General features: G+C 41.5%; 4 protein-coding genes across 6 annotated transcripts in view; all 4 read left to right on the top strand.

The window, feature by feature from the left end:
* Positions 1–4,286, top strand: part of CDHR5 (cadherin related family member 5) — a 44,607-nt gene extending 40,321 nt beyond the window's left edge. The window contains 4 exon segments of the mRNA XM_032212699.1: positions 3,309–3,356; positions 3,359–3,448; positions 3,749–4,012; positions 4,015–4,286. Coding sequence (XP_032068590.1) covers positions 3,309–3,356; positions 3,359–3,448; positions 3,749–4,012; positions 4,015–4,286 — 674 coding nt within the window.
* A 30,013-nt stretch (positions 4,287–34,299) lies between these two features.
* Positions 34,300–62,016, top strand: LOC116511365 (interferon regulatory factor 3-like). 3 transcript variants are annotated; one of them, XM_032221332.1, is made up of 12 exons: positions 34,300–34,405; positions 38,217–38,328; positions 40,657–40,822; positions 43,247–43,442; positions 45,411–45,502; positions 47,895–47,979; positions 54,333–54,488; positions 55,164–55,397; positions 56,555–56,764; positions 57,190–57,567; positions 59,302–59,420; positions 61,345–62,016. In XM_032221332.1, the coding sequence occupies exons 2-12, from the start codon at positions 38,306–38,308 to the stop codon at positions 61,501–61,503; spliced, it is 1,818 nt and encodes a 605-aa protein (XP_032077223.1). In that variant the 5' UTR covers positions 34,300–34,405; positions 38,217–38,305; the 3' UTR covers positions 61,504–62,016. The 3 variants fall into 3 exon arrangements, with proteins under 3 accessions (XP_032077223.1, XP_032077215.1, XP_032077232.1); XM_032221324.1 differs by having other exon boundaries at positions 56,552–56,764; XM_032221341.1 differs by lacking the exons at positions 45,411–45,502; positions 47,895–47,979 and having other exon boundaries at positions 56,552–56,764.
* A 15,609-nt stretch (positions 62,017–77,625) lies between these two features.
* Positions 77,626–102,678, top strand: LOC116511379 (interferon regulatory factor 3-like). The gene is given in 9 exon segments (XM_032221355.1): positions 77,626–77,752; positions 83,034–83,199; positions 86,313–86,404; positions 95,340–95,573; positions 96,728–96,940; positions 97,366–97,593; positions 97,596–97,742; positions 99,683–99,801; positions 101,729–102,678. Coding segments are annotated over 7 exon segments (1,137 nt in total). The 5' UTR covers positions 77,626–77,752; positions 83,034–83,199; positions 86,313–86,367; the 3' UTR covers positions 101,888–102,678.
* A 4,890-nt stretch (positions 102,679–107,568) lies between these two features.
* On the top strand, positions 107,569–143,616 carry LOC116505453. Its single transcript, XM_032212687.1, has 15 exons — positions 107,569–107,674; positions 113,398–113,509; positions 115,719–115,884; positions 118,309–118,504; positions 120,444–120,711; positions 121,386–122,112; positions 126,229–126,368; positions 128,218–129,004; positions 129,596–129,947; positions 130,212–130,460; positions 130,630–130,714; positions 133,176–133,320; positions 133,521–133,758; positions 135,486–135,604; positions 141,886–143,616. The coding sequence occupies exons 2-15, from the start codon at positions 113,487–113,489 to the stop codon at positions 142,042–142,044; spliced, it is 3,654 nt and encodes a 1,217-aa protein (XP_032068578.1). The 5' UTR covers positions 107,569–107,674; positions 113,398–113,486; the 3' UTR covers positions 142,045–143,616.
* The last annotated feature ends 563 nt before the right edge of the window (positions 143,617–144,179 follow it).

Here is a 144,179-nt window from a genome sequence, read left to right as displayed (position 1 = left end):
ATCTTTTGAGATGTTGTAATTATACACAGATAGGTACTTTTCTATTATACAGTATGGCATAAAAATATAAGAAAACTAGGATATTGTCTTAGTAATGCAAGTAGTACAGTGGACAGAATTTTTAATGATTGGCACACTAGAGAACCAGAGTCATGGTGATTATATATAATCTTCAGCTATATCATTAGCATAACAAGGATTGCAAAGTGAAAAGGAGGTGAGGGGCCTGTCACCTAACCAGTGGCATGGTGGGGCTAAAAAATGGCACATGATGTATCACCAAGGGGAGAGAGGCAGATGGCAAGAGAAGAGATCAGTGACAGCAAAAACAGGCCACAAAGCATATTAGCCTGCTGAAAAAAGACAATCCATCCAGCTCTTCCTTAGCTGATTACTAAGAGATTTCAGCTACTGTACAATACAGATAGTCCTTGACTTAAAACAGTTCATTTAGTGATTGTCGAAGTCACAATGACACTAAAAGAAATGACTTATGACTGTTTTTCAAAACTTATTACCATTGCAACATGTCCACAGTCACATGATCAATTCACTTTCAATTCAATTTATTAAATTTGCATGCCGCCCTATTCCAGAGAGACTCAGGGCGGCTAACAATAAAAAGGGAGGGGATACAAAAAAATAAAAATAAAAAAATAAAAATAAAAATTTAAAATTCTACAAACAGCCGTAATCTCAAATGGGACTGGATAGTTCAGCAGCCCCAGGCCTGCTGGAACAGCCAGGTCTTAACTGCTTTGCGGAAGGCTGGAATGGTAGTGAGGGTCCGGATCTCCCACGGGAGATCGTTCCAGAGGGCTGGAGCAGCCACAGAGAAGGCCCTCCCTGAGGAGTTGCCAGCTGACATTGGCCAGCAGATGGAATTCGGAGGAGGCCTAATCTGTGGGATCTGATAGGTCTTTGGGAGGTGACTGGCAGGAGGGCGGTCTCTCAAGTACCCAGGTCCAATACATGTAGGGCTTTAAAGTAACGACTAGCACCTTGAAGCATGTCCGGAGACCAATGGGCAGCCAGTGCAGCTCGCGGAGGATAGGTGTAATATGGGTGTACCGAGGTGCACCCACAATCGCTCACGCGGCTGCGTTCTGGACAAGCTGAAGTCTTGGAACACTCTTCAAGGGCAGCCCCATGTAGAGCGATTCAAAATTCAGACACATTGCAATGGACTCATATTTATGAGTGTTGCTGGATCCCAAGGTCATGTGATCACCTTTTGCAACCTTCTGACAAACAAAGTTCATGGAGAAGCCAGAGTCACTTAACAACCATACTATTAACTTAACTGCAATGATTCACTTAACAACTATGGCAAGAAAGGTCGTCAAATGGGGTAAAATTCATTTAACAACTGTCTCACTTAGCAACAGAAACTTTGGGCTCAATTGTAGTTGTAAGTCAAGGACTTGGAAAGTAAGTTAATGTAATTATTAATACAATATATCACATTTTTAATCCAATTGAGCTGTTATTTGTTGCTAATACTTCTTCAGCAGAGAATCCTTTTATGATATGATGGTACTGATGTTATTTCTGGAATGAATATGACTCTACGAACTAATTATTTCAGCTCATGTTAATGATAAACTCTTAGAGTAATTGAAACTTGCACTTATTTCAGAGTTCACTTTGCAAGGTATTATAGTCATATTGTTATTAATACCATAAAACATTCAGGAAAATTGCCTTGTAATTATAGTGTAGAGATGTGAACTGTGATATGAGAAAGTACAAATCTCTGTAGAAAAACAGCACTGACCTTTGCTTCCAGCAAGATGAAACTTGTGGCACGGCCATTTGGTGACCGGTTTAGCATTCAGGGTCTTAATTCAGTCTCCCAAAACAGAGGTCTTAAGATGTGTTAATATTTTAGCTTCCAAAATTGCTTGACAGTATAACTATTGGCTGTGCTAATGGGGAATTATAACGGTTGTGGAAAGGTATCTTAATGCAAAGGCTTTTAGTTTATTATACTGACAAAATGACCACAGAAGCCAAAATAAATCTTCATTCGTTCATTGTCTATAACGTCTTTAACAGTAACCTGATGGAGAAATTAAGTATACATATTTTTTCCATATAGTTTTATCTCCCTGCCAGGAAAATGTTACTCAGTTATTCTCTTAATTTGTCATGCTGGAATTTAAGGGGCACAGGAAATTCTATCAAACCAAATCATGGCTCCCTCGAGATTCACCTTGACGGATTACAGGTAGTCCTCGAATTATAACCACAATTGAGCCCAAAATGTTTGTTACTAGATGAAACATTTGTTCAGTGAATTTTGTCTCATTGTACGACCTTTTGTGCCACAGTTGTTAAGTTAATCACTGGAGTTGTTAAGTTAGTAACATGGCTATTAAGTGAATCTGGTTTCTCCATTGACTTTGCCCGTAAGAAGGTTACAAAAGGTGAGCACATGACCCCAGGACATTGCAACCATCATAAATATGAGTCAGTTGCCAAGCATCTGAATTTTGATCACTTGACTATGGGGTTACTGCTGTGAAAAATAGTCGTTAAGTCACTTTTTTCAGTGCTGTTGAAACTTTGAATGGTGATTAAATGAACTGTTGTAAGGTTGTGGATGACCTGTATGTGCCATCAATTTAGTGTCAACCACACATATTTTCTCCATCATGCTCTGTCCCTAATCTAGTCCTTTGGATCTTCCAATGGTGAACCACCACTGAGTCCATTTACCTTATTGTTGATCATCCTCTTCTCTTCCTTCACTTCTCCTCCTGGCATTAGAACTTTCCCCAGAGGACTCAGCATTCACATAATGTGTCTGAAGTAGGTTAATTTGGTTCACTGACAAATGCGCGCCCCACAAATGCGCACCAACAAAACCGTGCCGACAAAACCACCACCCACAAAAAGCACACCATCCACAAACAACATAGTGGGACACAAAAACAATGTTTATAACCCTAACCCTAAAACGTTGTTTTCGCGTCCCAGTATGTTGTTTGTGGATGGCATGCTTTTTGTGGGCGCGGTTTTGTCGGCGCGCATTTGTCAGGCGCGCATTTGTCGGGTCACGGGTTAATTTGAGTTGGTGACTTCTGTCTTGAGTGAGAACTCTGGGTTGCTTTGTTTGATGATCCATTAGTTTGTTTTCTTGGTTCTCCATGGCATTCTCAGCAGGCTTCTGCCACATCAACACTTAAAAGTGTCAATACTTTCCATTCTGCTTCTTCAAAGTCAAAGGATTCCTTTTTAGCTGCTGTGAAATAGCCATCTGAAGTGCTTGGGGATATCAGGAGGTCTGTTTGTTTTCTTGACAGAAGGACTCTACAGCGTAGAAGACATGGCTGCTCTGGGAGCCACCCTGGGGACCTATTGGCGATTGCACTAGCCTTGCTTGCCCTGATCTCCTACAAGTATTACAAATTAAAAAAAGAACTTCGAAAAAGAGAATTCACAAGTAAGTTGGGCTTCTTTCTCTATTTCAGGAAGTGGAGTTTTTAAATTAAAAAAACCCATGCTGTGGACTTTATAAGAACATTTAGGTTGTTTCCAACTTGCAAAGTTGTAATTATGGCAAAACAGCATTGCCAGTGAAGAAATTAGCTGGGAATTGCAGATAGTATGTTTCCAATGTATCTTGAAAGGGAAAGGACACTGGCAATTCCCTTACCTCAGAATAACCCAGCTATATAACTACGAAAGGAACAGATCTAATATGTAATTTCTAAGCTGATTAGTTGTCTTATCTGATCATCAGCTTCCCTTTATCTTTGCAGTATTGCACAAACATTTGTCTCTCTTTTGCAGCTGATGAAAAGCGTTTCTAATATCAACTTCCAGGATGACGAGAACCCTAACTCAGATGGAAACAATGAGGAATCATCCGGAAGCCTTATCTCCAAGAGTTATGCAGAGAAGGAATCAGGAAACAAGAAAACAAAGCCAGCTCTTAAAACAATCCAGGAAGAAATTGATATAAACAGTGAAAAGGAAGTGAGATCCATCCTGACAAAAGACAGGAAATGGAAGACGATGGCTACAAGGCAGTGTGGTTTAAAGAAGATGTGACAGAAGTTGATGATGTAATTATTGACGAGGACAGTGACCTAGAACAGAACAGGCTTGGGAGTGACAGTGACAGTGCTGCTGAGGAAGAGGACGACTATGATGATACCGATAGTGGCAGAGGGGACAGCGATGTAAACATAACAGCGAGAAGAGGGCAGGTCTTTGATGCTAATCCTTCTGCCAGCCAATCTCTTGAAGAAGCAGAAGAACAGAACGATGCTTTGTAAAAGAAAGTGGCTTTTCAAAGGTATTGTAAGGAGATCGGATTTGGAGAAGGACTTGCCAGGGAAGTAGGGTTCTATGCCCATATGCTTAACTGAAGGATTATTGCAGGATCCAATCTGGAACAGTCACTGGGATCAGAGGTTTGGTCTGGTCTGAAGATGGGCTTCAGCATGAGTCCAGAAGCTCATAAGACTGAAGCTCTGGTCCCAGTGACTGACCCAGTTTGGATCCTGAAACATTATCCTGGAACACGTACATACGTGTAGTATTGTAGTAGAAATGTAGTATTAGTATGAGTTGGTACCCATTTTTTTGCAGATGTTTATCTGGTTAATATCATTGCCCAGAGGATCATTGGTTGCCCTCTCCCCTCTTTGGAAGAGCTCCCACTGCCTTAAGAACGTTTAAAACATTCTTAAAGATCCATCTCATCCTGGGCACCCTTTTTTTGAACTATTACCATCTGGCAGACAGTACAGGTCAATAAAAAGGATAAATAGGCTGAAATACTGCTTCTACTCCAAAGCAGTAACTATATACTGTATAGTGCAATATTAATGTAATATCAGGGGTTTTCAATACAGTTGTATAGAATATGAAGGATGTGGTTTTTGTTTTATTTTTTTACTAGCTGTACCGGCCACGCGTTGCTGTGGCCCAGTCTGGTTAATGGAAAAGAAAGAAAAGAGAAAGCTCAAGTTTCTAATATGTTTAATTTCACAATGCTTGTGGGTATACAATAATTTTTTGTTGTTCCATTGTCTGTGCAGATATAGAGATTGTCTGGTTTGCTGACTCTAGAACACGCAACATATAATTGTCCATGTGAGAAACAATTTTCAATTGCTGGAAAGGCATTGGACCGGGTACATTTACCAACAGCATGCAAAGAAAGAAACATTCCCAGGGTGGTTCCCTCCGGGCAGCAGTGGCAAGGTTTCATGAGGGTCTTGCCCACCTGGCGGGCCCTGCCACTCGCTGCACCGGCCACGGCTCTCTCAGCAGAGCGGCCCCCACATGGAAGAGATTCTCAGTGGCCCCTGCAAGAGCTGCCATGGAGGATGCTTCCACAGGCCCCGGTCTGGCGCCCTCCATGCTCCCCACAATGGGCACCCTCCAGAATGACGGGCTGGATGGGCCCCCTCCAGACAATGTTCCCTCTAAGCTGCGCAGCTGCGCGGCTGCACACGTGGCAACAAACATCAGCGCAGCCGTTTCCAACTGCCGCGCAGTGGTTTTTGTGAGATGCCTTCCACGATAATAGGAGAGGAGAGCCAGCCTGGAGACAGCAATCAGTTCTAGGTCCACAAGCAGAAAGAAGCTGAGAGAGGGGTATGGGGGTTGGGAGAAGGCATGGGACAGGCTCCGAGCAGCGGCTGCTCAGATTTGCCATTTGCCAAAGAGAGAGAGAGAAAGAGAGAGCGAGAGAGAGCGCAAGTGTGTGTATCCCTCCTTCCTTCAACCCAACACTCTCGCTGGTATCCTGGTCAGACGAGAGAGTCTGCAGAGAGTCTCCTCGAGTCTAGGACAGTGAGTCATTCGATGGGAAAGTTGCCTCTTGGAAGGAATGACCAGCTTGGCTCCACTTCGTCTCTCCTGCCTCATCTCTCCTGCCTCTTCGCTTCTCCGTTTGGTCGTTGGGTGGCAGATCGAAAGTGAGAGCCAAGCCAGGTCATTCCTTCCAAAAGGCAACTTTCCCATCGAATGACTCGCTGCCCTAGAATCTAGGAAACCCTCTGCAGTCCCTCTCGTCTGGCCGGGATGCCAGTGAGAGTGTTGGGCTGAAGGAAGGAGGGATACACACGCTCTCTCTCTCTCTCTCTCTCTCTCTCTCTCTCTCTCTCAAAAGAGAGAGAGAGAGAGTTAGTTAGTTAGTTGGTGGGCAGACTTAGCACTTTGTTAAGTTTGTTTCTCTGTGTGTTGTGTATATACATGTCTCCATGGGTGCAATTGTACAAGCATTTTTTTTCCTCTTTAAAAGAATTTTGGATTCTCCTCATCAAACCTTTAAGACTGAAAGAGTTAGAGTTGAAATATGAAGAGATGTCAATTGCCATACTGTTAGATTGATAGGCAATTATGGACTATCTTGATTATATCCTCCTTAGAAAGAATATGCTACTGTATGGTTGAGAAAAAGATCAAACTTCATTCCATGGAAACCCATCAAAGTTCATAGGGAGGGTTTCTTTCTATGATGGGCTTCTTGGGTCAACAGTGAATATCAATTATCAAAAATGCAGATAGAAAATTAAGCAGGCAATAGGCAATTATAAAAAGGGAAGCCAACTTTCTGAATTCTGTTTCTTTGCACTTAGTGACTTATAAATAGACTAATGTTCTGAAAACCTGACCTAAATTACTATATATTTTAAATAGCTGTAAAGCTATGCTGAAAAAGTTGTTCTTAAGGTATTGTGATAAATTCAATAAAAAGAAGAGAATTCTTGATGAATTTAAAGAGAAATGAGAGTATTGGATAGTAAATGGACAAATAAAATTACCAATCAAAGAGAATATTTGCACCTCAGGATTGAAATGAGATGTTCTCTCTTACTCTTTCCTCTTCCTCTCTTCTCTCTCTGTCTCTCTCATCCTCTTTCTCTTTGTCTCTCTTCTCTTTCTCTCTCCTTTTCTATTCTTCCATCACTTTCTCTCTCCTCCCTTCTCTCTCCTCTTTGTTTCTTTCTGTCTCTCTTCTCTTTCTCTCTCCTTTCCCACTCTTCTGTCACTTTCTCTCTCCTTCTCTGTCTCTTCTGTCTCTCTTCCCTCTTTTTTCTTCCTCTCTCCCTCTCTCCCACTCTTCTATCACTTTCTCTCTACTGCACTACCTGTCCCATACTTATCTTCGACTGATCATGTTGCAATAATTTACCTTCTTTTCTATATAGGTGCAGTTCCCTTACCGGATCCCTCGCTCACTCAAACACACACACTCACACTCACACACGCACAAAACCATTTTTCTCCATTCCAATTCGGATCCTATAAATCAATTGCTCTGTGAAACATCTGTGAAAAAAAATTAGGTGCTCAGGCATGAAAATATGCCACTCAAACACTATACTTTTCCATACACACTGAAAAAAAATTAGAGGGAATATTGCCTCCAGACATGGGCGGGGGGCAGTGTGTGAGGGAGGCTGGGGGTGTCCCCCATGGGCGTAGTGGGGCGGCGGGTGGGTGCTGCCGTTGGTCAGGCCTCGGGGCTGCTGGGCCGGTTGAGGCTGGTTGGGGAAGATGGCGCCGGGGCTGTTCTCCTCGTAGGAGCTGCACTTGGGCTTCCCCAAGTCGGTGGCCCAGGAGAGCGAGACATCCAGGATCTCAGAGGAGGAGAAGTTGGAGGCTCCCTGGGAGGGCAGGAGGAGACAGAGATGGAGGCGTCGGCAGAGGCTGGCGGAGGCCGGGGGAGGCGGCATCGGCTGGGCCAGCAGGCCGGGTGGGAAGTCCTCCAAGCTGGCGCCACTGCTGCAGCTGCTGCCGGCCCACCCAGGCAGCATTGCGGTCTACGCTATCCTCTTCCTCTCCCGCGCCTCTGCCGCTGAGTCAGGCTGCTGCTGCTGCTGCTGCTGCATTGGGGCCAGCGGGAGGAAGGCCTGCCGCCACCACCGACGATGACAACGCCTCTCTTAGGCGCTGGCCCGGCCGGGCTGAGGAGGAGAGGAGGAGGCTGCTGCCCCCGACCCAGCTTCCCTCAGTGGCAGCAGTGAGAAGAGGCAGCCGACATCCCCTGAGGAGCAGGAGGAGGAGAAAGGAGCTGCCCCGGGCAATGCGGAGGCGAAGTAGCCTCAGCCGGCCATGGCCCCATCCAGAGATGCTGCTGCCGCTGCCAGCACTGCCACACCTCATGGGGGACCCAGCGGCCGCCCTAGCCCTGCTGCACCTCAGGCTGACACCGCCGCTGCGGCAATCAGAAACATTGAAATGGAATCGTGAAATATTTAGTATAGAGTGTGTTGCTTTTATGTCCAACAGATGGCGCTGGTTTTCAACAAATCATGTTTTTACCTGTCACAGCTATGACATCTACATAATACAGGTATATAAAAACACGTGTGTATTCGAATGCAACGTTGTGTCAAAAATTTCAAAGCAATCGGTGAAGAACTTTCGGAGATTTAAGATTTTGAACAAACGAACATTTACATTTTTATTTATATAGATGTCTAATATACACTGAAGATGGCATTTAATTTTGTTTGTATGAGGTGCAATGACACTAAACTAAACTAAAAACTAAAGTGAACTGAACTAAAACTAAACTAACTAAACTAAATTTGCATTGGAACAACCACTGGGACATACAGAATCTTCCAGACTGTGCTGGATTCCATCTTCAGTCAGCACAGGAAGCATGGCCAATGGGATCCAGTCTGAGAAAAATAAGGATTTTAAGATTATGATTCTAAGTGTATTCATCTGGGGGGCAAAGACTGTCTAGGATTGAGATTTATTTTGAACAGACAGAATTGCTGTAGAGTTGCTTTTTAAATAAACGCTATTCTTTTTTTCTTCTGAATTCATGCATAATTTGTGGTGCTATTGAACAATTGCCTATCAGAAAGTTATACAAAACCTTCCCAACTTTACAAAAAAGCCAAAGCCAGATCCTATTAACATCAACAGTTACACTAAGTTGTTCTCAATTCCAGCATTAAAAAAGCATGGGTGAGAAAAATAGCATGTTACCACTTCACTAGGCACATTTTTGGATAATTTCAAGGGTGATATGTTAATATCAGTGATATGCCTATAAGTATTAAATCAACAATGTTATTTATTTATTCAGTGCATGGCAACCAACAATAGTTAAATAATGTAAGAAATATAACAAAATTTATGGAAATGTCAAAAAGAAAAATATTTCATTAAAGTAACTCTTCAAGTAAGAGTTATTAATAAAAGGAAATGATTTTTAAAGTGGGTGAATAATCAGTTTCCCATTTTTCTTCCCGGCTTATTTAAGAGACATTTGAAAAAGAAAGAAAAATTGGAAATCTGTCCTTAGTATGATGCAGCAGCAAGAAAAATATGAGAATACAGTATACAAAGAAAAATTCTGGCCCTAAAAAAAATGAATAACGATATGTTTCAACAAAAAATTCAAGATGACAACAAATGTGTTTCAATAAAGAAGCTTGAGAAAGAACTAATATATTTTCTGTAGGATGGATCACAGATGTTAGATACAGTGAGATAAATATATTAACATTAAGAATGTCAATGAAAGAATGTCAGTGAAATGACATTTTACCAAAATTTTTATTTCTCTTCCAAATGTTTACCTATACTTTAAAAAGATGTGAATCTTTTAGAATGGCAGAAGGGTATCAACAAATTTGTATGGGCAGGAAAGAAGCCGAGGGTAAAGATGAAAATAATGCAAGATGTACGCGAGAGAGGAGGATTGAAATTACCTAACCTAAAACTATATTACGATGCAGTGGCGCTATCTGTAATTAGTGATTGGACTCATTTAACTAATGATAGAATACTGAATATCAAGGGACACAATCTGGTATATGGTTGGCATGCTTACCTATTATTCAACAAAAAATTGGATAAGAAGTTTAAAAGTCATATTTTAAGAAATGCTTTACTGCGGGTCTGGAAAAATACCAATATAAATTAAATGACAAGATACCCCTGTGGGCAATTCCTAGACATGCAATTGAAAATATGAACATAGCACAAAAACAGGATAGAACTACTATAGACAGCTTCTCATTTTGGAAAGGGGGGTACTACAACTAAAATCTTTAGAGGTATTAAAAGAGGAGAAGGTAGTTCAAACATGGTTCCAGTATGGGCAATTACAGGCCAGGTGGAAATAGATCAAAAAATTGGTTTATCCAAGCTGAAGATAATTTGTTTAAACAAATAAGAGATCAAGGCTTAATGCATATAAAGAGGATATATAATGTATTAATACAGATGATTCGGAAACAGAATTAGTTAAAGAGTGTATGATAAAGTGGGCTCAAAATATTGAAGAACCAATAATGTTGGATACATGGGAAAGAATATGGGTAACAAATGTGAAATTTACACAAGCTCAAAACCTGAGAGAAAATTTTTATAAGATGTTCTATAGATGGCATTTAGATCCTAAAAAGCTCTTCTATGTATCCGAATGTACAGCCTAAATGTTGGAGGTGTGGTTCTCTCGATGCTACATATTTTCATATATGGTGGACCTGCCAAAAGGTTAAGGCATTTTGGATAAAATATGGTGGATTATGCAAAATATCTTTAAAAGAAGGATAAAGTTTACTCCTCAGTTATTCTTACTAGGTATATGTACTGACTTTACAGTGGTAGAGACTAACTTGATTCTGCACCTAATAACGTCAGCAAGACTGTTGGTGGCGCAATACTGGAAGAAGAAGACTTGCCTACAATTCAAGAATGGACATTGAAGTTACAAACTTAGCCGAGATGGCTAAAATATCAGCATATCTTAAAGATCACTCAAATGAGAGATATAAACGAGACTGGAAAAAATGGATTGACTATATACAAAATAATACGGGACCAAGAAATTCCAGTTAGCCTATGCTTAAGATCAGAAATGATTTAAATTGTTTAAAGTTAGCTCAGCAAGAAGAAGCTAAGATCAATGTAGAGATGTCATTAATTTCTTTATTTCTTTTTCTCAATAGATTTTAGACTGTGTTTGTTAAAAATCCATACCGTGTACGGGTTCTGGGAATTCGGGGGGGGGGGGAGGGAGGGGGGTTTGGGGGGAGGGGGAGGGAGGGGTATACGTTAGGCTAGACAAGAATTTGGTGGTAAACTAGAACTATTTTGACACACAAAAAAATTGTACTCCGATGTCTTACTGATTGAGGAATGATGAAATGTTTGTTTTAAAAGAAAATAAAACTTTTGAAACCCCTCCCCAAAAAGAATGTCAATTATTTAGACTTTTTGTGCTAATTGCATAGTGAAAATAGTAACTAATAGCACAGAGTATGAGGAATAAACAGGGTGAATTAGAAATTCAAGTAAATGAGGGCAGATATGATATTGTTGCCATTACAGAGACTTGGTGGGATAAAATCCACAAATGGAAGCTAGAAGGATTTAAATTATTTAAAGAATAGACCAAATAAAAGAGGAGATGGAGTTAGGCAAATGGAACAGCTTGCCTCCAGAAGTTGTGAATGCCCCAACATTGGAAGTCTTTCAGAAGATGTTGGATAGCCATTTGTCTGAAATGGTACAAGGTTTCCTGCCTAGGCAGGGGGTTGGACTAGAAGACCTCCAAGGTTCCTTCAACTCTGCTATTGCATATTCTATAACCTGAAAGCATTTTTAAAGAAACAATGTCTATTTCAGACCTACAGCAATACATTAAAATGCTTTATAAGATGTTAAATATGTACAAAAGATTTTAGATGCTGGTTATGGCATATAGTTTCTCTACTTGATGATGTCTTCTAATGCAGCATGCATACATACATACATACATACATACATACATACATACATACATACACACACACACACACACACACATACAATTACACAATTTAATCATTTAACCTAACTTGCTAACTACCCTTGCTTTTAATTATGATTTTAATTATGAAAATATAACTGCATCCTGGATATTTCTCAGTGATTAGCTGGTGAAACAGCTGATTTTCATCATGGCAGCATCAAGGTAGTCTAGAGGAGATGATGACGATAATAACAACTTTTCTTTGACTTTTATGAATTTCTGCCAGTTGGCAAATGTTTTGATCACTTACACAGCCCAAGTGTAGTGGCTTCAGGACATTCCAGATTCCCGGAGGCCTTCTTGATAATTGGGCAATAGTTATTTTGTCCCTCAGACAAATAAATGTTGAAAAAGGCAAAATAAGCCTCCCTCCTTTTCTGTGTGGCTCTGCACCTGGAGTGTCCAGCTAATTTATTTATTATTTGCAGCTAGTGGAATAGCAAAAAGTCTGGTATGGTGGTGAGGATGGCATTTCATATATTTCTTTCAGTAACCTAAATATATTTCTATGATAATACTTGTCATCATTTTATTTCAACCAATGTTTAAGGCAAGAAGGCAAGAATAGATTGATCCTCTCCCTCTTTCCTCTCTCTCTCTCTCCCTCTCCCTCCTATCTTCCACTCTCTCTTTGTCCTCCCCCCCCCCCCAGTCTCTGATTTGGTTACATGGCAACAGAGATAGAAATTGACTCTGTTGTCAAACTCAGCAGATGGAGAAGCACAGAAGTTTAAAGCAGTTTGAACTGGTAGTTGTGCCCCTTATTATAACCATCTTGACATCTTCAGCCCAACCCTGTTTTGGCAAACATGGGTGAGATAAATGGGAATATCAGATATTCCATTTGTGACTGATGCTATACAGGTAGTCCTTGAATTACAACCACAATTGAGCCCCAAATTTCTGTTGTTAAATGAGATATTTGTTAAGTGAGTTTTGCCTCATTTATGGCCTTTCTCGCCACAGTTGTTAAACGAATCACCACAGTTCATTACTTAATAATATGGTTGTTAAGTGAATCTGGCTTCCCCATTGATTTTGCTCGTCAAAAAGTTGCAAAAGGTGATCACATGACCTTGGGACACAGCAACAGTCTTAAGTATGAGTCAGTTGCCAAGCAGTGAATGTTGATCATATGATCATGGGAATGCTAAAAAAGTCGTAAGTGTGAAAAAATGGTCTTAAGTCCCTTTTTCAGTGCCATTGTAACTTTCAACAGTCACTAAATGAACTGTTGTAAGTCGAGGGCTACCTGTGCAATTTCTTCATGGGTCAGCAGGATAGGAATCCTGCAAATGAAAGGAATATTTTAGGGCCACAGGGCTCCCTATAAGCATGCCTTTCTTCAGATGAAAGTTATTATCACATTCATTGAAGTCCCACAGAATGGTGAGAAAAGTTAAATTAATAGGTGAGACCTGCCGAAACAACGTCATAATTTTTAGCTTTTATCTGCCTGAAGGATATTTCTGGATAGTACTGTTTTTTTTGGAATCTGCGTATGTTCGTTTCCATGGTACAACTAAGCTATAGGTAGGAAACAAACAAATAGATGCACAGGCAGTGAGGAGAGAATTGCTGTCATTATTTGAAGAGATGAAATTTTGGTTTGCGTATTATAGAAGTTGCTGCTTGTCCAATTTTACATTTAGGTGGTGAACATGCTGGTAATTTCCATTTTCTGGCGGTACTACTAATCATGATTTTCTGGAGTTGCTATTAACTGTGACATTGTTACAAAATATTTCAACGCACTATATAAGTCTCAAGCTGTGTAATTCATTGGGATCGCCCCCCCCCCACAAACGTAAGTGTTGGGTTCCTTGTGGAGCATTTAGTGATTGCAAAAGAGTTCAGTATTGAAACTTTGAATGCTTTACTTGCTCTCTTGTTAGTAACCTTCTATTATTCATTCCAAAGTGCGCTGGACTGTCAGCTAAATGTCATGTAAGAGAAGGCAATTCCTTGAAGATATTCTTTTCTTAGGAACAGGCTGTTGCTCTCATTTACCTTAACCAGTGTCAATCAATACCCCAGTTCTTAAGCCAAGGCAGAAAGAAAACTAATTGGAAATTGATGAAGCTTGAAATACTACAGTGCAACAGAGAATCTATGTTTCTAGTGGGGTCATAAACACAATGGAACAGGTAGTTATGACAATAGTTCCAGTGTTATTGCCTCTGTGAAAACATCAAGAGGTGCACATATTGGATCAAGAATAGTCATTTTAGCACTGCACCCTGCCAACTGATCTTAGATGTCAGCAATGTAAGTGTAATAAATACATAATAATACTAAATTATTCTTAGTGAGTTTACTTGATAGTTGACAATTTGACAATCATTTGGAATCTCTTGCTAAGGCAATGCTGGTAGTTAATTAATGTGCTGTTGCTCCCATCCTGGGGAACTTATATTACTGTTTTGAATGCTGTCGTAGTCTATAAAAGTGATGACTAATCTCTTTGTTGTTGCGTGCCGACCGCATGCATGCGCACCCATAATGCAATGCACATGTGCCCCACCCCATTAATGCGTGCGAGACCCTACACATGTGCCCCAACCCCTGCATATGCATGTGAAACCCCTGCACTCCCCCTATGCATGCACATGCACACGTGACCCACACATGTACTCTGTGCATGCGCACGTGAGCCACATGTATGCCCCACCCCTGCACATGTGACCCCTGTATGACCCCACCATTCATGCATTCGTGGCAGAGAGCCGAAAACCAGCCAGCCGGCAGGAGTGTGCGCATGCATGGTGAAGCTGAACTGGGGTGAGAGCTCACGTGTCCTCAGAGAGGGCTCTGCATGCCACTTGTGACACATTGCCATAGGTTCCCCATCATGGGTCTATAACTTGCAGTGAAAAAAATTGAATCCTTGATTTGAGCTGGGAGTGGCCTAGCTGTGGAGCTGACCCCTCACAATCAGGAGGCTGTGAGTTCGATCCTAGGCAGATATTTCTCTCTCTGGGCATATTGAGCATACATCTGATGAACAAACATCCACATTGGTGACAGGAAGGGTGTTAGGAAGAATATAATCTAATGGTTGGGTTGGCAATATATAAATCATGTAACAATGTTGCACCTGTTTCTTTAAATCATGCTGTAAAATGTGATTGGTTGCTGTTTTCCTCAATCGGCCATAAGAGGGAGCCAGAATGACTGTTAGCTCTCTGTTTGTTAGATGCTGGGCTGATCTGATCTGAGTGTTTTGGAAGCTGGCTGTTATAAAGTGCCATGAGCTATTGTAAGTTTTGCAACTGCTAGCAAACTTTGAGTACCAGACTGATTATATGATACTGGACTATGTTATTTGGATTATCCCTTAACTGAAAGACATTGATGACTGACTGTCTTATCCGTGTATGACTTGGACTGTTTGATGGACTCTGATACCTCTATTTCCATGAAAGTAAACGCCTATTTAAACTGCAGTGTCTCTGTATGCTGGTTTGTGTGTTCTCCAACACAACTCTCACAACGCTTCTCTGAACGCACTCGCTCTCCCAACGGGGAGCTTACCTAACAAAGGGCATTCCGCCATTAAAACAGTCTACTAGCTCCATTCAGTTGCCCAGATTCTACCCTGCAAGGGATTATGGGGTGGTTAAAAGAAGATGATGATAGATTGATTTGAGCTGATAATAACTCTCACTCACACACAGAGAGAGGCAAGGGGGATAATTTGCTTCTAACTTTAAAGTTTGCAAGATACCCATCTTCTTTCTAAAAGGAAATGAGTTCTGAATATACTAGAAAATGTGGATTTGGTTCTGTAAGAGAAACAGAACTCAAAACAGTGAGAAGATCCATTTGAGGAAAATTGATCTCCTCTTATTTCATTTCATTTCAAATAGTAAATTATTCTTCTTCATTTTAGATCTTAGGTCCATTAAGATGACTTTTTAACAAGAAGACCGTCTACTGCCACACACCTCCCAACGGCCGATAAGATCCCACAGGGTGGGCCTCCTTCGGATGCCATCAGCCGGACAATGTCGGCTGGCGGCCCCCCGGAGGAGAACCTTCTCTGTGGCTGCTCTGGCCCTGTGGAACCAGCTACCCCCAGAGGTCCGGACCTTACCCACTCTCATGGCCCTCAGAAAAGCTGTTAAAACCTGGCTGTTCCAGCAGGCCTGGGGCTGTTGACCTTATTGTTAAGGTCCAGCCCCGATTAGAATGTATGCATGTTGGGAATTTTTAAATTTTTCTTTTATTTTGCTTTTTTTTTTTTTTCCCCTTTCTTTGTAAGCCGCCCGGAGTCCTCCGGGATTGGGCAACCTAGAAATATAACAAACAAACAAACAAACAAACAAACAAATAAATAAATAAACCCAGCCAACATTTTGGAGGTGTTTTTTTAAAATTTTGGATGAAAAACTTTCAGAAATATTATATTTGCTTTGTGTGTTTGAATGTTTCTTTTTTCTGACAATAAATAATTTTATATCTTGTTTTGTTAAAATAATGAATTAATGGTTCACAAATGAGTATTGACGTTTTATTTTTTTAATGAAACACGCATCAAACATTATGCTCTCAATTTATATACAATAAACTACAGAGTATTTTCTATCTACCATAATTTACAATTGAAAGTTCATCCAAGGAATCTTTCAACCTTATTCTGTGTAATTTTGATACTTCAGGAGAGGAGAGGCACCTGCTGGTTGAAAGAGGGATTTCCTTTTGCTCTAATATTACTAGTATTAAAGAGGCGGTATAGGACATATTTAAACCAGGTTTATCTAACCCTCCAATACAGTTGAAAGACACCATGGTGCAATTAAACCCAGCCGCCTTGAAACTACAGGTCCCAGAATTGCAAGCAATCAATGCCAATAGTCATATTCCCACAACTCAAAAGAGTAACATGGGTGCTAAGGCTGCTTATGCTGCTTTCAGAATTATATTTCTGAAGTACAGTTGAATTCTTAATTTTCTACTCAGAACCACTAAAAACACTGCATCTTTTACTGTGTTACAGACTGAGCTAAAGGTTTCTCTGTCTCAACTTTCTGATTGAAAATAACAGGATAATTATCTGAGCTCACAAGTTAGACATGGGCAGATAAAAACGTTGGTTTGTAGCAGTGATGGCTCATTTTTTCATCGCTGCAGGCTGAAAGCGCATATATATGCGCGTACCCATAATGCAATGCATACCACACCCCTGTGCATGAACACCGTGTTCTCCCTACTCCCTGCTCCCTGCGTGGAAAATCACCCTGCCTCCTGTGCATGCATGCATGACCCCTCTCGCATGTGCCCCACCCCATGAATGCACAACCCCTTGCGTGCATGTGTGACCCCTGAGCATGCCCTGTCCCCATGCACATGTGACCCCCAGGCTCCCCCACCCACACATGCGCTCACATCTACCACATGCTCACCACCCCCTGCGCATGCACGGCAGAGACCCAAAAATTAACTGGCCGCGGCCGGCAGGAGACGCATGTAGATGTACAGTGGAACTGAACTGGGCTGGCAGATGTGCCATAGGTTCACCATCACAAGTTTATAGGGTATTTATTGATCACATAAGGATCAAAAACAGATGACAAACCAACACCAAGAATAGATACACCCCAGTATGTTATGAAATACTTTATATGACTGCATCAGGAAACTAGGATAGATAATCGGGCTCTATATAGAATTACAGCAGCAATTTTTGTCTAATGTTAAAATGGCTAAGTTACACAAAATAACATCCATTATCAGATGAAGATTTTTATTTGTATCAAGCTATATCTCTGTGAGTTGCAGTCAGACAGAAGTGAAAACAGGAAACAGCCATTGTCAAAGAACAATTTCAATATTCAGAATATTTCTTTTTCCATTTTGTAGGAAATAAATACTGCTTTTCAAGGAAAATAGTTCAACGGGATTTTTTAAATAATGCCACAAGTCATGCACAGACAGACATTAATGTTACTGCTTTTCATTGATAGTTTAACTACACCGACTCCACTCCTTACTGCTTGAATATTGTGGACGTTACTTTTTGAGGACATTGCTAGATGGTGCTCTTCAGTTGTCTAACTCTTACAAAGATTTAAATTCTAACTTCCCGGTTTGTAAACTTTAGAGTTGCAAAGAGATTGCTCACAAAGGAGCGGAAGGTAAAAGGCAAAGAGGTCATTTTTCCATTCCTCCCACAGAATCATTGTTCCAAAGCTCAAAACTCTGTTCTGAAGGACTGTGGACCAGTGGTGAAATTCAATTTTTTTTTTACCACCAGTTCTGAGGGTTTGGTTTGGTGGGCTTGGCTTGGTGGGCGTGGCAGGGAAAGGATACTGCAAAATCTGCATTCCCACCCCACTAGGTCCAGCCAGAGATGATGTTTGCAAGTTCTCCGAACTACTCAAAATTTCCACTACCGGTTCTCCAGAACCTGTCAGAACCTGCTGGATTTCATCCCTGTGTGGACCATCCAGAAACATATGTGAGGCATCATGGGCCTGAGAAAGAGCAACTGATCCATTAAAAGTTGATCTGTTCTCCCCTCCCCCTCCTCTCACCATGGTGAGACTTGATTCATTCTGGGTTCTTTCACTAATGGAAAAAACTCTTGCACTGGCAGAAATTCTCAGTTGGTGCCAACCCAATGTTTACAACACATTCCTCAAAGCCGTAAGTATACACATAATGATTGCAGATAATCGCTTGTGCCGCTGTTTCATCACAAAGTAGCTCTAGAGAAGAATCTAGGAACAAGGGCCAATGTTCGGCTACAGTCCCGCAGATACTGGACTTCCTCCAGGAAGGACTGGAGAAAGGCCTGGCCCCTAGCACCCTCAGAAGGCAGGTTTCAGCCCTTGCCACTGTCCTGGGGGGAGTGGGTACCCAATCTTTGTCCCAACTGCCCACCATTAAGTGGTTCCTCAAAGGAGCAACCAACCTCCGGCCCCCGGTGATCCACCGTTTTCCCTCTTAGGACCTATCCACAGTGCTCCAGACACTCCTGGAAGCACCATTCGAGCCCCTGAGGGAGGTGAATCTTCAGCTTCTTACCCTGAAGGTGGTGTTCCTCGTAGCCATTATCTCCGCCAGGAGGGTGTCAGAGATCAACGCACTGTCAGCTAGCAACAGGGTTGTTCTCAGCTCGACCCAGCCTTCATGCCCAAGATTAATTTCCCCTTTCATAGGGCTCAGGAGATTGTTCTCCCGGACTTTTGTCCATCTCCCACTAGAGGAAGGGAGAGATCCTGGCATCGCCTTGACGTCAGAAGGGCACTGCGCATCTATCTGAAGCGCACATTGGGCATTAGGCAGTTGGAGGCCCTCTTCATTTCCTTCCACCCTGCAATCAGGGGAGTGAAGGTGTCCCCAGCCACCATCAGTAGATGGATCAGACTGGCCATCTCCAAGGCCTATAAGGCGCGAGGCCTCCCGGTGCTCGAAGGCATCACCGCATACTCCACCAGTAGTGCAGCTACCTTGGCGTCCTGGGCCACCCAGGCCCCCATCGAGGACATATGTAGGGCGGCAGCATGGGCTTCATCCTCTCCATTCATCAGACACTATCGGTTGGACGCTTTTGCCTCCGCGGAAGCATCCTTTGGGAGGAGAGTTCTCCAGAGTGCTAGACACTCGGGGGGACTTAGGTCCCATAGCCCCTCCCAGGGACACCTCGCTTTGGTATGTTCCAGCTGTGACTCCTCCCACGCCCCACTTCAGAGACTGTCAGTTGGTCTTACCTGAACTGCATGTCTCGAAGGAAGGTGTGGGAGCAGTCACTTCCTGCCCGTAGTGCACCCCGCGCAGGGTGGGCCTAAGTTCAGATAGTTACCAGTCAGTCAGGGACCAGCGGGGAGGGGGGATTGCCCTGTTCCCTTCCTTCTAGATTCGCCTTGACTGGACCTTGACTGGAGAGTCAGAGGAGTAGTAGAGGGAGTGGCCTCAAGATTTACCTCAGTCTCCGGACAGATGGGCCATGACAATACCCAGGTGTGACTGTTCCCACGCCTTCCTTCGAGACATGCAGTTCAGGTAAGACCAACTGACAATTTCTATGTTAGTTTCTGGACTTATTTTTTATCCTGATGAAAGTCTATTTGTCAGACAGGAGGAGCATGTTGTCCTCCTGCTCATGTTTCCCAGAGAAGAGTATTCACATGCCTTCAATGTTAGGGGTAAAATATAGCATTATAACTTGTAGTCATTGGTATTTTGAGCTTTACACACAAAGCATTAGCCTCTTATGGTAGATGGTGGTTTTAATTATGCTCTGAATGAAGAAGTGCTTCCTCTTATGTGTCCTGAAAGTCCTTGTTTCACTTCCTTGTTATTTTTCACAGCAAAATAGAATTGAAGAAAATAATTGAAACTGGCATGGTGAAGTTGCTTGCTTCTGTATTTTATTACAGAACGAAGAGAAGCTTTACATCAAACTATCATTTTAGAGCAATTTTATGCTTAGATCAACAGGAAGCTCAGTTTGAAAAAAAATTAATCTATCGTAAGAAAGAAGCAAAGCAGGGCCTTTCCATCAAGAGTCCCACTTGGGCTAATCCTCAACGTGATGTTCTGATGCCTGGAGGCTGTATGGATCTGGATGGGGACGAAAAGGCTCAAGTTCAATCCCTCCAAGACTGAGTGGCTGTGGTTCCTGTCATCCTGATTTGTGCATCTTGTTCCATCTTTGATGATAGGGGGAGAAATTTTAGCCCCCTCAGAGAGGGCCCGCAATCTGGGAGTCCTCCTAGATACGCGGCTTAGTTTAGAAGAATGCCTGATGGCCGTGACCAAGGGGGCCTTTTACGAGGTTTGCCTGGTACGCCAGTTGGGCCCCTTCCTGGATTGGGATGCCCTGTGCACAGTCATGCACGCCCTCATCCTTTCTAGCCTGGACTACTGTAACACTCTCTACATGGGGCTGCCGTTGAAGAACACCCAGAGGCTTCAGCTGGTCTAAATGCGGCTGCACGGGTTCTCATGGGGGTACCTAGGTGCTCCCGTGTTACACCCCTTTTAGGCAGCCTGCACTGGTTGCCGGTTGTTTTCTGGGTGCGATTCAAGGTGTTAATTATGATCTTTAAAGCGCTCCATGGCTTAGGCCCAGGGTACTTGCGAGACGTCTACTGCCACCGGTAGCCTCCCACCATCCAGTACAATCCCACAGAGTTGGCCACCTCAGGGTGCCGTCAGCCAGGCAGTGTTGGTTGGTGACTCCCAGGGGGAGAGCCTTCTCTGTGGGAGCGCCTTCCCTTTGGAATGAGCTGCCCCCGGAGCTTCGCATAATTCCCGACCTCCGGTCCTTCCAGCACACCCTAAAAAGTTGACTTTTCCAGCAAGCTGGCCTGGCTGAATAAAATAAATTATTAATTTTAATTGTTAATTTTAATTTAATTTCTAAGTCTCATTGTAAATGTCTATTGGGTTGTTGTTTTTTTTGGATATTCTATTAAATCTTTCTTTTAACTTTTGTAATATGTGTTTTTATGTTGTACACCGCCCTGAGTCCTTTGGGAGAAGGGCAGTATATAAATCCAATAAACCTAAACCTAAACCTTAAGATTAGCAGCGGGACATACTGAACTGTGAAGGTCACTTCTGTTAATTTCCTTTTGTTGCCAGGTTGCTCTATTCAAGATACGTTGAGTGTGCCATTTACAGGTAGTTCTCGACTTACAACAGTTCATTTAATGAGCATTTAAAAGACTGAGCTTTAAAAATCCAAAATTCTACTGGGTGGCAGTAAAGAAATACAGAAAGCTCTAACTCTGCTGCCAGCTAGTCGTCCTCTGGATTTTTGCAACCTTGCGATAGCATACCTAGTTAAAAAGTAATAACTTGAGCCTTTTAGGGTGTGTGTATTTAATACCAAGTCTGTTCATAGGACTTTGAGCCAACAATATATTGCTGGGTGTAGTGCAGATAATTTTGCCACATCACTACCCGCTTCTGAAAAAAATGTTATCACAAAAACTTCACGGACTGTTTTGAACTCATAAAATAAAACTGATCAAAAACTTCACCAGAAAACTAACTCTTTCCATAATGTATGAAGTAAAATTAATTTTTTTGAAATGCAACACAAACTATACATTCTGAAACAAAAGTTTGCAATTCACTACTCGGTTCACCGCTATAAACATCAAGCATGTACAAGCAATGCACTTTCAACTTGTTTAATTTAAACTGTTGTTAAAAGCACAGTGACAAAAGCTGAGAAGCTTAATGCCTGTGCCTCTGTTCAAAAGCAGCAAAATATCTGAATGTTGTATACACCTACTATGGAATAAGGGAAAATTAAAGCTACTTTGCATGTATATTAATATATTTATACTTTCAGTTTCTTTTTTTTACGTAACTAATGGGATCTCAACAGACTAGAAATCTTCCCCTGGAGTTTCCTCCAAGGGCAAAAGGAGTGGAGTTTCATTAGGAAAACAGGTGGGAGGAAGAGTCAAACTCATATTGCTTTTTCTGTCTAGGTTAAGGCCACCGAAACTGCTTTAAAAAGATACATAAGTATGATTCTGTCTTTAACATACCATCTACTTTTACCCCAAATCCATAGAATATAGGAGGCCAAAATTCTGAGCAAACATATTGTAAGGTTCCAGCAGTTTTCCCGATGCCAAAGAGAGTGAGACTCGAGACGAGGCTTGCAAAAAGTATCAGCTTTTATTTATGGCCATCGTAAAAGCTGGGTGACAAAAGTATATCCAAAACATACAAACAAATGCATGTAAGGAATAGCCACATCCTGGAAGAGTGGCTCAGAGTATTATATACATTTTAGGCAGATAGAAGCAAAGTTTATTCAATCAAAGACAAAGATTTGTTATCAACGTGATTTTAAAGCATTCTTTTGTTCAAACTCCTGTCTCTGTCTACCTTATCTGTGGAGTATTCCTATAGCCTTGTGTAGGGGGTGGCAGTCCCCCCTTCGCCAAGTTGTTTTTCCGGCAGAATGCTTTAAGGATTTATGAGCCAGGAAAACTTCCTAGTTTGGTTCCTTTATCTATGCCGCCTGCTATTGCCATGTAACAATTTCTTCTTCTAGCTTTCAAAAATATGCCAAGCTTTGAAGTCAAGAATAGAAACGAGATGCAACAGTGAAATAACATTTGCAGTCCAGTATTAAGGTTACAATTTGCTATGCTAGAAAACAACTAATTTCAGACATTTGTATAATTTCAGTATACAATAATATAAGCAGAGCTAAAAACAAAGCTTAATTCTTAATAAATGATTTCTAGTAGTATATCATATCAAAAGCAAACAGCAAATATTGGTTTAATTAGTGACAATTATATAAGAATATAAGCAATTCATAATAAAAGCAAATAGCCAATATTAAATTCATACTGATTCATATATTCCTTCAATATAAAGGATTGTGTTTCTATTATCATTCCCCATATAGGGCTAATAAGTATCATGAGGCCATCTTTCAGGGCTGAAGCTAGCAAGGCTGGAAAGAAGGAATCGGAAACCCAGACTGGACATTATCAATGTCCTGTGATGGTGCCTTCAACAACCAAGATCAAGAAATATGTTGCCATATAAAAGCAGAGAAATAAATAGACAATATGAATTCTAGATCTCCTGTAACTATGATTTTGAAGATCCTATAATAATTATTTCCTCAATTATTAGAGTTTCTAAGCTAATAACATATCTGTCCAGGCTCTGTCTGTGAGTCTTCAATTGCAAGATCCTGCATCCTGTTTAAGCTTCTAATCTACAGGTGGATTCTGGTCCATGCCCTGGGTGAAACTCTGATTAATCTCTTTTTAAAGAGTTTGATATCTTAGGAATGCCTCATACTTTTTAAATAAAAAAACAAACATGTTTTGATTGAGCTGAGAGGAAGTAACCACCCTACATGTTTTTTTATTAGAAGATATTTGGCAAAAGTTCAAATTTCAGGTAAGTTTCACTTCCTGACCAGGGAAGTTTAATTCTACTAGTAGAACAGTACTCTTCAACATCTTCATCAATGATTTGGATGAGGGAATAAATGGGAAACTCATCAAATTTGCAGATGACACCAAGTTGGCAGGAATAGCCAACACTCCAGAAGACAGGCTTAAGATACAGAAGGATCTTGACAAACTTGAACATTGGGCACTATCTAATAAAATGAAATTCAATAGTGAAAAGAGTAAGGTTCTACATTTAGGCAAGAAAAACAAAATGCACAGGTACAGTATATAGGTGGTACCTTGCTCAATAGTAGTAACTATGAGAGGGATCTTGGATCCTAGTGGACAACCATTTAAATATGAGCCAGCAGAGTGTAGCAGCTGCCAAAAAAGCCAATACAGTTTCAGGCTACATAAACAGAGGGATAGAATCAAGATTACGTGAAGTGTTAATACCACTTTATAATGCCTTGGTAAGGCCACACTTGGAATACTGCATTCAGTTTTGGTCACCACGAGGTGGAAAAGATGTGGAGACTCTAGAAAGAGTGCAGAGAAGATCAACAAAGATGATTAGGGGACTGAAGACTAAAACATATGAAGAATGGTTGCAGGAACTGGGTATGTCTAGTTTAATGAAAAGAAGGACGAGGGGAGACATGATACCAGTGTTCCAATATCTCAGGGGTTGCCACAAAAAAGAGGGAGTCAAACTATTCCCCAAGGCACCTGAGGGTAGAACAAGAAGCAATGGGTGGAAATTAATCAAGGAGAGAAGCAACTTAGAACTGAGGAGGAATTTCCTGACAGTTAAAACAATTAATCAGTGAAACAGCTTGCCTCCACAAGTTGTGAATGTCCCAACACTGGAAGTCTTTAAGAAGATGTTGGATAGCCATCTGTCTGAAATGGTATAGGGTTTCCTGCCTAAGCAGGTGGTTGAACTAGAAGACCTCCAAGGTCCCTTCCAACTCTGCTATTGTATTATAACATATTTCATTTTCCAGTTCCACATCCAAGCTTAAAGTATCTTCAGTGTGTTCCTGAATAGCTGGTGAAAATTAATACTTCCATGGATTGTTGTAATCCTGTGTCTTTTGATAATAAAACTCAAAAAAAAAAACCAAATTATTAATTTATCAAGGGAGTGGACGCAAAATTTGCATGTATCCATGTCAAAATGATTTACACCAAGAGCAGGATCTCCAATAAAACAAACATGCCTTAGGCACAGTTACATTTTAGATCTTTCCCAGGTGGTTCACCTGATTTGGGGCTATAAAATCTATTTATATGTGATTACTAAAAATTGACACTGACTTAATGGTATATAATCAATTAAAGCAGCTAATTTCAAAAATATTCTCTTCATCCACATACACTGGCTAGATTTACACATTTGCTAAACCCTACAATGGTGGGACTAGGTTGGGTTTGGTATATTACATAAATCCGGCTTTGATGATTTAGGAATCCCAGTTTAGGAGTAATACAATCTCAGTCACATCATTTAAAGTAGCATCTGTGCAACATCAGCAAATGTTGAGCAACACAGAATTATGTAGATATCATTACTGCTTTTTAAGAAAGGAGAATTTTGCAAGCTGTGGTTTCTTTTCTTCAGAGAGCAAGCTGGGCCTGCCACATCTACTCCTTTTCTAGGTCACTATTTAACTTTAAAAGCCTGGGATTTCTTTGAGTTCAATCACAAAACTAATTATAGAGGGTTTTTTTTTTTTGTGGTCATGGGGTGAACCAGCCCTGATGCATTCTGGGAGTCCTCTACTCATTTTGCTGAATGACATCCTAGATTTCAGCCCCAAATCACTTCCCAAAAGTTGTAAACAACCTCAATTTTTTATTATACAGTATCTGAATGACATGTAGATTTGCTCCGAGATGTCTGTGACACTTTGTTTTCCAGTTTTACGGCCAAGGTTAACTTTTTTTTCAATGTGTTCCTCAATAGGCAAGATTCCTAGATATTAGACGTGAGAGGCAGAATTGGCTATTGGCTAGTTGGGAATTGGCTAATATGGGTTTTAATCAGCCTTCTCCACCCTGGTGCTATCTAGATGTGTTACACTCTATATCCTGCCATCCTCAACCCATTGGGAATATAACCCAATGCATCAAGAGCACAGAATGGGCAAGACTAATTATAACTAAGCTGCAGTTGGAAACAGTGGGTAGATATACATTTCTGCTTGGCCTATCATTACTATGGGCCACTCACTATGTTCTGAGTATAGGAACAGATTATATCACCCTCACCTTCTCCTTTGCAAACATAGCCTCTAACCATGATTTCAATTAAAAACTGTGGTTTTCTGACCAAAGCTGTTTTAAGTCCTTCAGAGCAGATGGTCTCCAAAGCTTTGTCCTGCTCTAGTAGGACCTGCCACATTGACTGGCTGCAGAGTAAAAGCAGGGGAATCAGATCCTGGCTTTTCATCCATGCATTCATCCATGCATTGTCAGACCATGGGCACCACCATTGATAAAGGAGCTTTTCGGACCATTTTCAGGATGTCTGCATTGTATGTTGCAAATTTGAGAAATCATGCAAGATTTTCTTTTTTTAGATTGGAGGTGTGGGACAGCTTTTCAGAAATTACCTTCCTATATCTTAGAAGGGTTTCCTCTATCTAATGTTCTCACATGTTCTGTCAAAAAAAGGTTACAATAGTCATAAGTTTCCCTACTTTGTATAACTTTTCCCCCCGCTTTTAGGCTGAATATAAAAAGAGGAAATTGGATTTGCTTCTTGTTTCTTTCTGCAACATCTGTGATACCATGATTATCTTGCATCTGTGGCCAAGTCATATGCCACTTATTCATTTTAATTTTTTTTTGCCATAAAAGTCGGCTTGCACAACCTAATATAGACTCTTGGGCAAGATATCTAGAGTCCTTGTCTTACATTTAGTAACCATTCAAAGTTACAAAGGAATTGAAAAAGGGACTTATGACCATTTTTCACACTTGTGACTTTTTTAGCATTCCGAACATGTGGTCAACATATAGACGGACGCTTGGCAACTGATTCATATTTGTGATGTTTGCAGTGCCCCGAGCTGACATGATCACCTTTTGTGATCTTCTGACAAGCAAAGTCAATAGGGAAGCCGGATTTATACAACAATACAATACAATACAATACAATACAATACAATACAATACAATAATACAATAATACAATACAACACAACACAACACAATACAATAGCAGAGTTGGAAGGGACCTTGGAGGTCTTCTAGTCCAACCCCATGCCTAGGCAGGAAATCTTATACCGTTTCAGACAAATGGTTATCTACATCTTCTTAAGGACTTCCAGTGTTGGGGCATTCACAACTTCTGGAGGCAAGCTGTTCCACTGATTAATTGTTCTGTCAGGAAATTTCTCCTCAGTTCTAAGTTGCTTCTCTCCTTAATTAGTTTCCATCCAATGTTTCTTGTTCTACACTCAGGTCCCTTGGAGAATAGTTTGACTCCCTCTTCTTTGTGGCAACCCCTGAGATATTGGAACACTGCTATCATGTCTCCCCTAGTCCTTCTTTTCATTAAACTAGACATACCCAGCTCCTGCAACCATTTTTCATATGTTTTAGCCTCCAGTCCCCTAATCATCTTTGTTGCTTTTCTCTGCACTCATTTTTAGAGTCTCCACATCTTTTCTACTTTACTCTAATTTTTTACTTTACTCTAATTTATTCAGTTACTCATTTGTTAAGTTGCTAACTTAACAAATGCAATGATTCACTTAACAACTGTGGCAAGAAAAGTTGTAAAATGGGAAAAAATCACTTAACAGATGTTTCACTTAGGAAAATAATTTTGGGGCTCAATTGTGGTCAAAACACAAGAACTACCTGTAGTCCTCAACTTACAATGAATAATTTAGCAACCATTTGAAGTTACAAAGGCACTGAAAAAGTAACTTATGACTGGTTCCTGCACTTACAACCATCACATCCTTATCATCACGTGATCAAAATTCAGGTGTTTGAGAACAGGCATGTATTTTACTGTGTACGTGAACCATAATGATTTTTTCTTAATTTGACCAGTGAATGCAAATAGAAGCATTTTGAGAGCTCGAAATATCATCTGTTATTAAAGTGTAATGAGCACCATCATTATACAACATAATTCCATTTTCCTATTTTGAAAGTAACCCCATTTGTAAAAGTCCTGTCCACTCTTTTGAAAAAGAAGCAAATTTAAGAAAGACATATTTATCTGCTAAACAGTAAGAAGGAATTGAATACTTCTCAAAATAAACTCTGAAGTTTTTCACACATAAAAATGATCTGCAAGCTCATTCATCAAGTTATTTGGGGTCATCCAGATAGCTGATTGCATCTCATTTCTGCATCTTCAGTGGCACTGCTTAATTTCTTCAAACAAGGCAGAGAAGGAACAACTTCTATGAACAAGAAACTTAGTGTGGGTGGTTATTTCTGAACTTTTCAAACTATCAGACTATCATCTGATCTGACCACTAACCACAGAAAGGAAAGAGTGAAGCCAATACAGCAGAAGGATGGATAGTCCCATTCATGTAAAAACAGAAGTCATGCAAATCACAGAATAAATTGTTGCTTTGAACCCGAGAATGATCAAATGCCTTTTAAAAATGATCTTGCTGCAGTGACTTAACAGTTAATTATGCAGACATAAAATAGGTGATTTTCCTGGCCTGTAATAAATGGAAGCTTTAAGTCATAATTTGGTCTGCTGAGGAAAACCCATTGTTGCTTTTTTGTTATCTTAAATAGGATGTGTGAACCTAGCCACTGTTGTTGGTAACCCATGATGAATGTTTTAGTGCTGGGTTTCAACACACCTGCTACCTAACAATACTAAGTGAACCAAATTGCAGAAACAGAATGAACAAAAAAATAGAAAAGCAAAATTTTACATTTAGGCAGGAAAAATCAAAGGTATAAGTGACAGGTTAGGCAACACCTGGCTCAAAAACAGTAACTGTGAGAGGGATCTTGGCGTCTTAGTTGATGATCACTTGAATATGAACCAGCTGTGTGCAGCAGCAGCCAAAAAAGCTAATACAATCCCGTGTTGTATAAACAGAAGCATAGAATCAAGATCACCTGAAGTATTATTACTGCTCTATAAAACCCCAGTAAGACCATACCTGAATATTGCAACTGATTTTGGTCACCATATTACAAAAAAGATGCTGAGATTTTGGAAAAAGTTCAGAGAAGATGATCAAAGCAGGGATGGATTTCAATTTTTTTTTACTACCGATTCTGTGGCGTGGCTAGATGGGGGCATGTGACAGAGTGGGTGTGGCCAACTTGACATCACACACACACACACACACACACACACACACACACACACACATTCACCTGCACCCCCACCTAGCCACACTCACAGAACTGTGAAAATTTCTGTTTTGCCAGTTAGGAGGCTGGCAAAGAAGCCTCGTCTTCCCCGCTGCTGCAGCTCTTGGAAGAAGGTAGGAATGCTGGCCCGGCACTCACTTCCCTTACCGGTCACCACTATTCACTCCCTCGCTTTCTCGGACAGCCCCCCCTATGGTCTATTCTATTCTATTCTACTCCAGGATTTTGCAACAGCAGCCACTAGTTTTAACAGCTGGATGCCTTCTGAAAAGGCACCAGTTGCAACTGATGTTCTCAAATGCAGCTGGTCAGCCATTATGGGCTCTTCCACACTTGCCTCTAACTACAGCACAGAGAAATCCACCAGAGTTGTGTATCAAAATCAGCAAGATGATGGATCTTTGTCACACTGCAAGCCCAGCCCCTTTTATACAAGTGCATAAACATACAAAGACACTGTAAGCGTTCCAGAAAACCCTATCTCAAACTCCAAACTAATGAAAAACTCCAAGACATTTTCTCAAAGCTCCCATTTATTAGAGTAGGTATACAGGCACATCTGGAAAAACCCAAATCTGAGATTTCTGGGCTTTCCCTCAGTAAGTCAAAAGTCCAAACCCAACCCCTGCACCCATCAGTCCATCAAATGGTCCAATCCCAATCCGTCCCAACTCGAGACATCAGTTGAACCACTCCTCCTCCAGATGCAGGAATGCCATGACCTTGACCGAAAAGAAGAATGCTATCATGTCTAACTACATTCCCTCTACTAAATCTCCCCTCCTAATTTCCCAAGCACAAGAATCTGGCAGCGTGGGAGTTTCCGGTGTTAATATGGCTTGCAATGCTGACAGACACATTGTTTGCACTATGATGCTGTTCTGCTACTTTGCTAGTTTTGATCCTTCCGTAGGTGCCTTTGCTTTGGCATGAAGATTCTCTGGGAACCATGTCTTGCTTTATCCTCATGGTACTATCTTCATTTCAATCCCAGTCCCCAACTGGAGTGACCTAAAATCATCCTTAGTTCTGAAGGTGCTTTTTCAAAAGGCAACTGGACTTTCTGGTTTTTCTTTGAAGACGTTTTGCTTCTCTTCCAAGAAGCTTCTTCAGCTTCGTCTTCAAAAAACCAGGAAGTCCAGGTGCCTCTTGAAAAAAGCACCTTTGGGACAACCATGACCTCGATGACTGAGAATCTCCATAGACATCCTTAGTTCTAGTTTTAAAGTAATCTGTTTTCTCTTCTCCTGACACAATTTTGCTGTGGACATTATTGGGCAATAAATCATGGTACAGTCAACTATAGGTGTATTGTACGAACATAGCAAACTGAAATTTAAATGATAGTATAAGCATAGATATGACCAGCAAATGTACCATAATTGACCTCTAAAGTGAAGAATAAACTGCCAGGTTTATGTATATAAAGAAGTGGTCCTTAGCTGGCACAATTTCAGAAAGGTTTTGTTTTATGTATGACCTCTGTTTCTAACACATTTAAACAGTTCTTTTCCCCATCCAAAGGCCTGCTGCCTATTCTCTCAATGCATGACGTGTGCTGGCTGGGCTTCTCCCAGTAAGGTTTTTACAGTCTCATTTGCTCAGTCTCCCCTGAAGTTGCATAAACACTCTCCACAAAGAGAACTCTGGTCCAGATGTTACTGTGTGTCTCTAACCTGACTCACTTCACTTCCTCCTTACTCTGAAAGGAAAGGTTGGGGGTGATGGGGGAAAATAATGTTGGGGCTATGTGTGGTTTGGAATCGAGATCAAATCCTGTGGTTCGGGTGACTCTCATCTGATTCTTTAGGGTGATTTTGTTTCCTTCCTTCTGACATTCCAGAAAGATCTTAGTGTGCCAGTGTCAACAAGATGGGAGTTCTAAAAATTACCAGTGGTGTCCTTTTATTGTATTTAGACCCATCCCAGTTGAGGGGGCGGGGAGGGGAAAAAAGAGGTAATAGAACTGAAGCATTCTGTTTTGCAGCTGTTCTTTTGTGGAAGAGAGTCCATTCTATCAGGTAAACAGTAGTTCGTGAAAGTTTATGGACTAACTTTATCACAGTAGATTTTAAGATGCCATGAGACTGTTTATAATTTTTACACATAGTCCTTGACTTATGACCACAATTAAGCCCGAAGAGTCTGTTGCTAAATGAGACATTTGTTGAATTTTACCCCATTTTAAAACTTTTTTTTTGCCATGGTTGTTAAGTCAATCACTGCAGTTGTTAAGTTAGCAACATAGCTGTTAAGTGAATCTGGCTTTCCCAGCGACTTTGCTTGTCAGGAGATGGTAAAGGATGACATGACTCCCAGGACTCTGCAACCGTCATAAATAGCAATAGCAATAGCAATAGCACTTAGACTTATATACCGCTTCATAGGGCTTTCAGCCTTCTCTAAGCGGTTTAGAGTCAGCATATTGCCCCCACACAATGGGTCCTCAGGAGTCAGTTACCAATTCTCTGATTTTTGATCACATGACCATGGGGATACTGCAACGATTGTGGGGAAAATGATCATAAATAATTTTTTTCCAGTGCTGTTGTAACTTCGAACGGTCACTAAATGAACTGTTGTAAATCAAGGACCACACCTTTATTGAAGAAAACTAACTTGCATGAATAACTTCCTAAATCTTTAAACATGCTGATTTTGCCTAACACAAAAACGCCACTTTATTTTCAAAAATGATCGGGTATTTATTGCCTTCATTCTTATCAAAGTACAATTCTATTTTTAAAAATAAACTTCAGAAAAGTCCTTCACTATCAGAAGGAAGTACTGCTACCACATTGAAATTCATTTTGTTGGATAGGGCCCGTTGTTCAAGTTTGTCAAGATCTTGTTTGATCCTGAGCTTATCTTCTGGGGTGTTGGCTATTCCGGCCACTTTAGTATCAACTGCAAAAATTCTTTCTCTCTCTTTCTGTCTCTCCCTCCCTCTCCAGTTTTCCCAGTCACCTGATTTTTACAGTAAAATGGTGCACCACACAATCACTGCTCCTTTTTTTAAGCACAAGGAAAATAGAGACCTAAGAAAAGAAAAGAAAAACAATTAAAAAGTTCTTCTGCTGGCTTTCAAAGCAGCAAGCTTTTATTTACTTGGCAAGAGTTGCAGCAATTGTGTTGTTAAGAGACCTATAATAAAACATAGGCCTAAAAGATGTTGGAAAGAAACACAATGATCATTAAGAAATAATTTTAAGCTGGTTATTTTGCCACAATTTATATCCATTTTGATATTAATTCCACATAACTTTATATGTGTGTTTTGTAAGTATATATGCAATACACACTTGAACATGCACACATCTACACATACAAAGCTACATATTTAAATATATGCTGAATCCCTTGTAAGTTGTTGCTGAACTGTCTGTCTTGACAGAATTTTCTTAACCCAGTTTAGAATTACATCAGCATGAGCACAGAACAGGAGCACTTAAAATAGGAAGTGGTGAAAAAGTAGCATCTATGGGTTGGAGTACTTTAAAACATCAAGATGGGGGTTGCACCCATGCAATCCAAGCTTCACATCTTTGTATAAGCATATGATACCAACACGACTGGGATGGGAATTTGATTGCATGGTCTCAATTGCCATCTTAGGCTTTTTTTATGCCCCTTCCCCTCTAGGACATTGTTCTGCAGAAAAGCCTTCATCCGATTATAGAAAGCTAGCATTATGGAGTAAATGATCCTAAAGAAGAAATGCATGCTGAAATGGATTTGATTCATTTGTATTTATTTTTATTTACAGTCTGTACATTTTTCAAATGAACAAATTTCTCTCAGACACGTTAGAACTTGGCCTATTCAATAATGAACTCGACTAAATTTGAAATCCTTTCTGCCTTAAATCCACAAGCATTCCAGTTTTCTACAGATCTTGATTGTTTCAACATGGTTCCTATTACTCCCTGGACACCTTGGCTCAATACGATAGAAGTTGTACAGGTATCCCTCGACTTAACGACCACAACTGAGCCCCAAATTTCTATTGTTAAGCAAGGTATTTGTTAAGTGAGTTTTGTCCCATTTTACAATCTTTCTTAGGATGGTTGTTAAGTGAATCACCACAGTTGTTAGGAACAAGTTGTTAAGTGAATCTAGCTTCCCCACTGAGTTTGCTGGTCAGTCTCAAAAAGGTAATCATGTGACCCCAGGACACTGCAACCATCATAAAGATGAACCAGTTATCAAACATCTGAATGTTGATCATGTGACCATGGGGATGCTGTAAGGCTGTGATGGTGAATCTATGGCACGCGTACCACAGGTGGCATGCAGAGCCCTCTGTGGGCACTCCAGCCATCAACCCGCCCAGTTCCACCGTGCATGCGTGCATGCTTCCCACCAGGCAGCTGGTCTTGGTCTCTGCCGTACATGCACGGGGCAGGTGAGGGTGGGAGGCATGCAGGAGACACACACAATGTGGGGTGGTGGTGCATGTGCAGGGGACACTCACATTGCATTTTGGGGTTTGTGCAGATGCATGCACGCCCCTTCAACCCCTGGGCCTGGAAAGCCGCCTGCACCAACCTGGAAGCCAAAAATGGGTGTGGGGGGAGGCGGGGTGCATATACAGTGTGTGTGTGCATGGATGGGGAGGGGCGCTCACATTGCAATTTGGGGTTGGGTACTCAGCACCAAAAAGGTTAGCCATCACTGCTGTAAAGGATACTTGTGTGAAAAACGATCACGTCACTTTTTTTTAGTGCCGTCACTTCGAACGGTCACTAAACGAAATGTTGTAAGTGGAAAGACCAAGTTTAATCTAACACAGTTGCAGGGCACTCGTTTGGGGAAGGTCAGACAGCTGGAAAGCCTCGAACTTTCTCTTCTCACGCAAATTGCTTTAAACAAAGCAATTCTAACTGCAGTTTCGCTTCCCGGAAAAAAAAAATTGTAGCTACTTCTTCTCCAGAGGAAACCCAGCTGGCGAATGAAAGTTTAGCTTCTTGGAAAGCCAGGCCGTGTAACGGGATCGCTCTCGACTGCGCAGGACGCTCAGACGGGAAAAGAAACTTAAACTTTCACGAGGGTCACGTGGTTTACAGGAAGAGCGCAGACCAGAGCCAAAGGCAGCCCGAGGTCCTGCTCGCGACTGTGCAGTGCCTCTTGGAACCGATGGAGGCGAGCGAGAGCCCCGACCATGCTTCCCCCCCCCCCCCCCGGAAAGTGCCAATGCGAAAGGTGGTTCTCGCTGATTGGCTGTCATTGGCCAATCAACTTGCCCTCCGATTCGTAATATAAACATCATGCAGAGGACCGAAGTTCGTTGTTGTTTCTGCGTTCTCCTCTTCTGTCCTAGGAGATCTCTGCTAGTGAAAAAAAGGTAAGGATTTGTCATGTTCATGCAGTGGCTTTACGTGGTAGCTGAGCCGTAGTTGAAGAAGAAGAAGAAAAACACCACTTCTTCTAGGCGGGTATTTTCCCTTTTTCTGTGTCTTGCTGGAACAAGAGGTTTTTGCAGATGCTTTTCTGATACAGCGTCCAATTGTGACAATTTGTTCATTCAACTAAATTCAAACTACCAAATTAAATTATTTTTTAAAAGTTTCTTGAAAATGCATTTGCAAATATGAGCCGAAAAGAGTGCAACACCGAGGCGACATCTTAATTCACCTGACCCACCACGCCCCCTCCCCCCATCCCAGATCGCAGGTGTAGAGATTTGACCTGTCTGCGATCAGGAAATACTGGGTGCGATTTGCTCGTCGGTGGCTCCCGGCAATAGTTACTCAATAGATTTATGCAGGATTTCCCCCTGTTGCAGTTCCCTCAGTCCAGGAGAAGAATTTAAGATGCAAGTGGTGATAGCAAACGACTATATGGTGCAGAGAGAATCCTGCAGTATATCGCTTTATATAGTTCTGCAGATTGCATGCAACAAAAATTCTTGCATGCTGGTAGGAGACCTACTTAATGTTATCTCTTAATGTGTTCTCTGGTAATGTGCATATGGATGGGGTATTAAGCAAGTTGGCAACCAATATAGGAGGGGACACAGAATTCTGGCGCCTTTGCTTGCTAAGTTTATTTTCACCAGCATTTGAGCTGATGGAAAGCTATCTCTGTGCTACTAAAACACTTGAGTCTGTTTTGTAGCCTTCAATTGGTTGTTTCAATTGTTGCCATATGATGCACTGAAATGATGCAACAGTTTTTGAATTGACATACTTCATATGGGCTAACTGCAGAGGGACTAACTTACAGAATGCATCCAAAATCCAGAACCTATGACTATTGTGGGGTTAAAATTTGGCAGTTGTGGCCACTTCATTGCTGCTGCAGCAGCCAGCTGTCATCATATAATCATTATTTCCAATACTCTGTCAGCTTCTTACAAGGAAAATCAGTGAGTAAGTTACTCCTGCTGACATTACTCTTTTGCCTGCCAGTAATCCAGGGAACTGCCTCAGGTCCTGCCCCCGCCCGGTTTAGTGGAGAGGGAAAATGTCCCCATACGTCACATGATGACATAAGTTTGACATCCCATTCTGTTTCTCTAAGTATGGAAATACCTTTAAAACACAAGGTGAAATTTCCTGCTTTCATTGTCAACCTTTGTTTTCTTTCTGTAATTTCTGATGTTGAGTGAGGGAGATGATGAAATATGATGACAACATGCAAATGAAGTTATGTATGATAGTTATTTTTCCTGAACCAATGACTCTGTATGGTGGGTTGGGCTGAGGGAGAATGTGACTGGCCCAAAGTCACCCAACCAGTTTGTATATCCAGGGCTGGACTAGGACTCTCAGTTTCCTGGTTTCAAGCACTGTGTGTGTTTTGGCACTATTATAATATGCTGGAGATGATGTCTGCGTTCACAGTTTGAATAAGTGTAGCAAGGTGTTTTTTTTTTCTGGATTCCTAATTTTATTTTTTTTCCCTTTCCCCTAAACATCAGCAGTTGGAGGTGATTAATCTCCTTAGCAGATAATAGCATAGAAAGGGAGAGAAGAATAAGCAGATTGTGACAAATGGGTAGACCTTTAGCTGCAAAACCTGTTCCCAACTTTATGAAATATTTTGTATGGCTAAGTTCAAAGGAGCTCAACTAGCTGCTGACCTCTTCTTTGGGGTACACAGTGCAAACCTTTGCCTACCTCCTGGTCAGCTTAGCTTTTTGATCCCAACCAAGTCACAGGTGATTGATACTAACAACAACTCTGATCTGGACCAGAAGGGGTGGCAGGTGAAGTAGAACTGTTTGTTCTTCAAAAGACTTTTGGGATTTTTGTAACATAGTTTTTTTCAAAAAGTACCCCTTGCATATCACACCTTGTGATGGTGAAGTTTCCTTAACTGACTGTGACCACTCTTAAGTGCCACACAGTTGTTTTAGGGCAAAAGACCTGTTGTCATTTTCAAGTGCACAATATAATCAGCTGAACATTGGTGCACAAATTTGTTGTGGAATACAGTAAAATGATACAGTACGTGTGGGTAATGATTTAGAAATGTTGTAAGGAGTTGCAAAATCTTTTAAAAACTCTTGTGGGTCTGTTACATAGAGACTACAAATATCTTTTCACTATGGGTTTCTATCATATCAAATAGGAATTTTCATCTATTTGAGGCAAGTTTTGTACATTTATTGCTTTAAATATTTATATTCTTCCCTCCTGCAGTTCCTTCGAGATTTGAGAAAATCAAACTTGCAATATAGTCAGAACAGTCAAAATCTAAAAATAGTGTGAAATTGTCCTAATTAACATTTCACCATTTAAAAAGCAGGGATTTTTTTAAACAAAAATCTTTACAACATGTTCCTATGTCATCAAAGTAAGTTTCAAGCAAGTCTACCCCACAAAATGAGTTGTTTGAATCCTTATCACCGGCTATCCCCACCCCTGAAAATCTGAAAGAGAACACACAGGAGTGGTTATTTTGGTGGTCAGGCAGATCTATTTAGCTAAAGGGACACATGTTTTGACTGATGCGCCCTTAAGTACATCTCAGTTTTTGCAAAGCACTTGAAGCATGTATTCATGTACGTTGTGTGAGGTGGGAATATTTGGGCTCAGGGCTAATCACATGTTAGATGAAGACTGCATAGATCTGATCAATAGTGTTGGACCCTTATCTGATGCCAAGCCAATTACCTCAATGTAATTTGGAGACTCCCTAATTTGACTTTTGGTCCCTCTTTGAAACACCCCAATTTAGTACCTATCATTTGAAAACTCTGTTTCATGATATAGGCTGGCTTAGAAATCTGGGAATTGGGGGCTCAATGGGTGAATGGTTGAAGAAGGTAGGAATTGTCACCACTACTGGCAAGGACAGCAAGTTTAATTTCCCTACTCCATCTGGAGGCGGTGCATAATTGCTTTTCTTCAGGGAGTGTGGCCAAGCTATGGTGTGCTTCTTGAAATTGTGATAGAGCACTTTCTGGGAGGAATGTGATAACTGAATGAGTTCAATCTGCCATATTGATTAGTTCACTGAGCTAACTATTACAGTATGATGTATGCCAGGTTTTATTTATCTGTCTAATGAATATGGCTGCCATATCTCCATTCTCGGCACTGTGGACAGTAAACAAAATGAAAACAAAAATTCATTAAAAACCAAAACCCAATTAAAGGCCTGCATCAAGGCTCAATAAACACACAAAACCACCATAGGAAGATTATTATACAGTAGTATCAGGAGCTATTTCATGACAATTCATTTCACATAGGTAAAGGTAAAGGTTCCCCTCTCACATATGTGCTAGTCGTTCCTGACTCTAGGGGGTGGTGCTCATCTACGTTTCAAAGCCAAAGAGCCAGCGCTGTCCAAAGACGTCTCTGTGGTCATGTGGCTGGTATGACTAAATGCTAAAGGTGGTGCACGGAACGTTGTTACCTTCCCACCAAAGATGGTTCCTATTTTTTCTACTTGCATTTTTACATGCTTTCGAACTGTTAGGTGGACTACCATGATAGTGTGACAAACATTTATTGCTGAATTCTGGTCTGAAATGATTGACTTCTCTATTTCTAAAACTGCCCAGGGTATTATAAAAGTTGAGAACATGATATGGGAGCTGAATTTGAAGCCTACTTGGCTATGAAGTAATACTATGATGCAATAAAAGTTCATAAACCTGAAATTAACATGGGTTACATCATCTGGTTGTTGTTTTGGAACAGGTTCTCCTCGGAGGGTTCTTCCATTAATCCATAAGTTACTCAGTGTAAGAAATAGAAAATTCTTTCATATTTCACCTGACAACGACACAATGGCAACATCAGCAAATAAGGGGTGAGTGCTCCTGAGGTAGAATTGTAAAACAAACAATAATAAAAATGTATGTTTGTGCAGAGGAAAAGTAGGTTTGGGTATCCTTACTTTTATTCATACACTCTGCTTTTCAGCTAGTGAATAGTATGATAAATCTGTCAGTGAAGCCAAGCACTTTTCTTTTCTGCAAATAAGAGCTTTTGACCTAAATTACATTGAGAGGGATGGAAAAAAGCACCAAAGCAAGAAGAAATTGGGACTTCTTTATTCAAGCATTTGGAAGTAAATTCAATAGCATTTTCTTCCCTGTACATCTGCTTAGAATTTCAACTTTACACATCAAACCCTATAAATAAAATAACAAAAACCAAAATAATAGTTTTTACAATTCCATGCTGACCTTAAGATGCTGGCAGAAAGTGAACACAATATATTATAAACTTGTGAGCCAGCTTAATATTTCAGCATAGCATCTAACACATTCTGACATTTTGCATTTATACTCCTGGGTTGGTGGCAAGTCACATCACTTGTACTGGGATGTATTTTTAATATTTTGCCCTCCCTCTACAGATACAGTTGATTGTGTCTGTTCTATTTTAGATGAATCAGAGAGTCATACACATTATTACAACCTTGGTTAACCCAGTACTTTCCATGTATCTTGGACTAGAGCTCCCACAATGGTATTACTTTCCTGTCAGGTAGTTAGTGGGTGTTGTAATCTAGTAATATCACTAGATAAACTTACACCTTGTGCTTCTATGTAGCAGCTGGAAATGTTGGGTTTCAGAACAAAAAGAAGAGTAAACAATGAGCATTACACTGTAAAGGGTGGGGGATTTACAACAGCCATAATTCTGCACTGATGTAATAGTGTAGTATAGGTTACTTATTAGCCATTAAGAAAACTCTTGAGTTACTACCTCATCATACTCTTTCAAATTCTTTAAACTTAGAGAGAAAACTCTTATATTTATTTTAAAACTAAATGTTTTTTAAGAAAGTTTATCTGTATAACTAAAACAATTTTAATGGATCTTTTTAAACTTTTTTTTTAAGATACATATGTTCAATAATATTTTGTAAACTTGGGAATTATTCAAGCATTATGTAGAAGAAAAATGACAGATTAAAAACTTCCTTTTCTGTCCCTCTTCCTCTTAAACATAAAAGGTTTCCAAGTTTAATTTCAATAAGATTGTACAAATTTAAGAGTAACCCATTCATCCCAGTTTCAAATCCACTTTATAAGCACAAAGCGGTGCATTGGAATTTTCTTTTAATTATATATATCAAATCAATAGAAAATCCATCTTGACTAATAAGCTTAACTAAATAGTGTAGTATAGGTTACTTATTAGTCATTAAGAAAACTCTTGAGTTACTACCTGTGTTATTTCTGGAGGAGTTACTCATATAAAAAACATTTTCCATCTATCTAAATATGATAACATTGCTGGGTATGTACTATAGCTCTATAGCTATTTGGCTTTGAATGGGAGAAAGGATTGTACACAACAGGTACAATACTGTCAACACTCCCTCAAATCAAATCTCTCTCTCCTTAGGATAGTAGAGTATCAGCCAGATTAGGTTAGGAAAAAACACAGTTCCTTCCGAATTGTTGGCAGTTGCTCAGGGAACATCCCTCTCACAATTGCACAACTCTAATGTGTCAAATTAATGATTTGTTCTTCTTTTGTCTGCAAATTCACTCTCTCACTGCCGTCAAGCAATAGATAAATGTTGCAGAACAGGCAAATTAACATCCACAAGGTAAACAAGTTCAAGTACAAGTTCAAAATAAGCACATCTAACAGCTATTGTCTGCCATGTTTGCCTGTTGACATTTTTCAACTTTGGAATAAGGATCAAGTGAGAAAACCAGGAAAGTCCAGACTAGATAAGAAAGTTGAAAAACATTCCAGAGTGGTGACAAACTATATTTGTATTGTTACCAAGAGAAGAATGGATGTTGTCTGTTGCATCATCACGTATTAAGCTTGGTTTGAGGGAGAAAAAGTACTAAGTTACACAAGGTTGCTATACTGTATATTGTGATGCTCAGATTCACCTGAAATGGAAAGGAATGATCCAATCAAGCTATACCATGAAAAAAATGCATTTTTGTGAAGTTCAGGGGGAAAGGATTTGATTCTGGCTTCTTTATTTGAAAACTATTATGAAAACTGCACTTCTTTTTCTTAATTAGAGGTTTTATTGTTTTGTATAAGGTCTGTAATGAGATTTTGGAGATCATCCTGCATGTGGACTTAAGTCATTTTACTTGTGGGGAATCTGGGCTATAATTTTCAAGAAGTAACGTTCTTCTCTTTGTTCACTCAGGGATCCTAAAAAAGTTGGGTTTTTTGACTGGTTGATTGAACAGATCGACAGTGGAAGATACAAGGGTTTTTTGGACTGGACAGACGAGAACCACACAACCTTTCGTATCCGATGGAAGCATATTTCAAAGAAGTCTCTTGTGGCAGATGATTATGAGATTTTCAGGGTATGAACATCATCTGCTCAAAATGATTATATGTATGTGTTTGTCCTGCCAAACAGAGTACTATCTTCTGTAACCGTTGCAAGCTTCTAACATTTTGAATAGATCATGATGTAAGCTTTCACAGGCCTACTCATTGATGCTGAAAGAAACTAACATAGCATTTTTTCTGAAAGCTTGAAGAATTCATAAGGGATCCTAAAGTGACACTTCCATTGTAGGTTGGTCTTCCAGACTTTCGATTGTGGCTGCATATTTCTTCCTTTTTATTTTTGATAAAGGAGAAAGGGTGGCAGTAATAATATCTGATAGTTTAATGAAAACCATCTCTGAATTAAAAAGTATTTTAATCTTTGTTCTCATTGTAGTTGCATTCAGAAACTGCCCGTAAGCAAACACCTGTTATTTATAATGGGTGGAGATTGACATCAGTTCTCCCATTCTGAGTAGCAGATGCCTCTCTCAGTATATGTGATTACTTTTATATAAATAAAGTTTTATTAAGGTTTATTAGAAGATAAAATACAATGCAAATCAAGATTAAAAACTAGGGAGTGCGGGATAAAAAAGGAGAAAAAAAAAGATTCTGATTTCCATTTCTTTTCAACACAGTAAAATATTAATACATTTATGACCTCAACTTTTTACATTACCTATAATTATTACAAGCCAATTCCATAACTATAATTATTAAATGTTCAAACCAAATCCTAGATTTCAGGCTTTTCTGTTTCAACCCCACCCCCCGAAGTAATAGTCCAATACAAACAAACCAAATCTCCTTGTTTAAAACAGTTTACATCACCATCTAACCAAATCCATTTTCCCCCTGTTGTAAGAAATGATATATATCTGTTTACATTTACTAATCTTTCTAAACTATGATCATCTGTATTAACAAAAATCATCATACTCTTTCAAATTCTTTAAATTTAGAGAGAAAACTCTTATATTTATTTTAAAACTAAATGTTTCTTAAGAAAGTTCATCTGTATAACTAAAACAATTCTAATGCATCTTTTTAAACTTTCTTTTAAGATACATATGTTCAATAATATTTTGTAAACTTAGGAATTATTCAAGCATTATGTAGAAGAAAAATGACAGATTAAAAACTTCCTTTTCTGTCCCTCTTCCTCTTAAACATAAAAGGTTTCCAAGTTTAATTTCAATAAGATTGTACAAACTTAACAGTAACCTATTCATCCCATTTTCAAATCTACTTTATAAGCACAAAGCAGTGCTTTGGAATTTTCTTTTAATTATATATATCAAACCAATAGAAAATCCATCTTGACTAATAAGCTTAGCTAAATTTAAGTCATTCCCTCCAACTTGTCAACATAAAATAAAATATTTTGCTTCTTTGGAATATATATCAAATAAATAGAAACTTCCCTTTTTCTCAAGAGAGTCTCAAATATGATTTTTAAAAAAAATCCGTTAACGTTTTCAATTTCCAATTCAATTTTGAAGTGGAGATCCCAAACTTGTACCTTTGTGGATTGTAGATTTACTTGCAGTTCTTTCAACTGCACTGGGAGGCTTGTAGTTTAACCCATCATTTTGTGGGAACTGTTAATGTCAGATTTACGTTACAAAACTATTGTTGTCGTTTGTATTGGCAAACACTTGTGCTGTAGCCTCAATAGTTTGATAACTTTCTGCTTTTGGTTGCATCTCTGGATTACCTTTCTTCTGTGAGTAATTTGTGTATCTTGCTTCTCATTTGTGACATCTTTTGAATATGGTTCTATAAAGTGAATTATTTTGTTTAAATAATCCTCCAAAATAATTTTTGCAACCTCTTAAGTGGCTTCGATGTTGCATCATCTTCTGTTTTTTAACTGCCTCTTGTTGTAAAGAATAACTTTTTTTAAACAAAAAACTTTTTGTAATCAGTATCTCCTGACCAATCAGAATCCATTAAGTTGGAAGATTTCAGCCTCCCACAACAAGCTATCCAAAATTGCAAATTATAACTACCAATGTTAAATAAAGGTCACAAATTCATGTAAATGACAAAATAAAAACCTTTTATTAAGAGTAATAGGTTGTGACTAAAAAGAACCTCTTTTAGCTTAGCAAAGGTAATAAGAGTAGACTTCCCCAATGTGGCATTCTCCAGATGCTGGATACTTGCATTTTTGAAAACTTGCATCTCTAACACACATTAGAAAGGGCACAAAATTTGAAGAAGCTCTACATGAAAAACTACATAATGAAATAACATCTCTAGTTACCTGTTCAGTACATCTTTACCTTTCATAAAGTTTTGGACTATTTGCTTTTTTATTAGATTCTGATTACCCTATTCCTGATTAGTTGAATCAGGAATTAGACAAGGTGGGACCTGACTTTTTATTGAATGGAGAGCTATCTTTTGTGTTTACATTTTAATCTCTTTTTTGTGTTTTCATATAAAAGGCATGGGCTATGTATAGCAACAAATATATTGAAGGTATATCAACTCCCAGTAGATGGAAAATCAACTTCCGCTGTGCCCTGAACAGTACAAAGAGATTTGAAGTACTGGTGTCAAATGAACCTGACTTTCACGAATACAGAATCATCCCCCTGAAACCAAAAACTGATTCAACAGCTAATACCTCTTCTGGTACAAGTAAGAGTTCTTGTGTTATATTTTTAGCGTAGAGATAGAGAGGGATGCATTTCCTATGTATAGGAAATGATGAGAAAAGTTAAAAGTCTGAGGTTTTGAAAGGATATCATTTAAAAATAAATGGTGGATAGCCTTACAGGTAATCTTTAAACTTATGACAGTTATTGAGCCTATCCATTTTAATTGTAAAGCAAGAGGAAGTTAATTGAAACTCTTAAATGAATGAGTCCCCATCCTGGATCAGCCCAATGTATACATTAAACAACGTAGGGGTGAATGCAGGGGTGGTTAAATGTGTATGGGGTGCCTCAGGGATGCTTGCCTTGGGTCTTCCAGAGCCTCCATTACCCCCTGAGATACCCCCATGCTCTGCTTCATTTCCTTGGGGTTCCCACAGCCATCTCCATCCCTCACAATCCCTTGCTTACACTTTCAGAGATCTGGAGAACTTACTGGCCCCATGGAGCAGACATTTGCAAAGTGACCTCAGCAAAGCAGCATTTTTTCTGCCTTTCTGCATGGCCTCTTTAACTCAAAACAGGATAATGAGCCAGAGTTTTTGCTTCACAGTTTCTGTATTTCCTGGTGAAAAAGTTTTAAAAGGAAGGGGGCAATGAAGGGTTAAGTGTTAAAAGGGCAATGCAAAGGGAGGGGGAAGAGCAGCTTTGCCTTCAAGGTCAGGTTGCAAAGAAGGCAAAGCAGCTCCCTCTGTATTGGCTTTAACAATTAACTCTTCACTGTCTGCCTCTGTCTCACTGCACCATGCTCCTGTTCCCCCCCCCTTTCCTTTTAAAACTTTTTTCACCAGGAAATATACAAACTGCAAAACACAAACTGTAGCTCATAATTCTGTTTTGAATTAAAGAGGCCATGCAGAAAGGCAAAAGGCAGGGGAAATGCTGCTTTGCTTAGGTTAGTTTGCCATAACACTGAATTCTGCAGATCTCCAGAAGGTGAGGCATTGTTAGGGGTTTAATGGGGAGAAAGCAGTCCAAGTGCCTTTGAGGACCTGGCAGGGCAAGGATGGGTGGAGAAGATAGGTGTGCATGCTGCCGCATCTCTACAAAATTAGAAGCCACCCAGTCATTCATAAGTGCTAAAGATGAGATAACTTTTGTAAAATTCTTATCTTCAAATCATGGTCGTAGGTGGCTTTTGGGAAGTCTGTTTTAACTTTGAACAGGCACTAAATGATCTGTCATATCTTGAGGATTACCTGTATTATTCCAAGCTAACTTTGCCAAGCCTTATCTTAGGGAATTTAATTGCAATAGCAACATCTGCATACATCATAGACCAGCAACTGCATCTTAAAGTACTTCAAGTTTCTAGAATCATTTCATATATGAAAAAATTGCAGTGGTACAGCATTGGATTTTTGAACAAGGATTACCAATTATTAGGCAATGTGCAATAAGTACATTTCAGTTTAGTAAGTGTTAATTAAGATAGTATGTTTGGGACTGGAATGAACTAAGAGAGTGAACCAACTCCATAGCTTGCTTGTCTTTGTCACACAAAGATTCTTCTTGATGGGATAGGGACTGTGATGTGTCAAGATTGTGGAACCCAAATAAATGAGCTTGGAGGTGATCCTCCTGAGGGGGAGTATGGTATTTTCAAATACACATAGTAATGTGCAATTTGGATATCAGCTTTTAAAAACAGCTTAAACACTACAGAGTGAGGCTAACAATCAACATATTGGGAAAATAGTTCTGCTGATGTGAATCCAACTGCAAGAGAGAAATTAGAATTGTACAACGTGCTTTCTTGACTCAAAAAACAGTAACAAATTACCCAAACTGAATAAAAGTTGTACATAGACTACAAAGTAGTATTATTTGTGACTCAGTATATGTAGCTTATGCTGGACAAGCAAGTATTTGAATTTAATTCTTAACAAGTAAAACATAACATTCTAAATATCTCAATAACAGTATTTTTGCTGTTAATCCCCTTTTTAAGGTAATGGGAGTGACAATGAAGCTGAAGTATTGCATTTCAATCCATACAGTGAAGAATGCCCGGCTCTGCACCAATCTACTCCGCTATACCAGGTACAGATCTGTAGCACTTGCTGCAATAACTAGATTTGAAAAGGCAGAGGAGTCACATGAAGTTTTGGAATTAGTCAACACTGATAGGAAATTGTATGGAAAAATCACTGGAGCAATTCATAACAAATAATCTCAGCTGACAAAATTGAAAGGCATATGGCTACAGAGGTTATGGAGATCTTTACAGGACTGCAAAAACCCCTATCTCTAAAGAAAAAGCATGTAGACCAGGGGTTCCCAACACATACACACTCACCAGACCATAGATCTGCATTGGACCGCGGCATGCCAGAGACCGGGCCATGCAAACAAACAAAGCCCGATCCAAGGGATGCATGGGAAACCACACCAATGCCTATTCGCTGAAAAGCCTCTGTCCATGGAACTGGTCCCTAGTGCCCAAAAGGTTGGAGGGCCCTGATCTAGACAATCAGCATTTTTATAAATAAAGTATTTTGCATTAGCTGCAAATCTACTTCTGATTCAGAGGTTATTTTGTAAATTGTATTTAAAATGGAATGCAACAAAAGAGTACAGGAAACAGGTGAAATCATGAAGTCATACCAGTTCCTGATTTATCTTTCTGTTTAACCTATGGATCTAGTATTTTTCAGCACTCCACCATGTAAAGTTTTAGCAGGGCCAATCATGCATAGCTTTTTAAGATCATTCAAATTTAGAGAGATGCTTCTGTCTGTTTTATCATATACGTGAGGCCTATTTCAAGGGAAATAAAGCAGGTGCAACTTCTCCCAGAACCATTCAAGACCTTGTGAAGTGCTCTTCCTTTGCCTTCTCTTGCTGCCATTGTTTGATAGGTTAAAATGTGAATGTCTGAAGAATTTTTTCTTCATTGTAAAACACTAGCAAAGTATATTAGTATTTTGTTATTGGAAGGCTTTACGTAACTCGCTAAATATGAACATCTAAGTACCTTTTTAGGCATATCGTTTGGAAGCATCCTTCATTCTATGGTGTTTAGGAAACTTTTATCCAAGAATTTTCCAGTTGACTCCCATCTACTGGTGCTTAGACTATGATAATTTTCAGATATGAGACCAAAAGTTCTTGTTTTGATCAAGTTTGTACTAAGAATGTAGGTCCTAAGTTGCCCAGAAGCATTCTTTTCTATGGAAGATATACTATATTTTGGTACTAGAATATGCTACTGAAGACACATAATACAACCATTTTGTTGATTTGGATTATCTGTTTTAATGTGCTGAAGGTTTGCTAGAATAGCTGCCAATCCATTTTAGTTAACTAATTAATCTCGAGATGTTCAATGCCTAGGTAGAAAGAATTTCTAGAAACCCCTGGTAATCTAGAAGTTGCCTTATGCTAAACCAATAATCCTTTGGATCAAGTATTGACATGGCTTGTCACCATCTATGTAGTAATTTAGACTGGAATCTTTGCTCACTCTTCCTGGACATTGTAAGGGTAAAATTTGAGACTCTCTACTTGCCAAGTGTACGTTTACTATTGAGTTGTCATATCAGGATCTGTCGTCTTAAAATCATAACTGACTAAACATTTTAAAGGAGGGCCTATATTGCTTTTGCTGTCCCTTTTACTTGTTCGTGGGGGGAAAAATACATACTGTATTTTTCGGAGTATAAGATGCACCTTTTTCCCTCTAAAAAGAGGGTGAAAATCTGGGTTCATCTTATACACTGAATACAGCATTTTTGGCCTACCGAAACCCCACCCCCTTTGCAAAAATAGACATGCAGAGGGTTTGGGAGGCTTGCAAAGTGCTCCTGGGGGCTGGGTAAAAATGAGCAAAAAATGGGCCGTTTTTGCTCGTTTCTGCCCGTCTTAGTCCCTAGGAGTACTCTACAAGCCTCCCAAAGCCTCTGCATGCCCCCCCTTTTTTTTTGCAAAGAAAGGGCTGTTTTTGAAAAAAACGGACAACTTTTTGCCTGCTTTTGCCCCCCAGTCCCAGGAACACACTACAAGCCTCCCAAAGCTCTGAATGCTCTTTTCTTTTTGCAAAAAACAAGGCGTGCAGAGGGTTTGGGAGGCCTGCAGAGTGGAAACACTTTTTTTTTTAATTTACCTCTTCAATGGTACGTCTTATACTCCAGTGCATCTTATAGTCTGAAAAATACGGTAGCTGTTTGTGAACAATCTGATTCATATAGATTTAAATGGGAGACATGAACTACAAACCTTTAAGTCTGTGGCTTTGACAGCAATGACTCTTGCATAATATGCATGTAACTTAATTTGGAAGGCCTGAGGTAGCTTTTGTGCTACTTTAAGTTGTGTGTGAATGGATTACTGAACAATGTGGCAGTGTCTTGAGGTAAGCTTTAAATGTACTATCAAGAAAGGTTGGTCATGTTGTAACATGGTATAAGGAACATTTTCACATTGTATTTCTCAGTATTTGCAACAAAGCGCTTCGTCTGGTTCACAGCTGGAAATTGATGCTGCTTTTCAAACTTTGACACTGGAAAATGGAATGGCAGGTAAGGTTGTGGGTGCGCATTTATTTCTCTAAGAGTTGGCTGGGATTGAGGCTTCAGTTGTCTTACTAGGCCGGGATGAAACATGCTTCATAATGACAAGTATAAATGTGTCCATTTTCACTACCATGCTTCAACTGGAACCACAGCTGCAGGCAACTTTATGCCTATGAAATAGTAAAACCATATTCCATTTTTTTAATTATTAAAACTTACACTGTTTTTTTTAATTAGGATTTTGGGCTGCCACTTATGTCTCATAATGCCTATTGCTGCATGACAGAATTACTGCTGTGTAAATGAAAGGGAGTGGGGACTTTATAATTTGTAGTATACTTCTTAGGTTTAATCCACTGTCCTACTGATAAGCACTGTTTGGCCAAGATGAGAACCTGATCAATGTACTTTATTGATAACTCCTGAAGCGGCTATATTGGTCCGGCTCCATTGGATCACTTGTTAGCAAATGTTTTTGAGAAAGGGTTTAGATGCAGCTGCAAAGTAATCTTGGACGAGCAAATTTAGATAAAATCCCCTTTTTGGTCAGAGTTCAGATTTGGGGTTGTTGGACTGAAACTGTCCTGATCACTCTGGTGGCTGATTTTCATTTGGACCTGGATGGCCTGAGTGAATCCCTCCTAGTCCTATTTATTTTCTTAGAAGCCCTCATTACCATGAATTATGGTGTTTGTTCTTTTGCAACCCTTGCAATGTGTGGGAATTGAAGGCATTATTCTGCACCATTGTTACTTTTCCTGTGCACTGCTTGGAGAGTCCAAGCGATGGGTTAAATCAGTCTGGTTGCCCTGGGACTGAGGAATCTTTTTCCTTGGCCATACCTCCTGGTGATACTTGGTGCCAGAATTTTTCCTCAGTCTCCGCATTTAGAACTTTTATTTGTGAGCTAAGCGTAATTTATCTAGGCTTGGACTCTCCTTCTAGTTTTTTTCCCTTTCTTTTCCCTTAATTTGTTCTTTCCCATAACTAACAGTTTAATTGTCTCCCCTTTTTGCTTCACGTTGTTTGAATTCTCCTAGAGACTCGGAGGTAGGCGTGGTGGGTGGGGTATTCCGCTTACTGCGCCGCCTTTGGATGGCAGCGAAGAGCTGCCGCATTTGCTTTAAAGCACGGCAGGAGCAGCTGACAGCATTCCCCTTTTAGCTTGAATTTGTTATTTTTGCAATTTTCTCGCTCTTCGGAGGGCGCAGCCTGCCGCGGAGGGGTGTGCGACCGTTTTAAATCGTGCGGCCACCATCTTTACCTCCTCCTCCTCTCTCGCACTAGAGCGGCGGCCTATTGGGAGGGCCTAAATTCGCGCCTTTTTCTCCCATTGGTGTTCCCGCTCAGCCACGCTTCTGCAGATAGCCGCAGGGTGGTTAGCTGGCCTTGGTCGGGTCTCTGGCTGGGTCACTTCCACTCACAGCGTTTCCCCAAGCGGTGCTGGCGTTTTGGCCACCTGGTGGTCATACACCAGCACAGGGAGGATTTTTACGGTGGGTTTTTTTTTTTTTTTTTTTTTTGCCTTTCATCCACTGATTCTCCCTGATCTATCTGCCTGATGTTGCAGCCTCGGCTGCTTTTCCACCTTCTCACCTCCTGTCGAGTGGCTGGATTCATTGGACTCATTGCAGAGCCCCAGTTTTACTCCTCTGGATTTTTTTCCCCACAACTGTTCCTGCTTCCACAATACCTGCGTGTCATCTGATCAAGCACCAGCCACCAGAGTCTCCTTCATCTCCTGACCTCCACCTGTATTGGCCTCTTGTCTAAAGTCTGTGCCATCAGGCCATGGAGCATCCTGGCCCATCTGACTCCCCTGACTGTAGACCAGGCCCCTCTCAAGCCCTAACAAGGGAACCTCTGCAGGCAGGGGCAAGGGGATAAGGAAGGGCAGGGTGGCCAGTCAGGATAGCCACCCCTATAAGGTGCCTTCCTTGGCGGCAAATAGAGATGCAGAGAGGCGGCAGCGAGCTCTCGACAAACAATTAGAGAAGGCCCAATGCCAGGCTGTGAAGGAGTGCCCTCAGCCTACTCCTCCTGTTGGGACAGTCATTCCACCGCTCCCAAGGGGTGATCACCTGTCTGTAATTGATGAGGAAGTGGACTCCCAGGACCTCTCCCCGGATAGGTCTCTGGGTGAACCGGGTTCTCCTGCCTTTTTGTGTGTTTCTGAGTCAGGGCCCGCCCCCGAAGGCCCTAAACCCGGGAGGCTCGCTGATCCCATCCTTGCCCGGCATGTTCGTCCTCCTTCCAGGGACCTCGTTGGTTCGGACTCTGCCATAGCTCAGGAACCTGAGTTATCTGCCCACAGGCAGGTGGTGGTCGCCCATGCCATCTCTCAGGGCATTGCCCAGGGGATGCAGAGACGTGACCAAACACCCGTCACTACCAGCTCCTCTCAGCCCAGGCAGGAGGCTCTCTCCACCACCAGGCGGATCCGTCACCCGTCTCTGGAATCCTCGGCGCTAAGCGAGTCTTCCATTTTGGAGGACCCAGATCAGGAGGAGGAGGAGCTCTCAAGGACGAGGACCTTCCTCCGGATGCTCCTGCCTTCTCGGGGCTTTTTATGCCTAGCCTATTTAAGTCTGTCTTGCACAAGGCTAAGAACACCACCCAAGTGGGTACTAAACCTAAGACCATACAGGGAACCTCGGATTCCGCTCCGGTTAACCCCAATGCTAGCATGTTTAATGTTCAGGCACCTCAGCAAGAGCTGGTGCCGGTCCCCGGTCTCTTTATGGATGTCATTCAAAGTCAATGGGCCCAGCCTGGCTCCTGGGCTGCACCCAGTGGCAGGACAAGAAACTGTACTCAGTTGACCCCACGCTGGAAAACATCCTGGTCCTGCCATCTGTAGACCCTCCTATAGCGGTTCTCACTTCTAATTTGGTCCTTCCGGCTCACTTCTTGGAGGGCGTCAAGGAAGAGGACAAAAAAGCGGAGAAGGCCTACCACAAGACTCATCAAGCGGCGGCCTGGGCCATTAAAGCGTCTTCATCTGGGTCATTCTTTAACAGAGCCTCTGTCATTTGGCTGCATGAGCTTCAAGCTAAACTGCCGGCAGGAAACACTCGTCTTCGCCAGGACATAACAAAGATTATTGGAGCATCCCAGTATTCAGCTGATGCCTCCCTTAATGCGGCAAAATTCGCCTCTAGGGCATTAGCGTCCAACGTGACTGCCCATTGTCTCGTCTGGCTCTGTCACTGGCAGGCAGACCCAGAAGAACAAGTGAAAATTGGTGTCCGCCCCGTTTAAGGGGTCCAAATTATTTGGGGAAGTCTTAGACCCCTTCGATTGAATCCAAAGATAAACGAAAAATCCTGCCCACCCTGAACAAGAAACAGGATCGTAAATCCTCGCCCTATTTCAAGAGGCAGTCCTTTCATTCCAGTGAGTCCGCAGGATCCTCTTCCGCTCCCTCGAACAGACCAACTGGTCAGTCGGGAGATAGGTTCCAGGACAGGCAGTCCTTTTGGGACACGGGTAGGCAGCAGTTCAACTACCGCAGGTACAACTGCGGCAGGGCCTCCAACAGGCCCTTCCGCAAGTCCAAATGACCATCAACGCTCCCCTTCCATTGGGAGGTGGCTCCAGCTGTTCGCTCCCCAATGGGCACTGACCATGGAGGACGCCTGGGTCCTCCAGACGGTCAGGGAGGGACTTTCCTTGGAGTTTCTCTCCCAACCCCCTCGGAACTTCATCCGCTGTCCAACCCCCTCTTGCCCTCTCAAGAGGGAACTCATGACCCAGGAAATTCACCGTCTCCTGGAGATCAATGCTGTGGAACAAGTTCCACCCAACCAGGAAGGGAGGGAATTTTATTCCATTCTCTTCTTGGTGCCCAAGAACTCAGGGAGGTGGAAAGCCATCTTGGATCTCAAGAACCTCAACCGTCATATCGCATACAGAAGGTTCAAGATGCAATCCCTGCAGACTATCCTAGTGGGGATTCGCCAGGGGGACCTCCTCACATCCATCGACTTGAAGGAGGCTTATCTACACATTCCCTTCCATTCGGCCTGTCATCAGCACCCAGAACCTTCACAAAAGTTCTGTCTGTGGTTGCAGCGCAAGTCAGATGCAGGCCCGTAAGGCTTCATTGTTACCTGGACAACATTCTCATCCAATCGTCGTCCAGGAAACGGGCCTTGCGGGACCTCCACATTACAATGAGTTCCCTCGGGAGTCACGGGTTCTCCCTGAACCTGGAAAAGAGTCATCTCATCCCAACCACCCCCAATCTGGGGGTGGTGATAGATACCTCAGCTTGCAGGGTTCCTTTCCCAGGACAGAATAGACAATTTAGTATCCCTGACCCGCAAAGTTCTGGGGTTGAGGCAGGTCTCCGTGCTACTCCTATCACAACTGTTGGGGAAGATGATCTCCTGCATCTCGGTCGTTCCCTGGGCATGACTTCACTCCAGAGAGTTGCAGTGGCTTCTCCTGCCCCATCAAAGAGCCAACAGGAGCAACTCATCCATGAGGATGTGGATTCCCCCGAACGTGAAGCGGTCTCTCAAATGGTGGCAATCGGCAGCTCTACTGAAGGGACACCTGTACAAGGAGCCACGAGAGTAGTCATCACAACAGACGTCAGCCTTGCCAGTTGGGGGGGCGCACATGGGACATCGCATAACTCAAGGCAAGTGGTCTCCAGCCGAGGCAGCCTGCAACATCAACTTCTTAGAGCTGTGAGTGGCCAGACTCGCCCTGCAACATTTTCATCGGAACATTCTTCATCATTACGTCCTTCTGATGACGGACAATGTGACCACCAAGGCCCATATAAATCGCCAGGGCGGCACCAGGTCCAGGAAGCTCATGGCGGAGGCGGAGGCCCTGGGAAGGTGGGTGGAGCATCACGTAACATCCATTCGCTCCAACCACATCTCGGGAGTGGACAATACGCAAGCGGACTAGTTGAGCAGGACCACCATAGACAGTGCAGAGTGGCGTCTGGATCCGACCCTGTTCAACCAGTTGTCTCACAGATTCGGCACCCCAGTGATCGACCTGTTCACCACCCGAGAGAACACGCAGCTCCAGTGCTTCTTCTCCCGCTTCCACTTGCCAGGGGCGGAGGGGACAGACGCCCTTCGATGCAGATGGCCTCAGGGTCTTCTGTACGCTTTCCCACTGCTTCCGCTTCTACCACAGGTAATCTGCAAGATCATCGTGGAAAGGGCGGAGGTCCTTCTCGTAGCCCCCCACTGGCCTCGCAGGTCATGGTATGCTGACCTCGTCAGCCTGTCAATGTCATCCCCATGGCGGATTCCTCGGGACCAGGTCTCCCTCAGCCAGGGGGCCATAGTACACCCAGACCCCCAGTGGCTCCAGCTGGCCGTCTGGTACTTGAGGGGGATCTCCTGAGGAGCGAAGACCTGTCAGAGGAGGTTGTGCGTACCATCCAGGCGTCAAGACGACCATCAACGACCAGGATATATGATTCCACCTGGTCCACTTTCGCCAAGTGGTGTGACAACTACCGTCTCGATCCAGTCACTGCACCTGTTTCCTGCGTACTGGACTTTCTACAATCTACATGAAACACCTGGCTGTGGTCCTTCTATTTGGAGTAAGCAAATATTATGCTGATGATATCCAGTAATGTATCTCTACCAGTGACATGCGGTGAGGTTTATGGCTGGTGAGGCAGTCTTCTCCCCCGACATCCCACTGTCTAAAGTGCTTTCTTTCTTTCGCCCGCCTGAATTCTGACAGGCGGGCGAAAGAAAGCACCAGCCCGCCAGCTCGCTTTCTTTTGCCCGCCTCTATGTCCGCCGCAAATGATTATGATTGATACTAAAACTGTATAAGGAGATATTGAAAAATGGAAGAATGAAGGATGGAACTTTAACTTAACTATGGAAATATGAACAACAAAATAGATGGAAAATACGTCTTTGAATATTATAGCAATATGAAAGGGGGGGAGTTAAAATAGTGATAGAAAATAGTGGGGGGGAATAATAATTATATATTAATATGTTAAGAGATACAAAAGGACAGAAAGATGGTTCAGAAAGGAAAGGTGTTAATAAAAGAGATGTATAAATAATATGAAACAATGGAAATGAAATGTAATATTTAGGAATAATAAGTCTATGTATGTCTAATGAAATGTATGTTACCCTACCACACCATTCACGCATTGATATGTATAAAGAATATAAAAAATAAAAAAATGATTGGAAAAAACAACAACCATTGCAATCCAATGGTGTAGATTGCAGAGATTCCCCAAGTATTTGTGCATAATTGATGCTGAGTTTTACATTTAATGTTGATAAAGTGAGTTTATCCCATACATGCCATTGCAAAAATCTTAATGATGGATATTAATGTGTGTGTAGGTTCTGCAGTGCCAAATGAGAATGCAGCAGACAATTTTTACCAAACCAATGATGACACACTCCATTGGATTATTCAGCAGTCCCAACTAAATCTGACTGAAATGCAACATGTCTCATGGGCCCCAACAGTAATTACAGATTCCAATAATCTTATAGGTAAGTCTAAACATGGGCTTTAAACAATGAATCACAAAATTATGGAAGTGGATGGGATCTCCCTTCTTAGTACCGGATGCAGTAAAGTATCTCTGACAGGTGTCTCTCCAGCCTCTGGATGAAGACCTATCATGAAGGGGAACTCATCCAGTCATGTACCAACCTATTCTAGTGGCTGATAGTTCAATTAGGAAATTCCTCCTAATAGTCTAACTTTAACCATGTTTCTTCTAATTTTACTTGTTAGTTCTAGTCAAAACTTCTAGTCAGTCTAGTACTCTGGAATAACAGAAAATAAATCCTGCCTCTTCCAGATGTTAATCTTCAGATGTCGAAGACTTGTATCATATTAAGTATTTTTTCTTGAGTTGTAAACTCTCCCATGTTCTTTAATAATTTCTGTTTGCTCACTCACTGAAATGTTTCTCGGGCCTATCTTTTAAACTCTTGATTTCTGGGCTGTCTTTTTGACTCCATTAAATTAGGCATGTAATGCCTTTATGCCAGGTTTGTATCCAAAAGAAACAAAGGGAGTCCTATGGAGAAGACCAATGGCTGGAGAATATATATTAAGAGGGGCTACCTACAAAGCTTTTTTTAATCATCTTTTTTCCTATCTTATAATGGCTGTAGGTTCTTTCTGCTAATTACCTTGTTTTATTTTTCTAAATACAGCAGGAAATGCTATTACGTATGAGCAAAGAAGTTCCTGTGAAGCCCCTCAGGTCACCCAAAATGGCTGCTCACCCATAGGGAATGGAGTAGCAGTTGAACATGTGGCAAGTGACTGTTACCAAGAAGGACCCCACTGGCCACCTGCAAATCCAACAAAAGAGATTTCCCAGTCAACCATTGCTTTTTCACACGTGCAACAAAATTTTCCTGGTGCAAATGAATTCAATCAGTTAGGTGAGTAAAGTATTCTGCAGCATACTTGGGTGAATTCGGCCCAAATGGAGGCCAAAACGTTCCTTAAATTGCATCACTGCAGTGGCTTAAATTCCTATTGACACTATCAAAAGATAGCCCCTCTCTTCCTAGTTCCATTTGCCCAGACTTTGCAAACTTATTAAATGTGTGAGAGGACTGAAAAAATCCAGGCTAATTGCTTGTTGAACAGAAAGTGAGAGCTTAATTGGCTGTCTCCTGACTCCCAATTAAACATTTCATACTTGGAGAGGAAACCTATCCTTCTTAGGAAACTAGTTAGAGAAAATACAAACAAAGGGCAGAGGAACATTGTTAGTGAGTTGTTCAATAAGGCAGTGCAGAGAATTGCTGTTGTCACTGGAGACACAGAGAAATGTGTTCAAAATGTGATAGGGATAAGGCAATATTACACAATTTTCCTCACTTTCCTCTTATTTTATTCATTAAGACTGAAATAAGTGGTTTGGCTAAACCAAGCCTTATAAGGATTTTCACCAGTTTATTTCACTTTTCACCAGCTTCATAACCTCTTTGAATTCTTAGCAGGCATTTCCCCACCTTGATAGCTTGATATATGGTCAAAGATAAAACTACCAAACATTTGCATTTATTTCCAAAATCATTGTAAGTAAGCAAATCTGTGTACAATATCATATATTCCTAACATATGTGTTCATAACGTGTGTATTTGCCCAACCCCTCCTCTTCTTACTTATTGACCACTATGGATCTGTTTACATTATACCGGTTGTACTTCAAATATTTCTCCCAGTCTTGCCCAATGGTTCATAAATTCTAAATGGATTCACTTGCATAATCCATCTTAGGTTTATCAGCCAGCATTGTACTGGATAAAAATGAACAGTACACAGTCCATATGCATCAGCTGCTAAAACTATCTAACCCATGTTGCCATTGTAGGGCTTTTAATTTCTAGCCAATGCCTCCATTGTTTAGCTTCCTTTCCCCCAAACTCTCTCTGATCATGACATGCCTCCCTCGTATTCCCCCAATAAAATAAAGGTTTTTGTGTTCATTGAGCAAGAAGTAGACACACGTAAAAGTGACTCAATGGCCAAAATATAATGCTTGTGACTTTTGATTTGAGAATTGTTCTTTCTCCTCCGTCTTAGAAGAAGCTATCTGCAATACTAGCTGTTTCGTTGATAACATTTATCTGAGTGAAGAGCCTCGGGATAATGGAATGAGAAATAATGAAATGAGGAATGACTATCCGCTTACAGCAAACCCGGAAGTTATGATGGAACAGAGTACATTTGTACCTTCAGCTACTCTCCCAACAGATGAACCAACTATCAATAATGTTCCTTCTCAGGACCCTCTAGGTCAGTGGCACCCAACCTTTTGGGCACCAGGGACCAGTTCCATGGAGAGAGGTTTTTACATAGACTGGAGGGGGCGTGGTTTTGTGTGCTGCCTACATCCGTGGATGGGGCTTTGCTTGTTTGCAAGGCCAGGTTTTTGGCGTGCCACGGACTGGTACAGATCCAGGGACTGGGGGTTGGGGATTCCTTTCTAGGCCAGTAAAAGAATTTTCTGTGGGCTCACGAAGGCAACGAATAAAAATATCTGAGCAGCAATAGCTAACAAAAAATATACCTTTTATTTGGAAAGTAGGGAGTAGTTCCTTCTCAGACTCCTTTTTCTGTCTTCTTTGTTTTCTGCTAATACTTAGTCATTATGCAAGACTTTGCAGACAAAAGGATACTGAGTCTGCTTTCACTACACTGTGTACTCTTGTGTTTTGCAGAAACTGCTGCATTTAACATAAAAGTGTCTATCTACTATCACAACAAGATAGTGCGTGACGAAGCAGAAGTAAATAGCTGCCTGCTCACCTACAACCAGGAGAACTGCCACCAATCACACAGTGCACAGGTCATACAGTTTCCAAATCCAGACATGCTGACGGATCAGAAGCGAGTTGAAAAGACCTTGTTTGTCCTAGAGACTGCACGTTTATTATTATATCAGAAAAACGGGAGGATCTGGGCCAAGCGACTTGGAATGTGTCAGGTCTTCCATGCATTCTCCAAGGAGCTGGACAATCGTTCTCAGGACCCTCCATGTAAATTACTGCCAAGGAATGTTGAAACTGAAATCTTCAACTATGAACAGTTCTATCAAGGTGAGGATCTAGAAATGAGGCAAAGAGTTTTATTCATTGATTCTGTGCAGTCTTGAGTGTTCAGATCAGGTGCTGTGACATCCGGGTTGAAATAATTAAAAGGAAGCTAATTGCAGGCAGTCCCCTCTTACAGCCATTTGTTTAATGACTGTTGGAAGTTACAGTGGCACTGAAAAAATTACCTTACAGCTGGTCCTTGAATTTATGACTGCAGCATCCCCATGTCCCATGATCAAAATTTGGGCGCTTGGCAACTGACAGTTGCAGCATCCTGGGGTCAGGCGATTGCTATTGGTGACTTTCCCTGGGGGGTTCCAAATTAAAGGGGGATGTTACATTTGCCTAGTGATTGCAGCAAAAAAGATAGCAAAATCACTCGGTTAACAATCGCGTTGCTTAGTGACAGAAATTCCAGCCCCGTTTGTGCTTCTAAATTGAGGACTAATTGTAAAATCTTTCCCTGCCATCTTTTGTTTAATACTGTTACAGCTACGCTATCACTGTTTTATCTCTTTAAAAACTGTTATCTTGGAAGACTCAGTGAAGACCTCTAAGGATAGAAGCCAAGGTGCCAAACAGCTTCTTCTCAAAGACTGCACTGGCTGGCATTTTCATGGGGTTCCACCACAAAACCGCACTCAACTAAACCGCGTCTGACTAAACCGTGTAGCTGACGTCATCAACAGGGTGACAACAGCGTGCAGACAGAATCCTAAACCTAAAATTAACCCCTAAACCTAACCCCCCTAAACCTAATCCTAAACCTAACCCTAAACCTAACCCTAAACCTAATCCTAACCCTTAACCTAACCCTAACCCTAACCCTTAACCTAACCCTAAACCTAACCCTTACCTTAAGTTGAATCGGCTTGCTTTCAAAGCGCTATTTAAAGCGCTCTTCTTTCTCCGCGCTGGCTGTTGTCGCCCGGTTGATGACGTCAGCGATGCGGTTTAATCGGGCACGGCTTAGTCGAGCGTGGTTTTGACGGGTCACGTTTTCAGGGAAGGTCTGTAGCAGTTATCATAGCAGCAGGACAGATGATTGGAAGAAGCTTTACTCCAGTGATCATGATGCAGCTGAACTCAGGCAGGGGCAGCAAATGTGCAGCTATGCAAGTCTACTCAACGTAGTTTGGCAAAAGCTCTCCAGGATTTCGTTCAGGCATTTTTTTCACGCCTAATTTGTAGATGACAGCAATTGAATGCAACATTTTATATGAAATGTACTTGATCTGGCCCTAGTTACCATCTTATAGTTCAAGAAAAATGGAACGTCTTTTAGGCTTTGTAAATAAATAGAATCTGGCATCGTACAACATGCTAAACTATAATGAATTGGCTGGTTTTGGCTTAAATGATGCCAGACTGAAATATTAAATTGATATTTGCATAGCTATTATCCTTTGGTATAGAGGTGTTATATGGGGAAATTGTTTCCTTGCATTCTTTCCTGCTCTGCTAAAATATGTTTGTATCTGGGAGAAATGCTTGAAATATGGATTGGGCCAGAAGATTTTATAGTGGCATCTTGAGAGGTCAGAAGGTCCCAATAACCTGTTATCACATTCTGGAAGTCTTGGTTAATGGGTTATTGATGATCAATCGATTCTAGGTTTCTTCTTACTGACGCAAAATAACCTTAGATTTTATTGTATTTATTTGCCCTGTTTTTCTGTTTATCAATCCATATATTGGTTTAAATAGCTATGAATCCTGGATTTTTCTCTTTAATAGAACTGGTTGAGTTCCGTGATGGTCAAAGACGCTCGTCTCCTGACTATACCATTTATCTGTGCTTTGGACAGCGGTTTACTGCTTCCAAACCCAAGGAGTCCAAGCTGATCTTGGTGAAGGTAAGGATATCGGTGTCAGGAAACTTACTGAAGATTGTTCAAGGTGATTTCAAAGGGATCACAGTAGTGGACCTCAGTCTGTTGCCACCCCAGCATGATTTCCTCTTGATGCCTGGATGGAAGGAAAGCTTAGCCAAGTGGTTGTGTGGATGAGCCCTAAGAACTAAAACTTTGCAGTGTTTGAGACTCTGTCTCCAAAAGCTGCTTTGGAGGGTGCAAGATCACAAATACAGTCCCCTCCAGACCAGATTTCTTCAGCCAGAAAGTCCAGCTTCATTCAGATCTGAGCTTGCTACAGCTGCATGTCTGGATTTTGAACATCAAGCATTACAGACTATAGAGTATGGCACAGTCACCTTCCAGTTGGATTTGCAAGATTGCTCCGGGGGCAGAAGGTATACCAGGTAAAGAAGGGAAATCTTGCCATGAGGGATTCAGTTCAGAAACCCAACATATTAAAATGTGAGGTTGTCTATATTTTCAGGTTTCAGGAGACACTCAATTTACCTACATCAAACCTCACTCTTTCTTCTTTCCTGTTCCTGTTTTTTTCCCTAAAAATCTTGGGGTGCCACCCTTTTGACCCTTCCATTCAATGCATACCAGATTGTTCTCTGGGGGGAAGAGGGAGCTTTCTATAATATTGATCACGGGCAGGTTTATTTAATAGGGAAATATTCATTAAGCGCCCTGTAAATATTTCATATCTCTGTCAATATTTTGTACAGGTTGTTTATCTTTATTACAATCTTTGACCAGCCTTTACCATAAAAGAGTGCCATCCAAAGAGAAATTGCTTAATACAGCAATGAGTTATTGGGGAAGAGAAAAATATTAATAGGGCAATAAACAGCATATCTACTTAAAATTTTTGCACAGGTGTATAACATGGTGAAAATATTTTGCCGCCCAATCAGTGAGTGTAGGGTTAGCATCCTTTAAACGATAATAAATATAAAATGTATTTGTGTAGCCCTAGTATTTGGAAATGATTAGAGCAATTAAAGAGTGTCTTGGGGCATCATAGGGCACCTTATGAGATGGGTGCGAGTTTTCTTCCTCCCTGGATCCACAGGAGCAAAGTCTCTCTGAATAGGAAGCCCTTTGAAATCTTCCCTTTAGTAGTATATGTTTCGTTGTTACAGCAATACCAGTTACATATAACCTGGCTTTCCCTAAAGCCACCGGATTCTGCTTAGGAAAATAAGGCTAGTCTCTTTTAATCCCTTTATTCCCTTTCCACAAAGTTCTGCCCTCTGCAAGGTCTCAATCACTAGGTGGATGCCTGCTTGTTTAGCCCATGCTGGAAGGTCGCAGCTGCTGCTACCCTGTGGATATTTCTGCCCCTTCACAGCAATAAGCCACCGTGAGCATCTTCATCAATATTGTGGCATTTGCAGAGCAGGAATATGGTCCTTGGTCTCTTTCTTAATTCCCACCACCTTACAGGACTAGCTAAGAACATTTAGGTCTGGCTGCCGGAGTGAGTGGGAGAGACAACCCAAGTAAGGCTACCTTCCCTGTTCTTCCAATCACACTTGCTGATGAGCATTTTTTTGTTTAGTTGTGCATCACTCATTTCTGTATTTGTCCTTTGTGGAAGTAGAGATTATTCAACTGTATTTATGTAGTCATTCATTCTGGAGCATGTAAGCTGTTGTCTTGCATTCTTGGACTCTCCACTCTTTCGCCTTAATCCCAGAATATCTAACGTTAATCTGTTGCTAATTGGGAAAACTGATCTTTTTTTTCCTGAGCTCTCCCATTTCTAAGCAAGAAAGCCACAGTCAATGTGAAACCATTTGTTTGCTTTTTGCAATTCTCCTAAATTAGAGAGTCAGTCTCATCCCTAATCGCCTTTTTTTTAGTGAAATGTATCTTTGCACAAGCTAATAATGTTTATTGTCTTCTGTGTATCTTACAGCTGGTTCCAAATTTTTGTAAAAATTCGCATGAATTCGTGCAGAGGGAAGGCTGCTCATCCCTGAACAGCGAAAGTCTGAGCCTCCAAATCTCCAACAGCCTTTTTGATATGATAGAACAGCTTTCTACTATATTCATGCAGACTGAGACAGCGTATTGAGTGTTTTGTTTTGTGTGCCAATTAATAGGTTTTGCAGAGGGTGAGGCTGGTTCTCTCCATTTGTTTCACAGGCCGAAGTACTACAATCTCTACATTGCATCTCAGCCTTGTTATTAGGGCAGATGATCTTCTAATTGGACTATTATTTATTGAGATAATCACACCCCGGAGATACAGATACTCTGCCCTGTGAAATTCTTTCCAAGAACCTATTGGAATATATATCTTGCTATGGGGCATTATGACAAGGATTCTTCTTTGCAGTAATAATCGTGGTACAAAGTTGAGGAAATTCTTTTCAAGAACATATTTTTATGTGATAATAATTTCCAGATGCTACGGGAATGAATTTAGTTTCTGGAATGCACTTTTTACCTCCTATGTTTTGTAAGTGAAAAGACATTAAATATACATTCTAACCTGAAACTCAGCAGAAACTTCCATGTTTCTCCAAACAAGACTATTCTCAAATGCTATGGGACAGTGTTAGAAGCAAGGTTTTGTATTTTCGGTCCTAAAAAGAAAGGGACAAACTTACAAAGGACTTCTGTTCCTCTGTAAGAATTGAGTTTATTGTCCACACAGATGTTGAAGTTTGTAAATATTTGAAAAGAAAAAAGAAAACGTCCCTAGTCGGCTGGAAAGGAGATGGGAGAGAGATTTAATTTCAGACTTGCAAGATTGAAGTCAGCCTTTCAAGATAGATCAGATAGGAAAGATGAGCTGTATGTCTATGGAAATTCTCAGTCATCCAGGTCATGGTTGCCCAAGAGGTGCTTTTTCAAGAGGCAACTGGACTTTCTGTTTTTTCTTTGAAGACGTTTTGCTTCTCAAAGTTGGATGAGAATTGAAACATCTTCAAAGAAAAACCAGAAAATCCAGTTGCCTCTTAAAAAAAAGCACCTCTAGGGTGACCCAGTGAACTTATTTACTTCATTGCAAAGCTACATTAATAGAATTTCGCAACTCTGAAATTACATTTCTTTACTATCTTTTTTAGAGCCCAAGAAACGGGCTCTCTTCTGAGGCTGCCCTGCGACATTCCTAGGTGGATTCTGATCGTTCCCTTGGGATGTGTCTCTGTGCCTTATCTCCCAAGATAATTCCCAAAATCACTCCCAAGATCATTCCCATCCGTACAGGACCCTGTTCTCTAGCCTAATTCATGTTCAACACCCCCACAAAAAAGGTAGAGGAGAAAAATTGCATTTTGATTGCAGAGTTTTGGAGGAGACAGGGGACAATCAGACTAGTGGATATATCTAGCTAGTAGGCTGCCTATCCCCAGTTCAGAGGTGGTATTCAGCCGGTTCGGACTGGTTCTGGCGAAACGGTGGTGGAGTGATTCACCGAGGGATACTTGCCCCCTGGTGCTTCACTGCATGGGACAATTAAATGTGCCTTGAATAATTTCAAAGCAACTTCTCTGTGTGAAATCAAGTACCATATATGCACCCCATTAATAGAAATGAACTTGGTGGGTAAGGGTGACCACGTTTGCCTTCACCTGCAGCTGGAGTAGAACAAGATAAACAATTATTATCGTAACAAGTAGTTACAGGCATACTATCCACAAAATTCCAAGAAACATTTAGCAAAAACCTATGAAGATAATAAGAGTATGAAATATTAAGATTTCTTATTTTGTACCACTGCTGAATTACTTTATACGTATTAGAATTTGTTAATGCTATTTAGTATTTACTATGTGTAGAATTGAAACCATGGTGCATTTTTATAATATATATATATAAGATGCGGTTCTGGAAGAATTCCCAGTGCATAAGAAATTGGAGTTTTTGTTTGTTTTATAGTGATGCAATGGTGAATGAATACCAAAATACATCCTCTGTTGCACACTGCACCCATCTCTTTTCTCTTTCAACAGCTCCATGCATGTCACCCAAATCTGTTCAGGCAGGTAGGCAGGCAGGCATGGAGGAAGGCTGCAGAGGAGAATTGAAATCCATTTGCCAACAGTCTCTGTTCCTCAGGCAGATGGATGGTTGGACATCCCAGGACCAAATCCCACCTGGTTTCATTGCTCAGATGATAACCCAATGCCTTTCTTTCTCTGCTTAGCATGATTGGCTACAAATTGGGTAATTTAAGAGGAGGGGATCTAATACAGGTAGTCCTCGACTTACAACCATTTGTTTAGTGACCGTTTTAAGTTACAATGGCACTGAAAAAAGTGACCTTATGACCGTTTTTCACACTTGCAACTATTGCAGCATCCCCATGACCATGCAATCAAAATTCAGGCGCTTGGCAACTGGTATGTATTTATGACAGTCTCACTGTCCCAGAGTAACATGATCCCCATTTGTAACCTTCCTAGATGGCTTCCGACAAGCAAAGTCAATGGGGGAAGCCAGATTCTCATAAGGACCACACAATTCGCTTAATAACTGGCAAAAAAAGATCGTAAAATGGGGCGCACTTAACTCCCTTGCTTAGCAGTAGAAATGTTGGGTTTGATTGTCATAAGTCAAGGACTACCTGTATTTAAACCATCAGAAGCAGCATCATGTCCATATGCAAGCAGGTCAGAGGAAATGGAGAAACTTGTAAATATCTCTTATCCTTCCAAGATCCAAGGCTGGAAAGAGCCAGGATGGGGTTGATGGTAGTGGATGGTCAGTTAAGTAAGGGTAGTCTGTCTCAAAAGCAAAACCTGCCCTTTTTAGTAAGAGACCTACAAGTCAGATTGCATTCAGCTTTGGTACAGTTTTCCTTGTTTAAGAAAACAGAAGCTTAAATGTTCGTTTTTTTTTTTAAATCAGTGCTTTCAGGCCACGAAGAGCTATAAGCATAGAGTATATTTTCCAGTTGCTGAATGATTGGGAGGGGGGCGAGGGGCAGCAGCAGCAGCAGGGGACACAGGACAGGGGGTCGCAGTGGTGGAAGCAGCCCTCCACCACAGTCCCAGGTTCTTATGTGGCCCCTTGGGAAAATTAATTGCCCAGCCCTGCATTGCAGGAAGATGAACTCTAGTCCCCAGTATTGTCTGTTGCATCTAAAGTCCATTTTAAGTGGAGGCTTGTTAAACTGATATTGTAAAACCCATGGGCCACACGGCCCACTATTGTGCCATGTGCCAATTGGAACCAGGCCACGGAAGCAGCACGAGCAATGAGCGAGGGTGTGCACACGCGCTCCATTTGCATAAATGGCATGCAAGCACTTGCACAAATGAAGCTGCAAATGCACACTTGCCAGCCTCTCCGGTGCCTCCCACCCAAAGGCCCACAGAGCCAGAAAATTTGGGGAACTCTGGTGTACGAGTATTGGAAGTTTATTTTCTACTGTTTGCTAGATAATAATACTTTAAAGCAGGGTAGTGGGGACCTGGGTCTGGTTATAGCTGAAGTTTAGCTCCCGTTATCCCTCATTCCGCCAAGGTGTCTAGGGCTGTGTTTATAACACCTCTTGTAATAAAATATCCAGGAACTACTCATATCTTCTATGTACAACTACTATTATCAAAGCCTTATGAAGTAGCTTCTCTGTGGCCAAATTGTGTTACGCTGTATGCAAAATTAGGCAGACTTTAACTTGCCCACTCATAATCCACCTCCAATCGTAATATATTATTTTGTCTGCCATTTATATTTATTTATTATTGTTGTTTTTAATGCCAGTCTGTGACCATAATCAAAATTGATTGTCTTAAGACTCCTGGGAACGCTTGCAATAGTTGCAGGGCTCCCAAAGGCTAATCTTCAGCAAACCTGACCTAGCCTTGCTCCATTAACTCCAACTGATTATCTATAAAAGAAGATTGGCTCACTCAGACAAAATACCTACATTGTGATACACTGATCGGACTTCTAGGGAAGCTGCTTTGAATCCTTTATTGGTTTCACAGTTTGACTTTTGTAATGGCTGTGAGTTTTATTGTACATTTCCCCCCCAATTTTTTTTTTCTTCTGTTAGTCACTATTTCTAGACATGAAGCCACTTACTGTGCTTTTGGATCTCAAGAATATGTTTGGACTATGAATGCCTGAAAATCTTACTTGTACTGAACTGAATTAAAGGTAGTTCTCGACTTACTGCATTTCGTTTAATGCCCATTCAAAGTTACAACGGCACTGAAAAAAGTAACGTGACCATCTTTCACACTTACAACTGTTGAAGCATCCCTGTGGTCATGTGATCAAAATTCAGATGCTTGGCAACCGGTTCAGATTTATGACGGTTGCAGTGTCCTGGGGTCATGTGATCCCCGTTTGCAACTTTCTGACGAGCAAAGTCAACAGGGATGTCAGATTCGCTGAACAACCATGTTACAAATTTAACAACTGCAATGATTCGCTTAAGGACTGTAGCTAGAAAGATCGTAAATTGGAGCAAAATTCACTTAACGAACGAACGACAAAAATTTTGGGTTCAATTGTGGTCGTAAGTAGAGGACTACCTGCATGTTGTAACGTTGAAATTTAATATTAAGTCTTAATATTTTTTGTTTGTGTTTCCCACAGAAATATTTATTTCATAAAATGTGAAAAGTAATGAGAACTTGTAATGAGAAATCAAGTCTTTCTGTAACTTGTGTAAGCTCGTTAAAGTACAACTTCTGTCGATAATACCGTACGGAAATAAATTGACATTGCATTAAATCTAAGAAGTATGTCTTTTTTTTATTTGAAATGATCCTTGAAATAACATTGACAGAAATGATGTTGCCTAGTGATTTATCCTTTGTGGTTGTTGTCATTTATCCAAGATGTTCTACAACAAAAAATACCAGGAAATGAATTATAGATTTTGTTTAACAGATTAAACAGATTTAAAGCCAAGTATTACAATAGCAATAGCAGTTAGACTTATATACCGCTTCATAGGGCTTTCAGCCCTCTCTAAGCGGTTTACAGAGTCAGCATATCGCCCCCACAGTCTGGGTCCTCATTTCACTCACCTCGGAAGGATGGAAGGCTGAGTCAACCTTGAGCCGGTGAGATTTGAACCGCTGAACTGCAGATAACAGTCAGCTGAAGTGGCCTGCAGTACTGCACTCTAACCACTGCGCCACCTCGGCTCTTCTAGAATGATAGAATAAAGTTCTCTATTGCTTTTGAGGAAATAAGAAGCCCCAATGTGGAACCTCTTAACAAGAACGGTTTACAAATCTTTTGCAACTTTTTAAAGTAGCGCAAAGAGTTATTTGCGCTCATGCATCGTCCAAAGCAGCTTTTGGAGATCCAGTCTCAAATCCTGCAGAATTTTAGTTTTTACAGCGCATCCACACATCCATTTTACCATACATTGTTTCTACCCTGGGTGGTAGGAGAAAATCATGTTGGCAAAAATCATAATTTGTCCACATCTTGGTATTAATGTATCACTGGAATAGGGCCATGCCCGGCTGCTACGTATACAACTTCACATGTCCCTGTAAGAACAATAATTGGCAATTTTCCCTGGTTCAACATCATCAGCCAGGGTGAAGCCATCACCAATTGCCATGTGGAATGTGTGCCAGGATGATGGTTTAAGATCTCAGCACATTGCATATATGATCTTGGAGCAAGAGTTCAAGGAACAGGATTCACTAATGTTCAGCTATGGGGGTGTACATAATAGATACACATAATTTCTCCCAAAACCTTACGGACTGGTCAATTAACCACTGTCATCTCTCTATCAGATGAGAGGTTCTCTTCTGTTTTCCCAGAGAAATCTTTATGTATCTTATTTTTCAGAGTAGAAGACACACCGGAGTAGAAGATGCACAAAGGTTTTGAAGAGGAAAATTTTTTTAAAAAGTTTTTGCACTCTGCAAACTTCCCAAAAATGGCCCGTTTTTCACGAAAATGGGCCTGTTTTTTTTCTCAAAAAAGGGGCATGAATAGCCCTTAGGAGGCTTGTAGAGTGCTCCTGTGGGGTGGGGGGTAAAAACGAGCAAAAAACGGCCCGTTTTACATCAAAAAAGGCATGGATAGCCTTTATTTAGGAAGCTTATAGAGTGCTGCTGGGGGCTGGGGGGGCAAAAAACGGGCTGTTTTTCGCTCATTTCTGCCCTTCCCAGCCCACAGGTGCTCTTTGAAAGCCTTCTAAAAGCTATGCATGGCCATTTTGTTGAAGGAGCGGAGTTTTAGGAGGCAAAAAAATGCTGTGTTCAGTGTATAAGACGCACCCAGATTTTCTTTTCTTTTTTTTAGGTAAAAAAGTGTGTCTTATAGTCTAAAAAATACGGTAGTTCCAGGCTGTTACTCCTTGAACCTTCCCCTTACTTGATGTCCCTCCAGGTATGTTGGGCTAGAATTCATAATTCCAAACTAGTTTAAGGAAGGCTGCTTTAGACTGCCACTTTAACAAACCTGTCTTTCCACATGGACAGTGCTGGTTCCAAAGGTAGCATTCCCATAGCTGGTGATATAATATTGGCTTGGAACCTCGGTTCTGCTTGGTTTGTTTGGAACTGTGAAAAAAATGAAATGCTTAGTAATATTAGGCCTTTGCAATAATGTTGTGGCATCCTAGGGCAGTCACATGTGGCAGGCTGCCCCCCTATCATCCAAGTTTATGGTGAACTCAAGAGAAGTATCAAGTCACTAGGCTATGCATAGAAAATAAAAGGCAGCGACTCTCTTTCCCATTATCCAGTTCAGATAACCTTACCTTGGCAAGATCATTAGCTCGGTCTCCTAAGAGTTTTTAGTGTGAAGTGCAATCTCCAACATTGGAATAATGCAAGATTATTCTGTTTTAACCCCCCAAATCCAATGGGCTATAGCCCAGTGGTGGGCTGCTGCAAGTTCGGATCAGTTGGAGCGAACCAGTAGTTCTGGTGAGTAGTTGGCCCCGCCCACTTGCCCCTGCCCTATCCTGTCCTATATTTCTGTGTTTTTCAGCTCAGCTGATTCGCGAGGCACAGCGGATCGCTGCACCACAGCTGTTTTACTCACCAGCACTGCAGCCAAAGGTGCGTTTTAGGGCTTAAAATGGGCAGTTTTTGAATGCTAAGCGTGCATTAGGCAAGCAAGTGCCTGAAGTGTGAGTGCGCATAGCCCATGCCTTTTATATGAAAACACAAAAAAGAGATTAAAATGTAAATACAAAAGATAGCTCTCCATTCAATAAAAAGTCAGGTCCCACAATGTGTGTGGGGGGTGCATGTGCAGGGGACACTCACATTGCATTTTGGGGGTTTGTGCAGATGCATGCACGCCCCTTCAACCCCTGGGCCTGGAAAGCCGCCTGCACCAACCTGGAAGCCAAAAATGGGGGGGGGAGGCGGGGTGTATATGCAGTGTGTGTGTGCATGGATGGGGAGGGGCGCTCACATTGCAATTTGGGGTTGGGTACTCCGCACCAAAAAGGTTAGCCATCACTGCTGTAAAGGATACTTGTGTGAAAAACGATCACGTCACTTTTTTTTAGTGCTGTCACTTCGAACGGTCACTAAACGAACTGTTGTAAGTGGAAAGATCAAGTTTAATCTAAGACAGTTGCAGGGCACTCGTTTGGGGAAGGTCAGACAGCTGGAAAGCCTCGAACTTTCTCTTCTTACGCAAACTGCTTTAAACAAAGCAATTCTAACTGCAGTTTCGCTTCCCGGAAAAAAAAATTGTAGTTGTACAATTGTACAGTTGTACAATTGTAATTGTAGAAGCCAAAAATGGGTGTGGGGGGAGGCGGGGTGCATATGTTGCAGAAAATGAGACAAGACCAGCTCTTTGTCAAAGGGAAAGGTTTATTTGCGCAAAGGTTCAGGACCAAAACCTGAACCCCGAATGGCAGTTTTGTACAGTCTTTTATACTCTTTGACAACTTATCGATCATCCCCAAATACCTGGCCTTCCTGTGTCACGTAGACCCCTTTCCTGTGTCATGTAGGCCTCTACACAATCTCCCAAAACAGAGACATGACATTCATTACTCATTTACCTCCCCACAGGGGGTATTGGTACAAATATCCTGTTTCATTTGTTTTAGTTAGGGGAAGCAAACAGAACAACTAATCTTAAGGGTAATCATTCCTTTATCCCATTCCACATGGTAAAGAAACTTTTAATACCCAAAGAACCTGTCTAGTTGTCAAATTCTCTTTTATTCCCCCCATTGAAACTCTTCCGCCTTTTAGGAGGAGTTTCACAATGTTATGTACCCGTTATTCTCTCATATTCCCACATTGCCATCACCTGTGTCACTGCCTCGCTTTTTGCTAATAATGATAGGCTGTTAGTTATCGTTTTTATGAAGATGGGGAGAATGCATAGGATGATGATACCACCTGTGGCGATTAAACCTATTAGAGCCACTATAGCTTGCAGACCAGGCAGTTTAGGGAACCATCCACTAAAAGATCTCTTTAAAGTTATATCCACTCCATTTCTGGTCAGCATTATGAGTGAGTTGTCTCATTTCAGTGGTCAATTGTTTAATGACTTTTCCTGTTTCATCCATTTGTAAACAACAATTAGAAAGGTTAAATTTTCCACACACACCTCCCTCCTTAGCCAGGATATAATCCAGGGCCAATCTATTTGGTATACAGCTATCCTGAGTTTGTCCGTGGCTCCAGATAATATGTTTAGGGCCTTATCTAACCTTTTACCAGCCAGATCCAACACCGTTTGTAATCGGATAATTCAGTTTAACATATAGATAGGTGTCCGGTATCCATATGACCCATCCTCTGCCCAAGTAACTCACCCATAGGTACAGACTATTCTTTCCGAGTCCAAACATCAGTCTTTTCATACGCGTTCAACACTTTACAGGGGAAATTGGAAAATGCTGCTTCCATGTCCCTTCTATGCCTTTGCAGGCCTACCGGGTCATAAACAGGGACTCCCAGTACCTGCCTGGACTGGATGGGTAATAGGAAGAAGGAGGGCTTGATCCATCCAAGAACACAGGATCCTGACCAATTCCTTGATAATCTCTCATATGCAAGGTTGCCACCTATCCAATACATATTATCTGGGGCAATCCACACTTCTGATTTACTACCCAGATAATGAAGTATGGTGGTATCAAAGTTTTCAGGCTCTGTTCCATTATTGGATGACGTCTAGAATTTATATTCCTAGTCCCAGAGCCCTAAACATATGAGGTCTCCCACCCTTACATTCTTGTTTCTTGTAAAACAGTTCCTTCCCACTAAGTTGGTTGACAGAGTCCAGATAATCTAAACATATTATTGAATATCTGTGGGATAGCTTCCAAGACTTCCCATGGCCACTGTTCTCCCATTTTCGTACCACCGCACATAAAACAGGTTTTTTTTCTTTCGTAAGAGTTTTCTCTTTTTCAGCCAATTGTACAAACAGATTTTCAACTCTCATGGGGAATTCAGGCAATTCTAATGTTTCAAATTCCCGATATTATAACTAAATATACTTCTATGTATTTGTTTTAGTTTTTTTTTTTTCAATTCTAGCCAACCCTATGGATCTTTTCCTTTTCTATCTATTCCAATTCCAAATTCTTTATATTGTGGTTCATTTTCCAGTGATGAATTGGTGTATAAACACCTTATACCCAACACACAAAACACAATCAATACAATGAGAAGAACAACAACAATATCCACAAGTACAATTACAAAACCAAGACATCCGGGAGGGCACGCAATGGAATTTGTTCAATCATAGTTTTCTGCAATTGAGGGAAGAGCATAGGCAACCACTCTGCTCTTCATAACACAAAAATTAGTCCGAGTGCAAATATTTCCCTTCCTATCGGTAGCATGATTGTCCACCAGTCCATTAAGTCCATTGAAACTTCAGCTTCAGTGGGTCTCCTTGGTGAGACTCCACCTTCCATTCCTTTAGGGCTGGCACAGGCTCTCTCATTCAGAGGTAATGAGTTCCTTTGTCAGTAGTTTGAAATGCAGTCTCAGTAGTTTGCAGGACAATTAAAGGTCCTTCCCAACTTGGAGTTTGTTTTCCATCTCTCCAGGTCTTCATCAGCACCCACTGTCCTGCTTTTAACTGGTGCACTGCAAAGTTCAAGGGTGGCATTTTGCACATGAATGCCTTTCTGTCTTAAGAGAGAAAAACATCTGGACAGTTCCTGTACATATTTTCTAAACATTTTGTCTTTTACTTCAATGTTTGGTAGACCTTCCCTCCCCATATTTGGTATTCCAAATAACATCTTAAATGGTGATATTCCCACTTCTTTTCTCTGGGTACAATATGTTCCAACAAAATTCTAACAATAGTATTTGCATTTGCATTTCCCCCAATTGAGTCAAATGATCCACAATAACCAACAAACATTTCATCCTTCCCATCCTATTCTTCATCCTCATCCATCAGTCAATATACTTGCTGTTCCCTCTCTCTTTCTATTTTCTTTTGTGGACAGTTTCTAGAAAAATGTCCGTCCTTTTCACATCTAAAACACCGAGTCCTTCCACTTTGTCCTGCCCACATTCCTCTTCCCCTGCCTTGCCACCTTCCTTTCCATTATCCTCAATTTCCAAATCCCTTCTCTTTCTTTTCTGGTCTCCTAACCTCTTATCCATCATTACTCCTACAACTGACAACATCATTTTCTTATCCTCTCTTCTATCTTGCCATCTCTATTCACATCTACTTTCTGAGCTTCTGTCACAATTTCCATTCCACATTTCCCATCTTTTAGATTTGTTTTTTTCTAAAAGGGGCAACAACTTGTGTCTTGAATAAATATCTTAAATAAGATCATTTGTTTTAGGTGAGTTTTGCTGGTTGGATTAGACAAATTAACTCTCCCACCGCAATTCCAGTGTTAATTATTAACTAATATTTTGAGTGTAAAGGGCCTGAAATATAATTTTCAGATGTCTGCTCTGCTGTCTCATTTATGGAGGACTGACACTGAAGGACGCATAAGAATTTTAGGAACAATGTGCTTGTTATTTCAAGTCATGGATCTCCACAAAATTGTACATTCAACATAGTATTGAGGTAGTTAAAAGTATGGAGAATTGTATGAGCAGTATTGCAATTTGAAATCAGTATCATTCCTCTTCTGATGTATTTTGCAGTCCTTCATCCCCACATAAAGTGAAATTGTGAGAAATGACATCATGTAAAAAGATACCTCAGACCCTCAATTCTGTTACCCAATCCATTTCCCCCCTCAGACATGCAAATACAGTAATAATAAAATATGCTTAGGAAGGAAGTAGCATTTCCCCCGTGTATAAAATGTTTTCAGAAAGCTTTACTTCCTTCCCTCAAAATTCCTCATTTTTATCAGGAGACACACAAAACACATTATGGCATAAAATAATTACTACGGAGGATAGCTTCTCCTCCAAATTAAAGAATATTTTCTCATAGCATGATCAGCTCAAAGAGAGCCATTTTAAGGCCATTTTTCTTTAAATGAAAACTATTTAGGATGATCTCTTTTTCATTAGGGAAGGTCTGTCTATCTTCAGGTTCTCCATCCATTTATCACCTCCATTCTCAGTCATCTCTAAATACTTGGATCGCACACCACTGGAGAAAAGTATATCAAATTAGTCACTCCTCAATCTTAAATGCTGGCAAGGAGAGACTCAAAATTCTTTACTACCTATTAATTCAAATAATTCTAGTTTGGGTAAGGATAGAATCTAAGGACTTAAAGACACTTCTGATGATCATATGTAGCACCCTTATTACAACTGCTTAGCTCACATTATAAAAATACCTGAATTGCAGCTGATGTGGCCAAAGAAATAGAAATATGGAAATACAGTTGTGCTGTAAGAGTCTGAGAACTTCCATTTCTCATTCTGCTCTCTGGCCAACATAAATAAGGCTTTATTTCTTGTAAGTTTTTCACTTGGAAGCCAGAAATCAATACAACGAAGAAGAAGAAAAAAAACCCAAAACTTTTTGGACACAAATAGTTGGTTGCATAATAAACTGCAAACAAAACTCCATTTTCTTTATGGTATAGTACTGGCTTCATTTAAATACAACCTGCCTATTTTTCCCTGTCTCATTGGAAAGCACATTTAGGTGAAGGGAGTACTTGGATCAACATCTCGACTTCCTTTGGTATTTGCTAATACAATTACCCTGAGAACAGAACCCGAGGCAATCTAAATAGAGTACTTTGGGTCCATGCTCTGAAATATATTTGGATCAAACTTTTGTGTCAGTTCTCTGCTTTTAGTAAAATGTGAGTTAGTTCAGATTCCATTCAGATGGAAGCATATTCTCATTAAGTAGGTTAAAACACGTACAAATGCAAACAAAATCTTTCAAAATCATTTCTTTTTATATAGGTTTAGTTTTACATCTTAAACCTCAAAACTTTCCCAGAATTAATTAAAATTATATTCAGAGCAGAAAAGAAAATATAAGAAAACCAAAACAATGAAAAGCAAAGCTACATGAGCAGTCCACCCAGTAGCCCCTCCTTTCTCAGACAGAAGGGTAAAGAGAAAAAAAAATTGTTAAAGAGAGCAGAAAAGCCAAGCCGCACTTCCCCCCTTCCCTGATACTTGCTCTTTAAAGGAAAAAAAATCCTTAAGTTAACAACCAACTTAAAATGGATTAGCTCAGGGTTTAATGATTCATTGACAAAGAGGGGGAATGGACAGGAAGCTGCAGACAGCTATTCTGCCTTTTAAAACATGTTTCTTTCTTGTCACATCCAGATAAATATTCTGCCTTTTCAACATTTCCTAGGATATTACATTTTCTGGGAGAGGGCTGGGTGATAACTTCCTACAATCCCTCCTTTTTTTTTTCAAAACATGTGAGTGGAACGCACATGTTCTTGACAAAAGAGTAAAATTGGTCAGATGAGGGAGACCTAATTCTCCTAATGGAAAGGCATTGAGACAGCAGGATCCCTTCAGTGGCTCCCAGAGAGCTTTCAACCATGAAGGTCTAGCAACCAGGGCACAATTTCTGGAAAGAAATTTACAGTATCCAATTTTCCATGCCAATTAATATCAAATATCTCTTCTGTAAGCTTCCAAACAAGTTTCAAGGAATCAGAAATTCCAAAAATTTTCACAGCCTTGCTTTCCCTTTAAGTTACAGGCTGCCCATTTCGAAGGGATGGTTCTTGAATCTGCCCTAGCTCTTATTTTTGTGAGGCCAAATTGAGTTTAGCTAATGTGCAATCCAGGCTTTTCAGTATTTTTTTATTTTAAATTATACACAGTGAGCCCAGGGACTCCTACTCATGAGACCACCAGTGCAACATAATTCTGAATGGGATCTCTCTCTCTCTCTCTCTCTGTAGCTACTTCTACAATACAGATAATACAGACATTTTGGACAAACTTTCCCTCCCACTAGACAGAAAGAGGACAAAGGGAAAAAAATTAATAACCCACACTGGAATTCTCACTCCTTTTTTCCACTCTGCATTCTCTCAACAAATTTTCTCCGTTTCTTTAAGCAAAAGGGAGTCAGTACATTCACACTAACTTTTACCACCAACATGCTCACCTTCGCACTGCAATCAGACTGCTTGTGTAAATTAATTTCACACACAAATATCCCATTTCATTCTTTCTCCATGCAAAGCAGTTATTACAAGTATTTCAGGGAGCTGTACATAAGCCAATGAGCTCCATTTCTATTATTAAGGGATCTCAACTTCCCTCCAGGTCTGAAAATGATTACACACACACATATATATGCACACATACCATGAAACAACACTTTCAGGCCTGGGGGAGGTTCTGCCCCTTTAAATCTTCAATTTTTTTATTTTTTATTTTTATCTGGGAAACATGTGGCTCATTCTCCAGGCAGCGGGGAAACTCAGAGAGCAGCTTAAATCCTAACTACGCTCCCATTTCCCACAGCTTCAAGCCCAAGCTGAGAAGCTTATTTATTCTGCTAGCTTGGTTAAACATATCACAATCAATTCAACGCCATTCAATTCTACATGTTATTAGTATAGATTCACATCTAAGAATTTTTAACAGACATTACATCAAATTAATCAAGTCCAATTACCTAGGTCTTCCCATTCAGTCAGGCTTTACCTTATTACCTGCTAAATTTCTTACTTTTGCTCGAAGTTACGCCCGTTGTTCTATCTCTTTAAGCACTATTTTGTTAATATCTGTCTCTGCCCTGTGATGTTCCGTTTCTATCTTGATCTCCCAGCAGAGCGCTGGCATATTTTTAAAGGTCAAGATTTATAGAGACAATGTATAGAGATGTTTGTCCACACACTGTTTGGCCAGGTTCTAGATTGGACCTCCCAGCAGAGCGCTGGCATATTTTTAAAGATCCAAGATTTATAGAGACAACTTTCATTAACACATCACTTGCATCTGGGTGGGGCTTGAGCTCCACTTTCCTTTTTAAAGACAACTATTGCTGCTGTGGCAGCTTTCTAACTATCCCTGTGGACTCCTCAGTCATTTTGGGTAAAAAACAACAACAACAACAACAACAACAACTAAACAAAACTCAGATAGAACTTCTCTTCAGTTCATCTGATGGTGGCCAGTTCCTGAGTTTGTTACAACTTGATGGACTAAGCTTATAACCCTAGGATTCAGAGTTCCCTCTGGGGGCCATCCTACACCAAAAGTGGGCCATTCTGACTCACAAAATATTTTTAAATTAGCCTGGGTTGCTGGGGGGTCCCCATAATCCCCATTATATGCCTTCTTAAAATTCTTCAACATACACTGGAGGGGTATTCTCAGGACACTACCTCCTCCTCCCATGTTCTAAAACACTACCACTGACCCGCGGTGCTGGATACTCGACAGTCACCAACGGAAACTGCAGTGGTTTAACCTCCCATACAACCTAACACGGACTTCATTAGGATCGACGTCCCAAGTCCAGGGTGGTGATCAGGCACCCTCTTCTACTCTCTAGAGGAGTAGGTACACAACACTATATTATACTTGCCTGCCAGCAGGTCTTGTATTCCCTCTCGTCCTGGCCAGGATTTGTTCAGATTTTCTCCTTTCCCTTACTCACACAAAGCGTCCTTGGGCTGACTTGGATTTCCCTCGATGGTGGAAGGTGTCCTCCCCCGTTCCTCCGAAGCAAGAAGCCTCGTGGCGCCTGAGGTACCCGGGGCTCGGATCCTTCCGCCAGCGTGGGGTCCTAGTCGTCCAGAGCGAAAGATCGCCTGGTTGTCCCATCTGGGGTGCCAGAAATGTTGCAGAAAATGAGACAAGACCAGCTCTTTGTCAAAGGGAAAGGTTTATTTGCGCAAAGGTTCAGGACCAAAACCTGAACCCCGAATGGCAGTTTTGTACAGTCTTTTATACTCTTTGACAACTTATCGATCATCCCCAAATACTTGGCCTTCCTGTGTCACGTAGACCCCTTTCCTGTGTCATGTAGACCTCTACACAATCTCCCAAAACAGAGACATGACATTCATTACTCATTTACCTCCCCACAGGGGGTATTGGTACAAATATCCTGTTTCATTTGTTTTAGTTAGGGGAAGCAAACAGAACAACTAATCTTAAGGGTAATCATTCCTTTATCCCATTCCACATGGTAAAGAAACTTTTAATACCCAAAGAACCTGTCTAGTTGTCAAATTCTCTTTTACATATGCAGTGTGTGTGTGCATGGATGGGGAGGGGCGCTCACATTGCAATTTGGGGTTGGGTACTCAGCACCAAAAAGGTTAGCCATCACTGCTGTAAAGGATACTTGTGTGAAAAACGATCACGTCACTTTTTTTTAGTGCCGTCACTTCGAACGGTCACTAAACGAACTGTTGTAAGTGGAAAGACCAAGTTTAATCTAACACAGTTGCAGGGCACTCGTTTGGGGAAGGTCAGACAGCTGGAAAGCCTCGAACTTTCTCTTCTTATGCAAACTGCTTTAAACAAAGCAATTCTAACTGCAGTTTCGCTTCCCGGGGGGAAAAAAATTGTAACTACTTCTTTTCCAGAGGAAACCCAGCTGGCGAATGAAAGCTTAGCTTCTTGGAAAGCCAGGCCGTGTAACGGGATCGCTCTCGACTGCGCAGGACCACTCAGACGGAAAAAGAAACTTAAACTTTCACGAGAGTCACGTGGTTTACAGGAAGAGCGCAGACCAGAGCCAAAGGCAGCCCGAGGTCCTGCTCGCGACTGTGCAGTGCCTCTTGGCACCGATGGAGGCGAGCGAGAGCCCCGAGCATGCCCCCCCCCGGAAAGTGCCCATGCGAAAGATGGTTCTCGCTGATTGGCTGTCATTGGCCAATCAACTTGCCCTCCGATTCGTAATATAAACATCATGCAGAGGACCGAAGTTCGTTGTTGTTTCTGCGTTCTCCTCTTCTGTCCTAGGAGATCTCTGCTAGTGAAAAAAAGGTAAGGATTTGTCATTTTCATGCAGTGGCTTTACGTGGTAGCTGAGCCGTAGTTGAAGAAGAAGAAAAAAAACACCACTTCTTCTAGGCGGGTATTTTCCCTTTTTCTGTGTCTTGCTGGAACAAGAGGTTTTTGCAGATGCTTTTCTGATACAGCGTCCAATTGTGAGAATTTGTTCATTCAACTAAATTCAAACTACCAAATTAAATTATTTTTTTAAAGTTTCTTGAAAATGCATTTGCAAATATGAGCCGAAAAGAGTGCAACACCGAGGCGACATCTTAATGCACATGACCCACCAGCCCCCCCCCCCATCCCAGATCGCAGGTGTAGAGATTTGACCTGTCTGCGATCAGGAAATACTGGGTGCGATTTGCTCGTTGGTGGCTCCCGGCAATAGTTACTCAGTAGATTTATGCAGGATTTTTCCCTGTTGCAGTTCCCTCAGTCCAGGAGAAGAATTTAGATGCAAGTTGTGATAGCAAACGACTATATGGTGCAGAGAGAATCCTGCAGTATATCGCTTTATATAGTTCTGCAGATTGCATGCAACAAAAATTCTTGCTTGCTGGTAGGAGACCTACTTAATGTTATCTCTTAATGTGTTCTCTGGTAATGTGCATATGGATGGGGTATTAAGCAAGTTGGCAACCAATATAGGAGGGGACACAGAATTCTGGAGCCTTTGCTTGCGAAGTTTATTTTCACCAGCATTTGAGCTGATGGAAAGCTATTTCTGTGCTACTAAAACACTTGAGTCTGTTTTGTAGCCTTCAATTGGTTGTTTCAATTGTTGCCATATGATGCACTGAAATGATGCAACAGTTTTTGAATTGACATACTTCATATGGGCTAACTGCAGAGGGACTAACTTACAGAATGCATCCAAAATCCAGGACCTATGACTATTGTGGGGTTAAAATTTGGCAGTTGTGGCCACTTCATTGCTGCTGCAGCAGCCAGCTGTCATCATATAATCATTATTTCCAATACTCTGTCAGCTTCTTACAAGAAAAATCAGTGAGTAAGTTACTCCTGCTGACACTACTCTTTTGCCTGCCAGTAATCCAGGGAGCTGCCTCAGGTCCTGCCCCCGCCTGGTTTAATGAAGAGGGAAAATGTCCCCATACGTCACATGATGACATAAGTTTGACATCCCATTCTGTTTCTCTTAAGTATGGAAATACCTTTGAAACACAAGGTGAAATTTCCTGCTTTCATTGTCAACCTTTGTTTTCTTTCTGTAATTTCTGATGTTGAGTGAGGGAGATGATGAAATATGATGACAACATGCAAATGAAGTTATGTATAATAGTTATTTTTCCTGAACCAATGACTCTGTATGGTGGGTTGGGCTGAGGGAGAATGTGACTGGCCCAAAGTCACCCAACCAGTTTGTATATCCAGGGCTGGACTAGGACTCTCAGTCTCCTGGTTTCAAGCACTGTGTGTGTTTTGGCACTATTAAATATGCTGGAGATGATGTCTGCCTTCACAGTTTTAATAAGTGTAGCAAGGTGTTTTTTTTTGCTGGATTCCTAATTTTATTTTTTTTCCCTTTCCCCTAAACATCAGCAGTTGGAGGTGATTAATCTCCTTAGCAGATAATAGCATAGGAAGGGAGAGAAGAATAAGCAGATTGTGACAAATGGGTAGACCTTTAGCTGCAAAACCTGTTCCCAACTTTATGAAATATTTTGTATGGCTAAGTTCAAAGGAGCTCAACTAGCTGCTGACCTCTTCTTTGGGGTACACAGTGCAAACCTTTGCCTACCTCCTGGTCAGCTTAGCTTTTTGATCCGACCAAGTCACAGGTGATTGATACTAACAACAACTCTGATCTGGACCAGAAGGGGTGGCAGGTGAAATAGAACTGTTTGTTCTTCAAAAGACTTTTGGGATTTTTGTAACATAGTTTTTTTTTCAAAATGTACCCCTTGCATATCACACCTTGTGATGGTGAAGTTTCCTTAACTGACTGTGACCACTCTTAAGTGCCACACAGTTGTTTTAGGGCAAAAGACCTGTTGTCATTTTCAAGTGCACAATATAATCAGCTGAACATTGGTGCACAAATTTGTTGTGGAATACAGTAAAATGATACAGTACGTGTGGGTAATGATTTAGAAATGTTGTAAGGAGTTGCAAAATCTTTTAAAAACTCTTGTGGGTCTGTTACATAGAGACTACAAATATCTTTTCACTATGGGTTTCTATCATATCAAATAGGAATTTTCATCTATTTGAGGCAAGTTTTGTACATTTATTGCTTTAAATATTTATATTCTTCCCTCCTGCAGTTCCTTCGAGATAAACTTTCAGTTTGAGAAAATCAAACTTGCAATATAGTCAGAACAGTCAAAATCTAAAAATAGTGTGAAATTGTCCTAATTAACATTTCACCATTTAAAAAGCAGGGATTTTTTTAATAAAAATCTTTACAACATATTCCTATGTCATCAAAGTAAGTTTCAAGCAAGTCTACCCCACAAAATGAGATGTTTGAATCCTTATCACCTGCTATCCCCACCCCTGAAAATCTGAAAGAGAACACACAGCAGTGATTATTTTGGTGGTCAGGCAGATCTATTTAGCTAAAGGGAGACATGTTTTGACTGATGCGCCCTTAAGTACATCTCAGTTTTTGCAAAGCACTTGAAGCATGTATTCATGTATGTTGTGTGAGGTGGGAATATTTGGGCTCAGGGCTAATCACATATTAGATGAAGACTGCATAGATCTGATCAATAGTGTTGGACCCTTATCTGATGCCAAGCCCAATTACCTCAATGTAATTTGGAGACTCCCTAATTTGACTTTTGGTCCCTCTTTGAAACACCCCAATTTAGTACCTATCATTTGCAAACTCTGTTTCATGATATAGGCTGGCTTAGAAATCTGGGAATTGGGGGCTCAATGGGTGAATGGTTGGAGAAGGTAGGAATTTTCACCACTACTGGCAAGGACAGAAAGTTTAATTTCACTACTCCATCTGGAGGCGGTGCATAATTGCTTTTCTTCAGGAAGTGTGGCCAAGCTATGGTGTGCTTCTTGAAATTGTGATAGAGCACTTTCTGGGAGGAATGTGATAACTGAATGAGTTCAATCTGCCATATTGATTAGTTCACTGAGCTAACTATTACAGTATGATGCGTGCCAGGTTTTATTTATCTGTCCAATGAATATGGCTGCCATATCTCCATTCTGGGCGTGCCAGGTTTCATTTATCTGTCCAATGAATATGGCTGCCATATCTCCATTCTGGGCACTGCGGACAGTAAATAAAATGAAAACAGAAATTCATTAAAAGCCAAAACCCAATTAAAGGCCTGCATCAAGGCTCAATAAACACACAAAACCACCACAGGAAGATTATTATATAGTAGCATCAGGAACTATTTCATGACAATTTATTTCACATAAGTAAAGGTAAAGGTTCCCCTCACACATATGTGCTAGTCGTTCCCGACTCTAAGGGGCGGTGCTCATCTACGTTTCAAAGCCGAAGAGCCATCGATGTCCAAATACGTCTCTGTGGTCATGTGTCATTTTGCCCTCCCTCTACAGATACAGTTGATTATGTCTGTTCTATTTTAGATGAATCAGAGAGTCATACACATTATTACAACCTTGGCTAACCCAGTACTTTCCATGTATCTTGGACTAGAGCCCACAATGGTATTACTTTCCTGTCAGGTAGTTAGTGGGTGTTGTAATCTAGTAATATCACTAGATAAACTTACACCTTGTGCTTCTATGTAGTAGCTGGAAATGTTTGGTTTCAGAACAAAAAGAAGAGTAAACAATGTGCATTACACTGTAAAGGGTGGGGGATTTACAACAGCCATAATTCTGCACTGATGTAATAGTGTAGTATAGGTTACTTATTAGCCATTAAGAAAACTCTTGAGTTACTACCTCATCATACTCTTTCAAATTCTTTAAACTTAGAGAGAAAACTCTTATATTTATTTTAAAACTAAATGTTTTTTAAGAAAGTTTATCTGTATAACTAAAACAATTTTAATGGATCTTTTTTAAGATACATATGTTCAATGATATTTTGTAAACTTAGGAATTATTCAAGCATTATGTAGAAGAAAAATGACAGATTAAAAACTTCCTTTTCTGTCCCTCTTCCTCTTAAACATAAAAGGTTTCCAAGTTTAATTTCAATAAGATTGTACAAATTTAAGAGTAACCCATTCATCCCAGTTTCAAATCCACTTTATAAGCACAAAGCAGTGCATTGGAATTTTCTTTTAATTATATATATATCAAATCAATAGAAAATCCATCTTGACTAATAAGCTTAACTAAATAGTGTAGTATAGGTTACTTATTAATCATTAAGAAAACTCTTACTACCTGTGTTATTTCTGGAGGAGTTACTCATATAAAAAACATTTTCCATCTATCTAAATATGATAACATTGCTGGGTATGTGCTATAGCTCTATAGCTATTTGGCTTTGAAGGGGAGAAAAGGATTGTACACAACAGGTAGTAGAGTATCAGACAGATTAGGTTAGGAAAAAACACAGTTCCTTCCGAATTGTTGGCAGTTGCTCAGGGAACATCCCTCTCACAATTGCACAACTCTAATGTGTCAAATTAATGATTTGTTCTTCTTTTGTCTGCAAATTCACTCTCTTACTGCCGTCAAGCAATAGATAAATGTTGCAGAACAGGCAAATTAACATCCACAAGGTAAAGAAGTTCAAGTACAAGTTCAAAATAAGCACATCTAACAGCTATTGTCTGCCATGTTTGCCTGTTGACATTTTTCAACTTTGGAATAAGGATCAAGTGAGAAAACCAGGAAAGTCCAGACTAGATAAGAAAGTTGAAAAACATTCCAGAGTGGTGACAAACTATATTTGTATTGTTACCAAGAGAAGAATTGATGTTGTCTGTTGCATCATCACGTATTAAGCTTGGTTTGAGGGAGAAAAAGTACTAAGTTACACAAGGTTGCTATACTGTATATTGTGATGCTCAGATTCACCTGAAATGGAAAGGAATGATCCAAATCAAGCTATACCATGAAAAAATGCATTTTTGTGAAGTTCAGGGGGAAAGGATTTGATTCTGGCTTCTTTATTTGAAAACTCTATTATGAAAACTGCACTTCTTTTTCTTAATTAGAGGTTTTATTGTTTTGTATAAGGTCTGTAATGAGATTTTGGAGATCATCCTGCATGTGGACTTAAGTCATTTTACTTGTGGGGAATCTGGGCTATAATTTTCAAGAAGTAACGTTCTTCTCTTTGTTCACTCAGGGATCCTAAAAAAGTTGGGTTTTTTGACTGGTTGATTGAACAGATCAACAGTGGAAGATACAAGGGTTTTTTGGACTGGACAGACGAGAACCACACAACCTTTCGTATCGGATGGAAGCATATTTCAAAGAAGTCTCTTGTGGCAGATGATTATGAGATTTTCAGGGTATGAACATCATCTGCTCAAAATGATTATATGTATGTGTTTGTCCTGCCAAACTGAGTACTATCTTCTGTAACCGTTGCAAGCTTCTAACATTTTGAATAGATCATGATGTAAGCTTTCACAGGCCTACTCATTGATGCTGACAAAAAATGCTAACATAGCATTTTTTCTGAAAGCTTGAAGAATTCATAAGGGATCCTAAAGTGACACTTCCATTGTAGGTTGGTCTTCCAGACTTTCGATTGTGGCTGCATATTTCTTCCTTTTTATTTTTGATAAAGGAGAAAGGGTGGCAGTAATAATATCTGATAGTTTAATGAAAACCATCTCTGAATTAAAAAGTATTTTAATCTTTGTTCTCATTGTAATTGCATTCAGAAACTGCCCGTAAGCAAACACCTGTTATTTATAATGGGTGGAGATTGACATCAGTTCTCCCATTCTGAGTAGCAGATGCCTCTCTCAGTATATGTGATTACTTTTATTTAAATAAAGTTTTATTAAGGTTTATTAGAAGATAAAATACAATGCAAATCAAGATTAAAAACTAGGGAGTGCGGGATAAAAAAGGAGAAAAAAAAGATTCTGATTTCCATTTCTTTTCAACACAGTAAAATATTAATACATTTATGACCTCAACTTTTTACATTACCTATAATTATTACAAGCCAGTTCCATAACTATAATTATTAAATGTTCAAACCAAATCCTAGATTTCAGGCTTTTCTTTTCAACCCCCCCCCCCCCAGAAGTAATAGTCCAATACAAACAAACCAAATCTCCTTGTTTAAAACAGTTTACATCACCATCTAACCAAATCCATTTTCCCCCCGTTGTAAGAAATGATATATATCTGTTTACATTTACTAATCTTTCTAAACTATGATCATCTGTATTAACAAAAATCATCATACTCTTTCAAATTCTTTAAACTTAGAGAGAAAACTCTTATATTTATTTTAAAACTAAATGTTTCTTAAGAAAGTTCATCTGTATAACTAAAACAATTCTAATGCATCTTTTTAAACTTTCTTTTAAGATACATATGTTCAATAATATTTTGTAAACTTAGGAATTATTCAAGCATTATGTAGAAGAAAAATGACAGATTAAAAACTTCCTTTTCTGTCCCTCTTCCTCTTAAACATAAAAGGTTTCCAAGTTTAATTTCAATAAGATTGTACAAACTTAACAGTAACCTATTCATCCCATTTTCAAATCTACTTTATAAGCACAAAGCAGTGCTTTGGAATTTTCTTTTAATTATATATATCAAACCAACAGAAAATCCATCTTGACTAATAAGCTTAGCTAAATTTAAGTCATTCCCTCCAACTTGTCAACATAAAATAAAATATTTTGCTTCTTTGGAATATATATCAAATAAATAGAAACTTCCCTTTTTTCTCAAGAGAGTCTCAAATATGATTTTTAAAACAAATGCATTAACGTTTTCAATTTCCAATTCAATTTTGAAGTGGAGATCCCAAACTTGTACCTTTGTGGATTGTAGATTTACTTGCAGTTCTTTCAACTGCACTGGGAGGCTTGTAATTTAACCCATCATTTTGTGGGAACTGTTAATGTCAGATTTACAATACAAAATTATTGTTGTCGTTTGTATTGGCAAACACTTGTGCAGTAGCCTCAGTAGTTTGATAACTTTCTGCTCTTGGTTGCATCTCTGGATTACTCACCTTTCTTCTTTGAGTAATTTGTGTATCTTGCTTCTCATTTGTGACATCTTTTGAATATGGTTCTATAAAGTGAATTATTTTGTTTAAATAATCCTCCAAAATAATTTTTGCAACCTCTTAAGTGGCTTCGATGTTGCATCATCTTCTGTTTTTTAACTGCCTCTTGTTGTAAAGAATAACTTTTTTTAAACAAAAAACTTAACTCTTCACTGTCTGCCTCTGTCTCACTGCACCATGCTCCTGTTCCCCCTTTCCTTTTAAAACTTTTTTCACCAGGAAATATACAAACTGCAAAACACAAACTGTAGCTCATAATTCTGTTTTGAATTAAAAAGGCCATGCAGAAAGGCAAAGGCAGGGGAAATGCTGCTTTGCTTAGGTTAGTTTGCCATAACACTAAATTCTGCAGATCTCCAGAAGGTGAGGCATTGTTAGGGGTTTAATGGGGAGAAAGCAGTCCTGGCAGGGCAAGGATGGGTGGGGAAGATAGGTGTGCATGCTGCCGCATCTCTACAAAATTAGAAGCCACCCAGTCGTTCATAAGTGCTAAAGATGAGATAACTTTTGTAAAATTCTTGTCTTCAAATCATGGTCATAGGTGGCTTTTGGGAAGTCTGTTTTAACTTTGAACAGGCACTAAATGATCTGTCATATCTTGAGGATTACCTGTATTATTCCAAGCTAACTTTGCCAAGCCTTATCTTAGGGAATTTAATTGCAATAGCAACATCTGCATACATCATAGACCAGCAACTGCATCTTAAAGTACTTCAAGTTTCTAGAATCATTTCATATATGAAAAATTAAAAAGTGGTACAGCATTGGATTTTTGAACAAGGATTACCAATTATTAGGCAATGTGCAATAAGTACTTTTCAGTTTAGTAAGTGTTAATTAAGATAGTATGTTTGGGACTGGAATGAACCAAGAGAGTGAACCAATTCATAGTTGCTTGTCTTTGTCACGCAAAGATTCTTCTTGATGGGATAGGGACTGTGATGTGTCAAGATTGTGGAACCCAAATAAATGATTTTGGGATGATCCTCCTGAGGGGGAGTATGGTATTTTCAAATACACATAGTAATGTGCAATTTGGGTATCAGCTTTTAAAAACAGCTTAAACACTACAGAGTGAGGCTAACAATCATCATATTGGGAAAATAGTTCTGCTGATGTTAATCCAACTGCAAGACAGAAATTAGAATTGTACAACATGCTTTCTTGACTCAAAAAACAGTAACAAATTACCCAAACTGAATCAAAGTTGTACATAGACTACAAAGTGGTATTACTTGTGACACAGTATATGTAGCTTATGCTGGACAAGCAAGTATTTGAATTTAATTCTTAACAAGTAAAACATAAAATTCTAAATATCTCAATAATAGTATTTTTGCTGTTAATCCCCTTTTTAAGGTAATGGGAGTGACAATGAAGCTGAAGCATTGCATTTCAATCCATACAGTGAAGAATGCCCGGCTCTGCACCAATCTACTCCGCTATACCAGGTACAGATCTGTAGCACTTGCTGCAATAACTAGATTTGAAAAGGCAGAGGAGTCACATGGAGTTTTGGAATTAGTCAACACTGGTAGGAAATTGTATGGAAAAATCACTGGAGCAATTAATAACAAATAATCTCAGCTGACAAAATTGAAAGGCATATGGCTACAGAGGTTATGGAGATCTTTACAGGACTACAAAAACCCCTATCTCTAAAGAAACAGCATGTAGACCAGGGGTTCCCAACACACACACACACACCGGACCATAGATCTGCATTGGGCTGCCTCATGCCAGAAACCGGGCCATGCAAACAAACAAAGCCCCATCCACGGGATGCATGGGAAACCACGCTCATGCCAATTCGCAGAAAAGCCTCTGTTCATGGATCTGGTCCCTAGTGCCCAAAAGGTTGGAGGGCCCTGATCTAGACAATCAGCTTATTTATAAATAAAGTATTTTGCATTAGCTGCAAATCTACTTCTGATTCAGAGGTTATTTTGTAAATTGTATTTAAAATGGAATGCAACAAAAGAGTACAGGAAACAGGTGAAATCTTGAAGTCATGCCAGTTCCTGATTTATCTTTCTGTTTAACCTATGGATCTAGTATTTTTCAGCACTCCACCATGTAAAGTTTTAGCAGGGCCAATCATGCATAGCTTTTTAAGATCATTCAAATTTAGAGAGATGCTTCTGTCTGTTTTATCATATACGTGAGGCCTATTTCAAGGGAAATAAAGCAGGTGCAACTTCTCCCAGAACCATTCAAGGCCTTGTGAAGTGCTCTTCCTTTGCCTTCTCTTGCTGCCATTGTTTGATAGGTTAAAATGTGAATGTCTGAAGAATTTTTTCTTCATTGTAAAACACTAGCAAAGTATATTAGTATCTTGTTATTGGAAGGCTTTACGTAACTCGCTAAATATGAACATCTACGTACCTTTTTAGGCATATCGTTTGGAAGCATCCTTCATTCTATGGTGTTTATTTCACTTGAAACATCCTAAGTTGCCCAGAAGCATTCTTTTCTATGGAAGATATACTATATTTTGGTACTAGAATATGCTACTGAAGACATATAATACAACCATTTTGTTGATTTGGATTATCTGTTTTAATGTGCTGAAAGTTTGCTAGAATAGCTGCCAATCCATTTTAATTAACTAATTAATCTCGAGATGTTCAATGCCTAGGTAGAAAGAATTTCTAGAAACCTGGTAATCTAGAAGTTGCCTTATGCTAAGCCAATAATCCTTTGGATCAAGTATTGACATGGCTTGTCACCATCTATGTAGTAATTTAGACTGGAATCTTTGCTCACTCTTCCTGGACATTGTAAGGGTAAAATTTGAGACTCTCTACCTGCCAAGTGTACGTTTACTATTGAGTTGTCATATCAGGATCTGTCGTCTTAAATTCATAACTGACTAAACATTTTAAAGGAGGGCCTATATTGCTTTTGCTGTCCCTTTTACTTGTTCATGGGGGGAAAAATACATACTGTATTTTTCGGAGTATAAGATGCACCTTTTTCCCTCTAAAAAGAGGGTGAAAATCTGAGTGTGTCTTATACACTGAATACAGCATTGTTGGCCTACCGAAACCCCACCCCCTTTGCAAAAATAGACATGCAGAGAGTTTGGGAGGCTTGCAAAGTGCTCCTGGGGGCTGGGTAAAAATGAGCAAAAAATGGGCCGTTTTTGCTCGTTTCTGCCCCCCTTAGCCCCTAGGAGTACTCTACAAGCCTCCCAAAGCCTCTGCATGCCCCCCCTTTTTTTTGCAAAGAAAGGGCTGTTTTTGAAAAAAACGGACCACTTTTTGCCTGCTTTTGCCCCCCAGTCCCAGGAACACTCTACAAGCCTCCCAAAGCTCTGAATGCCCTTTTCTTCTTGCAAAAAACAAGGCGTGCAGAGGGTTTGGGAGGCCTGCAGAGTGGAAAAACTTTTTTTTTAAATTTACCTCTTCAAAATCATGGTACGTCTTATACTCCAGTGCATCTTATAGTCTGAAAAATATGGTAGCTGTTTACTGCCTAGTAGAAGTGAACAATCTGATTCATATAGATTTAAATGGGAGACATGAATTACAAACCTTTAAGTCTGTGACTTTGACAGCAATGACTCTTGCATAATATGCATGTAACTTAATTTGGAAGGCCTGAGGTAGCTTTTGTGCTACTTTAAGTTGTGTGTGAATGGATTACTGAACAATGTGGCAGTGTCTTGAGGTAAGCTTTAAATGTACTATCAAGAAAGGTTGATCATGTTGTACATGGTATAAGGAACATTTTCACATTGTATTTCTCAGTATTTGCAACAAAGCGCTTCGTCTGGTTCACAGCTGGAAATTAATGCTGCTTTTCAAACTTTGACACTGGAAAATGGAATGGCAGGTAAGGTTGTGGGTGCGCATTTATTTCTCTAAGAGTTGGCTGGGATTGAGGCTTCAGTTGTCTTACTAGGCCGGGATGAAACATGCTTCATAATGACAAGTATAAATGTGTCCATTTTCACTACCATGCTTCAACTGGAACCACAGCTGCAGGCAACTTTATGCCTATGAAATAGTAAAACCATATTCCATTTTTTTAATTATTAAAACTTACACTGTTTTTTTTTTAATTAGGATTTTGGGCTGCCACTTATGTCTCATAATGCCTATTGCTGCATGACAGAATTACTGCTGTGTAAATGAAAGGGAGTGGGGACTTTATAATTTGTAGTATACTTCTTAGGTTTAATCCACTGTCCTACTGATGAGCACTGTTTGGCCAAGATGAGAACCTGATCAATGTACTTTATTGATAACTCCTGAAGCGGCTATATTGGTCCGGCTCCGTTGGATCACTTGTTAGCAAATGTTTTTGAGAAAGGGTTTAGATGCAGCTGCAAAGTAATCTTGGACGAGCAAATTTAGATAAAATCCCCTTTTCGGTCAGAGTTCAGATTTGGGGTTGTCGGACTGAAACTGCCCTGATCACTCTGGTGGATGATTTTCATTTGGACCTGGATGGCCTGAGTGAATCCCTCCTAGTCCTATTTATTTTCTTAGAAGCACTCATTACCATGAATTATGGTGTTTGTTCTTTTGCAACCCTTGCAATGTGTGGGAATTGAAGGCATTATTCTGCACCATTGTTACTTTTCCTGTGCACTGCTTGGAGAGTCCAAGCGACAGGTTAAATCAGTCTGGTTGCCCTGGGACTGAGGAATCTTTTTCCTTGGCCATACCTCCTGGTGATACTTGGTGCCAGAATTTTTCCTCAGTCTCCCCAATCAGGACTTATATTTGTGAGCTAAGTGTAATTTATCTAGCTTGGACTCTCCTTCTAGTTTTTTTCCCTTTCTTTTCCCGTAATTTGTTCTTTCCCATAACTAACAGTTTAATTGTCTCCCCTTTTTGCTTCACGTCGTTTGAATTCTCCTAGAGACTCGGAGGTAGGCGTGGTGGGTGGGGTGTTCCGCTTACTGCGCCGCCTTTAGCTGGCAGCGAAGAGCTGCCGCATTTGCTTTAAAGCGCGGCAGTAGCGGCTGACAGCGTTCCCCTTTTAGCTTGAATTTATTATTTTTGCGATTTTCTCGCTCTTCGGAGGGCGCAGCCTGCCGCGGAGGGGTGTGCAGCTGTTTTAAATCGTGCAGACACCATCTTTACCTCCTTCTTCTCCCTCGCACTGGAGCGGGGGCCTATTGGGAAGGCCTAAATTCGTGCCTTTTTCTCCCATTGGTGTTACCGCTCAGCCACGCTTCTGCAGATAGCCGCAGGGTGGTTAGCTGGCCTTGGTCGGTTCTCTGGCTGGGTCACTTCCACCCACAGCGTTTCCCCAAGCGGTGCTGGCGTTTTGGCCACCTGGTGGTCATACACCGGCACAGGGAGGATTTTTAAGTGTTTTTTTTTTTGTGTGTTTTTTTTTTGCCTTTTATCCACTGATTCTCCCTGATCTATCTGCCTGATGTTGCAGCCTCGGCTGCTTTTCCACCTTCTCACCTCCTGTCGAGTGGCTGGGTTCATTGGACTCATTGCAGAGCCCCAGTTTTACTACTCTGGATTTTTTTCCCCACAACTGTTCCTGCTTCCACAATACCTGCGTGTCATCTGATCCAGCACCAGCCACCAGAGTCTTCTTCATCTCCTGACCTCCACCTGTATTGGCCTCTTGTCTAAAGTCTGTGCCATCAGGCCATGGAGCATCCTGGCCCATCTGACTCCCCTGACGGTAGACCAGGCCCCTTTCAAGCCCCAACAAGGGAACCTCTGCAGGCAGGGGCAAGGGGGTAAGGAAGGGCAGGGTGGCCAGTCAGGATAGCCACCCCTATAAGGTGCCTTCCGCAGCGGTGAATAGAGATGCAGAGAGGTGGCAGTGAGCTCTCGACAAACAATTAGAGAAGGCCCAATGCCAGGCTGTGAGGGAGTGCCCTCAGCCTACTCCTCCTGTTGGGACAGTCATTCCACAGCTCCCAAGGGGGGATCACCTGTCTGTAATTGATGAGGAAGTGGACTCCCAGGACCTCTCCCCGGATAGCTCTCTGGCTGAACCGGGCTCTCCTGCCTTTTCGTGTGTTTCTGAGTCAGGGCCCGCCCCCGAAGGCCCTAACCCCGGGAGGCTCGCTGATCCCATCCTTGCCTGGCATGTTCCTCCTCCTTCCAGGGACCTTGTTGGTTCGGACTCTGCCATAGCTCAGGAACCTGAGTTATCCGCCCACAGGCAGGTGGTGGTCGCCCATGCCATCTCTCAGGGCATTGTCCAGGGGATGCAGAGGCGTGACCAAACACCCATCACTACCAGCTCCTCTCAGCCCAGGCAGGAGGCTCCACCACCAGGCAGGTCCGTCACCCATCTCTGGAGTCCTCGGTGCTAAGCGAGTCTTCCATTTTGGAGGACCCGGATCAGGAGGAGCAGGAGCTCTCAGAGGACGAGGACCTTCCTCCGGATGCTCCTGCCTTCTCGGGGCTTTTTAAGCCTAGCCTATTTAAGTCCGTCTTGCACAAAGCTAAGAACACCACCCAAGTGGGTACTAAACCTAAGACCATGCAGGGAACCTCGGATTCCGCTCGGTTAACCCCAATGCTAGCATGTTTAATGTTCAGGCACCTCAGCAAGAGCTGGTGCCGGTCCCTGATCTCTTTATGGATGTCATTCAATGGGCCCAGCCTGGCTCCCGGGCTGCACCCAGTGGCAGGACAAGAAACTACTCAGTTGACCCCACACTGGAAAACATCCTGGTCCTGCCATCTGTAGACCCTCCTATAGCGGCTCTCACTTCTAATTTGGTCCTTCTGGCTCACTTGTTGGAGGGCATCAAGGAAGAGGCCAAAAAAGCGGAGAAGGCCTACCACAAGACTCATCAAGCGGCGGCCTAGGCCATTAAGGCGTCTTCATCTGGGTCATTCTTTAACAGAGCCTCTGTCATTTGGCTGTGTGAGCTTCAAGCTAAACTGCCGGCAGGAGACACTCGTCTTCGCCAGGACATAACAAAGATTATTGGAGCATCCCATTATTCAGCTGATGCCTCCCTTAATGCGGCAAAATTCGCCTCTAGGGCATTAGCGTCCAACGTGACCGCCCATTGTCTCGTCTGGCTCTGTCACTGGCAGGCAGACCCAGAAGAACAAGTGGAAATTGGTGTCTGCCCCGTTTAAGGGGTCCAAATTATTTGGGGAGGTCTTAGACCCCTTCTTGATTGAATCCAAAGATAAACGAAAAATCCTGCCCACCCTGAACAAGAAACAGGATCGTAAATCCTCTCCCTATTTCAAGAGGCAGTCCTTTCATTCCAGTGAGTCCGCAGGATCCTCTTCCGCTCCCTCGAACAGACCAACTGGTCAGTCGGGAGATAGGTTCCAGGACAGGCAGTCCTTTCGGGACACGGGTAGGCAGCAGTTCAACTACCGCAGGTACAACTGCAGCGGGGCCTCCAACAGGCCCTTCCGCAAGTCCAAATGACCATCAACGCTCCCCTTCCATTGGGAGGTGGCTCCAGCTGTTCGTTCCCCAATGGACACTGACCATGGAGGACCCCTGGGTCCTCCAGACGGTCAGGAGGGGACTTTCCTTGGAGTTTCTCTCCCAACCCCCTCAGAACTTCATCCGCTGTCCAACCCCCTCTTGCCCTCTCAAGAGGGAACTCATGAGCCAGGAAATTCACCGTCTCCTGGAGATCAATGCTGTGGAACAAGTTCCACCCAACCAGGAAGGGAGGGAATTTTATTCCATTCTCTTCTTGGTGCCCAAGAACTCAGGGGGGTGGAAAGCCATCTTGGATCTCAAGAACCTCAATCGTCATATTGCATACAGGAGGTTCAAGATGCAATCCCTGCAGACTATCCTAGTGGGGATTTGCCAGGGGGACCTCCTCACATCCATCGACTTGAAGGAGGCTTATCTACACATTCCCTTCCATTCGGCCTGTCATCAGTTCTGTCAGTGGTTGCAGCGCAAGTCAGGCGCAGGCCCATAAGACTTCAATGTTACCTGGACGACATTCTCATCCAATCGTCGTCCAGGAAACAGGCCTTGCTGGACCTCCACATTACAATGAGGTCCCTCGGGAGTCACGGTTTCTCCCTGAACCTGGAAAAGAGTCATCTCATCCCAACCACCAAACTCATCCATCTGGGGGTGGTGATAGATACCTCAGCTTGCAGGGTTCCTTTCCCAGGACAGGATAGACAGTTTAGTATCCCTGACCCGCAAAGTTCTGGGGTTGAGGCAGGTCTCCGTGCTACTCCTATCACAACTGTTGGGGAAGATGATCTCCTGCATCTCGGTCGTTCCCTGGGCATGACTTCACTCCAGAGAGTTGCAGTGGCTTCTCCTGCCCCATCAAAGAGCCAACAGGAGCAACTCATCCATGAGGATGCGGATTCCCCCGACCGTGAAGCGGTCTCTCAAATGGTGGCAATCGGCGGCTCTACTGAAGGGACACCTGTACAAGGAGCCCACGAGAGTAGTCATCACAACAGACGTCAGCCTTGCCAGTTGGGGGGCACACATGGGACATCGCATAACTCAAGGCAAGTGGTCTCCAGCCAAGGCAGCCTGCAACTTCAACTTCTTAGAGCTGTGAGTCGCCAGACTCGCCCTGCAACATTTTCATCGGAACATTCTTCATCAATACGTCCTTCTGATGACGGACAATGTGACCACCAAGGCCCATATAAATCGCCAGGGCGGCACCAGGTCCAGGAAGCTCATGGCGGAGGCGGAGGCCCTGGGAAGGTGGGTGGAGCATCACATAACATCCATTCGCTCCAACCACATCTCGGGAGTGGACAATACGCAGGCGGACTAGTTGAGCAGGACCACCATAGACAGTGCAGAGTGGCGTCTGGATCCGACCCTGTTCAACCAGTTGTCTCACAGATTCGGCACCCCAGTGATCGACCTGTTCACCACCCGAGAGAACACGCAGCTCCAGTGCTTCTTCTCCCGCTTCCACTTGCCAGGGGCGGAGGGGACAGACGCCCTTCGATGCAGATGGCCTCAGGGTCTTCTGTACGCTTTCCCACTTCTTCCGCTTCTACCACAGATAATCTGCAAGATCATCGTAGAAAGGGCGGAGGTCCTTCTTGTAGCCCCCCACTGGCCTCGCAGGTCATGGTATGCTGACCTCGTCAGCCTGTCAATGTCATCCCCATGGCGGATTCCTCGGGACCAGGTCTCCCTCAGCCAGGGGGCCATAGTACACCAGGACCCCCAGTGGCTCCAGCTGGCCGTCTGGTACTTGAGGGGATCTCCTGAGGAGCGAAGACCTGTCAGAGGAGGTTGTACGTACCATCCAGGCGTCAAGACGACCATCAACGACCAGGATATATGATTCCACCTGGTCCACTTTCGCCAAGTGGTGTGACAACTACCATCTCGATCCAGTCACTGCACCTGTTTCCTGCGTACTGGACTTTCTACAATCTACATGAAACACCTGGCTGTGGTCCTTCTATTTGGAGTAAGCAAATATTATGCTGATGATATCCAGTAATGTATCTCTACCAGTGACATGCGGTGAGGTTTATGGCTGGTGAGGCAGTCTTCTCCCCCGACATCCCACTGTCTAAAGTGCTTCCTTTCTTTCGCCCGCCTGAATTCTGACAGGCGGGCGAAAGAAAGCACCAGCCCGCCAGCTCACTTTCTTTTGCCCGCCTCTATGTCCGCCGCAAATGATTATGATTGATACTAAAACTGTATAAGGAGATATTGAAAAATGGAAGAATGAAGGATGGAACTTTAACTTAACTATGGAAATATGAACAACAAAATAGATGGAAAATACGTCTTTGAATATTATAGCAATATGAAAGGGGGGAGTTAAAATAGTGATAGAAAATAGTGGGGGGGGAATAATAATTATATATTAATATGTTAAGAGATACAAAAGGACAGAAAGATGGTTCAGATAGGAAAGGTGTTAATAAAAGAGATGTATAAATAATATGAAACAATGGAAATGAAATGTAATATTTAGGAATAATAAGTCTATGTATGTGTAATGAAATGTATGTTACCCTACCACATCATTCACGCATTGATATGTATAAAGAATATAAAAAATAAAAAAATGATTGGAAAAAACAACAACCATTGCAATCCAATGGTGTAGATTGCAGAGATTCCCCAAGTATTTGTGCATAATTGATGCTGAGTTTTACATTTAATGTTGATAAAGTGAGTTTATCCCATACATGCCATTGCAAAAATCTTCTTAATGATGGATATTAATGTGTGTGTGGGCTGTCTTTTTGACTCCATTAAATTAGGCATGTAATGCCTTTATGCCAGGTTTGTATCCAAAAGAAACAAAGGGAGTCCTATGGAGAAGACCAATGGCTGGAGAATATATATTAAGAGGGGCTACCTACAAAACTTTTTTTAATCATCTTTTTTCCTATCTTATAAAGGCTGTAGGTTCTTTCTGCTAATTACCTTGTTTTATTTTTCTAAATACAGCAGGAAATGCTATTACGTATGAGCAAAGAAGTTCCTGTGAAGCCCCTCAGGTCACCCAAAATGGCTGCTCACCTATAGGGAATGGAGTAGCAGTTGAACCTGTGGCAAGTGACTGTTACCAAGAAGGACCCCATTGGCCACCTGCAAATCCAACAAAAGAGATTTCCCAGTCAACCATTGCTTTTTCACATGTGCAACAAAATTTTCCGGGTGCAAATCAATTTAATCAGTTAGGTGAGTAAAGTATTCTGCAGCATACTTGGGTAAATTCGGCCCAAATGGAGGCCAAAACGTTCCTTAAATTGCATCACTACAGTGGCTTAAATTCCTATTGACACTATCAAAAGATAGCCCCTCTCTTTCTAGTTTCATTTGCCCAGACTTTGCAAACTTATTAAATGTGGAAGAGGACTGAAAAAATCCAGGCTAATTGCTTGTTGAACAGAAAGTGAGAGCTTAATTGGCTGTCTCCTGACTCCCAATTAAACATTTCATACTTGGAGAGGAAACCTATCCTTCTTAGGAAACTAGTAAGAGAAAATACAAACAAAGGGCAGAGGAACATTGTTAGTGAGTTGTTCAATAAGGCAGTGCAGAGAATGGCTGTTGTCACTGGAGACACAGAGAAATGTGTTCAAAATGTGATAGGGATAAGGCAATATTACACAATTTTCCTCACTTTCCTCTTATTTTATTCATTAAGACTGAAATAAGTGGTTTGGCTAAATCAAGCCTTATAAGGATTTTACAAGTCATTTCACTTTTCACCAGCTTCATAACTTCTTTGAATTCTTAGCAGGCATTTCCCCACCTTGATAGCTTGATATATGGTCAAAGATAAAACTACCAAACATTTGCATTTATTTCCAAAATCATTGTAAGTAAGCAAATCTGTGTACAATATCATATATTCCTAACATATATGTGTTCATAATGTGTGTATTTGCCCAACCCCTCCTCTTCTTACTTATTGACCACTATGGATCTGTTTACATTATACCGGTTGTACTTCAAATATTTCTCCCAGTCTTGCCCAATGGTTCATAAATTCTAAATGGATTCACTTGCATAATCCATCTTAGGTTTATCAGCCAGCATTGTACTGGATAAAAATGAATAGTACACAGTCCATATGCATCAGCTGCTAAAACTATCTAACCCATGTTGCCATTGTAGGGCTTTTAACTTCTAGCCAATGCCTCCATTGTTTAGCTTCCTTTCCCCCAAACTCTCTCTGATCGTGACATGCCTCCCTCGTATTCCCCCAATAAAATAAAGGTTTTTGTGTTCATTGAGCAAGAAGTAGACACACGTAAAAGTGACTCAATGGCCAAAATATAATGCTTGTGACTTTTGATTTGAGAATTGTTCTTTCTCCTCCGTCTTAGAAGAAGCTGTCTGCAATACTAGCTGTTTCGTTGATAACATTTATCTGAGTGAAGAGCCTCGGGATAATGGAATGAGGAATAATGAAATGAAGAATGTCTATCTGCTTACAGCAAACCCGGAAGTTATGATGGAACAGAGTACATTTGTACCTTCAGCTACTCTCCCAACAGATGAACCAACCATCAATAATGTTCCTTCTCAGGACCCTCTAGGTCAGTGGCCCCCAACCTTTTGGGCACCAGGGACCAGTTCCATGGAGAGAGGTTTTTACGTAGACTGGAGGGGGCGTGGTTTTGTGTGCTGCCTACATCCGTGGATGGGGCTTTGCTTGTTTGCAAGGCCAGGTTTTTGGCATGCCACGGACTGGTACAGATCCACGGACTGGGGGTTGGGGATTCCTTTCTAGGCCAGTAAAAGAATTTTCTGTGGGCTCACGAAGGCAACGAATAAAAATATCTGAGCAGCAATAGCTAACAAAAAATATACCTTTTATTTGGAAAGTAGGGAGTAGTTCCTTCCCAGACTCCTTTTTCTGTCTTCTTTGTTTTCTGCTAATGCTTAGTCATTATGCAAGACTTTGCAGACAAAAGGATACTGAGTCGGCTTTCACTACACTGTGTACTCTTGTGTTTTGCAGAAACTGCTGCATTTAACATAAAAGTCTCTATCTACTATCACAACAAGATAGTGCGTGACGAAGCAGAAGTAAATAGCTGCCTGCTCACCTACAACCAGGAGAACTGCCACCAATCACACAATGCACAGGTCATACAGTTTCCAAATCCAGACATGCTGACGGATCAGAAGCGAGTTGAAAAGACCTTGTCTGTCTTAGAGCCTGCACGTTTATTATTATATCAGAAAACGGGAGGATCTGGGCCAAGCGACTTGGAATGTGTCAGGTCTTCCATGCATTCTCCAAGGAGCTGGACAATCATTCTCAGGACCCTCCATGTAAATTACTGCCAAGGAATGTTGAAACTGAAATCTTCAACTATGAACAGTTCTATCAAGGTGAGGATCTAGAAATGAGGCAAAGAGTTTTATTCATTGACTCTGTGCAGTCTTGAGTGTTCGGATCAGGTGCTGTGACATCCGGGTTGAAATAATTAAAAGGAAGCTAATTGCAGGCAGTCCCCTCTTACAGCCATTTGTTTAATGACTGTTGGAAGTTGCAGTGGCACTGAAAAAATTACCTTACAGCTGGTCCTTGAATTTATGACTGCAGCATCCCCATGTCCCATGATCAAAATTTGGGCGCTTGGCAACTGACAGTTGCAGCATCCTGGGGTCAGGTGATTGCTATTGGTGACTTTCGCTGGGGGGTTCCAAATTAAAGGGGGATGTTACATTTGCCTAGTGATTGCAGCAAAATCGCTTGGTTAACAATCGCGTTGCTTAGTGACAGAAATTCCAGCCCCGTTTGTGCTTCTAAATCGAGGACTAATTGTAAAATCTTTCCCTGCCATCTTTTGTTTAATACTGTTACAGCTATGCTATCACTGTTTTATCTCTTTAAAAACTGTTATCTTGGAAGACTCAGTGAAGACCTCTAAGGATAGAAGCCAAGGTGCCAAACAGCTTCTTCTCAAAGACTGCACTGGCTGGCATTTTCATGGGGTTCCACCACAAAACCGCGCTCAACTAAACCATGTCTGACTAAATCGTGTAGCTGACGTCATCAACAGGGTGACAACAGCGTGCAGACAGAACCCTAAACCTAAAATTAACCCCTAAACCTAAACCTAACCCCCCTAAACCTAATCCTAAACCTAACCCTAAACCTAACCCTAAACCTAACCCTTAACCTAATCCTAACCCTTAACCTAACCCTAAACCTTACCCTAACCCTTGTGGTTCCACCACAAAACCGCGCTCAACTAAACCATGTCTGACTAAATCGTGTAGCTGACGTCATCAACAGGGTGACAACAGCGTGCAGACAGAACCCTAAACCTAAAATTAACCCCTAAACCTAAACCTAACCCCCCTAAACCTAATCCTAAACCTAAACCTAAACCTAACCCTTAACCTAATCCTAACCCTTAACCTAACCCTAAACCTAACCCTTACCTTAAGTTGAATCGGCTTGCTTTCAAAGCGCTATTTAAAGCGCTCTTCTTTCTCCACGCTGGCTGTTGTCGCCCTGTTGATGACGTCAGCGACGCGGTTTAATCGGGCGCGGCTTAGTCGAGCGTGGTTTTGACGGGTCACGTTTTGAGGCAAGGTCTGTAGCAGTTATAATAGCAGCAGGAGAGATGGTTGCAAGAAGCTTTACTCCAGTGATCATGATGCAGCTGAACTCAGGCAGGGGCAGCAAATGTGCAGCTATGCAAGTCTACTCAACGTAGTTTGGCAAAAGCTCTCCAGGATTTCGTTCAGGCATTTTTTTCACGCCTAATTTGTAGATGACAGCAATTGAATGCAACATTTTATATGAAATGTACTTGATCTGGCCCTAGTTACCATCTTATAGTTCAAGAAAAATGGAACGTCTTTTAGGCTTTGTAAATAAATAGAATCTGGCATCGTACAACATGCTAAATTATAATGAATTGGCTGGTTTTGGCTTAAATGATGCCAGATTGAAATATTAAATTGATATTTGCATAGCTATTATCCTTTGGTATAGAGGTGTTATATGGGGAAATTGTTTCCTTGCATTCTTTCCTGCTCTGCTAAAATATGTTTGTATCTGGGAAAAATGCTTGAAATATGGATTGGGCCAGAAGATTTTATAGTGGCATCTTGAGAGGTCAGAAGGTCCCAATAACCTGTTATCACATTCTGGAAGTCTTGGTTAATGGGTTATTGATGATCAATCGATTCTAGGTTTCTTCTTACTGACGCAAAATAACCTTAGATTTTATTGTATTTATTTGCCCTGTTTTTCTGTTTATCAATCCATATATTGGTTTAAATAGCTATGAATCCTGGATTTTTCTCTTTAATAGAACTGGTTGAGTTCCGTGATGGTCAAAGACGCTCGTCTCCTGACTATACCATTTATCTGTGCTTTGGACAGCGGTTTACTGCTTCCAAACCCAAGGAGTCCAAGCTGATCTTGGTGAAGGTAAGGATATCGGTGTCAGGAAACTTACTGAAGATTGTTCAAGGTGATTTCAAAGGGATCACAGTAGTGGACCTCAGTCTGTTGCCACCCCAGCATGATTTCCTCTTGATGCCTGGATGGAAGGAAAGCTTAGCCAAGTGGTTGTGTGGATGAGCCCTAAGAACTAAAACTTTGCAGTGTTTGAGACTCTGTCTCCAAAAGCTGCTTTGGAGGGTGCAAGATCACAAATACAGTCCCCTCCAGACCAGATTTCTTCAGCCAGAAAGTCCAGCTTCATTCAGATCTGAGCTTGCTACAGCTGCATGTCTGGATTTTGAACATCAAGCATTACAGACTATAGAGTATGGCACAGTCACCTTCCAGTTGGATTTGCAAGATTGCTCTGGGGGCAGAAGGTATACCAGGTAAAGAAGGGAAATCTTGCCATGAGGGATTCAGTTCAGAAACCCAACATATTAAAATGTGAGGTTGTCTATATTTTCAGTTTTCAGGAGACACTTAATTTACCTACATCAAACCTCACTCTTCCTTCTTTCCTGTTCTTGTTTTTTTTCCTAAAAATCTTGGGGTGCCACCCTTTTGACCCTTCCATTCAGTGCATACCAGATTGTTCTCTGGGGGGAAGAGGGGGCTTTCTATAATATTGATCACGGGCAGATTTATTTAATAGGGAAATATTCATTAAGCGCCCTGTAAATATTTCATATCTCTGTCAATATTTTGTACAGGTTGTTTATCTTTATTACAATCTTTGACCAGCCTTTACCATAAAAGAGTGCCATCCAAAGAGAAATTGCTTAATACAGCAATGAGTTATTGGGGAAGAGAAAAAATAGTAATAGGGTAATAAACAGCATATCTACTTAAAAAGTTTTGCACAGGTGTATAACATGGTGAAAATATTTTGCCGCCTGATCAGTGAGTGTAGGGTTAGCATCCTTTAAACGATAATATATATAAAATGTATTTGTGTAGCCCTAGTATTTGGAAATGATTAGAGCAATTAAAGAGTGTCTTGGGGCATCATAGGGCACCTTATGAGATGGGTGCGAGTTTTCTTCCTCCCTGGATCCACAGGAGCAAAGTCTCTCTGAATAGGAAGCCCTTTGAAATCTTCCCTCTAGTAGTGTATGTTTCGTTGTTACAGCAATACCAGTTACATATAACCTGGCTTTCCCTAAAACCACCGGATTCTGCTTAGGAAAATAAGGCTAGTCTCTTTTAATCCCTTTATTCCCTTTCCACAAAGTTCTGCCCTCTGCAAGGTCTCAATCACTAGGTGGATGCCTGCTTGTTTAGCCCATGCTGGAAGGTCGCAGCTGCTGCTACCCTGTGGATATTTCTGCCCCTTCACAGCAATAAGCCACCGTGAGCATCTTCATCAATATTGTGGCATTTGCAGAGCAGGAATATGGTCCTTGGTCTCTTTCTTAATTCCCACCACCTTACAGGACTAGCTAAGAACATTTAGGTCTGGCTGCCGGAGTGAGTGGGAGATACAACCAAGTAAGGCTACCTTCCCTGTTCTTCCAATCACACTTGCTGATGAGAATTTTTTTGTTTAGTTGTGCATCACTCATTTCTGTATTTGTCCTTTGTGGAAGTAGAGATTATTCAACTGTATTTATGTAGTCATTCATTCTGGAGCATGTAAGCTGTTGTCTTGCATTCTTGGACTCTCCACTCTTTCGCCTTAATCCCAGAATATCTAACGTTAATCTGTTGCTAATTGGGAAAACTGATCTTTTTTTCCCTGAGCTCTCCCATTTCTAAGCAAGAAAGCCACAGTCAGTGTGAAACCATTTGTTTGCTTTTTGCAATTCTCCTAAATTAGAGAGTCAGTCTCATCCCTAATCGCCTTTTTTTTTTAGTGAAATGTATCTTTGCACAAGCTAATAATGTTTATTGTCTTCTGTGTATCTTACAGCTGGTTCCAAATTTTTGTAAAAATTCGCATGAATTCGTGCAGAGGGAAGGCTGCTCATCCCTGAACAGCGAAAGTCTGAGCCTCCAAATCTCCAACAGCCTTTTTGATATGATAGAACAGCTTTCCACTATATTCATGCAGACTGAGACAGCGTATTGAGTGTTTTGTTTTGTGTGCCAATTAATAGGTTTTGCAGAGGGTGAGGCTGGTTCTCTCCATTTGTTTCACAGGCCGAAGTACTACAATCTCTAGATTGCATCTCAGCCTTGTTATTAGGGCAGATGATCTTCTAATTGGACTATTATTTATTGAGATAATCACACCCCGGAGATACAGATACTCTGCCCTGTGAAATTCTTTCCAAGAACTTATTGGAATATATATCTTGCTATAGGGCATTATGACAAGGATTCTTCTTTGCAGTAATAATCGTGGTACAAAGTTGAGGAAATTCTTTTCAAGAACATATTTTTAAGTGATAAGAATTTCCAGATGCTAAGGGAATGAATTTAGTTTCTGGAATGCACTTTTTACTTCCTATGTTTTTTAAGTGAAAAGACATTAAATATACATTCTAACCTGAAACTCAGCAGAAACTTCCATGTTTCTCCAAACAAGACTATTCTCAAATGCTATGGGACAGTGTTAGAAGCAAGGTTTTGTATTTTCAGTCCTAAAAAGAAAGGGACAAACTTACAAAGGACTTCTGTTCCTCTGTAAGAAGTTGAAGTTTGTAAATATTTGAAAAGAAAAAAGAAAACGTCCCTAGTCGGCTGGAAAGGAGATGGGAGAGAGATTTAATTTCAGACTTGCAAGATTGAAGTCAGCCTTTCAAGATAGATCAGATAGGAAAGATGAGCTGTATGTCTATGGAACTTCTCAGTCATCCGGGTCATGGTTGCCCCAGAGGTGCTTTTTCAAAAGGCAACTGGACTTTCTGTTTTTTCTTTGAAGACGTTTTGCTTCTCAAAGTTGGATGAGAATTGAAACATCTTCAAAGAAAAACCAGAAAATCCAGTTGCCTCTTGAAAAAAAGCACCTATAGGGTGACCCAGTGAACTTATTCTACTTTTGCAAAGCTACATTAATAGAATTTTGCAACTCTGAAATTACATTTCTTTCCTATCTTTTTTAGAGCCCAAGAAACGGGCTCTCTTCTGAGGCTGCCCTGCGACATTCCTAGGTGGATTCTGATCGTTCCCTTGGGATGTGTCTCTGTGCCTTATCTCCCAAGATAATTCCCAAACTCACTCCCAAGATCATTCCCATCCGTACAGGACCCTGTTCTCTAGCCTAATTCATGTTCAACACCCCCACAAAAAAGGTAGAGGAGAAAAATTGCATTTTGATTGCAGAGTTTTGGAGGGGACGGGACAATCAGACTAGTGGATTATATCTAGCTAGTAGGCTGTCTATCCCCAGTTCAGAGGTGGTATTCAGCCGGTTCGGACTGGTTCTGGAGAAATGGTGGTGGAGTGATTCACCGAGGGATACTTGCCCCCTGGTGCTTCACTGCATGGGACAATTAAATGTGCCTTGAATAATTTCAAAGCAACTTCTCTGTGTGAAATCAAGTACCATATATGCACCCCATTAATAGAAATGAACTTGGTGGGTAAGGGTGACCACGTTTGCCTTCACCTGCAGCTGGAGTAGAACAAGATAAACAATTATTAACGTAACAAGTAGTTACAGGCATACTATCCACAAAATTCCAAGTAACATTTAGCAAAAACCTATGAAGATAATAAGAGTATGAAATATTAAGATTTCTTATTTTGTACCACTGCTGAATTACTTTATACGTATTAGAATTTGTTAATGCTATTTAGTATTTACTATGTGTAGAATTGAAACCATGGTGCATTTTTATAATATATATATATAAGATGCGGTTCTGGAAGAATTCCCAGCGCATAAGAAATTGGAGTTTTGGACTATGTTTGGACTATGAATGCCTGAAAATCTTACTTGTACTGAACTGAATTAAAGGTAGTTCTCGACACTGCATTTAGTTTAGTGCCCATTCAAAGTTACAACGGCACTGAAAAAAGTGATGTGACCATCTTTCACACTTACAACTCTTGAAGCATCCCTGTGGTCATGTGATCAAAATTCAGATGCTTGGCAACCGGTTCAGATTTATGACGGCTGCAGTGTCCTGGGGTCATGTGATCCCCGTTTGCAACTTTCTGATGAGCAAAGTCAACAGGGATGTCAGATTCGCTGAACAACCATGTTACAAATTTAACAACTGCAATGATTCGCTTAAGGACTGTAGCTAGAAAGATCGTAAATTGGAGCAAAATTCACTTAACGAACTAACGACAAAAATTTTGGGTTCAATTGTGGTCGTAAGTAGAGGACTACCTGCATGTTGTAACGTTGAAATTTAATATTAAGTCTTAATATTTTTTGTTTGGGTTCCCACAGAAATATTATTTCATAAAATGTGAAAAGTAATGAGAACTTGTAATGAGAAATCAAGTCTTTCTGTAACTTGTGTAAGCTCGTTAAAGTACAACTTCTGTCAATAATACGTACGGAAATAAATTGACATTGCATTAAATCTAAGAAGTATGTCTTTTTTTTATTTGAAATGATCCATGAAATAACATTGACAGAAATGATGTTGCCTAGTGATTTATCCTTTGTGGTTGTTGTCATTTATCCAAGATGTTCTACAACAAAAAATACCAGGAAATGAATTATAGATTTTGTTTAACAGATTAAACAGATTTAAAGCCAAGTATTACAATAGCAATAGCAGTTAGACTTATATACCGCTTCATAGGGCTTTCAGCCCTCTCTAAGCGGTTTACAGAGTCAGCATATCGCCCCCACAGTCTGGGTCCTCATTTCACCCACCTCGGAAGGATGGAAGGCTGAGTCAACCTTGAGCCGGTGAGATTTGAACCGCTGAACTGCAGATAACAGTCAGCTGAAGTGGCCTGCAGTACTGCACTCTAACCACTGCGCCACCTCGGCTCTTCTAGAATGATAGAATAAAGTTCTCTATTGCTTTTGAGGAAATAAGAAGCCCCAATGTGGAACCTCTTAACAAGAACGGTTTACAAATCTTTTGCAACTTTTTAAAGTAGCGCAAAGAGTTATATGCGCTCATGCATCGTCCAAAGCAGCTTTTGGAGATCCAGTCTCAAATCCTGCAGAATTTTAGTTTTTACAGCGCATCCACACATCCATTTTACCATACATTGTTTCTACCCTGGGTGGTAGGAGAAAATCATGTTGGCAAAAATCATAATGTGTCCACATCTTGCTATTAATGTATCACTGGAATAGGGCCATGCCTGGCTGCTACGTATACAACTTCACATGTCCCTGTAAGAACAATAATTGGCAATTTTCCCTGGTTCAACATCATCAGCCAGGGTTAAGCCATCACCAATTGCCATGTGGAATGTGCGCCAGGATGATGGTTTAAGATCTCAGCACATTGCATATATGATCTTGGAGCAAGAGTTCAAGGAACAGGATTCACTAATGTTCAGCTATGGGGGTGTACATAACAGATACACATAATTTCTCCCAAAATCCTACGGACTGGTCAATTAACCACTGTCATCTCCCTATCAGATGAGAGGTTCTCTTCTGTTTTCCCAGAGAAATCTTTATGTATCTTATTTTTCAGAGTAGAAGACACACTGGAGTAGAAGATGCACAAAGGTTTTGAAGAGGAAAATTTTTTTAAAAAGTTTTTGCACTCTGCAAACTCCCCAAAAATGGCCCGTTTTTCACGAAAATGGGCCTGTTTTTTTTCTCAAAAAAGGGGCATGAATAGCCCTTAGGAGGCTTGTAGAGTGCTCCTGTGGGGTGGGGGGTAAAAACGAGCAAAAAACGGCCCGTTTTACATCAAAAAAGGCATGGATAGCCTTTATTTAGGAAGCTTATAGAGTGCTGCTGGGGGCTGGGGGGGCAAAAAGCGGGCTGTTTTTCGCTCATTTCTGTCCTTCCCAGCCCACAGGTGCTTTTTGAAAGCCTTCTAAAAGCTATGCAAGGCCATTTTGTTGAAGGAGCGGAGTTTTAGGAGGCAAAAAAATGCTGTGTTCAGTGTATAAGACGCACCCAGATTTTCTTTTCTTTTCTTTTTAAGGTAAAAAGGTGTGTCTTATACTCTAAAAAATACGGTAGTTCCAGGCTGTTACTCCTTGAACCTTCCCCTTACTTGATGTCCCTCCAGGTATGTTGGGCTAGAATTCATAATTCCAAACTAGTTTAAGGAAGGCTGCTTTAGACTGCCACTTTTAACAAACCTGTCTTTCCACATGGACAGTGCTGGTTCCAAAGGTAGCATTCCCATAGCTGGTGATATAATATTGGCTTGGAACCTCGGTTCTGCTTGGTTTGTTTGGAACTGTGAAAAAAATGAAATGCTTAGTAATATTAGGCCTTTGCAATAATGTTGTGGCATCCTAGGGCAGTCACATGTGGCAGGCTGCCCCCCTATCATCCAAGTTTATGGTGAACTCAAGAGAAGTATCAAGTCACTAGGCTATGCATAGAAAATAAAAGGCAGCGACTCTCTTTCCCATTATCCAGTTCAGATAACCTTACCTTGGCAAGATCATTAGCTCGGTCTCCTAAGAATTTTTAGTGTGAAGTACAATCTCCAACATTGGAATAATGCAAGATTATTCTGTTTTAACCCGCCAAATCCAATGGGCTATAGCCCAGTGGTGGGCTGCTGCAAGTTCGGACCAGTTGGAGCGAACCAGTAGTTCTGGTGAGTAGTTGGCCCCGCCCACTTGCCCCTGCCCTATCCTGTCCTATATTTCTGTGTTTTTCAGCTCAGCTGATTCGCGCGGCACAGCAGATTGCTGCACCACAGCTGTTTTACTCACCAGCACTGCAGTCAAAGGTACGTTTTAGGGCTTAAAATGGGCAGTTTTTGAATGCTAAGCGTGCATTAGGCAAGCAAGTGCCTGAAGTGTGAGTGCGCATAGCCCATGCCTTTTATATGAAAACACAAAAAAGAGATTAAAATGTAAATACAAAAGATAGCTCTCCATTCAATAAAAAGTCAGGTCCCACAATGTGTGTGGGGGGTGCATGTGCAGGGGACACTCACATTGCATTTTGGGGGTTTGTGCAGATGCATGCACGCCCCTTCAACCCCTGGGCCTGGAAAGCCACCTGCACCAACCTGGAAGCCAAAAATGGGTGTGGGGGGAGGCGGGGTGCATATGCAGTGTGTTTGTGCATGGATGGGGAGGGGCGCTCACATTGCAATTTGGGGTTGGGTATTCAGCACCAAAAAGGTTAGCCATCACTGCTGCAAAGGATACTTGTGTGAAAAACGATCACGTCACTTTTTTTTAGTGTCGTCACTTCGAACGGTCACTAAACGAACTGTTGTAAGTGGAAAGACCAAGTTTAATCTAAGACAGCTGCAGGGCACTCGTTTGGGGAAGGTCAGACAGCTGGAAAGCCTCGAACTTTCTCTTCTCACGCAAACTGCTTTAAACAAAGCAACTCTAACTGCAGTTTCGCTTCCCGGAAAAAAAAATTGTAGCTACTTCTTCTCCAGAGGAAACCCAGCTGGCGAATGAAAGCTTAGCTTCTTGGAAAGCCAGATAACGGGATCGCCCTCGACTGCGCAGGACCGCTCAGACGGGAAAAGAAACTTAAACTTTCACGAGGGTCACGTGGTTTACAGGAAGAGCGCAGACCAGAGCCAAAGGCACCCCGAGGTCCTGCTCGCGACTGTGCAGTGCCTCTTGGCACCGATGGAGGCGAGCGAGAGCCCCGAGCATGCCCCCCCCCGGAAAGTGCCAATGCGAAAGGTGGTTCTCGCTGATTGGCTGTCATTGGCCAATCAACTTGCCCTCCGATTCGTAATATAAACATCATGCAGAGGACCGAAGTTCGTTGTTGTTTCTGCGTTCTCCTCTTCTGTCCTAGGAGATCTCTGCTAGTGAAAAAAAGGTAAGGATTTGTCATTTTCATGCAGTGGCTTTACGTGGTAGCTGAGCCGTAGTTGAAGAAGAAAAACACCACTTCTTCTAGGCGGGTATTTTCCCTTTTTCTGTGTCTTGCTGGAACAAGAGGTTTTTGCAGATGCTTTTCTGATACAGCGTCCAATTGTGACAATTTGTTCATTCAACTAAATTCAAACTACCAAATTAAATTATTTTTTAAAAGTTTCTTGAAAATGCATTTGCAAATATGAGCCGAAAAGAGTGCAACACCGAGGTGACATCTTAATTCACCTGACCCACCACGCCTCCTCCCCCCATCCCAGATCGCAGGTGTAGAGATTTGACCTGTCTGCGATCAGGAAATACTGGGTGCGATTTGCTCGTCGGTGGCTCCCGGCAATAGTTACTCAATAGATTTATGCAGGATTTTCCCCTGTTGCAGTTCCCTCAGTCCAGGAAAAGAATTTAAGATGCAAGTGGTGATAGCAAACGACTATATGGTGCAGAGAGAATCCTGCAGTATATCGCTTTATATAGTTCTGCAGATTGCATGCAACAAAAATTCTTGCATGCTGGTAGGAGACCTACTTAATGTTATCTCTTAATGTGTTCTCTGGTAATGTGCATATGGATGGGGTATTAAGCAAGTTGGCAACCAATATAGGAGGGGACACAGAATTTTGGAGCCTTTGCTTGCTAAGTTTATTTTCACCAGCATTTGAGCTGATGGAAAGCTATTTCTGTGCTACTAAAACACTTGAGTCTGTTTTGTAGCCTTCAATTGGTTGTTTCAATTGTTGCCATATGATGCACTGAAATGATGCAACAGTTTTTGAATTGACATACTTCATATGGGCTAACTGCAGAGGGACTAACTTACAGAATGCATCCAAAATCCAGAACCTATGACTATTGTGGGGTTAAAATTTGGCAGTTGTGGCCACTTCATTGCTGCTGCAGCAGCCAGCTGTCATCATATAATCATTATTTCCAATACTCTGTCAGCTTCTTACAAGGAAAATCAGTGAGTAAGTTACTCCTGCTGACACTACTCCAGTGTTTTTCAACCTTTTTTGTGCAAAGGCACACTTTTTCATGAAAAAAATCACAAGGCACACCACCATTAGAAAATGTTTTAAAAAATTAACTCTGTGCCTATATTGACTATATATAACACAAGGTGTTATATAGCAAATCAGATACTAAGGCCTAATGCCACAGAGGGGAGAGAAATTCATAAGTTTTCAAGATTTCCTGCACTGCTTCAAACATATACACTTAACACCAATGAATCCACAGTTATTATTTGATACAAGAAGATGGGTATGGAGAACGGAAAGAAATTTAAATTAATAAAAAAAGATGCCACTGAAATCATCTGTTTTAAATTATAATCCCTCTTCCTGACAGTGGATCAATAAAAAAGATTATGCCCAATTCAAACTGGAAAAATACATTTAGCTCAAAAAAATAGGACCTGGCTACCTGAGAGACCGCCTCCTGCCAGTCACCTCCCAGGGATTTTATGAATTACCCCTCTCTCTCTCTCTCTCTCTCTCTCTCTCTCTCTCTCTCTCTCTCTCTCTCTCTCTCTCACACACACACACACACACACACACACACACACACACACACACACACATTCTCCCATGCACAGAGCGGGAAAGGCGGGACCAAAGCCCGGCCGCGAGCGAGGGAGCGCGCGGTGAGCAGCGACGCCGGGCTGCTTCCTTCTCCGCCGCCGCCGCCTTCACTACCCAGCAGACAAAAGCGAGGGCCGGCCAGCGGGGGCTGCTTTCGCCGCGGCTGTCAGTCCGCCGGACCCGCTCCTAGCCCTTCTGGCCGCCGGACCCGCTCCTAGCCATTCCCTCTCTCTCAATTTCTCTTGGCTTGCAGCTGCAGCTGCTCTCAGGCAGGGTCAGCCCAGAGCCTGCAATGACAAGCCCCACCCTTGCGCGGCTCCCTCTTCCTCGGGCTCGTCGTCCCCTGGAGAAAATAGGATCGCGCACGTGTGCAACGGCCACGGGGCTTGCCCTAGCTCTGGTTCGGGTGAAAGGGACAAAGTGCTTTTCCTCGACTTTTAGTTTCACCACAGCGGCGGGAGATTAAGCGAATTCGCCCCGAAGGCTCCCAAGACAACAGAGGCCGAATTCAGAAAGCGCATTTTAAAAACGATTTTTTGGGGGAGGGGGGGCGAAATCGTACCGCGCACCTCTCATTTGACTTAAGCGTATCGGTTCTCTGCTATCACGGTTCGGGTGCTGTCCTCCCCCTCCCTTCTCCTTTCATTGTCGCCCTTCCTCCCTTAACAGTTAGAGATGTCAGAGATATCAGAGAAGTCCCGAGGCAAAAACACCCGGCGGGTGTTTTTCCCACGGCACACCTTACATTATGTCACAGCACACTAGTGTGCCGCGGCACAGTGGTTGAAAAATGCTGCACTACTCTTTTGCCTGCCAGTAATCCAGGGACCTGCCTCAGGTCCTGCCCCCGCCCTGTTTAATGAAGAGGGGAAATGTCCCCATACGTCACATGATGACATAAGTTTGACATACCATTCTGTTTCTCTAAGTATGGAAATACCTTTGAAACACAAGGTGAAATTTCCTGCTTTCATTGTCAACCTTTGTTCTCTTTCTGTAATTTCTGATGTTGAGTGAGGGAGATGATGAAATATGATGACAACATGCAAATGAAGTTATGTATAATAGTTATTTTTCCTGAACCAATGACTCTGTATGGTGGGTTGGGCTGAGGGAGAATGTGACTGGCCCAAAGTCACCCAACCAGTTTGTATATCCAGGGCTGGACTAGGACTCTCAGTCTCCTGGTTTCAAGCACTGTGTGTGTTTTGGCACTATTATAATATGCTGGAGATGATGTCTGCGTTCACAGTTTGAATAAGTGTAGCAAGATGTTTTTTTTTTTTGCTGGATTCCTAATTTTATTTTTTTCCCTTTCCCCTAAACATCAGCAGTTGGAGGTGATTAATCTCCTTAGCAGATAATAGCATAGGAAGGGAGAGAAGAATAAGCAGATTGTGACAAATGGGTAGACCTTTAGCTGCAAAACCTGTTCCCAACTTTATGAAATATTTTGTATGGCTAAGTTCAAAGGAGCTCAACTAGCTGCTGACCTCTTCTTTGGGGTACACAGTGCAAACCTTTGCCTACCTTATGGTCAGCTTAGCTTTTTGATCCCGACCAAGTCACAGGTGATTGATACTAACAACAACTCTGATCTGGACCAGAAGGGGTGGCAGGTGAAGTAGAACTGTTTGTTCTTCAAAAGACTTTGGGGATTTTTGTAACATAGTTTTTTTTCAAAAATTACCCCTTGCATATCACACCTTGTGATGGTGAAGTTTCCTTAACTGACTGTGACCACTCTTAAGTGCCACACAGTTGTTTTAGGGCAAAAGACCTGTTGTCATTTTCAAGTGCACAATATAATCAGCTGAACATTGGTGCACAAATTTGTTGTGGAATACAGTAAAATGATACAGTACGTGTGGGTAATGATTTAGAAATGTTGTAAGGAGTTGCAAAATCTTTTAAAAACTCTTGTGGGTCTGTTACATAGAGACTACAAATATCTTTTCACTATGGGTTTCTATCATATCAAATAGGAATTTTCATCTATTTGAGGCAAGTTTTGTACATTTATTGCTTTAAATATTTATATTCTTCCCTCCTGCAGTTCCTTCGAGATAAACTTTCAGTTTGAGAAAATCAAACTTGCAATATAGTCAGAACAGTCAAAATCTAAAAATAGTGTGAAATTGTCCTAATTAACATTTCACCATTTAAAAAGCAGGGATTTTTTTTAACAAAAATCTTTACAACATATTACTATGTCATCAAAGTAAGTTTCAAGCAAGTCTACCCCACAAAATGAGATGTTTGAATCCTTATCACCTGCTATCCCCACCCCTGAAAATCTGAAAGAGAACACACAGCAGTGATTATTTTGGTGGTCAGGCAGATCTATTTAGCTAAAGGAAGACATGTTTTGACTGATGCGCCCTTAAGTACATCTCAGTTTTTGCAAAGCACTTGAAGCATGTATTCATGTACGTTGTGTGAGGTGGGAATATTTGGGCTCAGGGCTAATCACATGTTAGATGAAGACTGCATAGATCTGATCAATAGTGTTGGACCCTTATCTGATGCCAAGCCCAATTACCTCAATGTAATTTGGAGACTCCCTAATTTGACTTTTGGTCCCTCTTTGAAACACCCCAATTTAGTACCTATCATTTGAAAACTCTGTTTCATGATATAGGCTGGCTTAGAAATCTGGGAATTGGGGGCTCAATGGGTGAATGGTTGGAGAAGGTAGGAATTTTCACCACTACTGGCAAGGACAGCAAGTTTAATTTCCCTACTCCATCTGGAGGCGGTGCATAATTGCTTTTCTTCAGGAAGTGTGGCCAAGCTATGGTGTGCTTCTTGAAATTGTGATAGAGCACTTTCTGGGTGGAATGTGATAACTGAATGAGTTCAATCTGCCATATTGATTAGTTCACTGAGCTAACTATTACAGTATGATGCGTGCCAGGTTTTATTTATCTGTCCAATGAATATGGCTGCCATATCTCCATTCTGGGCGTGCCAGGTTTTATTTATCTGTCCAATGAATATGGCTGCCATATCTCCATTCTGGGCGTGCCAGGTTTTATTTATCTGTCCAATGAATATGGCTGCCATATCTCCATTCTGGGCACTGCGGACAGTAAACAAAATGAAAACAGAAATTCATTAAAAGCCAAAACCCAATTAAAGGCCTGCATCAAGGCTCAATAAACACACAAAACCACCACAGGAAGATTATTATATAGTAGCATCAGGAACTATTTCATGACAATTTATTTCACATAAGTAAAGGTTCCCCTCACACATATGTGCTAGTCATTCCCGACTCTAGGGGGCGGTGCTCATCTATATTTCAAAGCCGAAGAGCCAGCGATGTCCAAATACGTCTCTGTGGTCATGTGTCTGGCATGACTAAATGCTGAAGGTGGTGCATGGAACGTTGTTACTTTCCCACCAAAGGTGGTTCCTATTTTTTCTACTTGCATTTTTACATGCTTTCAAACTGCTAGGTTGGCAGAAGCTGGGACAAGCAACGAGAACTCACTCCATTACATGGTGCTAGGGATTCAAATCGCTGATCGACAAGCTCAGCGTCTTAGGCCATGAGCCATCGCATCCCCTTTTATTTCACATACATGTGCACCAATGGGGAGAATGCTTAAGAGTGCTCTACCTACATGTGCACCAATGGAGAGAATGCTTAAGAGTGCTCTACCTAAATGAGATTAGAGGTATGCAAACCCACAGACAATCTTTCTCTGGGGAAAGCCCAAGTTTTGTAGCATCCTGCATTTATAGCTAAATATTGCAATCTCTTCTTGGTATTTCATATTGCTTAGTTATTAATTAATCATGATTGATAATTAATCAATTGATATTGCAGTTTTTGTGGGCTTATTTTGAATGGACTACCATGATAGTATGACAAACATTTATTGCTGAATTCTGGTCTGAAATGATTGACTTCTCTATTTCTAAAACTGCCCAGGGTATTATAAAAGTTGAGAACATGATATGGGAGCTGAATTTGAAGCCTACTTGGCTATGAAGTAATGAAGTAATACTATGATGCAATAAAAGTTCATAAACCTGAAATTAACATGGGTTACATCATCTGGTTGTTGTTTTGGAACAGGTTCTCCTCGGAGGGTTCTTCCATTAATCCATAAGTTACTCAGTGTAAGAAATAGAAACTTCTTTCATATTTCACCTGACAGCTACACAATGGCAACATCAGCAAATAAGGGGTGAGTGCTCCTGAGGTAGAATTGTAAAACAAACAATAATAAAAATGTATGTTTATGCAGAGGAAAAGTAGGTTTGGGTATCCTTACTTTTATTCATACACTCTGCTTTTCAGCTAGTGAATAGTATGATAAATCTGTCAGTGAAGCCAAGCACTTTTCTTTTCTGCAAATAAGAGCTTTTGACCTAAATTACATTGAGAGGGATGGAAAAAAGCACCAAAGCAAGAAGAAATTGAGACTTCTTTATTCAAGCATTTGGAAGTAAATTCAATAGCATTTTCTTCCCTGTACATCTGCTTAGAATTTCAACTTTACACATCAAACCCTATAAATAAAATAACAAAAACCAAAATAATAGTTTTTACAATTCCATGCTGACCTTAAGATGCTGGCAGAAAGTGAACACAATATATCATAAACTTGTGAGCCAGCTTAATATTTCAGCATAGCATCTAACACATTCTGACATTTTGCATTTACACTCCTGGGTTGGTGGCAAGTCACATCACTTGTACTGGGATGTATTTTTAAAATTTTGCCCTCCCTCTACAGATACAGTTGATTGTGTCTGTTCTATTTTAGATGAATCAGAGAGTCATACACATTATTACAACCTTGGTTAACCCAGTACTTTCCATGTATCTTGGACTAGAGCTCCCACAATGGTATTACTTTCCTGTCAGGTTAGTGGGTGTTGTAATCTAGTAATATCACTAGATAAACTTACACCTTGTGCTTCTATGTAGCAGCTGGAAATGTTTGGTTTCAGAACAAAAAGAAGAATAAACAATGAGCATTACACTGTAAAGGGTGGGGGATTTACAACAGCCATAATTCTGCACTGATGTAATAGTGTAGTATAGGTTACTTATTAGCCATTAAGAAAACTCTTGAGTTACTACCTCATCATACTCTTTCAAATTCTTTAAACTTAGAGAGAAAACTCTTATATTTATTTTAAAACTAAATGTTTTTAAGAAAGTTTATCTGTATAACTAAAACAATTTTAATGGATCTTTTAAAACTTTTTTTAAAGATACATATGTTCAATAATATTTTGTAAACTTAGGAATTATTCAAGCATTATGTAGAAGAAAAATGACAGATTAAAAACTTCCTTTTCTGTCCCTCTTCCTCTTAAACATAAAAGGTTTCTAAGCACAAAGCAGTGCATTGGAATTTTCTTTTAATTATATATATCAAATCAATAGAAAATCCATTTTTACTAATAAGCTTAACTAAATAGTGTAGTATAGGTTACTTATTAGTCATTAAGAAAACTCTTGAGTTACTACCTGTGTTATTTCTGGAGGAGTTACTCATATAAAAAACATTTTCCATCTATCTAAATATGATAACATTCCTGGGTATGTACTATAGCTCTATAGCTATTTGGCTTTGAAGGGGAGAAAAGGATTGTACACAACAGGTAGTAGAGTATCAGACAGATTAGGTTAGGAAAAAACACAGTTCCTTCCGAATTGTTGGCAGTTGCTCAGGGAACATCCCTCTCACAATTGTACAACTCTAATGTGTCAAATTAATGATTTGTTCTTCTTTTGTCTGCAAATTCACACTCTCACTGCCGTCAAGCAATAGATAAATGTTGCAGAACAGGCAAATTAACATCCACAAGGTAAACAAGTTCAAGTACAAGTTCAAAATAAGCACATCTAACAGCTATTGTCTGCCATGTTTGCCTGTTGACATTTTTCAACTTTGGAATAAGGATCAAGTGAGAAAACCAGGAAAGTCCAGACTAGATAAGAAAGTTGAAAAACATTCCAGAGTGGTGACAAACCATATTTGTATTGTTACCAAGAGAAGAATGGATGTTGTCTGTTGCATCATCACGTATTAAGCTTGGTTTGAGGGAGAAAAAGTACTAAGTTACACAAGGTTGCTATACTGTATATTGTGATGCTCAGATTCACCTGAAATGGAAAGGAATGATCCAAATCAAGCTATACCATGAAAAAAATGCATTTTTGTGAGGTTCAGGGGGAAAGGATTTGATTCTGGCTTCTTTATTTTAAAACTCTATTATGAAAACTGCACTTCTTTTTCTTAATTAGAGGTTTTATTGTTTTGTATAAGGTCTGTAATGAGATTTTGGAGATCATCCTGCATGTGGACTTAAGTCATTTTACTTGTGGGGAATCTGGGCTATAATTTTCAAGAAGTAACGTTCTTCTCTTTGTTCACTCAGGGATCCTGAAAAAGTTGGGTTTTTTGACTGGTTGATTGAAAAGATCAACATTGGAAGATACAAGGGTGTTTTGGACTGGACAGATGAGAACCACACAACCTTTCGTATCGGATGGAAGCATTTTGCAAAGAAGTCTCTTGTGGCAGATGATTGTCAGATTTTCATGGTATGAACATCATCTGCTCAAAATGATTATATGTATGTGTTTGTCCTGCCAAACAGAGTACTATCTTCTGTAACTGTTGCAAGCTTCTAATATTTTGAATAGATCATGATGTAAGCTTTCACAGGCCGACTCATTGATGCTGAAAGAAACTAACATAGCATTTTTCTGAAAGCTTGAAGAATTCATAAGGCATCCTAAAGTGACACTTCCATTGTAGGTTGGTCTTCCAGACTTTCGATTGTGGCTGCATATTTCTTCCTTTTTATTTTTGATAAAGGAGAAAGGGTGGCGGTAATAATATCTGATAGTTTAATGAAAACCATCTCTGAATTAAAAAGTATTTTAATCTTTGTTCTCATTGTAGTTGCATCCAGAAACTGCCCGTAAGCAAACACCTATTATTTATAATGGGTGGAGATTGACATCAGTTCTCCCATTCTGAGTAGCAGATGCCTCTCTCAGTATATGTGATTACTTTTATTTAAATAAAGTTTAATTAAGGTTTATTAGAAGATAAAATACAATGCAAATCAAGATTAAAAACTAGGGAATGCGGGATAAAAAAGGAGAAAAAAAATATTCTGATTTCCATTTCTTTTCAACACAGTAAAATATTAATACATTTATGACCTCAACTTTTTACATTACCTATAATTATTACAAGCCAGTTCCATAACTATAATTATTAAATGTTCAAACCAAATCCTAGATTTCAGGCTTTTCTGTTTCAACCCCCCCCCCCCCCCGAAGTAATAGTCCAATACAAACAAACCAAATCTCCTTGTTTAAAACAGTTTACATCACCATCTAACCAAATCCATTTTCCCCCCGTTGTAAGAAATGATATATATATCTGTTTACATTTACTAATCTTTCTAAACTATGATCATCTGTATTAACAAAAATCATCATACTCTTTCAAATTCTTTAAACTTAGAAAACTCTTATATTTATTTTAAAACTAAATGTTTCTTAAGAAAGTTCATCTGTATAACTAAAACAATTCTAATGCATCTTTTTAAACTTTCTTTTAAGATACATATGTTCAATAGTATTTTGTAAACTTAGGAATTATTCAAGCATTATGTAGAAGAAAAATGACAGATTAAAAACTTCCTTTTCTGTCCCTCTTCCTCTTAAACATAAAAGGTTTCCAAGTTTAATTTCAATAAGATTGTACAAACTTAAGAGTAACCTATTCATCCCATTTTCAAATCTACTTTATAAGCACAAAGCAGTGCTTTGGAATTTTCTTTTAATTATATATATCAAGCCAACAAAAAATCCATCTTGACTAATAAGCTTAGCTAAATTTAAGTCATTCCCTCCAACTTGTCAACATAAAATAAAATATTTTGCTTCTTTGGAATATATATCAAATAAATAGAAACTTCCCTTTTTCTCAAGAGAGTCTCAAATATGATTTTTAAAACAAATGCGTTAACGTTTTCAATTTCCAATTCAATTTTGAAGTGGAGATCCCAAACTTGTACCTTTGTGGATTGTAGATTTACTTGCAGTTCTTTCAACTGCACTGGGAGGCTTGTAATTTAACCCATCATTTTGTGGGAACTGTTAATGTCAGATTTACGTTACAAAACTATTGTTGTCGTTTGTATTGGCAAACACTTGTGCTGTAGCCTCAATAGTTTGATAACTTTCTGCTTTTGGTTGCATCTCTGGATTACCTTTCTTCTTTGAGTAATTTGTGTATCTTGCTTCTCATTTGTGACATCTTTTGAATATGGTTCTATAAAGTGAATTATTTTGTTTAAATAATCCTCCAAAATAATTTTTGCAACCTCTTAAGTGGCTTCGATGTTGCATCATCTTCTGTTTTTTAACTGCCTCTTGTTGTAAAGAATAACTTTTTTTAAACAAAAAACTTTTTGTAATCAGTATCTCCTGACCAGTCAGAATCCATTAAGTTGGAAGATTTCAGCCTCCCACAACAAGCTATCCAAAATTGCAAATTATAACTACCAATGTTAAATAAAGGTCACAAATTCATGTAAATGACAAAATAAAAACCTTTTATTAAGAGTAACAGGTTGTGACTAAAAAGAACCTCTTTTAGCTTAGCAAAGGTAATAAGAGTAGACTTCCCCAATGTGGCATTCTCCAGATGCTGGATACTTGCATTTTTGAAAACTTGCATCTCTAACACACATTAGAAAGGGCACAAAATTTGAAGAAGCTCTACATGAAAAACTACACAATGAAATAACATCTCTAGTTACCTGTTCAGTACATCTTTACCTTTCATAAAGTTTTGGACTATTTGCTTTTTTATTAGATTCTGATTACCCTATTCCTGATTAGTTGAATCAGGAATTAGACAAGGTGGGACCTGACTTTTTATTGAATGGAGAGCTATCTTTTGTGTTTACATTTTAATCTCTTTTTTGTGTTTTCATATAAAAGGCATGGGCTATATATAGCAACAAATATTTTGAAGATATAGCAACTCTCAGTAAATGGAAAAGCAACTTCCGCTATGCCCTGAACAGTACAAAGAGATTTGAAGTACTGGTGTCAAATGAACCTGACTTTCGCGAATACAGAATCATCCCCCTGAAACCAAAAACTGATTCAACAGCTAATACCTCTTCTGGTACAAGTAAGAGTTCTTATGTTATATTTTCAGCGTAGAGATAGCGAGGGATTCATTTCCTGTGTATAGGAAATGATGAGAAAAATTAAAAGTCTGAGGTTTTGAAAGGATATCATTTAAAAATAAATGGTGGATATCCATACAGGTAATCTTTAAACTTATGACAGTTATTGAGCCTATCCATTTTAATTGTAAAGTGAGAGGAAGTTAATTGAAACTCTTAAATGAATGAGTCCCCATCCTGGATCAGCCCAATGTATACATTAAACAACGTAGGGGTGAATGCAGGGGTGGTTAAATGTGTATGGGGTGCCTCAGGGATGCTTGCCTTGGGTCTTCCAGAGCCTCCATTACCCCCTGAGATACCCCCATGCTCTGCTTCATTTCCTTGGGGTTCCCACAGCCATCTCCATCCCTCACAATCCCTTGCTTACACTTTCAGAGATCTGGAGAACTTACTGGCCCCATGGAGCAGACATTTGCAAACTGACCTCAGCAAAGCAGCATTTTTTCTGCCTTTCTGCATGGCCTCTTTAACTCAAAACAGGATAATGAGCCAGAGTTTTTGCTTCACAGTTTCTGTATTTCCTGGTGAAAAAGTTTTAAAAGGAAGGGGGCAATGAAGGGTTAAGTGTTAGAAGGGCAATGCAAAGGGAAGAGCAGCTTTGCCTTCAAGGTCAGGTTGCAAAGAAGGCAAAGCAGCTCCCTCTGTATTGCGCTTTAACAATTAACTCTTCACTGTCTGCCTCTGTCTCACTGCACCATGCTCCTGTTCCCCCCCCCCTTTCCTTTTAAAACTTTTTTCACCAGGAAATATACAAACTGCAAAACACAAACTGTAGCTCATAATTCTGTTTTGAATTAAAGAGGCCATGCAGAAAGGCAAAAGGCAGGGGAAATGCTGCTTTGCTTAGGTTAGTTTGCCATAACACTGAATTCTGCAGATCTCCAGAAGGTGAGGCATTGTTAGGGGTTTAATGGGGAGAAAGCAGTCCTGGCAGGGCAAGGATGGGTGGGGAAGATAGGTGTGCATGCTGCCGCATCTCTACAAAATTAGAAGCCACCCAGTCGTTCATAAGTGCTAAAGATGAGATAACTTGTAAAATTCTTGTCTTCAAATCATGGTCATAGGTGGCTTTTGGGAAGTCTGTTTTAACTTTGAACAGGCACTAAATGATCTGCCATATCTTGAGGATTACCTGTATTATTCCAAGCTAACTTTGCCAAGCCTTATTTTAGGGAATTTAATTGCAATAGCAACATCTGCATACATCATAGACCAGCAACTGCATCTTAAAGTACTTCAAGTTTCTAGAATCATTTCATATATGAAAAAATTGCAGTGGTACAGCATTGGATTTTTGAACAAGGATTACCAATTATTAGGCAATGTGCAATAAGTACATTTCAGTTTAGTAAGTGTTAATTAAGATAGTATGTTTCGGGCTGGAATGAACTAAGAGAGTGAACCAACTTCATAGCTTGCTTGTCTTTGTCACACTGTCAGCCTCTGCTTTGCTGTTGCTTCGGCTGCCATGAAACGGGGAGGGAGGGCATGGTATTTGGGAGGGGTTACTCATTGTGCTGGAGGAAGGTTCTGGAGTTCAGCTGCTGATCGGACTACGCATGCGTGGGAGTTTCCCGCCAGGACTAATGGCACCGACATTCCATCTTCGTGATTCCTTTTGAAGTTATCTCGCACCTGACACTTGGGAGAATTATGATTGGACTGTAACTGTGATGCCAAGGGGAGGGGAATGGGCTATTATATATATCAATTGCTTTCGTGCCTAAATATTCAGATTTCGCTGCGCTATGCCTTTAATCATTTATAATTAGTAAAAGTACACTTGCTTTCCACACATGGAGACTTGTGGTCTTTCTTTCCTAATTATCTAATGGAGAGGTGCTGACAGTAAGCGAAATCTCACTTGCACCCCACCAGGAGATTTCAAACTTTCAGGGGAGGTGCCCTTTCAAGAAGAAACGAAGACAACGTCTTTGCACGCAAGCGATGAAGACATTGAAAAGGAATCCGCTGATTCATCATTAACTGAGGGAATGGCTGAGTTGAAAATAGCGGCCCCTGCGATCCCCCCCCCCGTTCGTCCTTGTCTGTGGGACAAAAGGAGGACAGCGCAAGTTGGGATGCTGGAGATCTTGCCCGAACGAAGGCCCCGAGAAAGAGTTCAAACGGAGGACTTTGAACAAAGGTACTCTATGCAAAGATTCGGGGAGGGTGAAGAGGCCGTGGGGGGATGGGAGCAAACTAACCCAGAAACCGCTTCTCCCCCCCCCCCCCAGCCAGAGCAGTTGCCAGAGCTGGGGGCCCCCCTAGAAGACGGAGAATGGCAAAAATCCCTCCCTTAACTGTGAAATTTGACGGGAATCCAAAAAAACTGGGCCTCTTCATTATGCAAGTTTATAACTTTATGGAAATTTATGGCCCCGAATTAGAATCGGATGACCTAAAAGTCCAAATGGTGTTGCTTGCATTGGAAGAGGAGGCGGCCGAATGGTGCTTAAGTCTACACCAAAGCAACTCCCCCCTCCTGAGAGATTTTGATGCGTTTATGACTGCGTTTAAGAGAAGATTTGATGACCCCCTGAAGTTTATGACCCTCAGACAGGGGGATAGACCGGTCTCTCAGTATATTCAGGAGTTTCAACACCTGTCTGCTTATATGAAAGGGTGGTCTCAAGAGTGATTTTAGTGATTTTTTTTTTTTTTAGTGATTTTATTAATATTTATAGGCCGCCCTTTTCCCTGAGGGGACTCAGGGCGGCTTACATAAAATGGGGAAGGGAGGGTACAGACAATAAACACAAAACAATACATAGAAGTAAAATAGTAAACAACATTCATTCATCATTCGGGTGGGGACAGATTATCTTTATCCCCAGAAAAGGAGCTTCTAGACAAATTCGCATTAGGATTGAATGAAGACATTTATCAACAATGTGTGAATCGACACCTCCCCAAGCGCGTTACCGCTTGGTATGAAACTGCAGCAGACATTGAGCTTGATTTGATTAGACTGCAACGTGCAAAAGAGGAGAGAGAGAGAGAGGGAGAGAGAGAAGAAAAATCACCCCGCCAACTCAAAGGGCCCCTCCCCGCATCAGGGGTGAAAGAAAGGGAAGCTCCGCAGGCACATCCAAACCGCTCACTTGTTTCCGTTATGGAAGGGGGGGGCCACCGCGCTCCGGAGTGCCGCACTAAACTCCCCGCAACTGCCCCACCCCCTGCCAAGAGGGAAGGGAAGACAAGCAAGGCCCCGGACAAGAAAAAGAAAGAAGCTGCTTTCGCTGCGGACGCCATCTCCCCCCCACGGTTCATGCAAAACGTGGAGGGAGAAGCTGAAGCTTCCACCAGCTCCTCTGATGACTCCGAGGACGACGCCTTGTCTCGCTGGGTGAGTTCAAACAAAGGCCCCATGCTGATCCCGATAGAATTAAGGGTTCCACCCGATGGGGTGTCAGAGCAGCTTCCCGCCCTCCTTGACTCGGGTTGTTCCCGATGTATGATCAATCCTGCAATGGTGGAGAAACTAGGCCTCAAGTTAAAAACTTTGAAAACCCCTATTGTCTTTTGCCAAATAGATGGGTCCATAGCAGGGGGTGGCCCAGCCCACTTCTATACTGAACCTCTTGAGATGAAAATGGGCACCCACATAGAATTAATTTCTTTTATTGTGGCTCCTGGAATGGACAGGCCCCTCATTTTAGGCCTCCCCTGGCTTTGAAAATGGAACCCTCGCATAAATTGGAGGGAGGGATGGTTGCGCATTCGCACAAGGACGCCTCCAGAAGGGAAGGGCGTTTCCCCGGAGCCTGTTAGCTGCAGCTCCGCTTTGGCCGCCAGAGGGCAGGAGAGAATTGAAGGAGAGGAAAAGATTCCTAAAGTGTATTGGGACCTGAGAGGAGTTTTTAGTGAAGAATCTTCCGATAAACTTCCGCCCCACAGACCTACTGATTGCTCCATCGACATTTTGCCCGGTGTCAAGCTTCCAAAGCCCCAAATATATTCCATGTCCCCTAGAGAGATGGAGGAAATGAGAAAATTCATTGATAAAAATTTGGAAAGGGGTTTCATCGAGCCAGCACGACCCAAAGTAGCTGCACCCGTATTATTCAGGGAAAAGAAGGATGGCTTCCTGAGACTGTGTGTTAATTTCAAGAATCTGAATGGGATCTCGGCCCAAAACCTCTACCCGTTGCCGTTAATGAAGGACATGTTAGCCCAATTGGGGAAGGGTCGCATTTTCACTAAACTGGACCTCAGAGAAGCATACTATAGAGTCCGCATAAAGGAGGGGGATGAGTGGAAGACTGCTTTCAACTGCCCCCTCGGCTGCTTCCAGTTCCGAGTGATGCCCTTTGGCCTGCAGGGGGCGCCTGCAGTTTTCATGCAATTAATTAATGAGATCTTGCATGACCACCTTTACAAAGGCGTTATCGTATATTTGGACGATATCCTTATTTACACTCAGACTTATGACGAACACGTCGCTTTGGTCCGCACTGTCTTGAAAAAACTCAGGGCCACTGAACTGTATGCCAAACTGTCCAAGTGTGAATTTCATCAGGCGAAGATTGACTACCTAGGGTATCGTATCTCCCCCGCTGGCATTGAGATGGACCCTGGAAAGGTGAAGGCGGTCACTGAGTGGGAAGCACCCCGGACACGCAGGCAACTGCAAAACTGGGTTTTGCTAATTTTACCATCAGTTCATTCCTTCTTTTGCTAAAATTGCGCTTCCTATCACTAATTTGTTGAAGTCCAAGGGTGGGCCTAAACCTAAGCCTAGCAAGCCACTGGATTGGACCATGGAGTGTCAAACTGCTTTCGAGAAGTTGAAGCGCCTCTTTGCTGCGGAACCGGTTCTGAAGCATCCCGACATGGACAAGCCTTTCGTCGTCCAAGCTGATGCCAATGACGTGGCTGTTGGGGCCGTCTTGCTTCAATCCAACGACCAAGGTAATTTGCAACCTTGCGCTTACACCTCCCGCAAGCTCACAGACACTGAAAGATGTTGGGCTGTTTGGGAAAAGGAAGCATTTGCAGTGCGCTGGGCCCTGGCCACGTGGCGCCACTTTCTAGAGGGCGCTAAACACCCTTTTGAGGTGTGGACTGACCACAAAAATTTGGAAGCTTTGAGGACTCCACGCCGCCTGTCCCCTAAGCAGATGCGCTGGGCCCAACATTTCAACCGTTTCAACTTCACACTCAAGTACATCCCTGGGGGGAAGAATTTCATGGCTGATGCTTTGTCCAGACTCCCTCAATACAACCGCTCTAAACTGAGTATTGTTCAGCCTGTCGTTCCCACATCCAGTGGTCACTTGCCAGCAGGCACGCTCGAAAGTGGAGGTGCCTCAGGATTTTCTTTCTGATCTCAAACGGGCCCTTCCCCAGGATGACTGGTTCCAGCAGCATCAGGATGAGTGCACCATGAGGGACGATTTACCGTGGATCGGAGCCAAGTTTTACGTCCCAGCCTCTCTTCGTCTCGTCGTCCTCCAACGAGCTCACGATTCTAAGTTAGCGGGTCACTTTGGATTTGTAAAAACATTACACCTGGTGAAGAGACAGTTTTGGTGGCCCTCTTTGAAAAAGGACATTGAACTTTATGTTGCCAGTTGTCCGGTCTGTGCAGCCGCTAAACGGCCACCTGGAAAGCCACAAGGCCTACTTCAATCAGTGGCCCGCCCTGTCACCCCTTGGAAGGAGATTTCGATGGACTTCATTGTCGAACTTCCTGAGAGCCAGGGGCACACCGTCATTTGGGTGGTTACGGACTTATTTTCAAAACAAGTTCATTTTATTCCACAAGATTCCTTCTGCAAAGGCACTGGCTAAACTTTTCATTTCCCACATTTACCGTTTGCATGGGGTGCCTGATCGCATCATTTCCGATAGGGGTGTCCAGTTCATTTCTGCTTTCTGGAAGGAATTTCTTAAACGCATTGGCTCCGCCCAGGGACTAAGCTCCGCCCACCATCCTCAGACTAATGGGGCTTGTGAGAGGACTAATTCTGTTTTGGAACAATATTTACGTTGTTTCATCAATTATCAGCAAGATGATTGGGTGGACTTGCTACCGTACGCTGAGGTGGCCTACAATAATTCTGTCCATAGCAGCACTGGTTTCACTCCTTTTCATGTTGTTTTTGGTCAGGATTTTGTTCCTATTCCTGAACTTCCTCGTGAACAACCACAAGTTTCTTCCGTCGCTGATTGGAGCGAACGTCTGAGCCATGTTTGGCCTTTGACTCTTGCTACTTTGGATGCTGCACATCGTGCTCATAAGAAACAAGCAGATAAGAGGCCTGCGCAACCTTATCAGTACAGGGAGGGTGACCTGGTTTATTTGTCCACAAAGTTCCTTCAAACTACGCAAAAGTCGAAGAAATTGGGACCTAAGTACGTGGGTCCATTTGCCATCATCAAGATCATCAATCCTGTTTCGGTTCGTTTGCAGCTGCCCAAGCATCTCAACCGTGTTCATCCCGTGTTCCACATTAACCTCATTAACCCTGTTCATGTTTCTGCTTTACGTCGCCTGTCGACCCTCCGCCTGCCCCCCTGTTGGTTGACGGTGAACGTCATTTTGAAGTTCGTGAGATACTGGACTCTCGACGGCGGCGTAATCGAATCCAGTACTTAGTGGCTTGGAAGCATTTTCCTCCATCTCATACTGAATGGGTTGACAAGTCCCATGTTCGTGTCCCCCGGCTGCTTCGGCAGTTTTATTCTGCTTATCCTGACAAGCCTTGACTTTTTCTCCCCCCCCCCCTCTTTTCTCTTCTGTGTTTTGTTCTTTGTCTGTTTGTGTTTTCTCGTTCTCCAGGCCTGACTGCCTTTTTCCGGGGGACGGCCGGATGTCAGCCTCTGCTTTGCTGTTGCTTCGGCTGCCATGAAACGGGGAGGGAGGGCATGGTATTTGGGAGGGGTTACTCATTGTGCTGGAGGAAGGTTCTGGAGTTCAGCTGCTGATCAGACTACACATGCGTGGGAGTTTCCCGCCAGGATTAACGGCACCGACATTCCATCTTCGTGATGCCTTTTGAAGTTATCTCACACCTGACACTTGGGAGAATTATGATTGGACTGTAACTGTGATGCCAAGGGAAGGGGAATGGGCTATTCTATATATCAATTGCTTTCGTGCCTAAATATTCAGATTTCGCTGCGCTATGCCTTTAATCATTTATAATTAGTAAAAGTACACTTGCTTTCCACACATGGAGACTCGTGGTCTTTCTTTCCTAATTATCTAATGGAGAGGTTCTGACACACACAAAGATTCTTCTTGATGGGATAGGGACTGTGATGTGTCAAGATTGTGGAATCCAAATAAATGAGCTTGGAGATGATCCTCCTGAGGGGGAGTATGGTATTTTCAAATACACATAGTAATGTGCAATTTGGGTATCAGCTTCTAAAAACATCTTAAACACTACAGAGTGAGGCTAACAATCAACATATTGGGAAAATAGTTCTGCTGATGTGAATCCAACTGCAAGACAGAAATTAGAATTGTACAACATGCTTTCTTGACTCAAAAAACAGTAACAAATTACCCAAACTGAATAAAAGTTGTACATAGACTACAAAGTGGTATTACTTGTGACTCAGTATATGTAGCTTATGCTGGACAAGCAAGTATTTGAATTTAATTCTTAACAAGGAAAACATAACATTCTCAATATCTCAATAACCATAGATCTGCATTGGGCTGCCTCGTGCCAGAAACCGGGCCATGCAAACAAACAAAGCCCCATCCACGGGATGCATGGGAAACCACGCTCATGCCAATTCGCAGAAAAGCCTCTGTTCATGGATCTGGTCCCTAGTGCCCAAAAGGTTGGAGGGCCCTGATCTAGACAATCGGCTTATTTATAAATAAAGTATTTTGCATTAGCTGCAAATCTACTTCTGATTCAGAGGTTATTTTGTAAATTGTATTTAAAATGGAATGCAACAAAAGAATACAGGAAACGGGTGAAATCGTGAAGTCATACCAGTTCCTGATTTATCTTTCTGTTTAACCTATGGATCTAGTATTTTTCAGCACTCCACCATGTAAAGTTTTAGCAGGGCCAATCATGCATAGCTTTTTAAGATCATTCAAATTTAGAGAGATGCTTCTGTCTGTTTTATCATATACGTGAGGCCTATTTCAAGGGAAATAAAGCAGGTGCAACTTCTCCCAGAACCATTCAAGGCCTTGTGAAGTGCTCTTCCTTTGCCTTCTCTTGCTGCCATTGTTTGATAGGTTAAAATATGAATGTCTGAAGAATTTTTTCTTCATTGTAAAACACTAGCAAAGTATATTAGTATCTTGTTATTGGAAGGCTTTACGTAACTCGCTAAATATGAACATCTAAGTACCTTTTTAGGCATATCGTTTGGAAGCATCCTTCATTCTATGGTGTTTAGGAAACTTTTATCCAAGAATTTTCCAGTTGACTCCCATCTACTGGTGCTTAGACTATGATAATTTTCAGATGTGAGACCAGAAGTTCTTGTTTTGATCAAGTTTGTACTAAGAATGTAGGTCCTAAGTTGCCCAGAAGCATTCTTTTCTATGGAAGATATACTATATTTTGGTACTAGAATATGCTACTGAAGACACATAATACAACCATTTTGTTGATTTGGATTATCTGTTTTAATGTGCTGAAAGTTTGCTAGAATAGCTGCCAATCCATTTTAATTAACTAATTAATCTCGAGATGTTCAATGCCTAGGTAGAAAGAATTTCTAGAAACCTGGTAATCTAGAAGTTGCCTTATGCTAAGCCAGTAATCCTTTGGATCAAGTATTGACATGGCTTGTCACCATCTATGTAGTAATTTAGACTGGAATCTTTGCTCACTCTTCCTGGACATTGTAAGGGTAAAATTTGAGACTCTCTACTTGCCAAGTGTACGTTTACTATTGAGTTGTCATATCAGGATCTGTCGTCTTAAATTCATAACTGACTAAACATTTTAAAGGAGGGCCTATATTGCTTTTGCTGTCCCTTTTACTTGTTCATGGGGGGGAAAATACATACTGTATTTTTCGGAGTATAAGATGCACCTTTTTCCCTCTAAAAAGAGGGTGAAAATCTGGGTGTGTCTTATACACTGAATACAGCATTTTTGGCCTACCGAAACCCCACCCCCTTTGCAAAAATAGACATGCAGAGAGTTTGGGAGGCTTGCAAAGTGCTCCTGGGGGCTGGGTAAAAATGAGCAAAAAATGGGCCGTTTTTGCTCGTTTCTGCCCCCCTTAGCCCCTAGGAGTACTCTACAAGCCTCCCAAAGCCTCTGCATGCCCCCCTTTTTTTTTGCAAAGAAAGGGCTGTTTTTGAAAAAAACGGACCACTTTTTGCCTGCTTTTGCCCCCCAGTCCCAGGAACACTCTACAAGCCTCCCAAAGCTCTGAATGCCCTTTTCTTTTTGCAAAAAACAAGGCGTGCAGAGGGTTTGAGAGGCCTGCAGAGTGGAAAAACTTTTTTTTTTAATTTACCTCTTCAAAATCATGGTACGTCTTATACTCCAGTGCATCTTATAGTCTGAAAAATACGGTAGCTGTTTACTGCCTAGTAGAAGTGAACAATCTGATTCATATAGATTTAAATGGGAGACATGAACTACAAACCTTTAAGTCTGTGGCTTTGACAGCAATGACTCTTGCATAATATGCATGTAACTTAATTTGGAAGGCCTGAGGTAGCTTTTGACCAAACACCCATCACTACCAGCTCCTCTCAGCCCAGGCAGGAGGCTCTCTCTACCACCAGGCGGGTCCGTCACCCATCTCTGGAGTCCTCGGCACTAAGCGAGTCTTCCATTTTGGAGGACCCGGATCAGGAGGAGCAGGAGCTCTCGGAGGACGAGGACCTTCCTCCGGATGCTCCTGCCTTCTCAGGGCTTTTTAAGCCTAGCCTATTTAAGTCCATCTTGCACAAGGCTAAGAACACCACCCAAGTGGGTACTAAACCTAAGACCATGCAGGGAACCTCGGATTCCGCTCCGGTTAACCCCAATGCTAGCATGTTTAATGTTCAGGCACCTCAGCAAGAGCTGGTGCCGGTCCCTGATCTCTTTATGGATGTCATTCAAAGTCAATGGGCCCAGCCTGGCTCCCAGGCTGCACCCAGTGGCAGGACAAGAAACTACTCAGTTGACCCCACATTGGAAAACATCCTGGTCCTGCCATCTGTAGACCCTCCTATAGCGGCTCTCACTTCTAATTTGGTCCTTCTGGCTCACTTGTTGGAGGGCGTCAAGGAAGAGGACAAAAAAGCGGAGAAGGCCTTCCACAAGACTCATCAAGCGGCGGCCTGGGCCATTAAGGCTTCTTCATCTGGGTCATTCTTTAACAGAGCCTCTGTCATTTGGCTGTGTGAGCTTCAAGCTAAACTGCCGGCAGGAGACACTCGTCTTCGCCAGGACATAACAAAGATTATTGGAGCATCCCATTATTCAGCTGATGCCTCCCTTAATGCGGCAAAATTCGCCTCTAGGGCATTAGCGTCTAACGTGACCACCCATTGTCTCGTCTGGCTCTGTCACTGGCAGGCAGACCCAGAAGAACAAGTGGAAATTGGTGTCTGCCCCGTTTAAGGGGTCCAAATTATTTGGGGAGGTCTTAGACCCCTTCTTGATTGAATCCAAAGATAAACGAAAAATCCTGCCTGAACAAGAAACAGGATCGTAAATCCTCTCCCTATTTCAAGAGGCAGTCCTTTCATTCCAGTGAGTCCGCAGGATCCTCTTCCGCTCCCTCGAACAGACCAACTGGTCAGTCAGGAGATAGGTTCCAGGACAGGCAGTCCTTTCGGGACACGGGTAGGCAGCAGTTCAACTACCGCAGGTACAACTGCAGCGGGGCCTCCAACAGGCCCTTCCGCAAGTCCAAATGACCATCAACGCTCCCCTTCCATTGGGAGGTGGCTCCAGCTGTTCGTTCCCCGATGGACACTGACCATGGAGGACGCCTGGGTCCTCCAGACAGTCAGGAGGGGACTTTCCTTGGAGTTTCTCTCCCAACCCCCTCAGAACTTCATCCGCTGTCCAACCCCCTCTTGCCCTCTCAAGAGGGAACTCATGAGCCAGGAAATTCACCGTCTCCTGGAGATCAATGCTGTGGAACAAGTTCCACCCAACCAGGAAGGGAGGGAATTTTATTCCATTCTCTTCTTGGTGCCCAAGAACTCAGGGGGGTGGAAAGCCATCTTGGATCTCAAGAACCTCAATCATCATATTGCATACAGGAGGTTCAAGATGCAATCCCTGCAGACTATCCTAGTGGGGATTTGCCAGGGGGACCTCCTCACATCCATCGACTTGAAGGAGGCTTATCTACACATTCCCTTCCATTCGGCCTGTCATCAGGACCCAGAACCTTCACAAAAGTTCTCTCAGTGGTTGCAGCGCAAGTCAGGCGCAGGCCCGTAAGGCTTCAATGTTACCTGGACGACCTTCTCATCCAATCGTCGTCCAGGAAACAGGCCCTGCGGGACCTCCACATTACAATGAGGTCCCTCGGGAGTCACGGGTTCTCCCTGAACCTGGAAAAGAGTCATCTCATCCCAACCACCAAACTCATCCATCTGGGGGGGGGTGATAGATACCTCAGCTTGCAGGGTTCCTTTCCCAGGACAGGATAGACAGTTTAGTATCCCTGACCCGCAAAGTTCTGGGATTGAGGCAGGTCTCCGTGCTACTCCTATCACAACTGTTGGGGAAGATGATCTCCTGCATCTCGGTCGTTCCCTGGGCATGACTTCACTCCAGAGAGTTGCAGTGGCTTCTCCTGCCCCATCAAAGAGCCAACAGGAGCAACTCATCCATGAGGATGTGGATTCCCCCGACCGTGAAGCGGTCTCTCAAATGGCAATCGGCGGCTCTACTGAAGGGACACCTGTACAAGGAGCCCACGAGAATAGTCATCACAACAGACGTCAGCCTTGCCAGTTGGGGGGCGCACATGGGACATCACATAACTCAAGGCAAGTGGTCTCCAGCTGAGGCAGCCTGCAACATCAACTTCTTAGAGCTGTGAGTGGCCAGACTCGCCCTGCAACATTTTCATCGGAACATTCTTCATCAATACGTCCTTCTGATGACAGACAATGTGACCACCAAGGCCCATATAAATCGCCAGGGCGGCACCAGGTCCAGGAAGCTCATGGCGGAGGCGGAGGCCCTGGGAAGGTGGGTGGAGCATCACGTAACATCCATTCGCTCCAACCACATCTCGGGAGTGGACAATACGCAGGCGGACTAGTTGAGCAGGACCACCATAGACAGTGCAGAGTGGCGTCTGGATCCGACCCTGTTCAACCAGTTGTCTCACAGATTCGGCACCCCAGTGATCGACACGCAGCTCCAGTGCTTCTTCTCCCGCTTCCACTTGCCAGGGCGGAGGGGACAGACGCCCTTCGATGCAGATGGCCTCAGGGTCTTCTGTACGCTTTCCCACTGCTTCCGCTTCTACCACAGGTAATCTGCAAGATCATCGTAGCCCCCCACTGGCCTCGCTGGTCATGGTATGCTGACCTCGTCAGCCTGTCAATGTCATCCCCATGGCGGATTCCTCGGGACCAGGTCTCCCTCAGCCAGGGGGCCATAGTACACCTGGACCCCCAGTGGCTCCAGCTGGCCGTCTGGTACTTGAGGGGGATCTCCTGAGGAGCGAAGACCTGTCAGAGGAGGTTGTGCGTACCATCCAGGCGTCAAGACGACCATCAACGACCAGGATATATGATTCCAACTGGTCCACTTTCGCCAAGTGGTGTGACAACTACCGTCTCGATCCAGTCACTGCACCTGTTTCCTGCGTACTGGACTTTCTACAATCTACATGAAACACCTGGCTGTGGTCCTTCTATTTGGAGTAAGCAAATATTATGCTGATGATATCCAGTAATGTATCTCTACCAGTGACATGCGGTGAGGTTTATGGCTGGTGAGGCAGTCTTCTCCCCCGACATCCCACTGTCTAAAGTGCTTTCTTTCTTTCGCCCGCCTGAATTCTGACAGGCGGGCGAAAGAAAGCACCAGCCCACCAGCTCGCTTTCTTTTGCCCGCCTCTATGTCCGCCGCAAATGATTATGATTGATACTAAAACTGTATAAGGAGATATTGAAAAATGGAAGAATGAAGGATGGAACTTTAACTTAACTATGGAAATATGAACAACAAAATAGATGGAAAATACGTCTTTGAATATTATAGCAATATGAAAGGGGGGAGTTAAAATAGTGATAGAAAATAGTGGGGGGGAATAATAATTATATATTAATATGTTAAGAGATACAAAAAGGACAGAAAGATGGTTCAGAAAGGAAAGGTGTTAATAAAAGAGATGTATAAATAATATGAAACAATGGAAATGAAATGTAATATTTAGGAATAATAAGTCTATGTATGTGTAATGAAATGTATGTTACCCTACCACACCATTCATGCATTGATATGTATAAAGAATATAAAAAATAAAAAAATGATTGGAAAAAACAACAACCATTGCAATCCAATGGTGTAGATTGCAGAGATTCCCCAAGTATTTGTGCATAATTGATGCTGAGTTTTACATTTAATGTTGATAAAGTGAGTTTATCCCATACATGCCATTGCAAAAATCTTAATGATGGATATTAATGTGTGTGTAGGTTCTGCAGTGCCAAATGAGAATGCAGCAGACAATTTTTACCAAACCAATGATGACACACTCCAGTGGATTATTCAGCAGTCCCAACTAAATCTGACTGAAATGCAACATTTCTCATGGGCCCCAACTGTAATTACAGATTCCAATAATCTTATAGGTAAGTCTAAACATGGGCTTTAAACAATGAATCACAAAATTATGGAAGTTGAAGGGATCTCCCTTCTTAGTACCGGATGCAGTAAAGTATCTCTGACAGGTGTCTCTCCAACCTCTGGATGAAGACCTATCATGAAAGAGAACTCATCCAGTCATGTAGCAACCTATTCTAGTGGCTGATAGTTCAATTAGGAAATTCCTCCTAATAGTCTAGCTTTAACCATGTTTCTTCTAATTTTACTTGTTAGTTCTAGTCAAAACTTCTAGTCAGTCTAGTACTCTGGAATAACAGAAAATAAATCCTGCCTCTTCCAGATGTTAATCTTCAGATGTCGAAGACTTGTATCATATTAAGTATTTTTTCTTGAGTTGTAAACTCTCCCATGTTCTTTAATAATTTCTGTTTGCTCACTCACTGAAATGTTTCTCGGGCCTATCTTTTAAACTCTTGATTTCTGGGCTGTCTTTTTGACTCCATTAAATTAGGCATGTAATGCCTTTATGCCAGGTTTGTATCCAAAAGAAACAAAGGGAGTCCTATGGAGAAGACCAATGGCCGGAGAATATATATTAAGAGGGGCTACCTACAAAGCTTTTTTTAATCATCTTTTTTCCTATCTTATAATGGCTGTAGGTTCTTTCTGCTAATTACCTTGTTTTATTTTTCTAAATACAGCAGGAAATGCTATTACGTATGAGCAAAGAAGTTCCTGTGAAGCCCCTCAGGTCACCCAAAATGGCTGCTCACCCATAGGGAATGGAGTAGCAGTTGAACCTGTGGCAAGTAGCTGTTACCAAGAAGGAGCCCACTGGCCACCTGCAAATCCAACAAAAGAGATTTCCCAGTCAACCATTGCTTTTTCACATGTGCAACAAAATTACATTTAACATAAAAGTCTCTATCTACTATCACAACAAGATAGTGCGTGACGAAGCAGAAGTAAATAGCTGCCTGCTCACCTACAACCAGGAGAACTGCCACCAATCACACATTTAGACATTTTTTTTTTAGACATTTTATTAGGATTTATAGGCCGCCCTTTTCCCTGAGGGGACTCAGGGCGGCTCACAATCGTAGGGAAGGGGGTGCAATACAAAAACAAACAATATGTGAACAAAATAAAATGATAAGACACAACTTGCATTCAACAGTCAACACTCGGGCGGGTAAATTGGGAACCTATCCCACACAATGCACAGGTCATACAGTTTCCAAATCCAGACATGCTGACGGATCAGAAGCGAGTTCAAAAGACTTTGTCTGTCTTAGAGCCTGCATGTTTATTATTATATCAGAGAAACGGGAGGATCTGGGCCAAGCGACTTGGAATGTGTCAGGTCTTCCATGCATTCTCCAAGGACCCTCCATGTAAATTATTGCCAAGAAATGTTGAAACTGAAATCTTCAACTATGAACAGTTCTATCAAGGTGAGGATCTAGAAATGAGGCAAAGAGTCTTATTCATTGAAAGGACTGTGTGCAGTCTTGAGTGTTCAGATCAGGTGCTGTGACATCCGGGTTGAAATAATTAAAAGGAAGCTAATTGCAGGCAGTCCCCTCTTACAGCCATTTGTTTAATGACTGTTGGAAGTTACAGTGGCACTGAAAAAATTACCTTACAGCTGGTCCTTGAATTTATGACTGCAGCATCCCCATGTCCCATGATCAAAATTTGGGCGCTTGGCAACTGACAGTTGCAGCATCCTGGGGTCAGGTGATTGCTATTGGTGACTTTCCCTGGGGGGTTCCAAATTAAAGGGGGATGTTACATTTGCCTAGTGATTGCAGCAAAAAAGATTGCAAAATCACTCAGTTAACAATCGGGTTGCTTAGTGACAGAAATTCCAGCCCCGTTTGTGCTTCTAAATCGAGGACTAATTGTAAAATCTTTCCCTGCCATCTTTTGTTTAATACTGTTACAGCTATGCTATCACTGTTTTATCTCTTTAAAAACTGTTGTCTTGCAAGACTCAGTGAAGACCTCTAAGGATAGAAGCCAAGGTGCCAAACAGCTTCTTCTCAAAGACTGCACTGGCTGGCATTTTCATGGGGTTCCACCACAAAACCGTGCTCAACTAAACCGCGTCCGACTAAACCGTGTAGCTGATGTCATCAACAGGGTGACAACAGCGTGCAGACAGAACCCTAAACCTAAAATTAACCCCTAAACCTAACCCCCCTAACCCTAAACCTAACCCTTAACCTAACCCTTAACCTAACCCTAACCCTTAACCTAACCCTAACCCTTAACCTAACCCTAAACCTAACCCTTACCTTAAGTTGAATCAGCTTGCTTTCAAAGCGCTATATAAAGCGCTCTTCTTTCTCCGCGCTGGCTGTTGTCGCCCTGTTGATGACATCAGCGACGCGGTTTAATCGGGCGCGGCTTAGTCGAGCACGGTTTTGACAGGTCACGTTTTCAGGCAAGGTCTGTAGCAGTTATAATAGCAGCAGGAGAGATGGTTGGAAGAAGCTTTACTCCAGTGATCATGATGCAGCTGAACTCAGGCAGGGGCAGCAAATGTGCAGCTATGCAAGTCTACTCAACGTAGTTTGACAAAAGCTCTCCAGGATTTCGTTCAGGCATTTTTTTCACGCCTAATTTGTAGATGACAGCAATTGAATGCAACATTTTATATGAAATGTACTTGATCTGGCCCTAGTTACCATCTTATAGTTCAAGAAAAATGGAACGTCTTTTAGGCTTTGTAAATAAATAGAATCTGGCATCGTACAACATGCTAAACTATAATGAATTGGCTGGTTTTGGCTTAAATGATGCCAGATTGAAATATTAAATTGATATTTGCATAGCTATTATCCTTTGGTATAGAGGTGTTATATGGGGAAATTGTTTCCTTGCATTCTTTCCTGCTCTGCTAAAATATGTTTGTATCTGGGAGAAATGCTTGAAATATGGATTGGGCCAGAAGATTTTATAGTGGCATCTTGAGAGGTCAGAAGGTCCCAATAACCTGTTATCACATTCTGGAAGTCTTGGTTAATGGGTTATTGATGATCAATCGATTCTAGGTTTCTTCTTACTGACGCAAAATAACCTTAGATTTTATTGTATTTATTTGCCCTGTTTTTCTGTTTATCAATCCATATATTGGTTTAAATAGCTATGAATCCTGGATTTTTCTCTTTAATAGAACTGGTTGAGTTCCGTGATGGTCAAAGACGCTCGTCTCCTGACTATACCATTTATCTGTGCTTTGGACAGCGGTTTACTGCTTCCAAACCCAAGGAGTCCAAGCTGATCTTGGTGAAGGTAAGGATATCGGTGTCAGGAAACTTACTGAAGATTGTTCAAGGTGATTTCAAAGGGATCACAGTAGTGGACCTCAGTCTGTTGCCACCCCAGCATGATTTCCTCTTGATGCCTGGATGGAAGGAAAGCTTAGCCAAGTGGTTGTGTGGATGAGCCCTAAGAACTAAAACTTTGCAGTGTTTGAGACTCTGTCTCCAAAAGCTGCTTTGGAGGGTGCAAGATCACAAATACAATCCCCTCCAGACCAGATTTCTTCAGCCAGGAAGTCCAGCTTCATTCAGATCTGAGCTTGCTACAGCTGCATGTCTGGATTTTGAACATCAAGCATTACAGACTATAGAGTATGGCACAGTCACCTTCCAGTTGGATTTGCAAGATTGCTCCGGGGGCAGAAGGTATACCAGGTAAAGAAGGGAAATCTTGCCATGAGGGATTCAGTTCAGAAACCCAACATATTAAAATGTGAGGTTGTCTATATTTTCAGGTTTCAGGAGACACTCAATTTACCTACATCAAACCTCACTCTTTCTTCTTTCCTGTTCCTGTTTTTTTTCTTAAAAATCTTGGGGTGCCCTTCCATTCAGTGCATACCATCCAGTCAGGCTTCAGACCCGGTTACAGCACAGAAACCGCTTTGGTCGCATTGACCGATGATCTCTGGAGAGCCAGAGATGGAGGACATTCCTCCATCCTGGTCCTCCTTGACCTCTCAGCGGCTTTCGATACCATCGACCATGGTATCCTTCTGCGACGACTGCGGGAGGTGGGAGTGGGAGGCACCGTGTTGCGGTGGTTCTCCTCCTACCTCTCGGACAGGTCACAGTCGGTGTTAGTGGGGGGGCAGAGATCGTCCCCTAGGCCCCTAACATATGGGGTGCCTCAGGGCTCGGTCTTATCCCCCCTACTATTCAACATCTACATGAAACCGCTGGGAGAGATCATCCGCAGGCACGGGATCAGATACCATCAATATGCGGACAATACCCAGTTGTATCTGTCCGCCCCGTGCCAACTCAATGAAGCGGCAGACGTGATGAACCGAGGCCTTGAGGCCGTTATGGACTGGATGAGGGTTAACAAGCTTGTGCTCAACCCAGAAAAGACCGAGTGGCTGTTGTGCTTCCCTCCCAAAGATTCGATCAATATTCCATCACTCAGGCTGGGGGGTCAAATTCTATACCCCTCAGAGAGGGTTCACAACTTGGGAGTCCTCCTGGATCCACAGCTATCGTTTGACCACCACTTGACGGCTGTGACCAGGGGGGCATTCGCCCAGGTTCGCCTGGTGCGCCAGTTGCGACCCTACCTGAATCGGGAGGCTCTCACAACAGTCACTTGGGCCCTTGTGACCTCTAGGCTGGAATACTGCAATGTGCTCTACATGGGGCTGCCCTTGAAGAGCATCCGGCGACTTCAGCTAGTACAGAACGCGGCCGCGCGAGCGATTGTGGGTGCACCTCGGTTCACCCACATAACACCTATCCTCCGCGAGCTGCGCTGGCTACCTGTCGATCTCCGGATGCGCTTCAAGGTGCTATTAGTCACCCATAAAGCCCTGCATGGTAGTGGATCTGGATACTTGAGAGACCGCCTTCTGCCAATTACCTCCCTGCGACCAATTAGATCTCATAGATTAGGCCTCCTCTGTATTCCATCGGCCAGCCAGTGCCGGCTGGCAACTACAAGGAGGAGGGCCTTCTCAGTAGTAGCCCCGACCCTTTGGAACGAGCTCCCCGTGGAGATTCGTACCCTCTCCACCGTCCAGGCCTTCCGCATAGCCCTTAAGAACTGGCTAGCCCGTCAGGCCTGGGGACAAGGATAGCCGCCCCTCCCGAATGATGAATGTATGTTGCTTATTACTTTTATTATATGTGTCTACGTCATTGTTTGTATTCCCCCTCCCTGATTTTATGTGAGCCGCCCTGAGTCCCCTCAGGGAAAAGGGCGGCCTACAAATGTTAATAAAATCTAAATCTAAATCTAAAAATCTAAATCTAAATTGTTCTCTGGGGGGAAGAGGGGGCTTTCTATAATATTGATCACGGGCAGGTTTATTTAATAGGGAAATATTCATTAAGCTCCCTGTAAATATTTCATATCTCTGTCAATATTTTGTACAGGTTGTTTATCTTTATTACAATCTTTGACCAGCCTTTACCATAAAAGAGTGCCATCCAAAGAGAAATTGCTTAATACAGCAATGAGTTATTGGGGAAGAGAAAAAATATTAATAGGGCAATAAACAGCATGTCTACTTAAAATTTTTGCACAGGTGCATAACATGGTGAAAATATTTTGCTGCCCGATCAGTGAGCGTAGGGTTAGCACCCTTTAAACGATAATAAATATAAAATGTATTTGTGTAGCCCTAGTATTTGGAAATGATTAGAGCAATTAAAGAGTGTCTTGGGGCATCATAGGGCACCTTATGAGATGGATGCGAGTTTTCTTCCTCCCTGGATCCACAGGAGCAAAGTCTCTCTGAATAGGAAGCCCTTTGAAATCTTCCCTCTAGTAGTGTATGTTTTGTTGTTACAGCAATACCAGTTACATATAACCTGGCTTTCCCTAAAGCCACCGGATTCTGCTTAGGAAAATAAGGCTAGAGGGCTTCGAGGGGAGGAGCTGCCGCCGTCGGGAGCTTAAAAAAGCTCCTGCCAGGACTCTGGTTCGTATATCTTATAAGATCTATAGATATCTCCCCTTTCTGGCAGAAAGGGGCAGGGAGGAGGTCAGTCGTTAGGATCTCTTTGTAATTCATAGCTTTTTTTTTGCTGTGAATGGAGAAGAGATTCAACATTAGCTGAGCCTTTACTCCGGCCAGTTTTCCGCGCTGCCTTTTTGCAGCCTAGGCAGATTGCCTCCCCCCCCAGGACAAAGCTAAGCTATTTAAAAGCCAATCCGGGCGGGGACCATTCCCGAGGAATTTCTTCTATTACTATTTAAAATACCAGCTTCAATTTCGCAAAAGGCTCCCTTTCTTTTTTAGCTGCGTCACAAGATGGCGATCTCGTAGCTTTTGTGTTTGATCTGACGGAGCTAGTTGACCCTACCTTCCTGAAGGCTTCTCCGTACTAATTGCTAAAAGATTAACTGAGGGGAGCACAGACTTTGATTTTTGGCTCGCTTGATTGCTTGTCTTTTATTTTTATTCTGGAATGGCTCCCAAATCTAAACAGAAGCGCTTCTTTAATAACATATCTCCAAAAACTATGAAGGCGCTACCCTTGTCTCCTACACCCTCCACGGGAGATTTGCTAACACAAGAATTCCTTCTCAAAACGCTTAATGATTTCAGACAGGAGATTAATCAACTGATATCGGATTTATGTGATCAATTTGATGCTAAAATTGCTCAGGCAAAGCAGGATATGATCGGTGTAATGACAGTCATGACAGATTATATTGCTGAAACAGAGGACAAATTGGAACTTTTGGAAGAAACTAACCTTAATCTGATATCAAAAATTCAAACGTTAGAACAGGAAATTGAATCTGCCCAAAAAGAACTTGTCATGATAAATTATAACAAGACTGCCTTTGCGATACGAGTTAGAGGACTGCGTGAAAATCAACAGGAGAATTTGAAACAGACATTCTTTGAGGCTTTCAGTCGCTTGGTGGGAAGTCCGGGACTTAACTTTGATTGGCAGATTCAAAGAATTTACCGCCAGAATTCCTGGGTAGCAAAACAGCGACAGCTTCCGAGGGATATAATAATATACTTTACTACAAGGGAATCTAGAAATGAGATAATACAGAGGCTCTACGGAAAGAGGTTGAGAATTGACGGACAGGACTTGATTGTTTTTAAAGAGATACCATTTCAATTATTAAGAACAAGGAAAGAGTACGCTTTCTTAACCGAAGAACTCAGAAACTCTCAGATTTCATACAAATGGGAAGTCCCAGCTGGTATTACAGTTACATTTGGCAACCAAAAACATCGCATTAACTCCGTTTGTGAAGCCCGAAAATTTTACTACGAGACCCTGAAGGCGGGACTTCCTGATTCATCCGGATCTGGGGAGAGACAAGGAGAAGGAGAAGACAAACAGCGAGACACGTGGCTACAAGGCGGAGGGTGTTGTTTTTCTCTTCCGGAAGGGCAGAAGACTAAGGAATAAAGACTAAGCGATGTTTGTAAAGTTTTATGATTTCCGTCTGGGATAAAATGGAAAAGTGGCATATCGATGATGAGACATGGAGACTGAAAGAAGCGCTGCTGATTGTGGACACATATTGTACAGAAGTTTTGTCTGAACTCTAACTCAAATTGTGCATGAACTATTTTCTTAGGCGAGGAGAGCGGAAATTGTGATCTTTTTGAGTTGCGGTTTGGGACGAACGGAGTTGGGAGGTGCGTGGGAGAGGGAGGGGCAGCGAAAGTTTAATTAGATTACCTGGGGCTAGAACGCAAGCTGATGTTTGTTTGAGTTGCTATTTCAATATAAGATCAAGAAAGATTGGTCGGAGAATCTTCAGGAAAGTGGAGTAAACATGGGAGGAGCAATGAATGTGGATAAAATATATATGTGGATATGGATAAAGGCAGGGTGGAAGGTAAAAAATTTACATGTGGAGGTGGGTAAGGATAGAAAGGGAGGTGTTGGAAATGAAAAATGAAAGAAGTATTTGAGTTTAATGGTGTTATAGAAAGGTTTGGATATTTGGATAAAAAAGAGATAAATTAAAGGTCTGAATAGATAGACAAAGCAAGGAGACTTTTAGTTGGGGAATTCTAATTGATCAACTTACCTGGCTCTAATACAGTTTGAAACCCTGCAAGTAGCAAAATAATCGAAATTTGGAATGAGTCACATTGTTTAAGATTTACAGATAATGGGAAGCTGTGTTAACGTAGTGGGTTTATTGACCCTTTTTGTTTCTTTCTTCTTTTTGTGTGTGAGTGTGGGTGTTTTTTTTTTTTTTTTTTTTTTTTGTTTTTTGTTTATTTCTTATTTTCTACTATTTTTCCTTTTTCTTTTTGGCTTTACTTTTATCTTATTTTTTTAATTTTAAAGTTAGCTGGCCTTATTATACTCAAATGCTTGTTAAAGAATTATGCCGGGTATGGGACCTGCGAAGCCGTAAGGGGGTTGGGGAGGGGGGATTATAGGGGGGAGGGGGGAGGGTGGAATTACAGTTTCAATCCTTAGAACAATAAGAATCCACTTGTGTACTGTGGCTCGTTTTTCTTTTTTTTTTCTTTTTTTCTTTTTCTACTTTTATTGTAAAAAACAAATTGAATTGTATGGATACACCAAAGTGAGGAGAAGAGGGAAAGAGAAGGGAGAAGTAAAGAGGGAGTGAGAGGGAATGTAAGGAGGGTGAAATGGAGGGAGGGGGAGACGTCTGAGGGGGTAGGGAAGTAGAAGAGGGGAATGCTGGAGGGGTGAAAGGAAAGTTGGAGGGGGAGAAGAGAGGGTGTATGGGGGAATGAAGTGTTATGTTGGGTTTTTCTTTTCTTCCTTTTTTCTTTTTTTTTATGCACAGTATATAAGTGATTGTATAAAATGAAAATGAAAATGAAATAAAATATGTTTTATAAAAAAAGAAAATAAGGCTAGTCTCTTTTAATCCCTTTATTCCCTTTCCACAAAGTTCTGCCCTCTGCAAGGTCTCAATCACTAGGTGGATGCCTGCTTGTTTAGCCCATGCTGGAAGGTCGCAGCTGCTGCTACCCTGTGGATATTTCTGCCCCTTCACAGCAATAAGCCACCGTGAGCATCTTCATCAATATTGTGGCATTTGCAGAGCAGGAATATGGTCCTTGGTCTCTTTCTTAATTCCCACCACCTTACAGGACTAGCTAAGAACATTTAGGTCTGGCTGCCGGAGTGAGTGGGAGATACAACCAAGTAAGGCTACCTTCCCTGTTCTTCCAATCACACTTGCTGATGAGCATTTTTTGTTTAGTTGTGCATCACTCATTTCTGTATTTGTCCTTTGTGGAAGTAGAGATTATTCAACTGTATTTATGTAGTCATTCATTCTGGAGCATGTAAGCTGTTGTCTTGCATTCTTGGACTCTCCACTCTTTTGCCTTAATCCCAGAATATCTAATGTTAATCTGTTGCTAATTGGGAAAACTGATCTTTTTTTTCCTGAGCTCTCCCATTTCTAAGCAAGAAAGCCACAGTCAGTGTGAAACCATTTGTTTGCTTTTTGCAATTCTCCTAAATTAGAGAGTCAGTCTCATCCCTAATCACCTTTTTTTTTTAGTGAAATGTATCTTTGCACAAGCTAATAATGTTCATTGTCTTCTGTGTATCTTACAGCTGGTTCCAAATTTTTGTAAAAATTCGCATGAATTCGTGCAGAGGGAAGGCTGCTCATCCCTGAACAGCGAAAGTCTGAGCCTCCAAATCTCCAACAGCCTTTTTGATATGATAGAACAGCTTTCTACTATATTCATGCAGACTGAGACAGCGTATTGAGTGTTTTGTTTTGTGTGCCAATTAATAGGTTTTGCAGAGGGTGAGGCTGGTTCTCTCCATTTGTTTCACAGGCCGAAGTACTACAATCTCTAGATTGCATCTCAGCCTTGTTATTAGGGCAGATGATCTTCTAATTGGACTATTATTTATTGAGATAATCACACCCCGGGGACACAGATACTCTGCCCTGTGAAATTCTTTCCAAGAACCTATTGGAATATATATCTTGCTATGGGGCATTATGACAAGGATTCTTCTTTGCAGTAATAATCGTGGTACAAAGTTGAGGAAATTCTTTTCAAGAACATATTTTTATGTGATAAGAATTTCCAGATGCTACGGGAATGAATTTAGTTTCTGGAATGCACTTTTTACTTCCTATGTTTTGTAAGTGAAAAGACATTAAATATACATTCTAACCTGAAACTCAGCAGAAACTTCCATGTTTCTCCAAACAAGACTATTCTCAAATGCTATGGGACAGTGTTAGAAGCAAGTTTTGTATTTTCGGTCCTAAAAAGAAAGGGACAAACTTACAAAGGACTTCTGTTCCTCTGTAAGAATTTGGGTTTATTGTCCACACAGATGTTGAAGTTTGTAAATATTTGAAAAGAAAAAAGAAAACGTCCCTAGTCGGCTGGAAAGGAGATGGGAGAGAGATTTAATTTCAGACTTGCAAGATTGAAGACAGCCTTTCAAGATAGATCAGATAGGAAAGATGAGCTGTATGTCTATGGAACTTCTCAGTCATCCAGGTCATGGTTGCCCAAGAGGTGCTTTTTCAAGAGGCAACTGGACTTTCTGTTTTTTCTTTGAAGACGTTTTGCTTCTCAAAGTTGGATGAGAATTGAAACATCTTCAAAGAAAAACCAGAAAATCGAGCACCTCTAGGGTGACCCAGTGAACTTATTCTACTTCATTGCAAAGCTACATTAATAGAATTTTGCAACTCTGAAATTACATTTCTTTCCTATCTTTTTTAGAGCCCAAGAAACGGGCTCTCTTCTGAGGCTGCCCTGCGACATTCCTAGGTGGATTCTGATCGTTCCCTTGGGATGTGTCTCTGTGCCTTATCTCCCAAGATAATTCCCAAAATCACTCCCAAGATCATTCCCATCCATACAGGACCCTGTTCTCTAGCCTAATCCATATTCAACACCCCCACAAAAAAGGTAGAGGAGAAAAATTGCATTTTGATTGCAGAGTTTTGGAGGGGACGGGGGACAATCAGACTAGTGGATTATATCTAGCTAGTAGGCTGCCTATCCCCAGTTCAGAGGTGGTATTCAGCCGGTTCGGACTGGTTCTGGAGAAATGGTGGTGGAGTGATTCACCGAGGGATACTTGCCCCCTGGTGCTTCACTGCATGGGACAATTAAATGTGCCTTGAATAATTTCAAAGTAACTTCTCTGTGTGAAATCAAGTACCATATATGCACCCCATTAATAGAAATGAACTTGGTGGGTAAGGGTGACCACGTTTGCCTTCACCTGCAGCTGGAGTAGAACAAGATAAACAATTATTATCGTAACAAGTAGTTACAGGCATACTATCCACAAAATTCCAAGAAACATTTAGCAAAAACCTATGAAGATAATAAGAATATGAAATATTAAGATTTCTTATTTTGTACCACTGCTGAATTACTTTATACGTATTAGAATTTGTTAATGCTATTTAGTATTTACTATGTGTAGAATTGAAACCATGGTGCATTTTTGTAATATAAATATAAGATGCGGTTCTGGAAGAATTCCCAGTGCATAAGAAATTGGAGTTTTTGTTTGTTTTATAGTGATGCAATGGTGAATGAATACCAAAATACATCCTCTGTTGTACACTGCACCCATCTCTTTTCTCTTCTCTTTCAACAGCTCCATGCATGTCACCCAAATCTGTTCAGGCAGGTAGGCAGGCAGGCATGGAGGAAGGCTGCAGAGGAGAATTGAAATCCATTTGCCAACAGTCTCTGTTCCTCAGGCAGATGGATGGTTGGACATCCCAGGACCAAATCCCACCTGGTTTCATTGCTCAGATGATAACCCAATGCCTTTCTTTCTCTGCTTAGCATGATTGGCTACAAATTGGGTAATTTAAGAGGAGGGGATCTAATACAGGTAGTCCTCGACTTACA

The sequence above is a fragment of the Thamnophis elegans genome, chromosome 1 (assembly GCF_009769535.1).
Source record: "Thamnophis elegans isolate rThaEle1 chromosome 1, rThaEle1.pri, whole genome shotgun sequence".
NCBI classification, from domain to species: domain Eukaryota; kingdom Metazoa; phylum Chordata; class Lepidosauria; order Squamata; family Colubridae; genus Thamnophis; species Thamnophis elegans.
Note: the sequence above shows the minus strand (reverse complement) of the source record. Positions and strands in the feature narration are given on the sequence as shown.

Coding starts and splice junctions, on each gene's coding strand:
- LOC116505453 (XM_032212687.1), top strand. CDS start 113,487: ATGGCAACATCAGCAAATAAGGG. Junction 120,712..121,385: donor ACGGAGGACTTTGAACAAAG/GTACTCTATGCA, acceptor GGGTGGGGACAG/ATTATCTTTATCCCCAGAAA. Junction 133,321..133,520: donor AGAACTGCCACCAATCACAC/ATTTAGACATTT, acceptor CCTATCCCACAC/AATGCACAGGTCATACAGTT.
- LOC116511365 (XM_032221324.1), top strand. CDS start 38,306: ATGGCAACATCAGCAAATAAGGG. Junction 43,443..45,410: donor TAATACCTCTTCTGGTACAA/GTAAGAGTTCTT, acceptor CCCCTTTTTAAG/GTAATGGGAGTGACAATGAA. Junction 47,980..54,332: donor ACTGGAAAATGGAATGGCAG/GTAAGGTTGTGG, acceptor ATGTGTGTGTAG/GTTCTGCAGTGCCAAATGAG.